The 126,921-nt window shown below is 38.1% G+C and overlaps 2 protein-coding genes, 1 long non-coding RNA gene and 1 other non-coding gene across 5 annotated transcripts; 2 read left to right on the top strand and 2 right to left on the bottom strand.

The window, feature by feature from the left end:
* The first annotated feature begins 14,210 nt into the window (after nt 1–14,210).
* On the top strand, nt 14,211–33,141 carry klf3 (Kruppel like factor 3 (basic)). Its single transcript, XM_073842210.1, has 7 exons — nt 14,211–14,479; nt 21,910–21,961; nt 23,718–24,122; nt 25,070–25,196; nt 26,678–26,816; nt 28,127–28,275; nt 29,667–33,141. Exons 2-7 carry the CDS (start codon nt 21,929–21,931, stop codon nt 29,846–29,848), a joined length of 1,035 nt encoding a protein of 344 aa, XP_073698311.1. The 5' UTR covers nt 14,211–14,479; nt 21,910–21,928; the 3' UTR covers nt 29,849–33,141.
* Nucleotides 33,142–34,093: 952 nt separating this feature from the next.
* On the bottom strand, nt 34,094–34,165 carry trnap-agg (transfer RNA proline (anticodon AGG)). Its single transcript has one exon. It is a non-coding gene; the product is annotated as a tRNA-Pro (tRNA).
* Nucleotides 34,166–34,494: 329 nt separating this feature from the next.
* Nucleotides 34,495–49,224, top strand: fam114a1 (family with sequence similarity 114 member A1). 2 transcript variants are annotated; one of them, XM_073842011.1, is made up of 13 exons: nt 34,495–34,627; nt 37,076–37,402; nt 37,511–37,595; nt 39,340–39,521; nt 39,745–39,879; nt 41,782–41,934; nt 42,948–43,074; nt 43,496–43,581; nt 43,716–43,925; nt 44,730–44,869; nt 44,951–45,023; nt 48,556–48,609; nt 48,747–49,224. In XM_073842011.1, the coding sequence occupies exons 2-13, from the start codon at nt 37,082–37,084 to the stop codon at nt 48,870–48,872; spliced, it is 1,692 nt and encodes a 563-aa protein (XP_073698112.1). In that variant the 5' UTR covers nt 34,495–34,627; nt 37,076–37,081; the 3' UTR covers nt 48,873–49,224. The 2 variants fall into 2 exon arrangements, with proteins under 2 accessions (XP_073698112.1, XP_073698111.1); XM_073842010.1 differs by having other exon boundaries at nt 42,948–43,113.
* Nucleotides 49,225–109,951: 60,727 nt separating this feature from the next.
* Nucleotides 109,952–114,565, bottom strand: LOC141337432 (uncharacterized). The gene is made up of 5 exons (XR_012355753.1): nt 112,550–114,565; nt 112,348–112,459; nt 112,114–112,265; nt 111,845–112,034; nt 109,952–110,563 (listed from the first exon to the last, which is right to left on the bottom strand). It is a non-coding gene; the product is annotated as an uncharacterized lncRNA (long non-coding RNA).
* Nucleotides 114,566–126,921: the final 12,356 nt, after the last annotated feature.

Genomic DNA, 126,921 nt, shown 5'->3' with positions numbered 1-126,921 from the left:
TTCATTTTTTTGTCCAAAGGCCTTAATAATAATAAAAAAACAAATATATAACATCCAAAGTGTGGTCCAAAGGTAGTACAACTTGATCTATTTTACTGAATCCAAAAGGTTTTAATTATATTTTACTACATATAATGGTATTTTAAAGATTTTGAAGTGTCAAAAGGTCATTCAGTTTAACAATCATTTCATTTAGTACGCCATTCAGAAGCTACAGAAGATATTTAGTTTAGGTATTTAGTTTCCCAGAAAACAAATTTTAATTTACTTTTAAATTCCAAAACGTGTTCACACCTTAATGCATTGTGTTTCCTTCTGGAGCATCAGTGAGAATTTGAAACTTATGTAATAGTTGCATAATGTATGAGTCCCTTAATTGTCCTCATTGTGAAAAGATGGATCTCAAAATCATAAAGTCATTGTTGGAAAGGGACCTGAAGGATTTTTCTGAAGAACAGCGGGCAGTTTAACTATTCAGGACAAACAAATTGAACAGGGTCATTTTTATAAGTTTATGATTTTCTCTTGTGGACTATATGTAAATGTATTTTATGTGAAATATCTTATTCAGGTTAGTACTAAAAAAAAAAAAAAAAAACATGCAACAACATTTTGCAGATTTTGCAATTTAAAATACCTGCATATCATTTTCGTTTTCTCTCGTTGCTTGCCTTTAAAGTTAGTAAAAAGGAAATAAATAAAAGACCATATTTCATTAACAATAAATAAGGCCTCTCTGATTCAATTGACTTACTATGTTTAGTACACATTGTGCCCATAGTAACCTTCATGCCTTGACTGAAATTCACTCTACCAGATATGCGATGAATAACAGGTGCTTACATGATTTAAAATTCAGATCAATGTAGGCATATGCTCCTATTTCTAGTAACACTGGCATAATCTGCTTATGGAAATCAGTCCCATGTCTGTGTATAATAGAAACCTCTAGCCTTATTTACAGACTTTGACTAATTCAAAGTGACCTGCACATTTTCACTGCAGATCTGTCAATCTGGGATTTGAAACTTTGGGAAGCAACCTCAATCTTTAACCACTCGGTCACCTCCCTCACACAGTTTTCTGTTGTTTTTGCTCTGTTATTGTGACTGGCCATGGCAACCAAATGATGAAAGACTCTTTCTCGTTTTTCTCACTGTATACTGCTTCATTAAATGTTTGTACTGTAGCCTGGGGATAGTGATGAGTTCATTAGAGTGTATGCAGTGCATACAATGAAGATATAGTTCACAGTGATGTAAATGTGGCTGTTTGTGCAATAAATGTACTTGGAGATTGGTTTCCAATCACACCTCAGGAATGAGAGAGTTCCACAAGATACTTTGCCCGTCAGGGATTGGAGCGTGTGCAAACAGAGGGTTTTTAAAAAAAATGAACATGACGGCTGAGAAAGTGTGTCTCAGGAATGGTGTCATCTGTACATGAAAGAATGAACTAATTTAATAATAATTATTTTTTTCTTTCCTAGTGGTTGATTTTTTTTTTTTTTTACCCCTCAACTCAAAAGCAGTACATTATTTCAACCCTGCCATAGTAATTTGGAAATTCATACACTGTACTTACATCTAAACTAAATTTTTTGGTTAAAAATTAAATAATTTCCATTACTGAATGAGTAAGCTTGTTTCCAACATGGAAAAAAAGGTAATGGTCTCAAATGACCTTTAATCTCAAAATTACGACTTTTTTTTTTCTCATTTCTGAATTCTCAGAACTGTGAGATGTAAATGTAGAACTGTAAAATATACAAACTCGCAATTCTGAGAAAAAAATTACCGAATTCTGAGATAAAAAGTTGCAGTTACGTTTTTAATTTATTATTTTGCAGAAAAGAAGAAGAAGAAAAAAAAAAACAGAACTGTAAGAGAACTTGTGATTCTGCCTTTTTTCTCAAAATTCTGAGAAAAAAAATCAGCCACTAGGAAAAAAATAAAAAATTTTGTTTATTCTTTCATGTACAGATGACACCATTCCTGAGACACACTTTCTCAGCCGTCATGTTCATTTCTTTAAAACTTTCTGTTTGCACACACTCCAGTCCCTGACAGGCAAAGTATCTTGCGGAATTCTCTCATTTCTGAGAATTCACAATTTCTATCAAATGTTTACATTTCACAGTTCCAACTTTTCTTTTTACATCATGTCCATAAACACAAAAAATGACTAACTGCTGACCATAGAGATTTTGCAAACCCTTAGAATTATCTGGGCTGAAGAGCAGTATCAAAGTAGGCTACTACTGACATAGAATAACTACTCTGCTAATGTCAAGCAATTTTACATTTCAACCTCAGATGATAGAGGAAACTAAAGTGACATTTTACCTCACATTTCTGATTTTATTCTTGGGATTCTGAGTTTATATCTCTGTGAGATACAAATTCACCACTGCGAGACATACTGCGAACTTGGAATTCTGAGGAAAAAGTCGCAATTACCTATTCAATTTTATTGTATGGCAAGAAAAAAATCATATTTGCAAGATGCAAACTCAAGAATTGCAAGAATTCCGAATTTATATCTTGTGATTTTGCCTTTTTTTTAATTTTTTAGATCTCAAAATTCCCAATTTTATGTTTCAAACATAGATGATGATAGAGGAAACTATAGAGGCAATGTTTTTAACCTTTTTTTTCTCGCAATTCTGAGAAAAAGTCAGAAGAAAAAAACGCATTGCGAGATGCAAACTCAGAATTGCAAGGGTCTTTTTCCCACATTTCTTTTTTGACTTTATATGTTACAATTCCAACTTTTCTTTTTATGTCATGTCTGTAAACACAGAAAAGGACTAACCACTGACCTCGCAAACCATCAGTTGGATCCTCACTGAAATACCAAAGTTCTACTGATGTAGAATAAACTCTAGAAGCAAACAATTCAGAGAATTCTCAGAACTGTGAGATACAAATTCATGATAGTGAGATATGTCAACTCGCAATTCTGAGAAAATAGTCAGTCAACAAGCCAATACCATTCAACAACATGACGATGCTATGTCTCAGATTGTCCAACTTTTGAGCCTCCAATCCCAGGCCTCTGTACCCCAAGAACCCCAACTGCCTCCTGCTTCTCAACCTAGATCTTCGGTGACACTCCCTTCTGAGCCCAAATTACCAGCCCCATAGCAGTTTGATGGAAGCTGAGAAATGCAGAGGTTTTATTACCCAGTGTACTCTGGCCTTTCAACTTCAACCCAGTAGTTTTCTCACTGGAAGCAGCAAGGTTGCCTACGTTATTACCCTCCTCACCGGCAAGGCGCTTGACTGGGCCTCAGCTCTATGTGAACAGAAGTCTCCACTTACCACAAACAGTCAACACTTCATTATGGAGATGAAGAGAGAGTTCCAACATCCAGCCATGGATGGGGATATACATCACCGCCTGCTAAATCTCTCTCAAGGTACTCGGAGTGCAGCTGAGTTTGCCATTGAGTTTTGTACTCTTGCTACTGAGAGTGGGTGGGATCAAAAAGCCCTAAGTGCAACCTTCCACCATGCTTTGTCCTCAAGGCACAAAGATGAGTTAGCATTTCGAGACCCTGTTCCTGATCTCGAGTCCCTCATTGATGTAGCTACAGTATCTGGGTTGATCATCGCCTCAGAGAATGCTAGAGCGGCAGTGGGAGTAGAGCTTACTTGAAGCCACCAGTCCTGTTCGATTACCTCCTCCTCTTGTTGACATGGAAGAACCCATGCAGCTGGGGGGAACTCGGATATCCCAGGCTGAACGCAATCGGAGGATAAGAGAGAGATGCTGCCTCTACTGTGGCAAGCCAGGCCACTTTTGCATTAACTGTCCTGAGCTTTCGGGAAAAGCCAAGTCTCGTCCTGGAGTAGGTCTGGGCAAGAATAGGAACCATCCCCTGCTCGGCAACTTCCAGCTTGACTTGACTTGATCCAGGCCACTATCACCCAGGGCCAGCAGCAACAAGTATGTGCCTTTGTTTTTTTGTTGTTGTTTTTTTTTAGCAGATCAGTCTGTCTGCGCTAATAACATCAATTCCACTTTGTTTTTATATATTTTTTCTTTTTTTTCTTTTTTTTGCTTTTAAATGTGTCTGTGAGTACCTGTTTTTACACCAATGTGAATGCTTGTGTGTACGCCTGTGTGCACACCTGTGTGTGTGAGCGCGCTTGTGTTCGTAAGGGTCCTCCATGTAAATGTTTAATAGTGTGTGTGGGGAACCACAGCCCGTCCCGCAAGGCATGAAGCAAACATGGAGGAGACCCGGGCCCCAAACATCCAGAGGCCCTCCAGGGCACGGGAGTCCCAGGAGAACCACTGCAGGGACAACCGCAGCCCCCACCCAGAAAAGGGCAGAGGAGAGCCCGGAGGAGGTCATCCGGGCAGCCACAATACAGACGCCACAGGGGGCCACGGCGGCAAGCTTGCAGGCTCCGCCGGCAGCCCGCCACACCAGGGCAGACCGGGCCCTGGGCCCGGAGATCCAAGGGCCCCCCACCCTCCAGCTGGGGCCCAGCAAAGCCAGGAGGGCCAGGCCCCACCAAGCGACCGCCGAGATGGGTCAGCGCTCACCCGAGCATCCCGCCCCGGAACAAAAAAAACACCAATGCACCCGCCGCCGGGGGCATCCTCCACCGGCAGGGTGTGGTGGTGGGGTGGGGGGTCCTGAGATGCTGAGTGAGGAGGAGTCTAAGGCCTGACCTGACACATGGACATAGACAAACTGGCACACATATACACAAGCATATGTTCCCACCCTCATGCACGCAAACAAATATTCACACACTCGCCCCCACATGTAGACACACAAAAATGGCATTTTTTACAAATCCTCCTTTGTACTCTATACTCCTGGATCCTGGCACCACTACCCCCAGAAGGGCGATTAGCGCCAGACCCAGGAGCTGAACCCCCTTCACTCTGGCGTGGAGACAGGAAGACCACCCCAGTCCCCGCAGCAGCAGAGAAGACCACCAGCCCAGACCCCGACTGGATGGCCAGCACATCCTTACAGCCCCTGTCCCCGGACCGAGAACCGAGAACAGGGGTGTGAAAAAAAGACTCCATGCTTCACCTCACCTGCTCAAATGTAGTGTTTATTTATATAGCGCTTTTAACTATACAGATTGTGTCAAAGCAACTGCACAGTATTTAAACAGCACAATAGTGTGTAAGTAACGCATTATTGTAAACAATCAATTTTCAGTTAAAGGCAGTTCATCAATGAATTCAGTGATATCATCATCCAGTTCAGTTCAAATAGTATACGATATCGCTGGAAAGTGTCCCCAACTAAGCAAGCCAGAGGCGACAGCGGCAAGGAAACAAAACTCCACAGGTGACAGAAATGGAGAGAAAAAAAACCTTGGGAGAAACCAGGCTCAGTCGGGGGACCACTTCTCCTCTAGCCAGACGAAACCAGCAGACAAAACCAGTAATCACATTTTATTAACCAATGTCTTTGCTGCCGACCTTCGATGATCAAAAATTAATAAGCAAAAATTACTTAAGATAATCTATCATTTATTTTCCTACTTTTTTTATTGCTGAAGAGTTGAGTTTTTTTCTCTTTGGTCTACTGTACAGATGTGAATTAACTTTTCTCTAAGCCTAAGGCGTTTGGTGTAAAAAGGCTTTTAAAATTGGCCAAAAATAGAACTTATAGAACTTATATTAAAAATCAAACAAGGAGGCCTTGCCAGTCACGCATTACTTTCCATAAAAAATTCTAAATAACGTAATTAGTTACTTTTTTAGGGAATAACTCAGTCTTGTAATGCATTGCATTTAAAGGTAACTTTCTCCAAAGCTGGTCATTGAACACTGTCACAGATATATTTCTTCCTTATACAGTGGTGTGAAAAAGTGTTGGCCCCCTTAATGATTTTTTATTTTTTTTGCATGTTTGTCACACTTTGTTTCAGATCATCTAATAAATTTAAAATCTTAATCAAAAATAACACAAGTAAACACAACATGCAGTTTTTAAATGAATGGGTTTTGAAGGGGGGAAAAAATGAAGGGAAAAAGTGTTTGCCCCCCACCTGTTAAAACATAACTGTACTTTATCACACCTGAGTTCAGATTCTGTAGCCACACCCAGGCCTGATTACTGCCACACCTGTTCCCAAATCAAGAAATTCACTTTGTCACCTGCCTGACAAAGTGAAGTAGACCAAAAGATCCTCAAAAGCCACACATCATGTTGAAATCCAAAGAAATTCAGGAACAAAGGAGAAAGAAAGTAACTGAGATGAATCAGTCAAGAAAAGGTTCTAAAGCCATTTGTAAAGCTTTGGGACTCCAGCAAACCACAGTGAGAGCCATTATCCACAAATGGCGAAAACATGGAACAGTGGTGAACCTTCCCAGGAGTGGCCAGCCAACCAAAATTACCCCAAAGAGCGCAGCGACGACTCATCCAAGAGGTCACAAAAGAACCCCAAAACAACATCTGAAGAACTGCAGGCCTCTCTTGCCTAAAGTCAGTGTTCATGACTCCACCATAAGAAAGAGCCTGGGCAAAAATGGCCTGCATGGCAGAGTTTCAAGACAAATCCTCTGCTGAGCAAAAAGAACATAAAGGCTCGAACTTCTGCAGCAGGACAATGATCCAAAACACACCAGCAAATCCACCTCTGAATAGCTGAAGAAAAACAAAATGAAGGCTTTGGAGTGGCCTAGTCAAAGTCCTGACCTGAATCCTATTGAGATGCTGTGGCATGACCTTAAAAAGGCGGTTCATGCTCGAAAACCCTCCAATGTGGCTGAATTACAACAATCCTGCCAAGATGATTGCCGTTGTTGCTGCTAAGGTTGGCCCAACCAGTTATTAAGTTTATGGGGCAAACATAGGGCCATGAGGGTTTGGATTTTGTTTTCCCTTCATAATAAAAAATAATAATTCCAAAACTACATGTTTTGTTTACTTGTTTTATAAAAAATCAGGAAGGAAGCCACTTTTGCACACCACTGTTAGTCTAATAATTTTTTTAAATTATTTGTCTGTTCATGGCATGTCCAAAAATTACTGTTAAATTACTGTTAAAGAGTTTAAATAATGTTAATTATTAATAATTAATTTTTTTGGGGGGGGGAGAAATAGGCAAATAGTACATTGCTTATATACATGTACAGGTACAGGTACACATCTACCACTGCCAAGCATGACATATGAATGACATGTTTGCTATCTTATGAATGGTCCCCAGGCTATTGTGTGTGTGCTTGTATGGATATGCCACAATGTGAAAATACATACTTTACTCTTCATACTCATACCCGATACTCTCCATTTTCGTGTTTTTAAACTTACCATCACAAAAAGAATGTTCCATCTCAAACTAAATTGAAAAAACTTTTTTGTTTGTTTGTTTAATGACAGATGAATCATCCTGTTATAATTAAGGATGTATTTTTCCCTAGGGTGATTGTAAACGCAAACGATACTTTTATGTAATGACTCATTATTTTTTTCTCTGTATGGTGAGTGACAAATCTATTTCCATGTGTTTGTCAGGCAATCCTGAAATATGTTAACCAGGAGCTCATGTTTATAGAGCCAATAGGTTTGAGATAGGTCGAGACCACCCCACTTCTCTTCCCAGGAGGTTCTTATTCTACAGAAACGGTTTTGGGTGTGGTCCAGGCTTTATCATCAGTGTTTTCAATAACTTTTAAAGGGTAAGTATTGCTCGAGGGATGGGTTTTGGTCAGGCCTTGGCCACGTGTAGCATAAAACATGAAATAAGAGCTGTCTTTGTGAAGTATTTGAAACTAATAAATATCAGCTGTCATTTCCAGCACTCTGCCTGTCATGACTGCCTGTTTAATATCGTGTATACATACCTGTATGTGACAGAGAGAACATTTGAACCTGCGTTTTGCCAAGAGCAATCCTATGAAGCTGTATATATCCTAAAAAGAACCTGCGAACAGAAAGTTGACAAGTTCAGCAGAACATATAAAGGATACTTCTAGAACATGTTAAACCATGAGGAAAGGTTGTAAAGCACCTATAATGTTTGTTTAACTTGCAACTGTCAAAACAACTGAGATAAAAGCCTTAATATTGATAAATGGTACTGCTGAAGCAATTGTTATTGCAACAAAAGATGCCCTCTGCTGCAACGCTGCCAGATATTTGTTTAACTAAAAAAAGTCCTTATCAAAATGTTCTTGTTAAAAAAGATTGCAAATGTGAATATAGCCATAGGCTGCATACAGTGAGAAAAAAATATTTGATCCCCTGCTGTTTAAAAAAAAAATCCAGAAAAACCCATTTTAAAAAAGTTATAAATTGATGTGCATTTTAATGAGTGAAATAAGTATTTATCTCTTTTGCAAAACATGACTTAGCAAAACCCTTGTTGGCAATCACAGATGTCAGATGTTTCTTGTAGTTGGCCACCAGATTTGCACACATCTCAGGAGGGATTTGTCCCATTCTTCTTTGCAAATCCTCTCCAAGTAATTGAAGTTTTGAGGCTGATGTTTGGCAACTTGAGCTTTCAGCTTCCTCCACAGATTTTCTATGATAACTTGATAGGCCACTTCAGGACCTTAATGTGCTTCTCTTGAGCCACTCCTTTGTTGCATTGGCTGTGTGCTTTAGGCATTCCCATCCACAAACCATTCCAATGCCCTGGTTGACGGTACTTGGCCCTGTCCATTGTCCCTTAGATGTGGTGCAGTTGTCCTGTCCCCTTAGCAAACAAACATCCCCAAAGGCGTCATAGGCAGAATTCCTCCTCCAAACACGCTGAGTTGGCTGAGTTGAGCTTGGCCAAGGTCTTAGTGCCCATTCCAGGCTTGTGTAGGTTACAATCTTGTCCCTGAAATCCTTGGCCATGGGGGAGAGTTTGGAATCTGATAGAATGATTGCTTCTGTGGACAGGTGACTTTTATACAGGTAACAAACTGAGAGTAGGAGCACTTCCTTTAAAAGCGGCCGTACACGGTGCGAATTCGGAGAGTCGGAAGACCGTATGGTCACGCACACGTCACGAGTGACTTTTTTTACGGACGCAGTGGTACACGGCACGATTTTAAAACCTGCCGATTTCCGAGGCAATCACATTCTGAGAGGAAGGCTGTGTATAATATACTGTGTATGTACTGTTCAATACAACTGCTCTCTGTCTATCTCATAACTGCATATGAAAAATATGAGCTGTGACACTTTGCTACACATGCCGGAACCATCTGATCACCATTGCGTGTGTACACTCGTTGCAAACTAGACAAAACTTCACCTCTACAGCAGTGCTAACAAGCATATGCATTAAAGACACTGGAACTGCAATGCTACAGCACTAGCATTGTAATGTATGTTTTAACGTAGTATTATGCACGTCGAGGGGGCTAGTTGGCCACCACTATAGCTAGCAATAGCTGAAGCAAACAATAGGTGCTCGATCACCGATCGATACCTCATACAGCGCTCGCTGTTCTTGCCAAAGTTCAGCGAGTTTATCCTCTTTCTCAATAGTCCGAAGTCACCGTGTGGCGCTGTCATGTTCATCTTCTTCTGTGGTTTTCTTTAGCTTCTGATTGGTCCTTTGCAGTTTGCTCAACAAATCAGCATCGTTCAACAGCACACATGTCACGTCTTCAATCCGACAGCTCCCGAAGTTTTTTGACATGTTTAAAAATGATCGTGAGGTCGTGAAGTGCTCGTAAGGCACTCTGCTCGTGTCGTAAGTTGTCATACACCATACGAGCCCCGACCATACGAGAAGAGACGATTCCCTCCGATAACCACAAAAATCGCATGCGAGCTCGTACGACCTCAAAAATCGCACCGTGTACGCCCGCCTTAAGAGAGTGCTCCTAATCTCAGCTCGTGACCTGTATAAAAGACACCTGGGAGTTAGAAATCACACTCTAAAAAATGCTGGGTTGTTTTAACCCAACGTTGGGTTAAATATGGACTAACCCAACTGTTGGGTTAAATTTTTCAATTAAATTTTTTAACTCAACAGTTGGGTTAGTCCATATTTGACCCAACGTTGGGTTAAAACAACCCAGCATATTTTAGAGTGCATGCTGATTGATAGGAGATCAAATACTTATTATTTTACTCATTAAAATGCAAATCAATTTAACTTTTTTGAAATGTGTTTTCTAGATGATTTTTTGTTGTTATTCTGACTCTCACTGTTAAAATAAACCAACCATTAAAATTATAGAGTGATCATTTCTTTGTCAGTGGGCAAACGTACAAAATCAGCAGAGGATCAAATCATTATTACCGTGATATTACTTGGAGTGTAAAAATACTGTAATTCCTTTTTTTCTTTGCAATTTAATGGTTACTTTTTTTAAAATGAGCCTCTCAAATGAGATGCAACAAATGAGCATGATGTTATTGTTTACACAGTAAACAATAAGGATATGCAGAGCGAATAGGCAGCCATGCCATCGTTTTCAAAATTCTCTGTTTTGGTCAGGTTACTCTGAAACGCAACCCCAAGGTTTTCCAACTAAAATGGGGTCTGCAGCATTTTTGAAAGTCTTCATTTCCGAGGGTCAAAAATGCCAGAGTAGTATAAACAGTGGGTGAAACCATAGCAAAACTTATGCATTTTAAAACAAAAATGCATTAGTGTAAACGTAGCCCAAGTTTACATCTCGGAATTCTGACTTTTTTCTCTAAATTCTGACTTTACATCTCGCATCTTGTTTTTACCCCACCACAAAATTAAAAATGTAATTACGACTTTTTATCTCACAATTTAGCAAATGTGAGTTTATATCTCTCAGTTTTGACTTTTTTTCTCTGAATATAACATTTTATGAATTCACATTTGTAATTTAAAAACTTTTTATCTTGCAATTCAGATTTGTTTCCCTAGGAATTGAGATGCAAACTCAGAATTGTGAGAAAAGTCATTATTGTGAGATAAAAAGTCATAACTTTCTTTATCCTGTGGCAGAAACCAGCTTCAATACAAAACAATCATTGTCACACCCAGCCAGAGTTGACTTCCTTATAGCTCTAAATGAAATGAGGACATTTGAAAGCATTTTGTATCTAATTCCATTTGTATGACACATACTGTGATGAATAATGATTCTCATTATTTTCGAGACCTGGCAAACTAGTAGAGGTTTTAAAATGCAGAGGTGATATGAAGTTACAAACTCAGCACAATGTGCTTCTCTCCTGAGGGCATCACTTTGCCACCCAACCCTCATAGGTGACAATGATGTGAGTGAAATTAATTACTTTAATAAATCATGTTTTGCTGTGGAACAACTATCATGTCACTAGAGGGGTGGATGCCATTTCTTTATTTATTTCATCTATCTATCTATCTACCTACCTGTCTATCTGTCTATCTATTTATGTGATGAACAAATCATCTAATTGTATTTAATTAAAATAGGTAATGTAGGTAAGTATTTAAGTAAGTTTAAGTAAATATTGTGCTGTTAAATTGCGAACGGCCATGTTTCACGTCTTTGTATTTCAGTATTCAGTATTCAGTATCAGTGTTGACTACTGTTTTTCTGGCCTTCTCATTTTCTTCTTTTTATCTCTGATTTTTTCCAACCTCATCTCTGCCTTGGGGTTTTTGTATGTTTCAATAGAACATTCCACTGTGTGAGGGTTTAACAGTAAAAATAAAGTGGGTGTTTGGTTTCATATTTGTGCTACACTTGTATGTGCGTATGTGTTGAGGTCTGCGTAGGAATATGTCCAAATTGTACAAATTATTCACAGATTTATGAATGGATTCCATTTGTAAACTTCAAAATAAATAGAGCAATCTGTAGCGACACTACAGGTTGAAAAATTACTTGAAAAGATTTCTATTTTAAATAAATGCTGTTCTTTTTAACGTTTTGTTCATCAAAGAATCTGAAAAAAGTATCACCGGTTCCAAAAAAATATTAAGCAGCACAACTGTTTCCAACATTGATAGATTCATTTCTAAATTATCATGTGACACTGAGGACTAGTGTAATGATGGTAAATATTCAGCTTTGCATCACAGAAATAAATGATATTTTAAAGTATATTCAAATAGAAAATTACTATTTTAAAATTCCATAATTTCACAATATGAATGTTTTTATTTACATATTTTTAATCAAATAAATGCAGCTTTGATGAGCAGAAAAGGCTTCTTAAAAAACACATTCAAAATCAGATCCCAAACTTTTGAACAACAGTGTACATTTTGTTTGAATTTTTTTCTGTTTTCAGTTAATAATGTATAAAATAAGACATGTATGTCTTATTTGCCATTATGCTACAGTATATACTGAGATAAAAATCAGTCAGATATTGGCCGTTGAAGAATTTATACTAGTTGACCACTAGTAAGAATTCATTTTAAGATGAAAAACAAAAAAGGAATATTTTTGGAATGTTTCTAAATATGTGTTGACACAGTTCTGTTGTATTGTTATTGGTTCTTGACAAACCCAGTTTTATGCTTCACAAAGCCCTGAATGAGATAAGATCAAATGTTCCATCCTCCATGACATCATGCGATAATTCCCATTGGCTGGAAGAAATGAGTCTATGATGACATCATGACTTTCATAGATCATGCTTTCAAAACCATTCTAATTTTGTTTTTTAGAATTCTATTTTGGGCTCATAGAAGGTGTGAAGTTTTCCAACTCATTTTGTGTTTAGATTTTACTTTTATTTATTTGACAGCAAATGAGTTTCTGGATTTTTGGCATATTTTCCATAACTGATTTTTGCCTGACCTGACTTACCTGAATATATCCTGGCAAAGGCGTTTTCTATTGTGCATTTACAAGTGACACCATCTGCTATTGTTTCATTAATTAATCACTGAAAAACAGGCTGTCAGATGTTAGTTATATGAAAATCCTGTCTATACCTGTATACACCCACATCCACCCTCACCCACACCCACCCACACACACACACACACACACACACACACACAATATTACAGTCATAAAATCATAGATATGACCGTCATAATCATTTGACACCCTCTGTCATCCACGCACACGTGCAAAGTGGGTTTGTGCATGCATACAAACACACTTGTGTGTGTGGAGTTTCGCCAGCTCCACTTCCACACCCCTAACTGCCAAAAAGAAAATAAATTCACACTTGTGTAGTATTGGTTTTGCAGGTGTGTGCGAAATAGAGAGAGAGATGTGGGTGGGTGAGATAGCGAGAGTGTTGGGGGTGAGCGTAATGCTGGTAAAGGTCTAGTAAATCTGAATGGTTTGCTTTATTATTCCAGGTAAATAGACACAGGTTGGGTTTATGTGCACTGGCGTCATCAGGTACGCGATATGTTATTGTTGCTGATGACTTGGCATAAATCCAGTGTACAATAACTTCAGCAACCCATCTATACATACACACCTTTGCGTGACTGACAGGTTCAGTGTATAATCATAATGTCGTAGTTTGCTTTCACTGTGGCGCAGTGTAATAATAAACCGCAATACACCAACACACAAAAGTTTGAGGTAATTAAGAGAAAAAGTAAATAAATACTTTTTAAGAGTGTCAAAGACATTTAGATTGTTATTTTGTTGTTTTAAACTTTATATATATCAGATAATCCTGAAAAGTATCACAGTTTACAAACAAATATTGAAAAACTAATTTTGAAATGTTTTCAACATTAATAAGATAAAAGCATTATTAATAACTGAGCACCAAATCAGCATATTATAATGATTTCTAAATGAAGTGACACTGAAGACTAAAGAAATTACATTTTAAAATATATCTGTTCTTTATAAATTGTAATAATATTTAATAATAATAAATTTTACTGTGTTTGATCGAAGAAAAGCAGCCTTGGTGAGCTTAAGAGACTCCTTTCAAACTTTCAACCAGTAGTGTAAGCTATAAATCATGAAATAATTTGAATATAATATTTACAGTGGGCCCTGGGGGCCGGCATTATGCACCTTGTACCAACATGATCGAACATTTAACAATAATAAATGTATGATTTGTAAATTATGTAAGTTATTTGTCTTCACCCATTGTTATAGAACCATTCGACCTTTATCCAGGCTTGTTAGATCTTTGAAACTCTGTAAGGCGTGTCTTGTCAGGAAGGGAAAGAGGGAGAGATAGAGAGAGACAAACAGAGAAGGAAGGAAAGGGCGGAGAGGGAGAGGCAGGCAGGCACATACACACCCAACCCTTTCTCTTCTCTTCTGCCCCCTCCTGTCTCCGGTTGCGCGTATCTGGAGCCAAGTACCCGAGAGCGCGGCGCGCCCCACCCTCACCTCCCGCGAGCGACCGCCCGCCCGGCCCTAATCATGTGATAGACGCTCAATTCACTCAGGAAACTTTAAACACTTGGACAAGAAGTTGTTTCGTAACTCTCGGAGAAGTTTTTTTCGGCGTCAGCCTAAATGCAAGTGTTTCATTTGGATGTGTTTCATGCCATCGTGATCCGGGTTTGTTGCTGTCGTCTGCGGTCCTTCATAACGGCGCACTTTTAACTTGAGGAATATTTACTGACAAGTAAGTTACTTTATTCATTAAATACGATAGTCTGACTTCAAATAAACAAAATCGAACCGTCCTGCTGTAGTTGTTTTAGTTACATTTTAGTCAGTCTTTTATTTATTTAAATAAATAGTGTTTTAATATTCAATAAATCAAAACAAATCGTAGCTCTTTTTAAAAAATTCTTCTGTTCGTTTTAAAAAGTTTTATTTTACACAATATACGTTTGCTACTTTTCTACAGTACTTTTGACAGACATTCATGGGTCAGTGTCAAATAAGAATGTGTACAAAGTTTTTAGAAATGTCATCTTTGTATTATATGAAAATGACTGATTATATTCAAACGTTTTAGAAACATTCAGACATTTATTCAGTCTTTAATATAAGGAAGTTTTCTTGGTTACTTCATTTGAACAACACATTTCAAATATACCGTTTATACATAAGTTTTTGTTTGTTTGTTTGTTTTTACAATCCTTGGACAGTTACACCACCTATGTGTTTCATTCAACAATATCACAAAGTCAAAATCACAAAATTAAAAAGGATATTCATCAAAGAAGAGGTGAATTCAAGTCATTTACCAAAAATGCATGAATTGCATTTAAATAGTATTTTTAGCCACTTTAAAATGAGGAATATGTCATTGACATCTGTCATTGCCATCGGCTTGTTTTGATTGTTAGTTGTATTAATATTACTCTTTTGGCACTTACTTTTATATTGTTGACATGAACTGGTATTGGCTCTGCTGTGGTTGTACAGATTCTGTATTCATGGCTGGACTTAAACTGGAATCTTTTTTCAGCACAAGTAACTTACATGATTTACACTCTCTCAGTCAGTTTATGATCAGTGATAGATAACTGATAGCTAAGCTTATATGCAAAAATAATTTTAGGCAAATTAAACACACTGTGTGCAGGATCATGTTGGCAAGTTCCTTTTGCTCAGTTGTATTTTTTTTTACTAAACATTTTATTTGTCACATTTCTGAGTTGAAAAATGATGAGAAATAAGTTTAAATGTTAACAAACAGTACTGCATTAAAATGCATGGCAGGTCCTCAGTTAATGTACATCCAAACAGTTAGAAATTGCGTGACACCTTGAATCATATTTTTTATATAAATAATATTCATGAGCTACTGACATTTTAATCATATATGTGACCCTTGACCACAAAACCATTCATAAGTGTATTTTTTTTTAATACAAGATTTATAAGCTTTTAATTGATGCATGGTTTGTTAGAATAGGGCAATATTTGGCCCGAGATACAGCTATTTGAAAATAGAATCTGAGGGTGCAAAAAATCAAAATATTGAGAAAATCACCTTTAAAGTTGTCCAAATGAAGTTCTTAGCAATGCATATTAATAATTAAAAAGTAAGTTTTGATATATTTACGGTAGAAAATGTACAAAATGTATTCATGGAACATGATCTTTACTTAATATCCTTATGATTTTTGGCATAAAAGAAAAATGTATAAGTTTGACCCATACAATATATTTTTGGCTATTGCTACAAAAAAATATACTCATGTCCTTAAGAGTGGTTTTGTGGTTAAGAGTCAGATATGATCACTTGGATTATACATTCAAATTAATTCAAATTTGACCAAATGGTGCATGGCACACATACCAGTTCTTATAGGCTGCGGTAATTGGTTTGGTTTGTGATCAGCTTGGCCTGCATTTAGAATGTGTGGATTTTCAGCTACTCAAAATCTGAGCATCCCACTTTTGCATTTTGGACTGTATGAAGATTAGGTTTACTGTACATATGTGCATGGTTGACATAGTGTTTTTGTTGTAAAATCAAATACAATAAAACTAACAGTCAAAGTCCCAGGGTCAGTAAGGCTGTTGTATTCTGAGCTTTGTTTCAAGGCTGAGGTTTGCGTCAGACATTCCATCTGGCACATGGAGCCTCTTTTCCTGTTTTCAGCATTTGAGGGGAGGCTGCCTAGGGGGAGTACACACACACATGCTTAGACCCTCCACCCACTCACACGACCCTTTCCTTGGATCAATACTCTGATGTTATCGCAATAAACACACAAACACTCCACTACAAAAGAGGATCATTTTCAGAGCTGCATACCATTGTGTAAAATGCTCAGCCTCTTTTTCTTTCCCCATGTCTTTCTTTCTCCTTTTCTTTAGTTTCAGGAAAGGCCAGAAGGGAATCTATGGCCCCCATGTAGCAAAGCTTCTCTGTGTTAGTCGTACTATGGAAACAGTAACAGACACATTGCGGCCTTCTTGCTAAATTTGGTCTCGGGCCCAAATCTTTCAGTCAGATAGAAGCCTATCTGTAAAGTTTTTCACATTGTGATCATCATTCAATCTCAGATCTCATGCATCTCTCAGTCTCAGACACCTGAGAATGTTGGTTGTGTGCATTGAACCAGGTTTTGGTTTTACATGGGTTTGCTATTAGATTTTGCACTTTGTAATTTCGGTCCGTCATTTTCTCTATGTCAGCAATCTGGACTATTTCTCTCCACTAGGAAACTGCATTAGAGCGTAACACTGGCATTCTGTGGTTTTGAGTGTGCGTGTGTCTTAACGGATTTGCCTACTTCACCGCTCTGCAATGCTGAGTGAAGAGCGTCTGTAATTTATAAGGTATCACACTTGGTAGATTTGACAAAAAATAGTCTTTGAACGAACTACTCATTCACACCGCCTGAGGTTAAACACACCACAGCATTCAAGAAAAATAATTAATACTTGGAAATATTAAACTTAAGCTTTAACCTTGTTAACAAAATATAAAGCTGTTAATGTGTGATTCGAAAAACATTAATTTTACTTTTAAATATGTGTTTTCAGCTAATTATATATAACAGGGGTGGAGAGACAGAGGATAGGAACATATTGAGTAATTCACTTACAAAGACTATAATTATAGTAAAATTAAGGATTTGAACGCCTCAGTTTAATTGCTCATTGAGAACGATAATTGTTGGTGTTTGATGTGTTATGAAGTCTTGCACTAGTTGGCACTTCAATCTCTCCATACTAACCACATCTAGTGGAGCGTGCACTAACTTCCCTTTATTTTATTAGACTGTAAAGTTTAATTAACGGTCTTGTGAGTTTTTGTGTGTGTGTGTGTGTGTGTGTGAGTGTGTGTTTTGTTGTTGCTAGCCGTGAAAGGTTTTGTGATTAATGTAATGGGTTCAATTGAACTCTGCCAAGCCCAGAGGACAGTTTTGAACACTCTCTCTCTCTACTTTACCTCATCATATTGTCTTATAAAGAGGAAAACATGACAAAATCCATATAGGGAAATTCAAAACAGCATTTGTTTTTCCTTACTGAGGGCTGTCCGTGTGCACTATGAGGGTGATACAAAAAATATCTGTCTCTTATTTGGAAAAGGACTGTTTGTTTGACTAAGATTTCCTAAGAAGGAGCTTAGACTTCAATGCTGCTGCAGACAAAAAAGAAAAAGCTGTGCTTTGTAAGTATACAAAGCGCATAAGTATACACTACTGTTCAAAAGTGAGGGGGTAAGAAATAAATGTTTCAGTTAACACAAAAGTATTAAGCAATTTTAAGCAAAACTGTTCTTAATATAAATAATAATGTTTCTTGAGAACAAAATTAGCATGTTAGAATGATTTCTGATGGATCATGTGACACTGAAGATTGCTAAAAAATCTTTTTTGCATCACAAAAATAAATAACAGTTTAAAATATATTAAAATAGAAAGCAGTTATTTAAAATTGTAATAATATTTTACAATATAACTGTTTTATTGTACACTACCAGTCAAAAGTTTTTGAACAGAAAGATTTATGCTTTTTTTTAAAGAAGTCTCTTCTGCTCTCCAAGCCTGCATTTATTTGATCCCCAAGGTACAGCAAAAACAGTAACATTTTGAAACATTTTTACTATTTAAATGAACTGTTTTCTATTTGAATATATTTGAAAATGTAATTTATTCCTGTGATTTCAAAGATGAATTTTTAGCATCATTACTCCAGTCACACGATCCTTCAGAAATCATTCTATTATTCTGATTTGCTGCTCAAAAACATTTATTATTGTTATTATGTTGAAAACAGCTGAGTAGAATCTTTTCAGGTTTCTTTGATGAATAGAATATTCAGAAGAACAGCATTTATCTGAAATAGAAATCTTTAGTAACATTAGAAATGTGTTTATCATCACTTTTGATCAATTTAAACTAAAGCATCCCTGCTAAATAAAAGTATTAATTTCTATAATATCTTCCCACCCCCCAAAAAACTTCTAAACGGTATAGTGTATAATGTTACAAAATCTTTTTATTTCAGACAAATGCTGATTTTGATAGCTTTCTATTCATTAAAGACTCCTGACAAAATGTACTCGACTGAATATTTATAATAGTAATAAATGATGTTTCCTGAACAGCATATCAGCATATCAGAATGATTTCTGAAGGATCATGTGACACTGAAGACTGATGTAATTATGCTGAACTATGCTGAATTTTTTTTATTTATTTTACAATAGATTGAAATAGAAAGCAGTTATTTTAAATAGTAAAAATATTTCACAATATCACTGATTACTTTTGCTGTATTTGGGGTCAAATAAATGCAGTCTTGGTAAGCAAAAGATACTTTAAACATTAAAAATCTGGTAGTGTATGAAATAAATGCAGCTTTGATAAGCATAAGAGGCTTAAAAAAATGAGTGAATCTTATTTACGAATCCTCAAACTTTTGAACTGTAGTTGCTGATTAACAAATCATCAAAATGTTAAAAAGGGCTCATCTCAGTTTTCTAAATGTGAGGCTAGTTCAACCAATAATAAACTTTCTGTCATTATTTACTCACCCTCATGTCATTCCAAACTTACATAACTTTCGTTTTTGTTCTCCACGGAACGCAAAATAAGATCCATCCATCTATTCTGGAATTTCGAATGAAATATGACTAAGTCTGTGATGCATATTTGTCACTTGTGATGTTCACTACCACTTTATTCACTTTCACTGTATGGAAAAGAACAGCCTGCACATTCTGCTAAACGTCTCATTTTGTATTTAATGGAAAACAAATGAACAAATGATAGTGTCACTTTAATTACTGGCTGAACTATTCGTTTAACACACTACAGACGTCATAGTGAAGTATTCGAACTTGATCTTGAATGGCGTTTAACTCATCTGTTGTGACTTGTCTTATGTTTTGGTGTGTCTCTTTATCTGTATGGAATTCTATACTCTTGGTTTCAGGTTTGGATGAGTATGTCTGTGTTTGTGTGTATGCTTCAGTGTGTTGTTTTGTTAACCCACACCTGACCCTGGGGCCAATAGGAGTATTTCACAAGCCTGTGTGTGTGTGTGTGATCGGCATTGTCTCTTGCTATAGTACTCCTGTTTATATATGTGTGTCTGAGGACTGAGGAGTGTTCAGTTTGCTGGGAGTGGATCTGGACTCTGTGGACCTAGTATAGATTGTTCTGTGCGTGTGTGTTTGTGTGTGTTAACAGCACCACCCTGGGTTAATGATTGTAAAAAGAGACTTTACATTCACCGCTCTCTCCCTCTCTTTCTTTCTTCCTCTGTCTCTCAGACTTTGGACTGTAAAAGCATTCACATATCATTAAGTCAGTCTCATGGCTCACTGATGAAGTGGCCCACATCCCATCCTATTTATGCCTTGAGTCTATGCACGGCACTGGTCAGTTTTACTTTAAATTAAATTACCTTTTGGAAATAGAAATCAATCAGCACCTGTAGTACCTATAGACTGTAGCACCTGCATCTTTGTGTTAGGCTTTGTGGTCTCAAACAAAACACACAGACAGATCAAACAGCAAAACATATTTGTCTCTTTTGTGTTTGCAAGACCACACGATCATATCTAAGATATCTGATGAGCTGGTATTGCTGTAGACCTTTCATCTTTTCTTTTAGCTTCCTTTGTGCATTGTAGACTTGTTAGTTGTTTTATTCTTCTACTATGGATGCTTTTGACCCTGTGGATTTTGCAAAGTCTCTTATAATAGACTTTTCACACTCTTACTGTTGTTTAATTTGCCTGACTAGAATATCAGGCAGAACAGGAATTTGACATTCTTCTGATTTACACATTTTTTAATGTCTCAAATTTCATTTCCAGCATGCTTTGAATACATTAACTTCAAATTGTGGCAGGAATAATGAACTGAGGGACAAAAAATAATTGTTAATTGTGTAAAATGTTTTCTTTTAATTTTAAAATGTATATATTTTCCTTAAATAAAACTAGGTAACACTTTACAATAAGGTTCCATTAGTTAAAGGAGTAGTTCACTTTCAGAACAAAAATTTACAGATAATGTACTCACCCTCTTGTCATCCAAGATGTTTATGTCTTTCTTTCTTCAGTCGTTAGGAAATTGTGTTTTTTGAGTAAAACGTTTCAGGATTTCTCTCCATGTAGTGGACTTCTATGGTGCCCCCGAGTTTGAACTTCCAACATGCAGCTTCAAAGAGCTCTAAATGATCACAGCCGAGGAAAGTAGGGTCTTATCTAGCAAAACGATGCTATTTTCTAAAAAAAAATTACCATTAATATACTTTTTAACCTCAAATGCTCGTCTTGTCTAGCTCGGCAAGACAAGCGTTTGAGATTAAAAAGTATATAAGTTGTAAATGTTTTCAGAAAATAACCGATCGTTTTGCTAGATAAGACCCTGCTTCCTCGGCTGGGATCATTTAGAGCCCTTTGAAGCTGCATTTAAACTGCATTTTGGAAGTTCAAACTCGGGGGCACCATAGAAGTCCATTATATGCAGAGAAATCCTGAAACGTTTTCCTCAAAAAACACAATTTCTTCACGACAGATGATGATCTCAATTTAAAAAAATTACCCTTATGACTGGTTTTGTGGACAATGGGTCACATTTTATACTAAATTGTCATAATATTTCAAAATATGACTATTTTCACGGTATTTTTGATCAAATAACAGCAGTGTAGGTAAGCATAAGAAAAATAAATAAAAAACTTTGAATTCAGTTTTAATGTTACAGTCATTTAACATTTAACACAAAAGAGGAAAGTTATCAGTTAAGTAATAAAAAAACATCCAAGACAAAAAGCCCCTGTTGAAGAAACACCCTAAGGATGAAATAGTAGCATTTAGTAACAACACTATGATGTGGCGTTCCTGTTTCCCAAGACCACTGGGTAAGTGGGTCAGGTGGAAAAAGCTCTCTAATAGTGTTGCAATCTTATGTACAAGCACACACAAACAGCGTTCATAGCTCTCGGCATTTTAACTTCCCCTGTACTTCAAGTGTTTAGTGTTTCAGCACCTCTTGCATGCTTCTCTGCTTCTGTGTGCTTGGAATGAAGAATGACTTCCTGATGGCTAACGACATGTCTCTAATTTGGGATTTCTTGTTACTAACTGATATTCTACTCTTTGTTCTCTGTATTTCCCAGAATTCCAACGGCGGCAGCCATGCTCAGGTGTGACCCAATAAACTCAGACATGGTGAGTACAAGGGCAAATATTTTCCAATAAATTTGTTTTATTAAAAAAACCTTTTTTTTTAGTCTTTCTACTTTTTGTTTTAAATTTTGTTTAATTCAGTGTGTTCTTCATAATTATGTGTGAAATATACTAACAGTTTCTGAGTGAAATTAGTTTTTACAACACATTTTTAGTGTACACTACCAGTCAAAAGTTTTTGAACAGTAAGATTTTTAATGTTTTTTAAAGAAGTCTCTTCTGCTTACCAAGCCTGCATTTATTTCTTCCAAAGTACAGCATAAACAGTATAATTTTGAAATATTTTTACTATGTAAAATAACTGTTTTCTATTTAAATATATATTAAAATTTAATTTATTCCTGTGATCAAAGCTACATTTTCAGCATCATTACTCCAGTCTTCAGTTTCACATGTTAAGCACATTTTTTATTCAGGATTCATTAATGGATAGAAAGATCTACATTTATCTAAAAATAAAACACTTTTGTAACGTTATAAATTATACCATTGAAACACTTGGAGTCAGTATTTTTTTTTTGATGATAAAGACATTTATAATGTTACAAAAGATTTCTATTTCAGATAAATGCTGTTCTTCTGAACTTTCTATTGATCAATGAAACTTGAATAACAACATGGTATTTATCTATACATTTCTAATTTTATCAGCTAGGTCACATGCTGATAATAATAATAATAATAAAATGTTTTTTAAACAGCAAATCAGAATATTAGAATGATTTCTGAAGGATCATGTGACTGGAGTAATGATGCTAAAATTTCAGCTTTGAAATCACATGAATAAATTACATTTTAAAATATATTCAAATAGAAAACAGTTATTTTAAATAGTAAAAATATTCAACATTGTACTGTTTTTGATGTACTTTGGATGGAATAAATGCAGTCTTGGTGAGCAAAAGAGACTTTCTTAAAAAACATAAAAAATCTTATGACTGGTAGTGTATAGACCTTAGTCAGGGTAGTGCATTATTTAGTTTTTGACATAAATGAAAACGAGGCTGTGAGTAATAGAAGTACATTGCTTTCATTTGATTGTACTTTCAGTAGACAAAAGCTAAAGATAAAGTGCGAGCCATTGTATCCCTCACAGCCTCGTTTTCATCCGTGTTAAATTCAATAGGGTGTGTAACCTGATTAAAGTCTGTTAGCCAAAAGAAGTTGTTTTGGACTAATCTCAAATGTTCCTCCGCCTTCCTGATACTTGTCTAGTTCTTTGCGTCCGGTTTATGTGATTTTATAGAAAACAATGCTTCACTTTCCGTTTCCAATAACAAACCTGCCTTACCAACTAACACACAATGGGCTGCCTGGCATAATGCCATCTGAGCACCCTGGTCTTGGGTCATCGGTTTGTTTGTTAAAGCACAGTATCCATGCACAAGACTCGTTTATAGAGACTAAGAAGGATATTTATGAATCGCGTGAGTATATTATTCGGATCGTACAATGCATATCTCTACAACTCATCTCGCACTTGGTCTTTTTTCTCTCTTCCTCTGGCTGCAGATGGACATGCATTCCTTTCTTATTAGGTTAGGAGTTTATATGGGGTGGGAAGTTGAATTTGGCTCATACTCAGTCATTCAAAGTTAGTCTTTATAGTCCCCAGACTCACTCGGTGCAGCTGCTTTATATGAGCGCTTGTGTAATTATGTACATGTGAATGTGTAAATATGCTAGCAAGTTCACAGCATGTTTAATGTCTCTGTCTCTGTCTTTCTCTCTCTCTCAGTCGTTGACTTACCCAGCGTACCTGATTAAACCTGCACCGGAGGGATTTGGAGTCGTGTTGTCACCTTCCATGGTCCCTACTTCCACAGCTCACCTGTACTCTCCTCACTACCACCAAGCACACTACTCCTACATGAGCCCTCCTCACACACACCCTCTGTCCCAGGATGTCCATCTCTCCCAGAGCGAGCCTGTCGACTTATCCGTCAGCAAAAGATCCTCCGTTTCATCGCCTTCATCATCTCTGGCATCGTCATCTCCCAGAGCTACTCCCCCATCCCCTTATGAGAGCTGCAGTCCGGTGTCACGTCCTCGCCCTGGCTCTGGCTCCGGCTCTGTAACAGGAAGCACTTCCGGGTCTCAGACAAGGCAGCTGACCCCACCACTGGCCCTTCCTATTCCTCCGGTAAGAATAGGGGTGATGCCTTATAAAAAAGCACTGTGGTGATAACTTGATAGTACACATCTTTTATTATAAGTTCATTTACAATCGGCCTAAAATGGAAGTTGCGTTCTGGAATGTAGGGCATGATTTTAACCTTCTCTGGGAGTTTGATTGACAGGTGAGCTGACCAATCATAATGCAGAATCTGCCATTTTGTCTGACAAACAACCTAAACAGGACAATTAGATTAACGTCAGTGGACTATGGTGTATTGTCATCTTTCTGCGGTTCAGACAACATAACTCGTATGTTCATTCATGTTTATTTCATGCTATAACTAGTAGTAAAGATGATCTGTTCAGATACTGCTTGAATTGAGGTGATTGCGTTCTCATGCCAAATATCGCAGAGCAAAGGGAACACTGACAACATGTCGATATACAAGACAGGGCAGGTTACTTTTGGTATTAATGTCTCATACAATAAATATAATTTTTGGGGCTCTTTAATGTAGCAGATCACTGTAGGGCCTCAGTTCTAGTGGTTCAAACGTGAATTGATCTCTTCCTGCTAGTTATAGCATGAAATACACATAAATAAACATGAGATTGTATGTTGCCTCAACCGTGGAAAGACGTCAACACCATTTAGTCTATTAATTTGCGAACTTCTGTTTTGTTTGTTGAACAAAATGGCAGATTTGGCGTTATGATTGGTCAGATCGCCTGTCAATCAATACATTTCAGTGATAAATGTCATGATTCTTTGGTGAATAGAACTTTAGAATAACAGCATTTATTTCGAATTGAAATTTTGTAATGTTAAAGTCTGTCATTTTTGGTAGATTTAATGCGTCCTAAAAGTATATTTGAACAATAGAGTATATCATAGAAGTAATTTGCGACCAACAGACATTTCTTGTGTCGTAATACAACTGTGTTTGTTTTTCTGGTTTATATCTGATGCAGGTTTTGACACCTATTGTACCAATACTTTCTATGCCGTTATCTATGCTCTACCCTCCCCCACTACACCTGTCTCCATCCATCATGATATCACCCGTCACACCTGAGGATCCTGATAACCACAAACAATGTAAGTTGGATGACATTGTGTATCACACACAGGGCTAACACTTTAAAATAAAGGTACATGAATAATCATGTACTAATACTAATTCATGCTTACTTCCACATGAACTGACAAATAGTGAAGACATGAGCTAATCATGAATCAATTAAGAGCTATCCTTAACCACAACTGGAGTCATATGAATAACGACAACAACTACATGTTTGCACATGTTTAATAGTTAATACGTTAATTAACATTTAGGGGTAAACTAAACCAAACAGTCTCTAAAAGAAGGAATTATAAATACAATGTACAATGACTTGCACATGTGAGTATAGTCATTTTAGACACTTCTAATACTGTTGCAACAGAGATGGAAATACAATTTTTAAATACATGAATCATGTTTTCATCTTTGTTGCCACCATTTTGCATGTGCCTTTTTCTGTTCTAAAAGTGTGTGTACAAGTCATTGGTGTTTGGTGATGGGTTTTGGCTCGAGGTCTGCATATAAAGTTTAGGACTTGGCTTTATGCAGACCAGTCACGTTCTTCCACACTGACTGAATTAATGATTTCTTTTTGAACCTGGCCTTACACAGAGGCATTGTCATGTTAGAATAGCAAAGGGTCCTGTCCAAACTGTTGCTATAAAATTAGAAACACACAATTCCCTATAATCATTATATGCTTAAACTTTTTATGCTTAAACTTAAAAAGATTTGTACTCATGGAAATTACTAAAGTAGTCAAACCTTTTCATTAAAATGCATTCACGGGGCTAAATATCACATTCCAGGGGCTAAATATCACATTATTGGGTCAGATCATAACAGAACTCTCAAAACACTCAAATGTATCTAGTATGCAGGGTTGCCAGGTTTTCATAGCAAAACCTGCCCAGTTGTTACTCAAAACTAGCCCAATCACGTTTCGGAAAGAGGTCCTCCTGATAAAAATTGCATTCCGGGGGTAAAATACACATTTTTTAGCAGGCTCCGTATGGTAAAATTTGCATTCCATAGGCTAAATATCACATGATTGAGGTCGCATTATAACAGAACTCTCAACACACTCAAATGTATCTAGTATGCAGGGTTGTCAGGTTTTCAAAGCAAAACCTGCCCAGTTGCTACTCAAAACTAGCACAATCACATTTTGGAAAGAGGTCCTCCTGGTGAAAATTGTGTTCCAGAGGATAAAATACAAGTTTTTAGCAGGGTCCCCATGGTAAAAAAAATGCACTAAAGGTGCCATCCTTATGCAGGAATATGCATGCATCCATGTGACTCCAGTCGTAGTTAAGGATATCAATTGATTGATTCATAATTAGCCCATGTCTTCACTAATCATGAGCTCATGTTGAAGTCAGCATTAATTTAGGTAATAGTACATGATTATTCATGTACCTTTGTTGTAAAGTGATGGGTGACAGTTGTAATAATATATCTCTACATATTGTTTTCATGGTTGATTGATTTGTCTCCCGTGTCTTGTCTTCAGTCATAATGAAGTCAGAGAATCCCCCAGACAACTATGAGCTCCTGAAGCCAATTAAATCCGAGCCCCACCCGGAACAAGCTCAGGATTCCCACAGCCAGGAAATAACCTCACCCATCATTACTGTCCCACCATGTTATGAGTAAGTACTGAGCCCTCAAACACACACATGTGCGCAATTTGTTCTTTATTATATCACCATTTGTTTTATTTTGTATGATCACAGCTTGTGCATGTACTATAAGACATTAATTAAAAATTGTAAGATAGGATGAGATAAGCTTGTGTATGTGCATGTGTGCATGTGAGACAGGTCACAACTTGTCACTTTAAAGGGTTCTGCCGCTTGTTTTTACACACTTTTTACTCACTGTACATCTGTGTGTAAAAACAACCTACTGGATTCCATATAGACACCTGCAATTAGACACAGATACTACACATACTGTACACTTAGTATCTATCTATCTGTCTATCTATACAAGTATGTGTGTGGCGTAATACATATATTTCTATATCTGATGTTTCTTGCTGTGGGTCTGATAAACTCCCCCAGCATGCATTTCAGAGACAGTGTGTCTCCAAGTATTCTTCTAACCCTCTTGGGGTGGGAACATATCTGTGCTTAAGCGCCTACAAGTGCATGCTTGAGAGTTTGTGTAGACATTTTTGCAATCTTATTTTATGCATGTTCACAGTGGATGTGTATGTGACTGAAAGGAAAAAAGGTGGTGAAATACAGAGAAAGGAGCGCTGTTTATGAGGAAGGGAGGAGAAAGCTCTTGATTGAGAGAGGAAGGGAGGAGGCAGAGGTAGAATGATCATTTTATTTTGGGTGCGGTGGCAAAAAAGCTACTTTTAGGGACAAATGTTAGGAAGTGGGAGAGTACGTGACATTGTGGACGAAGGCTGAAAATATGTAGCTTAAAACAGACAGGGAGGGTAAGGTGTACGGAGAGGTTTAATGGAGACATGAGAAAAAAAATAAAGAAAGAGAAGAAGGATGTATTTAATTATAGGGTGTTTTGGGCAGGAACTTACAGTAAAAGGTGTTCCTGTTAAAGTAAACTCATGGGAGGTTTTTCAACTGGTTTATTGTCTGCAAGTCGGAAATTATAAGTCCAGTCAGTTGAAAAACAACAGCGTTACTCAACTAGCTGCACTTTTGGATGTATTATTCATGTCTGTAGCACAAACGATGTGGAACGAGTTATTTGCTTCAGTTCCTTGAAGTTAAGGCCTACGTGTGAGCAGTAATAAGCAAGCACTACTAATAAAACTCATAAATGAGGAATGTGACAGAACTGTGCACTAAGGTCATAATACTGAGATAACTTAATACAAAAGACTGTCTAGCTCCGCTTTGAGGTGGACTGTGTTATGGTTCTGACCTCTGGTGGTTAAAGCAAGAGGTGCACCTCAAACATTCATCTTTCTTTTCATCTGTAACAGGGGAAACACACACTCAGTGATTGTACGTCGAAAGGTGGAGTCTCCAGATCCACTGAAGAAGCGTCGAATTCATCGCTGTGACTTCAATGGCTGCAATAAAGTCTATACCAAAAGTTCCCACCTGAAAGCTCACAGACGCACACATACAGGTAAATAGCCTAAATATGCTGAATTGTGTTTATACAAATAATTAATTTTGTGACACTCTGGATGTATTCCCATCATTTTTTCGGGAAAACATTATGTGTTTTGGGGGGAAACAAATAGCTGCATTTACTAATTTTATTCAATATTATTACAGTTTAAAATAACAGATTTTTATTTAAATTGAAGACAAATGTTTCCATAAACCTTACAGAATCTGCAAAATGTTAATTAGTTTACCAAAATAAGAGGGATCATACAAAAAACATTGTTTTTTTAGCACTGACCTGAATAAGATATTTAACAAGAAATATATTTGACCCCGTCCAAACGTTTACATACACTTGATTCTTAATTCTGTGTTGTTCATGAGTCCCTTGTTTGTCCTGAAAAGTTTAACTGCCCGGTGTTCTTCAAAAAAGTCATTCAAGTCCCACAAATGTTTGGGTTTTTCATCATTTTTGTGTATTTGAACCCTTTCCAACATGACTGTATGATTTTGAGATCCATCTTTTCACACTGAAGATAACTGAGGGACTCATATGAAACTATTACAGAAGGTTCAAACACTCACCGATTCTCCAAAAGGAAAATCAATGCATTAAGAGCTATGTAGCTCTTTAGCTTCTAAAGGCCAGTACTAAATGAAAATTCTGTTCAAAAGTTTACACCCCTGGCTCCTAATGCATTGTTTCCTTCTTGAGCTATCACTGAGCGTTTGAACCTTCTGTAATAGTTGCACATCTCCCTTAGTCGTTCTCAGTGTGAAAAGATGGATTTCAAAATCATACAGTCTTTGTTGGAAAGGGTTCAAATGCACAAAAATGATGAAAAACCAAAGAATTTGTGGAACCTGAAGAATTTTTCTAAAGAACAGCAGGCAGTTTAACTGTGCAGGACAAACAAGGGACTCATGAACAACTATCAAAAAACACAACAACAACAACAACTTTTGAACGGGGTGATTTTTCTAATTTCAACTATTATTTTCTCTTGTGTACTATTTGTAAATGTCTTTAATGTGAAATGTCTTACTCAGGTCAGTACTAAATAAAAAATAACATGCATTTTAGATGATCCCTCTTATTTTGCTAAAATAATGAATAATTCTGCAAGGTATGTAAACTTTTGACTTCAAATTTATTTTAAAATGTTATCCTAATATGCTGATTTGCTGCTCAAGAAAAATAGTTTATTATTATCATCAATGTTTATATTTTGCGGAAATACACCCATACCATTCAGATGTTTGGGGAATATTTATTTATTTAAAAAAGAAATCATCTTGGAGATTATTGCCTGTGTAAAGATAAAAATGCTCATTTACTTAAATTTTAGTTTGACTATTCATACGGATGGATAAACACTCTTCTCATCTTTTTGTGTGACCGTTTAGGAGAAAAGCCTTACAAGTGCATGTGGGAAGGTTGTACATGGAAGTTTGCCCGCTCAGATGAGCTGACGCGTCACTTTCGGAAGCACACGGGTGTAAAGCCATTCCAGTGTCCCGACTGCGATCGCACCTTCTCTCGCTCTGACCACCTCGCTCTGCACAAGAAGCGCCATCTGCTGGTGTGAGCCCAAAACTCCAACACATGAACAGAGTGGAAATTGCACCTTCGATTAAGCCGTTGCCCCATGGGAGCTTCATCTTCAGTGATGCCAAGGGCCGTTTTGTATTTCCCGTCCCCTGCCTGTTCAGGAAACAATGTATGAGAAGAAAGAGTGGAGTTGATGGATCATACGATGGCTAGCTCATACTTCATGAAAAGAATTATTGTCCAAGTGGATTTTGTCACCATTACTATGGATATGGAGTAGTGCTGTGGATATCACCCCTTTAAATTCAAAGCAATAGGCACCTTTATGTCTTTTTCTTTGTCCCTTCCTTATCTTTCTATACACGTCTCGCTCATTCTGTTTTGCCCTCTGCAGGTCAGAGGGCTATTGTGCCATTGTGCCACTTTCAGCACTACACAAACAAGCAAAATACATTTACAGTAAGCCAGTAGTCACACACACAAACACAACTCAGAACAGTTTCACACTTTTAATGTTGTTTTAAAATGCAACTCGGGTCAAACCTGCACAATGTGAATTTTTCTCTTTTTGTATATTATTCTGAGAAATGAATGTGGATACACAGATCTTGTATATGTATTCAGTATGTGTGTTTCATGTTTCAGTGTAAGGACCAAAGCTGATTGTCTTACACCCTCATATATTTTTTGAGATTGTTTGATTGGGTCAGTCAGTCGTTAAAGCCTGTTCACACCAAGAACGATAACTGTAAAGATAACTAGTTAACAATAACTATAATAGCGTCAACATGCCACTTTAAATGCTTTTTAAAGAAGAATGGATTCTGTTTGGCTGTCAATGTTTTTTTTTTTGTGGACTCTTTTACATTTTAGAGGTATATTTAAAGCTATATCTTTATTGTTATAATTATCGTCCTGGGTGTGAATGGGCCTTTATAGGCCAATTCGGTGTTTGCAAACCAAACAGTGATTATGTTTTTTTTTTTTTTTTTTTTTTTCTGGTGGCAGAAAATTAGTTGTCAAGTGGGAGTATATGGAAACAGTTGATTAAAAAATTAAAAAGGTAAACTTTTTTAAATTAAATCTGATTCTGAGATTATATTACACAGTAACGATTAGAAAAATCAACTCGTCATTCTCTATTTTGAGTTTATATCCCACACTTTGGCTTTTTTCCCCTTAGAATGAACAAACTCACTATTGTTGAGTTAAATCGAGTTATAAAGTCTGAAATATGACATATAAACTAAACTTCCATTTAGTTAGTCTGTCCGTTTGTCCTAATTACACGCGACGCGACAAGATTCCAGCGACAAACAATTTGACCGTCAACACCAGACGCGACGCCGCAGCGCGACGTGACAGATATCACAGCCACTCAGAACTGCACTCCTAAGTAAATAGAAGTTTCTAATCTAATTCAAAAATATTAAACCTTTTTAACATTATTAAAACTACATACTAAGTGAGTGATACCATCTTTGTATGGAATATGCTTGTTGGTTCGCAGTTTTAACGTAGCTACATGTTTGCGTTAATGTATTTTCAAGATCTAAGGTAAGCTACCTGTTGTTACTTTAAGTATGGCTATAAATGTCACGCGATATGAAATTCAAACTCTCATTAGACACATTTAACATTGAATAAAGCACTTAATAAGCACCTGAGATTATCACTGCCATAGTTTGTATGTTGCAGAAATAGAAACCGTTTCTAAAATACAAATTTCGCGTGTCGCCGTCGCGGCTAGTTAAAAGAAAAACTCAGATTAACATGGAAAAGATACCTTTTATCGCGTGTCGCGGCGCGTGCAGTTAGGACACGGTGGTTTAAATGGCGTTTTTGACGACGGCATTCTGATTCTAACTTTCAAAGGCACAACAATACATTTTATCTCTTATTCCATGGATTTTTCCCTTTTTACTCCACTTGTTACCAGTGATTTTCTGCCATCACGATGCGCGTGATGTCTACTCCAAATTGGTCTATACTTTAACTCTTAAGAGTTAAGTTTTAACAAGTTTTTGGTTCCAAAAGTCACTTCGGAGCACCTGACCTATTATTTACCTTGTAAAACAGTGGCTTGTTTTATTAATTGTAGTTTATTACCGTAAGTACTATGTACTGTGTAAGTTCTTGCAACTATGCACATGCACAATTTACGATTTAGTAATGAAATTATAGTAATGATTTACCCTACGTTTTAAAAATACAGGTGGAAAGTTAGTGTGAGAGGTCAAAATGCTGTTTTGAATGCTGATAGGCTGGTCTAAGAATCATCCAACACATACATGTTAGTTGCAAGGACTTATAGAAAGCTTAATTTTGCTTAATCTCACCATTATTCATATTTGAATAATTTGTGTAATCATGAATATTCATATAATCCTAAATATTTTGCTGTGTCTTGTTGTATTTTATCAAATCCAGTGTCTGAGGCTCAAAAGGGTAAAATGTTATTTCACTGAGGGGTGTTTAGGTGGAGAAATGTGATAAATGTGAACCATTCAATAAGGGGCATTATTATTTTATTAGAGTGAGTTCATCTAGGTTATGGGTAACATTATCTTACTGCTAACACTTTGTTTGTGAGATATTTGTTAAGCGTGGATATATGCAGGGACGAGTGTACTCTTGTTTTTCTGTTTGTAGGTTTTGCAAATCATTTTTACGTGAACAAATGTTGAGCAATGTGTAAACGGAAACAGTGCACTTTAAAATAGATTTGAAATGGCAAATATCTGTAAATGGGGGTCCATGAATATCTTAAAGCTTTGGGCTAAATCTCTGTGTTTTTCTTTTTCTAATAGTAGTTTGTAATAAGATCGGTTTCTGTTTTTCTTTTCTCAACTGAAGGACAATTTTGAAGGAGGAAAAGAGCAAGAGAATGAGAAAAAGTCCTTAATGAAATGATTGAGATGAGTCAAAGAAAGAATTACAGAGAAAAAGGATGAAGCATTTGTTTCTTGGTCTGATGTATAAAACACAGCAAAGCTGTACAACACATCACAGAACTGAACTAATCGGATAGGATAATGGAGATATATTAATATATACTTATATATATATATATATTGAATGGAATAATATGACTGAATGGGCAATTTATAGAAAGCATGATTATGATATATTTTTAATCCAAAACAAATATTATGTTTTTTATAAAGATGTGAATCTTCTGTCTTTTCTGAATTACTTATTTTTTCACAGTTCAAAGGGAATATTATGCTGTGTCATTATATCAAACTGTGAATTTAATACAAATTGTTCAGACACTTTTTGTATTATATAGATTTAAATATGTATCATTCAATAAACATTTTATGGTGACTATTTTGTATAAATGTGTTGTCATTGTGTTTTTAATCTTTTTTATTTGATCAAAAATACAGAAAAAACAGTAATATTGGGAAATATTATTGCAATTTCTAATATTGGTTTCCTATATTAATATACTTTAAAATATAATTTATTTTTGTGACACCGCTGAATTTTCATCAGCCATTTCTCTAGTCTTCAGTGTCACATGATCCTACAGAAATCAATCTAATATGCTGATTTATTATTAGGTTTGAAACTGTTGTGCTGCTTAATAAATAAATAAATAAATATATATATATGAACCTGTGATACTTTTTTCTTTGATGAATAAAAAGTTAAAAAGAACAGCATTTATTCATAATAGAAATCTTTTTTAATAACATAAGTCTTTACTATGACTTTTTATCCATTTAACACATCCTTGCTGAATAAAAGTATTAATTTCTTTAAAAAAAAGATTTACTGACCCCACACTTTTGAATAGTAGTGTATATTGTAACACAAAAGTTAGACTTTTAAACTTTTTTTTATTTATCAAAGAAACCTGAAAAAAGTATCACAGTTCCCAAAAAATTACGCAGCACAATTGTTTTTAACATTGATTATACATCAGCATATTAGAATGATTTCTGAAGGATCATGTGACACTGAAGACTGCAATAATGATGCTAAAAAAAAATCATCTTTGCACCACAGGAATAAATTATATTTTGAAGTATATTTAAATAGAACTTTTTTTATTTTGAATTGCAATAATATTTCACAAATTTTTACTTTTTTTTTAAATCCGAAAAATAAGACTATTACTTCTTGGCTAACTGGTTAGACTAAGCACTTAAGACACAGTCTTAACATAGTAGCCAAGTTTATGCAACTGGCCCCAGGTCTTCCACAGTTCTGACTGAAAGTCATTTATAATGTGAACATTATATTTTCGACTTGTTGCAAACATAAAAAAGAAGGGCTCGTCCGGGATTTGAACCCGGGACCTCTCGCACCCTAAGCGAGAATCATACCCCTAGACCAACGAGCCAGATGAGTAAAACAAGCCTGTAAAACAACTTACAAAAGTTCAAGGTAGACCGCCATTTTCGTACTACCATCGTTGTATCAACATGAATACAGTAGTGACTCATGTGTTTTCTCAGTGTTAGGAAAACGGTTCTATAAATTTATAATAGATCAGCTATCTTATTAATTCCAGTTTCACCGCTTGCAAAACTAACTGTAAAACGCAACGCTACCTTAAACCCGAAACCAAACTGATTAATACCTTACACTGTCTGAGTTAGTACCACAGCTACAGTTGGGTATAGCATTTGACAAGAATTTATAAGCAAAATGTGACAGGAATTTGCTCACTTATTTATATCCCTGTCTCCAAAGTGCTAAAAGTTCAGATGACGTCACTATCCAGAGCCGCACGCGACCCTGCTGCCGACGTGGCGCGAGCTCGAGCGGAAGGGTTGCGGGAGCGCGGCTGTCAGCAGAACTGGTAAGAAGGGATGAGCCTATGAATTAACTTAACTTATTTCAGAAGAAATAACGCTTGTGTTCATTTTGCCTATGTGTATTTTGCATGTTTATCCCGTAGAGGAGACTACTTTCATTTGTCGCTTTTGTTGTTATTCTTTTACATCTAATGGTGGTTCATTTAAATTCGTTTGTTGAAGTGCTCGCAGAGTAACGTTGTATTTAAATTACTTTAACATTCTCAAATAAATAAGATTCTGTAAAGGAAAGTCAATATAGCGGGGAAACGAATAAACGATTTGTCACCAAACATGGGCGTTTGATTTCAGCTAACGTTAGTATAAAAACAGTCTTTGAGACATCATAAAACTGCATGCAGTTCATTGTATAGAAACTGTAACGTGTAACTTGTGGTTTATATTCTGCGTTACATAGTTTGTGTATATGTGTATTCATGCACTGGACGTCTATTTACAAATAAAGTTTGAATGTAGTTGTGAGTGTGTAAAACATCCGCTAGATGGCGCTGCAATCCGCATCAAACAAAGGCGTTTGACAGTGTGGCACCATTCAGGGACAGCGCTGGGACTCTGTGTGAATGCAGCTCTGTGATAATGCTTTTCTATTCACACACACGTACACATACAAATTGCTTTAACTGTATTGTATTAAAGATACGTATTAATACAATATATTAATAATACAGTTGAAGTCAAAAGTTTACATATACCTTGCAGAATCTGCAGTTTGCAAACACGCAAACTGCATTTTTTATTTAGTACTGAACTGAAAATGGTGGAATTTATACAAATGACCCCGTTCAAAAGTTTAAATACACTTCATTCTTAATACTGTGTTGTTACCTGTATTATCCACAGTTAAACTGACCACTGTTCTACAGAAAAAAAATCCTTTAGGTCCCACAAATTCTGTGGTTTTTCAGCATTTTTGTGAATTTGAACCCTTTCCAACCATGGCTGTATGATTTTAAGATCCATCTTTTCACACTGAGGACAACTGAGAGACTCATATGCAACTATAACAGAAGGTTCAAACGCTCACTAATGCTCCAGAAGGAAAAACAATTCAATAAGAGTCGGGGGTGAAAACTTTTGAATTTGAAGATCGGGGTAAATTTACCTTATTTTGTCTTCTGGGAAACATGTAAGTATCTTCTGTAGCTTCTGAAGGCCAGTACTAAATGAAAATAAATATGATATTTTGGTAAAATAAGAAAAATTTACACATCTTCATTCTGTTCAAAAGTTTACACCCCTGGCTCTTAATGCATTGTTTTCCTTCTGGAGCATCAGTGAGCATTTGAATCTTCTGTAATAGTTGCATATGAGTCCCTCAGTTGTCCTCAGTGTGGAAAGATGGATGCCAAAATCGTACAGTCATTGTTGGAAAGGGTTAAAATACACAAAAATGCAGAAAAACCACAGAATTTGTGGGACCTGCAGTTTAACTCATGAACAACTATTACTTAAAAAAAAAAAAAAAAAAAAAAAAAGTGGATCTTTTATTTAGCAGCAGTTTTAAGAATCAAGTGTATGTAAACTTTTGAACAGGGTCATTTTTATAAATGTAACTATTATTTCCTCTCTTTGTATCTTTTATGTGAAATATCTTTTTCAAGTCAGCACTAAATAAAAACAACAACATGCATTTGGTATAATCCCTTTTATGTTGGTAAAATAATTAACATTTTGCAGATTCTGCAAGGTGTGTGTTTAAATTTTGACCTTAACTGTATATCGCAGAAGCGTGGGTTTTATACAAGATAATGACAGCTGTTAAACCCAGATCTAAAACCAACCTTGACACAAAACATTTGACACGATTAGAATAAAAACAAAATATGATGCCTTACATGCAAACGTATGTGTGTATTCACATTATGTTTAAAGCTATAGTGTATTTGACCAACCTGACTGCAAATCTTTCTCACTGAAATACCATAATTCCAAGTCATCCTAATGTAATTCCTGGCATAATTTAGACGCAATCGATAAAAAATATAATAAACCACTAAGATTTAAATAAGATTATGCTAGATTAAAACAAAAATCTGAATTTCAGTTATCCAGGAAGATCTCAGCAAATTGTTCTTGATCGTTTTAGGATTGATTCCAAATTATTATAGAAATTATATTACCAACCCATTAGCATTAGTCTCCTAAATAATCCCCAGTTATTGTGTATGCACAACACAAGCCAACTTATATCTGCATTTTTTTTTAAATTAGTCTCTGAGTAACATATTTTATAATATGACTTGATATTTCAGAAGAGCAACATCATTTTTCTTTTCACTGTGCTTGTGGTGTTGTTCCTAGTGTCAGTGATCAATTTCCAGTTATTTTGCAAACCTTAGTCATAGAGTGTTTAGTCAGACGTTTGTTGTCAGTCGTGGCCAGCTGTTTACATGGCCTCTCATTACACTTTGTTTATCTATTTTTTTTATCAGAGCACCATGTCGCAAGATGAGACCGTGGAAGACCTCATTACAAAATCTCCCCCTTCCCTCCACCCGACTGATGCAGACGCCTCTGATGAAACAGGCACTATAGCTGCAGCTAATACAGGTGAGGTCCCATCTGTATCACAACTCTCACTAGACACATCTGCCCCTGACTTGACCAATGCGGCTGCAGAAAAGCACAGTGCAACCAAAGATGTTGAAGACAAGCAGGTTCACCCATCAGAAGAAAAACCTGAGGGTCAGATGACTGAATGTGTGGATACAGTGAGCTTGGATCCAGAAGCTACACAGGAAGATGCACAGGGAACAGAGGTACATTTAATAGGGTTGATTTGTGTTTGTGCAATGTTACAAAATCTATAACGCTATTTTTTGTGTATTTTGTGGTTGCTTTTCGCCTGTGTGGATGTGTGTTATCAGCCCCTGGATGAGTCTAAATCTAAAGGCTGGAGTAGTTGGGGTTCCTGGGGGAAGTCACTTCTGACCACTGCTACATCCACTGTGGGTAAGTCACCATAGCAACCTGCTACATTGAGGTTGCAATAATAAACCATACAGTAGATCCTTCCACAGTTAACTGTTAAGGCCAATTCACACTGCACAGACAAACACCAACAAACAAGTTGGCCATTGGGTTTAGAATTTGATGAAAAATAGCTGTCATGTTCACACAGCACCAACAGACACTGACAAACGCTGACATGAACATGTTAACATGTTAAACAAACCCTGACCAATGCCAACAGATGCTGACAGGGGTAACACACTAATCAGACAAAACACAAAATACATGTTTGTTGAAGTTTTTCTATCTATTTATCTATATCTGTTTGTCTGAATCTCTCAGCAATGCACATTTTGACATTTCAGATGTTGATCTAGTATAGATCAGATTTTGTTGCATGCATGTAAACAGCCAAAATTCATATAAGATCTAATTTTTTCTCATCCACTTTGAGGCACTTGACCACCAAGTTTCTAAATTTAAAATGTTTAGGGTCATATTTGATCAAAAATACAGGACAAAAAAGTAATATTATGAAATATTATTGCAATTTAAAATAAAATATAATTTATTTCTGTGATGCAAAGCTGAATTTTCATCAGCCGTTACTCAGTGTTCTCATGTTCCTTCAGAAATCATTCTAATAATTTATCAATGTTGGAGACATTGCTGTTTAATATTTTTTGGAACTTGTGATACTTTTTTCAGGACTCTTTAATGAATAAAATGTTAAAAAGAGGAGAATTTATTAAAAATAGAAATCTTTTCTAACAATATAAGTCTTTACTATAATTTTTTATCAATTTAACACATTCTTGCTGAATAAAAATATGAATTTCTTTTAAAGAAAGAAAGAAAGAAAAAAATGACTGACCCCAAACTTTGAACTGTAGCATATATATTGTTAGAAAAGATTTCTATTTCAAATAAATGCTATTCATTTAAATGTTTTATTAATCAAAGAATCCTGAAAAAAAAATTCACAGGTTCCAAAAATATTAGCAGCACAATTATTTCCAACACTGATAATAAATCAGCATATTACAATGATTTCTGAAGGATCATGTTACACTAAAGACTGGCGTAATGATGCTGAAAATTCAGCTTTGCATCACAGAAATAAATTCTATTTTAAAGTATATTCCAATAAAAAAACACTATTTTAAATGGCAATAATATTTTCTGTATTTTTAATCAAATAAATGCAGCCTTGATGAGCAGAAAAGACTCCTTTAAAAAACATTCAAAATCTTACGGATCCCAAACTTTTGAACAGTAGAGTATTTTTTTTAATTTTGCAATGGTCTCCAATGATCAGTTTTGTTATTCATGCAGTCAGAGGAAAGATTAAGTGATTTAAAGTTTATTGTTGTATGCACACTTTCTTTTTTAATTAGTTTTTAATTTATTTGTGTGTGAGAGAGACAAAAAACAGACACAAGTTTCTGTGATGACTTACAGCACATTATACATGGTATTATTTGAATGAACTAATTGCATACAGATTAAGTACTACTTTCTAATCATATGAAAACACATGTGAGGCATAATACTAAAGAGCTACCTTCTAAATGCAAAAAGTGTTTTTGTCAGCTCAATGTGTCTTAGTAGATATTATTGTGAGCACAGTTGTGAGAATGTAAACTATTGGGACAATAAATCACACTATCTGTCAATATCTGTTCTGTGCAGGATAAACGCAGTCCTAAAGTGAAATGTATTTCCATCCTTTGATTGTCCATAGGTCAAGGGTTAAGCTCTGTTAAAGAGAAAGCAGGTGTGGCATTACGAATCCGTCAGAGCTCAACATGTGAGGAGGCAGAAGAAGCCCATGAGCATTGTGGGACAGAAACGGCAGAACACGTTCATTCAGAAGAGGGACATAGAGGAGTACTGTCAACCATCAGCAGTGCTGTTCAGAACACTGTGAGTCTGCACATGCGTAACACACATCATTACCCTACCATGATTTACCATGATCACTGAGATGTAACAAAATCAGCCGCTTCACTTGATGAAATCTGGAGATAGTAATAAGTCTCGGCTGACCGCCTGTGATTGAATAACCTAAGGTGAATACATCTTTCTTGTCCCTCCTTCATAGGAAAATTATCATGTTCATTATTATTTTTCTTTTTCATTTTATCAGGGAAAGTCAGTAATAACAGGAGGTCTTGATGCTTTGGAGTTCATTGGAAAGAAGACCATGAATGTCTTAGCAGAGAGTGACCCAGGTTTTAAAAAGACCAAAATACTTATGCAGAGAACAGTCTCTCTGTCTCAGGTAAGATGGTTAACAAATGCTCAAATAACATTTCTCACTATTATTATTGGGTGTTTTTTCCCAGTGGTGTGCTTACAACCGTCTTACCTCAGATACTAGAACAGGGGTGCCCAAACTCGGTCCTGTAGGGCCGGTGTCCTGCAGTTTACCTCCAACCCTATTTAAAAAAAACCTGAACCAGCTAATAAAACTCTTACTAGGCATGCTAGAAACCTCCAGGCAGGTTGTAACGGTCTGGGTGTCTGCCCCTTTAAGGCTCGGGGGTTTTCGGGGAATTTCCCTTGCACGGCGCTCAAGTGTATATGCGTGAGGAATCCTCCTCCTAATCGTTCTTTTGTTGTTTCTTCCTTTTTAATAACAACCCTTTTTGTTAATGGTAACCGGCTTCGTGTGGTTTTTAATGCACAGTAGGTTACAAGGTGTGTTGAGGCAAGTTGGAGCTAAACTCTGCAGGACATCGGCCCTACAGGGCAGAGTATAGGCACCCCAGTACTAAAAGATGCAGTGGTTTTGTTGAAAAATTCTGCTATATTTTAGGGATGGGACGATACACCTACCTCCCGATTCAATACTATCACGATACTTGGGTGCCATTACTATATGTATTGCGATTTTTTATTTAATTTTATTTTTTAAGAATTTCGATTCTACAAGTATTGCGATTCAGAATTGCTACTAGGGCTGGGACAATACACAAGTCTTCTGATTCAAATGTTCAACAAAATGAGTAGAAAAAATACTTTCTGAAATATAATAAAACTTGCAAACCATTTTAGGCATGTTTAGTCATGTTTTCCTGGCAAAACAAATTTTACTTTGTTTACTGCAAAGTATATTTTGGTCATCCCATTAAAAATAACATTCATTTCAGTAATGGTCCAAAGGGCTTTAGCTTTTACTACTTTACTAGCAAGACGTCTCATCCTTTTAAATATTTTGATACATGGCTAAAAGAAGTGTTTACTTGCATTAAATTAGAAAAAAATAGACTCTCACTTACTGGTTCTTTAAAGACCTTTGACAAGGTGTGGCGCCCCTTTTTAGATTATCTGCTGGCTAACTCTCTTGATACTTAAACTGAAACATATAAATACATATTTTTCTACTCATGTAATTTATTAATTTATTATTATTATTATTATTATTATTATTATTATTTTTTTTTTTTACATATTTATTTTAATTCTCTTTTTTTTTAATTAACTTTAATATTTTACTTTTGCCTCTGTCTTTTTATGCATTTCATTTCTCAATGGGAAGTTATAGGCTGTTATAGGGAGGGAAGTGTTTTTGGGGTAGTATTAGTAATAACATGGAAGGATAATTGTAAGATAAATGTTGCAATTTGTTGAGTTGATATTCCATGCAGAAAATCTAATAAAGAATTTTGAAATAAAAATAACATTTAAATTGGATCATTTTACAGCTTTAAAGTGCTGGAAATAGTTATGTTAAATGCTGGAAAGTCATTAAAAACGTGCTTGAATTTCTCTCTCAAAGGTTGGACAAACCCTGAAATGAATAATGTGTTATTATTTCTACCACAACACCATGGTTATAGTTAGATTTAATACTGGTTTTCTGACGTAAATCAGCGCTGTTTATAACAGAGAATTCTGGCCAGAATTCGATTGATTCTCACTAGATCTTGCAGCAACCGTTTTCATTGTGCGGGGAATTCAAACCTATGATTCAAACACTTCTTACTGGATCTCGCAGCACTGTTCAGTAACAGTGTTGCAAAATCAACTTGGCTCCCAATTAAAGCTGTTTTGAGTTCGGACAATTCTGAGGTAAACCAATTGCGATAGTTAGGTGAATCGATTTTTTTCTCCCACCCCTACTATATTTTCAGTGTATGTTTGTGTGGAACTTATCTGCTGTATGTGCTTCTGTCTGCAGATGTTAAAAGAAGCAAAGGAGAAAGAAAGAGAGAGACTGAGCAGTCAGATGGTCACAGAACCAACCGCCCACTATGGGATCTTGTTTGATGACTACCAAGGCTTGTCTCATCTTGAGGCACTGGAGATACTTTCCAATGAGAGCGAAGGGAGGGTTAGTAACACATACCATCTACATTTATCTATAATACCTTTTACTAATGTAAAAACCAGCTGAAATACTAATGTCATCAGAAATACATTTTTGTCTAAGACTAATTCCTACATAAATTGTATGGGTTTTTGTTTTTTATTTTTCTGAAATACGATGTAGTTAAGCAATATCACACTAAAATGAGTGCTGGCCTTTTTTCTAAATATTGTCTGTATTTTATGTTTCGCAAATGAAAATCGTTCCAAACAAAGATGGAGTAGACCATTTGTGCATCTCAGAGCAGCAGCGTTTTTTTCCTGAATGAATCTGTATTTGAATGAATCATTTGAGTCAATGATTCAATGATGTATAAAGACAGCCACTTGGGCCTTTTGCAAATGGCACATTTCATTTGCACTTGCGCTAAAAGCGGCATTATCGAACGAAAGTGTGGAATCGCAAAGTGTGGAAGATTGCAGTGGTTTAGGGTACAATTTGGGACAGGGCCTTGCTTCGTTATTTTAAAAGAATTATCCGATTTGAATGAATTTTTTGAATGAATGCTTCAATGAATCACTCATTAGGAACTTCCCTCCATTTACTGGTGGTTTTAGTGTCATATTTATTTATCCATGACAGGCCTAAACCAGCCAAGGTACCAGCATAAAAACAATTTACAAGTTTAATTAAAAATTTAATTAAATAATTAAAAATTTTTGTCAATATTGCACAACCCTACATCAAACTAGCATACACAATCCATAGTTTGTGGTCAAGTATTTTTTTAAATATAATTTTTTTTCAGCAAGGATACATTAAATTGATCAAAAGTGACAGCAAAGACTACATTTGTTAAACTTGATCTTGAGCACCAAATCAGCATATTAGAATGATTTCTGTAGAATCATGTGACAAATCATGTCCAAGTTCCATCACATGAATACATTTGACAAAAAATAAAGTGTAAAAAAGTGTAAAGTTATTTTGGATCAAATAAATGGTGCATGTCTAATATGTTTCTCTTTCAATTTAAGGTGCAGGAATTCTTGTCCACTTTGGAGGAGGAAGATTTGGAAGTTATGAAGGCGGCACTAATTGTAATTAAAGAGATCTTCATCGCTCATGAGGAGGAGGAACCTGATGCTGCCTCAGGGGAAAACGGTGAACTTTATTCACAAATTCAGTGTTCCACTCCTCTCTGTGAGTCTTTAAATGCCAAAACATAAGTAGACAAATCAAAATCACAGTCAAATCCGGACCACAATCAAAATCCTGTGCTTGATAAATCTGTATTACAATTTATGCACTGATGCAGATTAATCAGGGTAAATGGTCACACTCACAATTTTTTATTTTTAAAATCCAATCACAGATTTTGAGTTACAATTATTAATTATATAATAATCTACATGGTCTACATTCTGGTTGAAATTACCAACTATTGGAAAACCTAATATTAGCAAATCTCAATGAACAAACATTGATTTGATATGACAGGCGACTCAGCCAGAGCACTATAAATATTTCAGTCCTCCACATTTTTGCCCTTGGGTATTAAATGTACGTGATCTGTGTGTTTCAGCTGCTGATGGAGAGGAGTTTGTCAGTGTTCTTACTGAGCTACTCTTTGAGCTCCATGTTGCAGCAACTCCAGACAAACTGAACAAAGTACAGCCGCACTTATACACACACACATACTGCATATCCACATGCAACACAAATGTGTACTTACTCTCTCCAGCACACAAACATACATATGCTATTCACAAGCACAAACACTAATCATACCGTGTGCCCTGCAGGCCCGTATAAAAGCTCATGACTGGGTGCGAGAAGTGGAGCAATCCCAGGAAGATGTCAAGAATGTAACAGAGGAATTAAAGGAAGAAAGCTCCACCACATGCGCTGCTCCAGAAAAGGAAGAAACCAAAGAAGAAGAAAAGAAAGAGAAGGGAGAAGAGGGAGAGAATGAGGAAAATAATGCAAAGGACAGAAACTCAGATGCTGTTGAGGTGAGAAATATCTAAATAATGTCTTTATATATATATATATATATATATATATATATATATATGAATGATATATAGAATTTTAAAAAGCATTGATTTGAAATACAATTGTAAAAGGATAACAGTACTGTATTAATACCAAAATACCATTTGCAATAATTACAGGATTTTTTAAATGTTTTTAAAAGAATTGTATGCTCATCAAGGCTGTATTCATTTGATTAAAAATACAGTAAAAACAGTAATATTGTGAAAATGTATTACAATCTAAAAAACATTTGTATTAAAATATACACTAACAGTCAAAAGTTTTTGAACAGTAAGATTGATGTTTTTTAAAGAAGTCTCTTCTGCTCACCAAGCCTGCATTTATTTGATCGTACCGCAAAAACATAAAAATTTTGAAATATTTTTACTATTTAAATGAACTGTTTTCTATTTTGAGATGTAATTTATTCCTGTGATCAAAGCTAAATTTTCAGCATCATTACTCCAGTCTTCAGTGTCACATGATCCTTCAGAAATCATTTTAATATGCTGATTTGGTGTTCAAGAAACATTTTTTTATTATCATTAATATTTAAACAGAGTTGAGTATTTTTTTTTTCTTTGATGAATAGAAAGATCCAAAGATCAGGATTTATCTGAAATAAAAAGCTTTTGTAATGCAGGCTTGGTAGTGTATTTTAAAATGTAATTTATTCCTGTGATGGCAAAGCTGAATTATCAGTAGCCATAATTCTAGTCTTAGTGTCATATGATCCTTCAGAAATTATTCTAATATTCTGTGTATGTTTGTGTATGTAGAAGATATATCTGTCATCAGTGGGCAGTCTTGCTGAAGTGACCGCTCGTAGTATAGAACAGCTACACAAAGTGGCCGAGTTGATTTTACACGGACAAGAGCTGGAGAAGCCAGCCTGCCAACAGGCCAGTATACTGGTCAGGTGAGTTCCTCAGCCATTTCCATAGGATACTATTAAAGAAATCTTTTTATTAGCTGTTAAGTGACTGTTGTGTATGCTCAGGTTAACCAGTGCCATGTGTAAGGAAGTCAGATGCCTGGCCCAAAAGTTCTCGGACACATTACTGGCTGTAGGGGTGAGTCTGACTGACCTGAGCTCATGGCATAATTAATGACATAACTGACCATATTTAATTTCTTAATGCACGTTCATAGTCTTATTATGATTATGAATGATGTACCAGTTGATGCTATTGCAACGAAAACAAACATTTGTCTTCATCTTTTATCAAAATTGAATAACTCATAGCTCAGCCTCTGACTTTGCTTTTTCAGATAACATCACCAAGCGCTTTCATTTTTTAGCAATCCAAACACCTGTCACATTTCATGAACCAATAAATTCCTTATTTAATGTCCCAACTTGTATTTTATTTCCTTGTTGAAAATGTATCCACTGTGGCATAACACAAAATTTGCAGAACAAACAAAAGTTTGTCAAAACAAAATTAAGTTCAAAATTTGACAATAGTGTATGCATGCTTTTCCAGCGCATCTACATTTTAAGTTACCTTAACTAACATGCATCTGATGTTTGTAAGAATTTACAAAAACACTTTATTTTGTAGGTCAGGTCAACACTGCCATCTTGTGGTTTGGGAGCATTTCTGTTGTATTGTTTTGATTTTGTTGAATCTTAAAGGAACACTCCACTTTTTTTGGAAATAGGCTCATTCTCCAACTCCCCCCGAGCTAATAAGTTGAGTTTTACCGTTTTGAAATCCATTCAGCCGTTCTCCTGTTCTGGCAATATCACTTTTAGCATAGCTTAGCATAGATCATTGAATCCTATTAGACCAATAGCATCACGTTCAAAAATGACCAACGAGTTTCGGTATTTGTCCTATTTAAAACTTGACTCTTCTGTAGTTATATCGTGTACTAAGACCGGTGGAAATGCAAAGCTTCAATTTTCTAGGCTGATAAGATTAGGAACTACACTCCCATTCCGGCGTAATAGTCAAGGAAGTTTGCTGCCGTAATAAGGCTGTAGCAGGAGCAGTAATACCACGCAGCACATGTGCAAATGCTAAACTAGCTGGGAACTCATTTCTGATAATACTCCGCTTGCTTCGGCCATATTACGGCAGCAAACTTCCTTGACTATTACGCCGGAATGGAAGTGTAGTTCCTAATCTTATCGGCCTAGAAACTCGCAGCTTTGCATTTCCACCGGTCTTAGTACACAATATAACTACAGAAGAGTCAAGTTTTAAATACAACAAATATGGAAACTTGTTGGTCATTTTTGAACGTGATGCTATTGGTCTAATACAGGGGTTTTCAAACCTGTCCTGGAGCCTCCCCTGCCCTGCACATTTTGTATGTCTCCCTTATTAGGCACACCCAATTCAGGTCTTGCAGTCTCTACTAATGAGCTGATGATTTGAATCAGGTGTATTAGATGAGAGAGACAAGCAAAATGTGCAGGGCAGGGGAGGCTCCAGGACAGGTTTGAAAACCCCTGGTCTAATAGGATTCAATGATCTATGCTAAGCTATGCTAAAAGTGATATCGCCAGAACAGGAGAACGGCTGAATGGATTTCAAAACGGTAAAAATCAACTTATTAACTCTGGGGGAGTTGGAGAATGAGCCTATTTCCAAAAAAAGTGGAGTGTTCCTTTAAAGGGATAGTTCAACCAAAAATGAAAATTCTGTCATTAATTACTCACCCTCATGTTGTTCCAAAATCTTTGGAACAGAAATTTTGATGAAATTCGAGAGCTTTCTGACACTGCATAAACAGCTACGCAACTGACACGTTCAAGGCCCAGAAAGGTAGTAAGGACATTGTTAAAATAGTCCATGTGACATCTGTGGTTCGACCTTAATTTTATGAAGCAACGGGAATCATTTTTGTGTGCAGAGAAAACAAAAATAACAACTTTATTCTACAATATCAGTCTCTGCCATGCAGGAGTACTACGACGCATAAGTTCTCTCATGAACGTGTGGTGAAGACTGACATAGAGGAGAAGAAATTGTTCAATTAAGTTCTTATTTTTGTTTTCTTTGTACACAAAAAGTATTCTCGCAGCTTCATAACATTACAGTTGAACCACTGATGTCACATGGACTATTTTAACAATGTCCTTACTACCTTTCTGGGCCTTGAATGTTTCAGTTGAGTTGCCGTCTATGCAGGGTCAAAAAGCTCTTGAATTTCATCAAAAATATCTTACTTAAGGGTTTAAAACGACATGAGGGTGAGTAATCAATCACAGAATTTAGATATTTGGGTGAACTATGCCTTTACAGGAGTAGTTCACTTTCAGAACAAAAATTTACAGATAATGTACTCACCCCCTTGTCATCCAAGATATTCATGTCTTTCTTTCTTCAGTCTTAAGGAAATTATGTTTTTTGAGGAAAACATTTCAGGATTTCTCTTCATATAATGGGCTTTTTTATGGTGCCCTCGAGTTTGAACTTCGAAAATGCAGCTTTAAATGGCTCTGAACAATCAGAGCCAAGGAAAGAAGGGTCTTATCTAGCAAAATGATCGGTTATTTTCTAAAAAAAAAACAAAAAAAAACAATTTATATACTTTTTAACCAAATGCTCATCTGTCTAGCTCTGTGTGTACTCTGTGTAGAGATTAAAAAGTATATAAATTGTAAATGTTTTTAGAAATAATCAATCATTTCGCTAGATAAAACCCTTCTTCCTTGGCTGGGATCATTTAGAGCCCTTTAAAGCTGCATTTAATCTGCATTTTGGAAGTTAAAACTCAGGGGCACCATAGAAGTTCATTATTTTCCTCAAAAAACATAATTTCTTTATGACTGAAGAAAGAAAGACATGAACATCTTAGATGACAAGGGGGTGAGTACATTATCTGTAAATTTTTGTTCTGAAAGTGAACTACTCCTTTAAGGACCAGATTTACTAAATAGGCAAATTAGCATGAGACTGCAATCACATAATCCATTTGTAATTTCCATAATGACCAAGAGCAGCGCAAATGAGCAATTATGGCAGCCATGTCAAGTCACCCAAAAATCATTCTATATGAGCAATCGTCACATTTAATATAATCGTCACATTTTAACTGAAAGGATTATTGCAGTTTTCTTTACACACCAGTGCATTTAACAAACTCACAAACATCAGTGTTTTTAACAAATGTCTTTTTTGTTAGTAATTATTTTAAAAGACTGAGGCTAAAAGCACTGAGTGCGTCTATCTGGCTTAGCGCCAGACAAGCCGCAAAAGCATGTTTGAATTTAGCAGTGAGTTTAAATATACCGGTAATCGTCTAAATCAAATGGTTAAAATTGAGTTTTGGGGGTTTGGAGTGGGTGAAATTGAATCTGAGGTGGCACAAATCAGATCGGAGGGGTACCCCTCAGTTGAAATCAGGGGAGGGGGGGCATGAAAGCATATGAATTATGGAAATAGGTTGAAAATGCTGTTGCAAGTCAGTGTTGTTGTCATTAACTAAAAATATTAAAAATCAGTTTCATTAATTGAAATGTATATATACTTATATATATACTGTTACACTATTATGTATAGAATGCATATACTGTTGCTTTTGGTAAAAAGTTCACATTTTTGTGCTGAAGTTTAGAACTTGTTTTTCTATTTTTTTTTGACCCTGTAGAGTCAGAGAAAAGCAGAAGAAGTAAATCCTCTAGTGGACAGTGTGGTGCTTGAGGTAAAGCTGCATTTTTTTTAAAGTCCAGCTAACAAACGAGGAGACTGTGATAAGAGACTTGATGATGATAATGATAATGACTGCAGTTATGATAATGATGTCCCTTTATCACTGCACTATGTGTCTTGTTTCCCCAGGGTTGTAATAGCACTACCTACATTCACAATGCATTCCAGCTGCTGTTGCCTGTTCTTCAGATCTCACACATCCAGACCAGCAGAACTGCGGCCAAGCCAGCCCCAGAACCAGCATCCACAGAGTAGTGCCCTTATTCTGTTTGTGTGTTTCTGTCTGTTTGTGTATATCTGTGTTTCATGTTTAGGTATGTTGCTTCAATATGAGAGCTTACACCAAAAAGTGCAATTCTAGTCTATATATAGACTCTTACATTGAGATAATTAGGAAAATAAGATTGAAACTCCTAACTTATTTAGGAAGCTGCTTATATATCATTCTTCTTTTTTAAGTTTCTGTACCAAAAAATGAAGATTATTAATGGTGTGTTGAATTGCCTGTGCAGATTTGGAAGTCTGCCACTGTTATTCACCTAAATTAATCAATCACTCATACACCATTACCAGTTTTTGTTTTGAATAAAACAAACCAAGAATATAATCTGTAATATAAATAATAGGAAACTAAAGACTGAAATACTCAGTACTGTGTTTTTTTTATTCAGCATCTGTTGTGAAAATATGTTTTCACATTCTCAGTACCAGTTACAGATCTCATGTTGCTCATTGGACAAGTACTCATTGACAAAGAAGCTTATTTATGTATTTAAGATGAAGTGAAGATAAAAAAGTGCATTATGGGAACATGAGTATTATTTTAATAGCCACAGGAGCTTAAGACTAGTGTTATTATAATTAAGAAATCACATTAGTGTAGCCATTCTGCTTGCTAAATGGATATTGGAGAACCATGAACTGTGGTTTATGTTTTCAGGCTAGTCATAAAAATTTCAGCATTGGGAAAACAGACTTTCTTGAGTATGTGTGAGTGACATAAAACCATATTGTGATTAATATTCCTGTAGTTAACAGAATTGCAGATCTGTGGAAAGACTCTACAAAACAGCTTTTAAAAACACAATAAAACCAACATCTCTGTCTGTTAATAATGTTGGCCAGTGCATATATGGAAAGCTGGAAGATGAGTGCACAAAAGATGAACTTGTGTGCGAATATCAATCTTTCCAATTATTAAACATAAGTGATTATAAATCAGTTTCACCTGCTTTGGTCTAAATGAAAGTGACAACAGGTCTGGAGAGCCAACAGCAAGACAACCCCAAAAAAGGGAATTGTTTTGCAGGTGGTGGCCACAGACAGCTGCTCTCTCCTTATCCTTCCTGACTGATTTGTCTCTTGTACTCACTACCTGAGGCAGTACCTGCAACCAAATCAGGTTAAAAAAGTAGTCCAGCTCCTCCAGGATGGCTCATTCAAATGTGCCGTTACAAGGTTTGTGTCTCCAAACAGTTTTTAAGAGCATGGAGAAGATACCAGGAGACTGGTTAAAAAACGGGGGGGCCTAGTCTGGCATAGCCAAACCTTCAGACTGACAGCAGAAGGTCTGGGAACCTTGGCCACTTTGAATGGCCAATGCCCACCCAAGAGGCCAGATGACTGACGGGTGAAGTAACCAATCATGTTTTATTTAGTACCATGTCATGTTTAGGGGTGTGGAAAATTCCCACAATAACAGACTGGTGTGCAAAACTCTTGGACATATTTTAAAGAGTCTAAGTGAACTATAAATATTTCACATACTGAAAATCCAGCATTTAGTGCTCATCAACACAGTAAACACGACTGCTTTCTTCTTCCATGAGGGGGTTCGGCGGCATGGCATCTTTGTTTCAAGGAAGAATGTTAAATTCAAAATTGGAAACTCTCTAAGGTTCCTCCTGGTGTATGACAATGAGAAACAGACTTGATTAGGGTGGCATGAGGGCCTATAGTGGGACCTGTGCTCATAGTGAACCATGCAGCTCGATTGGGATTTGCCAGAGAACACCATACGTGGCAGGTTCACCATTGATGCCCCCCAAGTTCACATGTGACCGATGTGAAAGAGTCTGAAGATGCTGTGAGGAACATCTTGCAACATCATCCAGCATTACCAGTTTTGGTCGTGGGTCAGTGATGGTCTGGGAAGCAGTATCCTTGAAGGGTCACACAGACCATGTGCTAGCCAACAGTTCCTATACTGCTGTTAGGTAAAGAGATGAAGTCCTCAGAGTCACTGTCAGACCTTCTGCTGGTTCAGTGGGCTCTGGGTTCCTCATGGTGCATGACAATGCCAGACTTCATTTGGCCAAGGTGTTTCTTGATGATATTGACATTGAAAGGCATTGATGTTATTGACTGGCCCTCAAGTTCTCCAGACCTGAATCCAGTATCTGGGACGTTATGATAATGTCAGTTATGGCCACTTTAACATGATGTTTTTGTCTGAAGAAAGCATGATGAAGATAACTGGCCTATGTCGTGTTGTAAATAAGAATGAACATTTCCTGATAATTGCAAGATGAGCATTTGTGGTTAAAAAGTATATAAATTTGTATTTTTCTTCAAAAATTACCAATCATATTATTATATTAGACCCTTATTCTTCGGCTGGGATTGTGTAGAAGCTGCATTGAAACTGCAATTTGGACCTTCAACCATTGAAGTCCACTGTACAGTAGTCAACATTCGAAGTGGATCAAAACCTTTCATCAAATTTGTCCTAAAACCAAAAAGAATACCCGTTCTTATCCTAGGACAAATTTTGATGAACTTTTTTGATCCACTTCGAATGTTGACTACTGTATACAGAGAAAAATCCTGGAGTACTTTCCTCAAAAACCTTAATTTCGACTGAAGAAAGGAAGACATGAACATCTTGGATGACTTGGGAGTAAATTATCAGGAAAGTGGATTCTAGAAGTGAACTTCTCTTTTAAAGCTCCCCATCGTCTTCATGACCAGAACATGAAAAGTTGCTTCGATGATGCAGGTATGCTGCAGATGGAAAATAGAGACAAGCACATCAAATGAATAGTTTTTGCCTCTGATCTGCTTTTACATGATAGTTCATTAATGAGAGACTGGAAACATAGTCACCTACTTGGCGGTTCACAGTGGCCCTTTGCTGCCAGATCTTGGAGCTGATGTGATTTTTTAGACTCTGTAAGTGTAAGAATATTTATTAAAAATGTATCTTGTAGAATTCCATAACCATGGCAACATTAGACTGCCAGGAGGCCATCTGTAGTGTAATTTATTCTGCCCCGAGCAACATACTGGCATCAAAGATCTACCGATCATCAGCTTGTGTCATCATCAATGTGACTGGATGAGACATAATGCAAGATTCAAAGACTGTTTCAGGCTATACTGGAAAAGAACTAGTAGTGACATCAAAATACTAAGAGTATACCATCATTAAACATCAGACTGTGTTACATCAGCTGATGGATGTGGAAATCAGGTTGGACATCTTTTTGAACTTATAATTTGCTTTGTAAAGTCTCTACTTAATTTTAAGCATACAAATGCTGTGTTAAACTAGTGTTACCTTTTTATCTTGAAGTGCACACAGTTTTGTTTGTAGATATATTTACCTTCCTTTGTTACAGAGGCATTACATTGCTTATCTTCCTCATCTTCATCTTGCTGTTCTTCATCTAATGAGGTTTCTGGAAACAAGTAAATTCAAAATAAAGGATTAGTTCACTCCAGAATTAACATTTTCTGATCATTTACTCATCCCCATGTCATCCAAGATGTTCATGTCTTTCTTTCTTCAGTCCAAAAGATATTAAGGTTTTTGAGGAAAACATTCCATGATTTTTCTCCATACAGTAGGCTTCAAAGAACTCTACACAATCCCAGCTGAGGAATAAAGGTCTTATCTAGTGAAACGATTGGCCATTTACTAACTAAAATAAAAATCTGTATACTTTCTAACCACAAATGCTCCTGTTGCACTAGCTCTGTGATATGCGTAGGTCTTCACATATTACGTAATACAGTTAGAAAGGTCACGCATGGTTAGTTCTTCATCTGTGTACTCCAGTTCAAAAAGGTAGGGTAGGGCGAAACAACTCCATCTCATTTTCTCAGAATAGTCCGACATCGTTGCTTTAACTTTTTCGTAAAGGGCGTTTGACTTTTTTTGCACATTTGCTTTGTAAACACTGGGTCGGTACTTCTGGCTGCGTCACATGTGCAAGACAAGCATTTGTGGGTTAAAAACTATATTTTTTTATTTATTTATTTAGAAAATGACAGATTGTTTTGCTAGATAAGACCCTTATTCCCTTATCTCTCGGCTGGGATCGTGTAGAGCCATTTGAAGCTGCAATGAAACTGCAATTTGGACCTTCAACAACCTGTTGGCTCCCATTGAAGTCCACTATATGGAGAAAAATCCTGGAATGTTTTCTTCAAAAACCTTAATTCCTTTTGGATTTGTTTATGTGTTGTGTGTCCCATTCTTACCTGTAATCTCATAGATTGGTGTCAATCCTAAAACATTGGAGACAATTATAAAAAAATTACACACACATACCATGACTATATAAGGAAATACATGAATATACTGTATACGAGACCAGATACAGATACAGTTTATACAATCTCATCCAGTATATATTGGATGCGACTATCTACACACACACACATACTGCTTTTAATAGTTCATCCAAAAGTGAAAATTTCTTCCAGGGAACAGAAAACAATTATTTATAGCAGAATATGGCTCCAGAAGAGTCTGTGCTTAACCCCATCCACTTTTATTATATGGAAATTAACAGCATTAACATTCTCAAAACTTCTTTATTTATATCCCACAGTAGAAAGTAAGTCAAAATGGTTGGAACAGCATGAGCAAATGATGACAGAATTTTCATCAGTAATGTGATCATAAATTGCTCCAAGACCTAATCTGTTTGCCAAGCGCCCAAAGTAGTTTAAGCTAGAGTTGATTTTCGAGAGTTACTGGCAATTCACCTGTAATTATTGTACTCTTGTCACACTATATAAAAAGTATCCAAAATCTTACTTCTCTTGTGCATGAGGTCAGCTACCTTCAGAAGGTTTTCTGGGAAAATATAGATTGAGAGTTATTGGTCTGGAGAATTTCTATTCAAGTAAGGAAAGTGCTGGTTAAAGATGTAAGGTTACTTCACAACATTTTAATGAAGCACAGATGTCTTCTGGGTAAAAAGAGTGCAGAATGATAGAACGGGTTGTTTGTTTACCTTCTGTTCTCTTCCCACTTGAAGAGATCTCAGAGAATACATCACCATCTGTAGAGATGAAGGAGACTAAAATCTATCAAGCTTAAAGGGATAGTTTACCCAAACCCGTAAGACCTTTGTTCATCTTTGGAATACAGATTGAGATATTTTTGATGAAATCTTCTTGAACTTTCATAAAAATTCCAGTTGAACCATTGATGTCACATGGACTACTTTAATAATGTCCTTACTACCTTTCTGGGCCTTGAACGTGGTCGTTTCATTGCTGTCTATGCAGGGTCAGACAGCTCTCAGATTTCATCAAAAATATCTTAATTTGTCTTCTGAAAATGAACGAAGGTCTTGCTGGTTTGGAATGACATGAGGCTGAGTACATATATACAAATATACACTGCCGCTCAAAAGTTTGGGATCAGTAAGATTTTTACTGTTTTTTTAAAATGTCTATTATGCTCATTAAAGTTCCATTTATTTAATCAAAAATACAAAAAAATATATTATAAAATATAAAAGCAATTCAAATAATAGTTTTATAATAACAGTTTTATTTGACTTTAATATACTTTAAAATATAATTTATTTCTGTGATGCAAATCTGAATTTTCGTTAGCCATTACTCCAGTCTTCAAATGATCACATGATCATTCTAATGTACTTATTTATAACTTTTATTATCAATGTTGGAAACAGTTGCTGCTTAATATATTGCTCCTTAAAATTGTTTGGAACCTGTAATACTTTCTTTTAGGATTCTTTGATGAATAAAAAGTAAAAAATAACAGCATTTATTCAAAATAAAAATTACAAAGGTTTTCTGTTTTAAATAAATGCTGTTCTTTTTAATGTTTTATATTAAAGAATCATGAAAAAAGTATCACAGGTTCCAAAAAAAAAAAAAAAAATTAAGCAGCACAACTGTTTCCAACACTGATAATAAATCAGCATATTAGAATGCTTTCTGAAGGAGTAATGATGCTGAAAATTCAGCTTTGCATCACAGAAATAAATTACATTTTAAAATATATTAAAATAGAAAAGCACTATTTTGAATTGCATTAACATTTCACAATATTATAGTTTTTTCTGTGTTTTTAATCAAATAAGCACAACCTTGATTTAAAAAGCATTAAAAATCGTAATGATCCCAAACCTTTGAGTGGCAATGTACCTTTTTGTAATTTATTTATTTACACAAATGGAGAACAACTGCGTTAACAAGACACATTTGTCAATCACAAGACAAACACTTGCTTACCACTTATCCTGGACATAGTTATGGACACATCAGGGACTTTACTCAATACTAAAAGTAAAAATTAGAGATTTAATTAGCACAATTTTGCCCTAGCAAATTTTGCAACTCTATAAACTATAGTGTTACTCACAATTTTCTTTTTGTTTACTGCGCTCCTTGAGCTGATGTCCACAAGCTGAAACAGGCAAAGACGAAACCAAACAGGACTTTCCTAAAGTGAGAAGACCAAAGTGAGATCCACATAGCATTCTCAATTACATTGAAAACATCAATGGACTGTTGGGCCTGACTAGATTTGTTTAGCAGAAGTGATACTCACGTTTTCTGCTCTTAACAATCAGGTTGCCCACGCTCAATAGTGTTACCACAACCACAGTCAGCAACAGAGCCAACCACACCGACGTGATCACACACCATCGGCCATCTAACAACAAGAAAAATAAAATACAACAGCAACAGAAAACTTAAAAGATAGTAAAGCATAACATAATACATGAATGAAACATAAAGAAACAATACAGCATATAATATTACAATACATGAGATGCACCGAGTTTACAGTGTGCTGTGTGAAAGGATTTGTGGTTTTGGATAAGTCAAACACTGGGTAGCCTGGTTTGATGTTTTGCTATAATATATTTATCAAAAGTTAGGTTGAATAATGAAGTCCTGCTGTCTCCTTCCATGCCTGAATCAATAGACAGGATAAAAGACAGACTCAGCTCTTCTTCAGAAGGAATTTATAAGGGATGTAGAGAGACTTGGGTGAGAATGAGTCACAGAAAAGTATGTTTTTTACATATTTTAACTTCATGTAATTGCTGTTTGCCAAATTATTTACACTAATTAATTATTATTAATGGGAACATTTCGGTTAGATTGCTGTCAATGCAGGGTTAGAAAGCTCTCGGATTTCATCAAAAAAAATCTTAATTTGTGTTCAGAAGATGAACGAAAGTCCTACGGGTTTGGAACAACATGAGGGTGAGTAATTAATGACAGGATTTTCATTTTTGGGTGAACTATCCCTTTAAGGTCAAGGTCAGGTTTATTGTCTTTTGTTTTGTGTGTAGCATGGCATTGTGGCAGACAACTGTTTTCTGACAGTTTCTCACCTGTTCTTGTTTGTGTCACTGGTAATGCGGCAGATCTTGCTGTGTCATTGTGCTCCTGGTAGTTAAAGAGGAAACTGCTGGTTGGTTGGCACTTAAGCTCAACTTTAGAAGCTGTTGCTTTGTAAGATAGTGTAGATGTTGTGTGCGAAGAGGCGGTTGGATTTGCAGAAGTAGTGGTTTTTAAACTGGAGGTGTCTTGTGTTGGAGGGCTGGTGTTTTCTTGCATTGATATGTTCAGATCTGGACAGTTGCTGTTGTCTGGTGGGAGGTAGCAGTGGAAGAGTCTCTGGTTGTTTTGGGGTCCGGTGTATAGATCAGAGTTGTTGAGAAACGCAAACTCGCTAATGTTCCATCCAGAGAGATTGCCTGCATTCATTGTCAGTACCACCATCACATGCTCTTCTGAAATGTACAATAAGCACTCAGTTACTGTTATTAATTAATACTGTAGACATTATTGTGATTATAATAACAATACTATGTTGTCTTTAATGTCAAATACTTGAATTAACCCAATTACTTTAATCGATTTTTTAAACGGTTGTCAATAACAATACTGTTTAAAATGGTATCTAAATTATACATGTAAAAAACAGGAGCTCATAGAGCTGTAATATTATGACAAGAATCATTATTGTAGATTATTGCTCTTTCTAATGATTTTTAACATCGATATAGAAAACAATATAAAACGTTTTGTTTCGTTTTGGTCACTCACATTCTAGCTTCACAGACAAATATGTTGGTAAATAGCCTAGTCTAGCACAAGTTATCCAACAACTTGCGTTATAATCACTGAATCTACGAAATTAATCTTACTTACATCGTATCTGTGTTGTTTATAATGAGGTAATTCGCGAGCGTATGTTTCAACTTGGACTAATCTAAGCGCCTCTGATTGGCCAATGCATTCCTAAATTCCACAGAAACGCGTTTGATTGGTTCTAAGGCTCAACGCTGCACGTGAAAGCCATTTGAGCCATCTGCACGCAAAGCGTGAGCGAATCTAAATGTAAATTCAGCGATTTGACACTTTATATTAATTTTCATATTTCATCTTAATCGCAACAGCCGTAATACATTGTTTAATTGCGCAGGGGAATTATCTGCCCCTTTGTCTTGAATTTATGAGGCATTTTAGTTCTTTTTCGTGGCGTTTTTGCCACAAGCCCTCATTAATTTTCCACCCTGCTGTAGACAATACACAAGCAGCAGTAATATTCAAACATAATAGGCTAATAATACAGTAATAACATAATAAACGACTATCCCACCTGACTCTGAGGTAAGAAGCTGCAGATTTGTCTCAGTCTTACACAGATACCAGTCTTCGGTGCAGGGAAGGTCAGCTGGAGCACACACCTGTGCATCATTCTCAGGTTTGCAAGGGTCAAAGGGCTCACAGAGGAAATCAATTTGTGATATATCTGAGAACCAAAAAAAGATGCTCTTATTTTAATAATTTAAAACACATTCTGTATAAAATACATTCTGTGCCTACAGTAAAGAAATCCCTTTTCAACCCAAGTGACCAATGTTTAAATATGGTTTCATATGGTTTTGACCATTTTATAGGATTTAAAGATTTTTTTTAAGTCTCTAAAAATGTAATGTGGTGGAAAGTATTTTTTTTAACACTTTGAATACATATGAGTGTACACATGTTAATCATCAAGGATCTGCTCAACATACAAAAAATGGTTTTACAGCGGTTCTTTGGGATGGCTGAGGTCCTATATAGCACCACTATTATAATATAAATAACCTGTTAAACCTAAATTGGTTCTTCAGCAGTTCTTTGGGGTGGTTAAGGTGCGAAAAAACAGTGTATTTCATGAAGATAACAGGGTTCTCAACCTTTGACCGCTGGCCTTATAGGCCCCCCATTATTCCAGGGCCCCCACATAAAACTGACCTTAGAAAAGCATAAAAGTGATTCAAAACAGCTTTTGCCATTGTAGTAAATATCCATTCATAGCAAACATACAGTGCCTTGCGAAAGTATTTATACCCCTTAATTTTTTCACGTCTTGTTAAGTTGCTGCCTTATGTTGAACTGCTTTAAATGACTTTTCCCCCACATAAATCTACACTCCGTGTGCTATAATGGCAAAGCAAAAAACATGTTTTTAACATCTTTGCAAATTTATTAAAATTAAAACTTAAATGATTCCATTGCATAAGTATTCATACCCTTATCTGGGACAGTTTAAAGTTAGCTCAGGAGCATTCATATTGCTTGTAGATGTTACTACACTTCGAGTAAAGTTAACCTGTGCCAAATTAATTTGAATGGTATGATCTGCAAAGGCACACACGTCTTAATAAAAGGTCTAACAGCTGAAAATGCATATCAGAGCAAAAACCAAGCCCTGGGGTAAAAAAAAACTGCCTGTAGAGCTCAGAGACAGGATTGCATCAAGCCTCACATCTGGGGAAAAGCTGAGAAAAAACTGAGCAATTGATGGAGAAGGGCCTTGGCTAGAGTGGTGACCAAGAACCTGATAGTCACTCTAGTTGAGCTCCATGATCATATATGCAGATGGGAGAAACTAGAAGGACAAACATCACTGCAACACTCCACCGATCTGGGCTTTATGGCAGCGTGGCTACACATAATCCTGTCCTCAGTAAAGACACAAGAAAACACATTTGGAACTTGCCAAAAAGCACCTAAAGGACCCTGAGACTGTGGGAAACAAGATTCTGTGGTCTGATGAACCTCAAATCCAAGCAACATGTATGAAGGAAACCAGGCACTGCTCATCACCTGCAGAGTATTATTCCAAAAAGTAAAGTGTGGTGGTAGCAGCCTTATGCTGTGGGGCTGTTTTTCAGCGGCAGGGACTGAGGATTTGTCAGAGTAGAAGAAAAGCTCAATGCACCAAAACAGCCTTAATGGAAACCCAGTCCAGAGCATTCAGAACCTCAGACTACGCAGAAGGTTCTCCTTCCAACATGACAATTAGCTTAGAACACAGCAAGAGTGGCTTATAGACAACTCTGTGAATGTCCTTGAGTGGCCCAGCCACAGTCTGGACTTGAACCCAAACAAAAATTTCTGGAGAAACCTGAAAATGTCTGACAGACACCATCCAAGCTGAGTTGAGGGTATAAATACTTATGCAATGGACTTATTTAATTATTTTTTTTTTTTTATATATAAATGTATGAGGTTGTGACAGTTCTGTTTTTGCTTTGTCATTATAGTGCATGGAGTGTAGTTTGATGTGGAAAAAGTAATTTAAAACAGTTTAACATAAAGCAGCAACATAACAAAACGTGAAAAAAATGATCGGGTATGAATACTTTCGCAAGGCACTGTATGAGAGTGGAGTAACACATCTAAAATTCACATAGTTCTAAATAGCCCCATTTGGGAAAGGTGCTGTGGACCTATATAGCACTTAAAAGGATAGTTTACCCAAAAATGAAAATTCTGTCATTAATTACTTACCCTCATGTTGTTTCAAATCTGTATAACCTTTGTGACTGATGTCACGCAGACTATTTTAACGATGTTCTTACTCCCTTGTTGGGCCTTGAACGTGTCAGCTGCGTTGCTGTCTATGCAGGTTCAGAACGCTCTTAAGATTTATTAAAAAAATATCTAATTTGTGTTCCAAAGACGAACGAAGGTCTTACAGGTTTGGAACAATATGAGGGTGAGTAATGACAGTATTTACATTTTTGGGTGAACTATGCCTTAAAAGTGGTTCCCCTATGATTACAAGCCAGTGATCCAATGATTTTAGAGCTATTTAGCACCATTTTTGTTTAGAATGTATGATATAATTTCCTGTTTTATTATTTTTGTTTCTCTGTATATTACTATAGAATGTTTCTGGTCATAGCTGACAAACTGAAAACTGAAACTTATCATTTGCTCATTCTGGCACCTCGTCTATTATCTGACCCCATAATCACATGTACACCTAAGTTGCTCTTCCTGTTCTCTCAAACACCAGAGTTTTTTTTCTCTGCTGCTGTTAGCAAGTTAGTGTGACATTTCCTGTCTGAAAGTTACAACACAACACATCTAACTAACATAGCTTCTACCAATAAGACAAAAAGACCAAGTAACTTACTCAGAGATAGTCTGAAACCGTTAAAACGATGTATTGGTATGTGTAGGCTATGTGGGTATTTGTGCACATAATTTATAGATGCACACACACTGTGGTTTTTAACACCTCTTACCATACCATGCCCAGACCACAATGATGTTGTCACCTGTGTCAGAGTGCCAACTGTTTTATCCTGTTTTAAACTTAGACATACAAAAGGTAACATACTTCACTGTATATCTCTAATCAACACAAACAAGTTTCATGCTGTCAATCATAGAAATATTTAACACGCTTTGCTCTGAAACACACGTGCTCACACAAACTCACACCGCTGCCACATTGCCCTCACTCATGTTCCAAGCCCCCAAGCCATCTTATTCCGCTGTTCATACTTACTTGGAAAAAACTCTGGTAGACAAAGGATGAAGGTGAGAAAGAAGATGATGCTGAGTTTGAAGGCACCTGATCTTGTCATCGTAATAGCCAGTGTGACAGAAGCTCCACTCTAAGGTCACCTATCCTCTGAACTTTTTGACCACACATTGGAAATCTCACACAGTTTCACACTTCACCTTTGGCTTTTTCAGTTCCACTGGAAAATAATCCCACGTACCTATCATACACACATTTTTAGCGTCTGTCCTTCACGACTAACTTGACTAAGTCTTGATTACATGAAACGCTCTACCACTTCCTGCCCGTCTTCCTGTTTTGTGTAATTTTGAAAACAGAAAGAGCAAAGAAAGACATTTCAGGCTGATAATGTGTTTGCTTGTCTCATGAGGCTTCAGATCATTTTAGAAATTATTAATGTAGAGTTATTTTAGTCATGTTATATTATATTATATTATATTATATTATTGGATGTCATGTAGCAGTTTCATTAATTTGAAGGGATAGTTCAATGCAAATTCTATCATTAATTACTCAACCTCATGTCGTTCCAAACCCATACTTTCTTTTTGACTTTCGTTCATCTTCAGAACACAAATTAAGATATTTTTGATGAAATCCGAGAGCTTTTTGAATTGGAAGAATGCACATGCATGCGTCGTGGTACTCTCGATAATGGCGGAGGACAGTGTGCGTGAAAAAACTTGTTAAATAAAGTGGTTATTTTTGTTTTCTTTGCACACAAAAAGTATTCTTGTAACTTTGTAAAATTACGGTTGAATCACTGATGTCACATGGACTATTTTAACGATGCTCTTACTACGTTTCTGGGTCTGGGAACATTTCAGTTACATTGCTGTCTATGGAGGGTCAGAATGCTCTCGGATTTCATCAAAAACATCTTAATTGGTGTTTTGAAGATGGACTAAGGTCTTACAGGTTTGGAGTGATATGAGGGTGAGTAATTAATGACAGAATTTTCATATCTGGGTGAAGTATCCCTTTAAGTGCCCATAATTAAAATGATTCACTTATAAAGGAAAATCAATACAACGGGTGAAAATCAGACTCACCAAGCAGCTTCCGCTCACTTATGATATATATATTCCGCTCACTTATATATTTATCATATTATCAAAATTATTCAACCACCTTGACCTGCAAGACATTTTGCTGCAGAGAACAACATTTTATGAAAACAATTCAACAAAGGCATTAGTACACTATTAGAGAAAGATTATTAATACACTGTAAGTTACCTTTAAATTCAACCAAATATTTTCAACGAGAATTAAATCTAGAGACTGAATAGGCCACTCAAGTGCATTCTATGAACCCTGAACCAAGTAGATTTGGATGTATGCTTTGTGATGTTTGTCCTGCAGGAAAGTCCACTAATTATCAGCTTCAGTCTTTGCACCAAAGGCATCACAATTATTGCCAAAATGGCCTGATACTTCAAAGAATCCATCATGTCCTTCATCCAGTCATGATTTCCACATCCTGCAACAGTAAAATAACCCTATAACAGGTCTGGTCCACCTCAGTGTTTGACTATTGAGATGGTGTTCTTGTTTTGCTTTGCCTTTTTTTTTGCCCCTGATATACTGCTGATCAATGGGTCCAAAAAGTTCCAATTTGGTCACATCACTTCATTAAACATTCTTCCAGAGCACCACAGGACTATCCAAATGAAATTTAGCATGTTCAAATTGGCCTTTTTGTTCTTGGTCAAGAGTGGAATTTGGCAAGATGCCCCAAACATGAAAGCCCTGCTTGTCTTGTGTTCATCTTATACTCTGCATTGAAATGTTTTTCCACCTTTCATTGGGTCATCTTTAAAGTCTTTTCCTCAGTTATTCTGATCAAACATTTTGTGATATTGTGCTTCAACCTCAAAGGTTTTTTGGTACAATATATTTTAAGCTAAGGAATAAGGCTGCCAGCTATGTCTCGAGGAACTTTTAACGTCTTGGAAATCTTCATATAGCCTTAGACTTTCTAAAGTAACAAAACTATTTCTTCTCTATAGCTTTTGTGAGAGCTCTGTTGACTTTGTCATGTTATCTACACAAACGTTAGCACATGCATGGGCTAACTGTATGTATGTGTAACAGCTCAAGCTAATTCTGTTTTATGGAGTTTTTAAAGGTTTAATTGTGTTTTAAGACTATTTTGTTCCCCACCATACAAATAAGTTAATAAATAAACAGCAATGTTGAATAGGGGTTGAATAATTATGACATAGCTGTGTTATAAAAAATATTACATTATATTATGACATTATCAATTTTAATATGCCAGTAATCTCTTATAGATCTATTTTGTTTATAAAGTCCTGGATCTTCAGAAAAGCTTGTATTTGCACTGTAAAAAATGACCGTGAATTTAACGGTAAAAAACTGTAAAAATGCTGCGGTAAAAACCTGTGAAATGGTTAACGGTAAGTTTCCCTATACGGTGAAAAACTGTGCATGTAGTTTTACGGTAGTATACCGTTTTTGGAAGTGGAAAAAGAAGTAAAATTTACAGTGAATAACGGTAAATTGACATTCCCAGAATTCCCTGTGTTTCATTTTTTTTATTTGATGTTTTTTTGTTAAAATAACTTTTTCTTCTTAGTTTTTTCTTGGCAGTTTTGTACATTAGGGTTGAATGTTACATTTAATGTTGTTAAATTAATGTTTTTTGCATTATTTCATTTTTATGTGTGTTGATGGTGTTTAGTGTTTGTGTGAATGACACTGTGCACCTTCTTTATATGTTATTATTTAAAATCTCCTTGTGATGGGCTTCGGATCATCATGTGATGTTGTCATCACCACCTGCTTTTGGTGGTTATCGTTGTATTACAAAGGTACAAAACAGATTTCAGCACTTCAAAAGGTTGGTATATTATCATTATATTAGTGAAATTACGGTTAAAACGTAAAACATTGCTACCATATTTTTTACGGTAAAATTCTGGCAACCACAGCTGCCTACCCTGGAAATCCAGAGGTCTCGCAAGAGCACAATTTGATTTTAATAATCCTTAATCTTAATAGATTAGGGTCTGGATTTTTTCCAGGCTAACAGCTGCCAGTTTTTTACCGTAAATTTTATGGCTTTTTTTTTTTTTTTTTACAGTGTGTAAAGTATCACAGTCTTTGGGGGGTACAGTTGATTGCAACTGTATTATTTTAGAAGCATGTTGACTATGATTCATTATTTGTTTTTAAGTTAGTTTCTTTTTAACTGGTTTAACAAAGCAAAATCAGAATCATTCCAGGTACCCTCTGGCACCCACATCCATAAACTCTTGGCAGAATGAGTGTGTAAGGTTGTGTGTGATAGAGCCTGACGGACATTCCGCTGCAAAGCAAACAGGTTTGATCAGGGGATTCAGGAGCATCCAGTTATCATGGCAGGGCAGGAGGAAGGTTCTCATCAGGACTCACACTGGGATTAGGAGAGCTCTCAGCACCAAGAACCTTATCAGCATCATCCAGTGAGCTGACTGTAGTGGACTACTGCTGCATTAAAACCCCTTGAACTCTCACCGGTAAAATTCACACCAAAATATGAGGAAAACACTACACCTTTCAAAAGATTGGGGGTTTTGATGTTTTTGGAAAAAGCCTAATGCTTACAAAATGATTAATGATTTAAAAAAGCAGAATAAAATATAGTAACATTGTGAACTATTATTACAATTATAGCTATTTTTATTCTATTTAAAATATATTTTAAAATGTAATTTATTCCTGTGATGCCAAAGCTGAATTTTCAGCAGCCATTACTTCAGTCTTCAGTCTCACGTGATCCTCCAGAAATATACTGATTTGCTGCTCAGGAAACATTTAATTACTATCACTGTTGAAAACAGTTGTGCTGCTTAATATTTTTGTGGGGTTTTTTCAACATTATCCATCTTATTCTTCAATGTGGAAGTAAACCTCTGGGTGAGAGTTCCGGTTGATTAGCCACTATAGGGTAAAATTAATATTTAGTGATATCCTCAAAAGATTTTTGAATTTTGGCACACTTTTTCTCTATATAATGTTGATATGGCAACTAGTAAACACCATAAATTTGGTTATGCTAGCATGTGTATATAAATGACAATGCAATTACAATGAACCCTGCGTTAGTTTGTGCCCCAAACTCCTCTAAACGGTTAAACTATTTGCACTACAAACCATTGTGTTCATAATTAAGATAATATTAAAATAATATGGTAAGACACACCAATTTGCAATATCAAGCGGCAAAACGAGCTGTTTTGTACAGCTAAAAATAGCTGGATGCGGATGAGACCGAAGCCAGACTCCTAAAATTTACAAATGGCCATACCCACTCTTACAGGAAGAAAATGGTGAATATAGACCTTTTTCCTGAACACGGAAGTAAGTCCGACTCTTAACTGAAAGAATGCTTTGCATTTCCGGTCTGCATTGTTTCTAGTCAAATTAGGGTATATTCCGAGCTAATAAACTAATGTTAAACCTATTAAAATGTTTTTAAAAAGCACATGGCTCCATAGCGCCATCACTTGGCAATGTCGCAATGACCGTCATTTGTCAGTGCTTCACTTTAATGAGTGTGTAGATGACACGAAGCAGCGGAAGGTAGCTACATTAAAAACAGATGGACGCTATTTGAATGGGTTCCTATGGAAACCGGAACAGAAAAGCATTCAGTCTGACGTTAGAATTCGTAATGGCGGCGCTCATCGTTTACTCAGGAAAAAGGTCTATAGCACGTGAAACTAATTGCATATAAATGTGAAACACAATTAGTAACAATCCCTAAATTTTGCTGTTTATGCTTTTCCTTAAAAGGGAATCAGATGTTTTCAATCTGTCACAAGTCTGACAGACACCATCCAAGAGTTGAGGGTATAAATAGCCTACTTATGCAATGGACTTATTTAATTTTTTTTAATAAATGTATGAGGTTGTGACAATTCTGTTTTTGCTTTGTCATTATAGTGCATGGAGTGTAGATTGATGTGGAATACCACATAACCTTTGTATAACCTTGTATAACCTTTGTGACTGATGTCACACAGACTATTTTAACGATGTTCTTACTCCCTTGTTGGGCCTTGAACGTGTCAGCTGCGTTGCTGTCTATGCAGGTTTAGAACGCTCCTAAGATTTATTAAAAAAAAAATATCTCATTTGTGTTTCAAAGATGAACGAAGGTCTTACAGGTTTGGACGATGAGTATAAATATGAAACACAATTATATTAGTAACATCATTCTAAATTTTGCTGTTTGGGCTTTTCCTAAAAAGGAAATAAGATGTTTTCAATCTGTCACTCAGGAGCTCCACACAAACTTGCTCACTGTCATATTTAGGTCTTTTGAGTTCAGCTCTTGTGACCTATATAAGAGAAACATGCGTAATGTATTCATGATGGATCTTGATTTTTACTCATTTCCTTTCACTTCACTTTCAAATGGATGGATGATAATTCTCCCTCTGTCACCCATCTAATGATCTCAGCAGCTGCATACAGTAAAAATGTTTTATGCATGTGAAGTGTCATAAGAAGTGTCATTTTTTTTAAACATTTCTTTTTTTTTCTTTAACTGAGGTTGCTGATACTAATCTCATTGTGATATAAAAGGGATAATCAAATATGACAATTCTGCCATTATTTACTTTCCCTTATGTCGTTTCAAACCTGGTTACCAACATTCTTCAAAATGTTTTCTTTTATGTTCCACAGAAACCCTTTTTTTTGTATCCATTACAGTTGAAGTCAAAAGTTTACATACACCTTGCAGAATCTGAAAAATTTTATTTCACCAAAATAAGAGGGATTATACAAAATGCATGTTATTTTTTATTTCATACTGACCTGAATAAGATATTTCACATAAAAGATGTTTACATATAGTCCACAAGAGAAAATAATAGTTGAATTTATAAAAATGACTCAAAAATTTACTTTTTTTATTTTTTAAACATTTCTAACAGTTATAAGAAAGTCTTTGAAACTGCTGTGTAAACTAACTAGTCTGGATCTTGACAACCACCTATGAGTGCCAATATGTGCAATATCCACTAGGTGGAGGCACTGTCTTTCACCCCCTAAAAGTGTAGTAAAGATAAGAAGACTGATTTTTTTTTACAAAGTTACAAAGATTTAGAAACGCACTGTTAACAGTTACAGCTTTGAGGGCTAGTCTTTACTCCACGCCTTTTCATCCAAAAGTGAATCACGCGATTATAATCAGAGTTTAAAGAGCCCGTCTCTTCTCAACTGCTAAATGTGCAATTTGCATCCGAAATGAGCGATAAGAGCAGCTATTAACCCGCCAGGTAAGAGAGCTCATTTCATGCGCTGTGATGTGGGGGTTATTTTGGGTGACAGCCGAAGTCCATTAGACATACGTGCAGATACAAGTTCGCAGACAGTTATGCGGCAAAAGGGAAATGAATCAGCCCATAAACGCTTTTAAAATGCGGTCTCATTCAGCAGGAAAGCACGGGGTTGAGACTGGCCTGCGAATGCCGATAGTTTTGATAGAAAGACTCGATACATTAATGAACTAAAAGTTGTTTCATATGCACGATGAATATTTCCTGCTTGGTCCAGCTATTCTGGCAAAGGAAATACAGAGCGGTGGGTTTCGTTGGTATACTTAACAGGAATCGAAAGTGTTTTGGAAAGTGTGTTGGGAAAGAGTAATTATATATTTATTGTAAAGTTTCGCACATGTGTTCACAATGGCAGGCAAACAGTTTATCACAATAGAGGAGCGTGGAGCACAAAGTACATCCACTTACCTCAGTATTGAAACGTCAACGGCTTAAATATATTTGAGCTATTTTCGAATTTCATAGAAATGTTTCTTTTAAAAGGGGAAAATAGTTTAATCTGTTTTCGTATAATCTAAATCCATGGATTCACGAAGACATGAGGCAAATCGTATGTTATTCTGTTTAAGCTGTATTTCTTGGGAATCATTTTTCTAGTTAGATGATATAAATAGAGACGTTTAAAGGGTAAAAAAAAGTCACTAAGATGTCATATATTCATCCCTGTGGATAGATGTTCGACAGATTTCAGGTGGATTGATTTGTGCAGGAGATGAGGAAAAGAAAATAGGTGCTGCCATACCGGATACACCCACAGAATTTTTTTTATTTTTAATTAGTGTCTGACTATGACCCAGCACTAAAGATAGAACAGAGAGAGCAGAGAAACAAGTGGAATGGAGATGTGCAGCATGTCCTTGCATTTGTTTGTTTTTTGTCCTTTATTCCGTGCCCCTTGTTTAAGCAGCGATGATTCTCCTTATGTGCTGGTATCCAGGCTGTGCACTGCTAGGAAACAAACAGAACTGTGTTTTTACACATTAGTGGTTCAGCTAAGTCACCATGAAATCAAAATTGACACTTTTTTAATGGAATATTGCAGTGCTTATTGTAAGTGCCATCTAATCATTAATCAAAACATTCGCTGAGTGACAATTTGCATACTATCCATCTTAAATAGTATTTGAAATTAGAATTGGTGTGTCCCAAATCATAGTGTGCTGAAATGAATATTCCCATGGTAAATGTATGGTTTACTACAAGGGTGCCCAAACTTGATCTTGTAGGTCTGGTGTCCTGCAGAGTTTAGCTCTAACTTGCCTCAACACACCTGTCTAGACGTTTCTAGCATGCCTAGTAAGAGCTTGATTAGCTGTTTTAGGTGTGTCTAATTGGGGTTGGAGCTAAACTCTGCAGGACACCGGCCCTCCAGGACTGAGTTGGGCATCCCTGGATTACTATTTCCAGTGAGAATTTCAAGTGCGGATCCATGCACACTCTGATTGTAAATAATATTTAACCACAACCCATTGCTTGTTAGACAAGGATTTGGTTAGAACTGCAAACATAATTAAAAAGTGTTGAAAAATGACAAACATGGATTATATGAGAGACTGATGGAAGAGATTTTAGATAAAGAGGTTTGAGTGATTAATAATCAATATCCAACACTTTGAAATGTTATGAAGATACATGTGGTCATTAACTTTTAACACATGAGGAGAGTTCTCGGCATGAAAGATACACAACTGGCAGATCAACATGCTGCTTAATTTCTCTCCAGTACAGTAGGAAATTGAATTAAATGAAATGAGGAGGATGCTAACTGTGACAAGATGATTGACTGGGCAGTTTAAACGATGATGGGATGCATGCCAAATAGGCAACAGAGTGGTCCGTTAAAGATATTATAATGAAGTAGCACTGTACGTCCCAAAGCTGTCTACTTTTCTGCTTCACACTCAAAAGTACTCACTTTCCACAAAAAGAGTGTGCGTAGGCGAATTGGGATGCAGCTATTAACTTTCCCTCTCCTTTGCACTGACATCTCCTCTCTGATGAGATGCACACTGGTGTGATGGCAAGAATATTTGGCTCTTCCAGAATCCTGTCACTCACTTAAATACAATTCAATGATCCGCTCAACTTATGTCCCACTAAAGACTTTACATATTCCAAGAGGGTGCACTTGTATTACTATGGATGTAAGAAAGTGCAGTGATCAATATGGTGAAGTAAGCCCCATCTTCTAAATAAATTGCCAGTTAGTAAAGTCTTTGTGTCACTGCAGCTGCAGTTACATGCTTTGGTGCTACACAGTGGCCAGACTTAAAATAGAATTTTGTTGCTAATTTGAAATTTTTTATTTAAATGTGAGTGTGGCAAACAGTTTTTTTATAATTCATGAGTTCCCCATTCATAGATAGTGGCAAATATGGAAGCAGAGTATGGAAGCCTGTTTCCACCACTGAATGATAATGAAAACGGTAAATGCAACTTTTTATCTGACAATTCAGAATTTTTTATTAGAACTGCATGATATAAACTCAAAATTCTGAGAAGTAATGTTGCAATTCTCAGAAATAAAGTCACAATTCTGAGAAATAAAGTCAGAATCACATAATATAAACTTGAAATTGCAAGAAAAAACTCGGAATTATGAGATTTAATCTTATTCTGAGAAATAAAGTCAGAATTGTTAGGTATAAACATTCTAACACAAACACAAAAGTGCCAATTATTAAGTGAGAATTTTCTCACATTTCTGACTGTTTAATTAATAAAAATTAGTAATTGCGAGAAAAAAATCTGAATTGCGAGTTTATATCCTGCAGTTCTAACTTTATAACTCGCAATTGCGATTTTATATCTCACAATTGTGTGAAAAAAGATGTAAATTTGCAATTGTGAGAAAAAAAAATCAGAAGTGTGAGCTAAAAAGTTGCAATAAATTTTTTTTTTTTTTTTCCGTGGCAGTAACAGATTTACATAGCAGAGTGAAAAGACTTTTCATTGAAAGGTTTTCTTTTTTGAATCTGTTCAGCAAAATAATTCATTTAGATTTGTTCACAGATTTATATAATTTGCAATTTACTTTTTGTGTACTCTGTGGCATAAACGGGTATTTCCTCTATTATTTCATTCTTCTCTTCAAGAAACATCGGTGACCATATGTGGTGAGCATATTTTATGATGAGTAAGTCAGCGAATCATTCATTCAACTGATTTTTTTAAAATAACATTTTCATACATTAAATGTTGATCAGCAGATCATCCTTCATGGATGAGTTTTGTTCTTTTTTGGTTACAAAATATATGTTTTATTCAGCCAATGGCAGGCTTGCTTTCACACTTCAGGGCTGAACCCTAAATCAAACTTTATGAATTATGTAAAATTCAGCTCTCTAAAAAATTCTATGATTTGTGGCAAAAGTTTGAGAAGGGGCATTTTCTGTTCCAGCATGAGGTCCATATAGAAATGGTGTACTGAATCTAGAGTAGAACCTTGACTACTCCACACAAAGCCCAGACCTGGACCACACTGAACACCTTTGGGATGATTTGGAATGCAGACTGCAAGCCAAGGCTCATCAGCCAACATCAGTGCTTGTCTTTACTGTGTGTGAATTGGAACAAATCCCCACTGCCATGTTCCAACATAGTGCAAAGCCTTTCCAGAGAAGTGGAAGCCCTAGTAGTTAAGGAAAGAAGAACTTATTATTAATGCCAGTGGTTTTGAAATTAAATGTCAAGCATATGGGCACAGCATTCGACTGTCCACGTACTTATAGCCATATGTAAATAGTAGAGATGCACCGATCTGGATTTTGGGGGCCGATCACCGATCACCGATCACCAAAAGCAGTATCTGCCGATCCCGATATTACCGATCACAGCGTCAAATCCATAAATTCTTCAATATTGTTGTCTCATGTACAAACATTGACATTGTATTATTAGTATAAAAAGTAGGAAATGAGAAAGTATCATGAATTGACCAGTTTTATTGCAGGCTGAGGCAAATTTCAATATTGAACACTCTCAAGACTCTCATAGACAACTTGGACTCAGCTTACATAGAGTAAGTGTTGCTTACTATCTTAAACTGTCTTTTGGCAGTAATTATGTACAACACAACATTTCACTCTTTTAGAGCTGACACAATTTGTAAACTATGAACCTTAGTTTTTCTGTGGAAAAAGTTAAATCTAATAAAAGAGTTAAATCTTAAAATAAAAAAATGATTATGTGCAAAACACACATGTGCACCATAATAAACATTTAACTCTCAGGAGGCTCTTTCTTAAAATCACAATTTAGAGTTTAGCAACAAGCTTTTTGTGGAAAAATAAAATAAATATGCCATACATATGCATATACACATACATATACATATACAGGGTGCAATTTGTGAAAAAAAACAGAGGGGGGGATGCTTTTAGAAACTTTTTTTTCTCTCTCCATAGGGAGAGGTTGACCAAACTGTTACTGTAATCTGTTAACAACGCGCATTATACCCGTCTTTTTAGGCAAGAACCAGATAATGAGTGTCAGGTCATGAATTTTTTTTAATATGACAGAAGCTGTATTATGTGATCACAATTTAATAAAAACATTGTATTAATAGTAATGGTTTAATTTCAAACAACGAATACATTTTATAGAGAAGGTGAGCAAAGTATCAACGGAGCTTTTTGGAAACTCAGAATCAGTAAACCACTGCGTCGCAAAAAGATTCACTGTTTTGAAGCGCTCCAATCGGATCGCGAATCATTTGATTCAGTACGTTCAACTTCAAAGCGCGTATGGCGAATCATTTGATTTAGACGACTTTAAAGCACGTATTGCAAATAATTTGATTTAGATCGGGACGTAGGAGCGGCTTCGCGGGACGTTTTATCCCCACCGTGGATAAAAATAATTCAGCAGAGGCAGGGATGCATAGACCAGAGGGGAGGAAATCCCCTCACCGGCGACGTCATCTTCAGTGTTAATGCGTTGTAGAGACAAAGAGTACTTCTATACTCTTTGGTAGAGACAGCCACGCCCATTAGGAGACCCTAGTCTGAGAAGTGGGAATGCGTGCTCTGGCGGCTGTTTGTTGTTGTAAACGTCATCTGATCGGCCTGCTCTGATCTATTTTGAGAACTCCGATCAAAACCGATAGCGCCCCTATCGGTCGATTGCGATCGGATGCCGATCGATCGGTGCATCTCTAGTAAATAGTAACGTGTTTTCAAACTGTTCTCCTGTCATCCTCTTGAGCTCCTCGGGATTTGTTGATTTCTCACTGTGTCTGTCTGTCTGTGAAAAGAGACATTAATAAGTCAGAGCAGATGAATTATGGATTGAAGTGAATTCAGCCTTGGAAGTTCTATATAAAGGATGGACTGCTGGATTATTACATCATTGCAAAATGTGTTTGTAGAACACGTGCATTGAAATCACATGCATGAAAAAAGATTTGAAGTCTATACAGCATAATAATGGTAATAATATGATATTGATAATGTATTTCTTGACCTCTTAGATATAGCTTCTTATTTTGTCATCCTTACTGACAGAGTACAGCATTCACACTGCATACATAAGCATCGTAGTGTTGTGGCACTGGACAAAATATATATTTTGGATAAGCTAAATTTGAGTCAATCTCATCAAAACCTAAACTAGCAGCCCCTGCTCTACTAGTTTCTTCCTGATCCAGTACGGCTGCTGCGAACACTGGACAGATGTGCAGCCATTATGGCTCATGTTCTCCTCCATGACAGCTCATGACTAATCTGTCCCAGCGGGCTTTGCTCTGCACCGTGTTACATACAAAACGCTACCTAATGTATGCGTTATTGTTCAGCACAAATTGCCAGTTTCACTGCTTCCTGTTCAGACATACTGTAGCATTCATGCTGTTATTTTGTTTAGCCCTGGCATTGTTCCCCAAAGTTTAGCTTCCATCTTAGAAGTTGAAAGCAGTTTGTATGCAGTTTTAGCCTCATGCGCACATCATTTGCCTGAGTGGTTTTATTCAGTAGGTCACTGCAGCAGTGGATGTACTGCGTCCTCTGGAGTCAGATTCATTCTCTCTCTCCCTCTCTCATTCTCTCTCTCTCTGATCAATTCAGCAGGCTTTAAGGTGACCTTTGTGGAGGAATGTTGGTGTGTTTGGCCCTCTGCATTTGTTCAGTCATCAAAAAGGTGGTTCAATACAGCAGACAGTTGCTCAATAGACCAGCTTTGCATTGCACAGACTGTATTTCACAGGGCAATCTGAGACTCTGTGGCTTTCTTTATGAAAAATACTTATGGATTTCTTCCTTGTCAGGTTTGGGTCTAAAAATTCAGCCCTGATTATTGTTGCACAAAAGAACTTTGGCCTTGTGGTCAGTACATATTCTCGAACAATGGAGGTTCGAATTTGGCTTGCAATGTTAGTTTCAATATTAATAGTTTCCTGTCCTTTCTCCTCGCATCATTTACAAAGATGGCAAAAAACTGTTGACTTGATGGTTAGTGTGTTTGTGTGTTCCACTGAGCTTTGGTTCTCATGTGTTCAAATTTGGTTGGTACATGAGACTTTACCTACCTTTTGCGAAACGTGAAATACGTACCAATAAATACATATCACTGTAGTTTCCACCAGAAATTAATACTAGAGGTGGTAAAACAGCAAGCACTTCTAATAATTCTCATACACCGTTATGATTACAGCTCCATATGTTTCGCTTTCCAGATGTAACAAGCTTGCTTGGTAGCTCAACTGGCACTGAATTGGACTTAGGATGTGGAATCCTTGGGTACGAATCCTGTGAAAAACATAACACACAATGAAAGAGCTGAAAGATGAGAGGTTGAAAAACAAGCTAAAGGTGTATGTTTGCGATTGCGTTTTTATGTTTTATGTCTTTTGTTTATACTATCGGGTAGGTTTATGTGTAGTGCAGATGGTACGTTATTTTAAAATGTCACAGAGCATTAGAGTTATAGCGCCACTCAATGGACATTTCAAGTCAGAACTGTGTTGACAAGAACAAAACCAACGCAGCAAAAAAATTTATTATATGTACAGTGCCTTGCAAAAGTATTCATTTTTTCACATTTTGTTTTGTTGCAACATTATGTTAAACTGCTTTAAATTACTTTTTTTCCCACATCAATCTACATCTCATACACCATAATGGCAAAGCACAAAACAGGTTTGTAACAACTTTGCAAATTTCTTAGAAATAAAAAACTGAAAAGATCCTATTGCATAAGTATTTATACCCTTTTCTGGGACACTCGAAATTTAGCTCAGGAGCATTCATATTGCTTCATATCACTTTGAGTGGAGTTAAACTGTGGCAAATTCATTTGAATGAGTATGATTTAGAAAGGCACACACCTCTCAGAAAAGGTCTAACAGCTGAAAATGCATATCAGAGCAAAAACCAAGTCCTGAGGTCAAGATAACTGCCTGTAGAACTCAGTGACAGACTTGCGTTAAGGCAATGATCTAGGGAAGAGTTCAGAAAAAAATCTGCTGCATTGAAGGTTCACAGAAGCATTATCCATAATGGAAGACGACTGGAACAACTAGGACTCTAGAAAATGTCTGCCAGCCCCCATCCAAGCTGACAGAGCTTGAGAGGTGAAAAGGTGAGGCAAAGAATGGCAGATAATTGCCAAATGCAGATGCAAAGCTTGTCACATCATACCCCAAAAGACTTGAGGCTGTAAAGGTGCTTCAACTATGTACTGAGTTAAGGGTATGAATACTTGTGCAATGTACTTATTTCAGTGTTTTATTTTTACTAAATTTGTAAAATTTGCAAATCTGCTTTTTGCTTTGTCATTATTATGGTGTATGGAGTGTAAATTGATGTGGGGAAAAACTAATTTAAAGCAGTTTAACATAATGCTGCAACAAAACAAAATGTGAAAAAAATGAATACTTTTGCAAGGCACTGTACGTTCATCTGTTTCGTGGGAAACCGCATCACTCAGTGGACATTTCATGCTTGAATTTTCTCGCCCATTAATGAGTGCTGTACTTCTTCTAAAACATAAAAAGAAATTTGTGGGTGTTTTGTTGGTGGGGTTGACCAAATCATGCAGCTCTAATGTTCCAACATCCCCCACCCCCCTTCTTTTGTTGTGTCATTTCCTGTCCTCTCTTCACAATTCAATATTAAGGTGGGCAAGAGGTGCCAACCTGATTGATGTGTGTGCTCTGACACATTAAAGTCTGGGTGGGTGATTCTCACGAAATATTGGTTTAAAAAATTTCATGCATTAAATTTTGAAAATGCTTGAATTAACTTTTTTTTTTCTCAGACATTAGCAACAAAGTCTGGAGTATTTGTGAACATCAATTTAAAGACTTTTACTTACCATTTAACACCTTTTTTAACATAATTTTCATAATAAGTCCTAAAAAATCTCATTACCGCAACAGTCTGAAAAAATCATCACTGTTAGAAAAGCAAGTACATTTTCACATTTTAAAAAATGGATTATTAATGGTCACGCACAACTACTTAACATTTTAAAATATTTTTTATTTTTAATTTAACAGTTTTTTTTTATTTTGATGATTTCTCTCATTACCGCAACACCTTCCACAATTTACAACTATTTTTTTTTTATATTCCAATGAAACCCAACGTTTTTTTTAAATTATGTGACAAACCTGAAAGAACATCATTTTTAGATTCTGCACATGCGTTTAAAATGAAAGTCCTGTTTTTCTGTTAATTAAATTGACGTCTAATTAACATCTGTTGCGGTAATGATGCATAGGTTTCGGAAATGAGATTAATTATTTCGGTAATGATAATAAGTATACTAGTCAGAGATTTATACTATATCATGCATTCAAGTTCAAAACAGTTTTGTGTTGTGCTTTAAAAATACAAAAAAATATATAAATAAAAAATAAAGAAAAACAAAACGGGAATAAACAGTGCAACATTTCATTACGTACCTAAAAAACTTTAACCATTTTATCATGGCACTAAAAAAATAACTGACCAACAAGGACAAATACCATATTCTGATTTGTCAGAACTTGTCACATGTATTTTAATTCATTGGATTTTAATTTTAAAGCAATGCTACACAACAGTTCTTTCAATTAATTGACAAGGTATTGAATTAATTGGCTGTAGTGTAAGCAGGAAATTCCAATAGAAGACAGTTAACTGCACTTAAGGAGTTTAAATGACATTTTTTTCACATTTTGTTATGTTGCTGCCTTATGTTAAACTACTTTAAATTACTTTTTACCCACATCAATCTACACTCCCTACTCCATAAAGGCAAAGCAAAAAATTGGTTTTTAACATTTGTGCAAATTTATTTAAAGGTCCCATATTGTCAAAATCGAAATTTCCTGGCTTTTTTCATGATAACTGAGGTCTAGGGGCTATGTAACTACCATATGAGTTTCAAAACAGTCAATCCACAGTAAACTGCACACAGCCTGCTTAAAGTAGCTGTTCATTTTCACGAGCTGCTGTGACTTCCGCAAAGATGTGACGTCCGATCTACTCAGTCACCACCTTCAGTCACCACCCCGAGCACCAACCACTGCCCCACCCTCCTTTTGTCAAACCCAGACAATATCATGTCCATAACATTGCTAAGCAACAACAACACGAAAACAAGTCGAGAAAACTCTGTTCAGTCTATAGATGTCGAAACTACATCATTGCACAGGCTTCAGAACAACGTGAATATAAGAGACCACTGGCACGTCAACTTCAGCCTCTTTCACACAGCGATTCCGGTAAATACACGGATAATGTGTCCCATGATTTGTTCCAGAGTTGTTTGATTTGGTTCATTCACAGTTGTTTTCCGGAATCTGTGCGTGCTTTACACACAACCCAAAAAGACATGTGACGTTTGGATGTGAGATGTAATGCGATGCGTACATTTAACTAAACTGAAACTAACCTGAACAAACTGTGCTTCAGTGCTGATAGTGAGGAGCTGGCTCTGCCCGATCGCCACTTCATTCCACTTTGCACATATCTTTTCGTTGTGAAGAGTCGCAGGGTAACGTGCATCATCACTACAACACTGCCTTTATGGTTCTGGCTTTTGTTCACACAGCTCTCGTTCCCGTAATTTTCCAGAATCAGCGTGCATTGTGAAAGGGGCTTTACTAAAGCAACAGTTATGTAGCTTACTGCATTCGGTGTTTGAAAAAGAAAAAAACATTAATGATCATTCTGAAATATCCTGTTGAGTATCAGCAAGCTAGGCTCGCTCTATGGCTCTGGGCTCGGCTAAAGCATACATGACCGTAGTTACCTGTGGTTGGCCTGGCTGTGCGTCACTCAGAAAACAACAGGCTAATCAGAAGAGAGGCTCATGAATATTAATTAGATGGGCCAAAATCCACCTGTTTTAGACAGAGCTCCTAAAAAGGAGCTGTAAAAATATATTGAGATGTATTTTGGCACTTATACCGCAAATATATATTCTTAAGGACATCAACAACTAAAATAAACCCCCAGAAATGTGTACAATATGGGACCTTTAAAATAAAAAACTGAAAAGATCCCGATCCTTTCATACCCTTTTCTGGGACACTCTAAATTTAGCTCAGGAGCATTCATATTGCTTCTAGATGTTACTACACTTCGAGTGGAGTTAAACTGTGGCAGATTCATTTGAATGAGTATGGTTTAGAAAGGCACACACCTCTCAGAAAAGGTCTAACAGCTGAAAATGCAATTTCAGAGCAAAAACCAAGTCCTGAGGTCAAGATAACTGCCTGTAAAGCTCAGTGACAGACTTGCGTTGAGGCAATGATCTAGGGAAGAGTTCAGAAACAAATCTGCTGCATTGAAGGTTGACAGAAGCATTATCCATAATGGAAGACAATTGGAACAACTAGGAATCTAGAAAATGTCTGCCAGCCCCCATCCAAGCTGACAGAGCTTGAGAGGTGAAAAGGTGAGGCAAAGAATGGCAGATAATTGCCAAATGCTGATGTGCAAAGCTTGTCACATCATACCCAAAAAAGTTAAGCTGTTTCTTTCTGTTTTGAGTTTTCCCGCCACTGTATTTTTTTCTTTTCATGTTGTTTCTTAGTCAGCTCTTCAGTTTTCTTTATTTTGCCAGTTTATTTTCGTTTTTTAATACCTGGAAGTGGAAATAAGCATGACATTAAATTAGCATATAGCATATACTTGATGCTTACTCTCTTACTCTCTCTGTGTGTATGTGTGAGGGGGTTGGCATTTGTGCTTTATGGGGATACAAAATTCAATTGTTTAAAGACTTGGGTAAAACACGGGTTCTATACTGGGCCTGAAGATTTGAAGTTTTTTTAAATGTAGTACTTTAAATCTAGTTTGTTTTTAAAGGAGGGGTATTCCACGCCGTTTCTGTCAATCTTATGTTAATCTTGAGTACCTGTAGTGTAGAATCGCAATGTTCATATCTCCGAACAGTATTTGGTTCTCTCACATTTACAGAAGACAGTTGCCGCTTTACGATTGTTTCCGGAAAAATCCGAGCTCCCACGGGCGGGCCGTCAGCAGTGCTCCCGACCAATCACCTCATGAGAGATTCTCCGAGGATGAAACGTGCTCTCTGATTGACGCGTGGACGGGCTTTTCCGGGAGAATGGCCAATAAATAACTCATGATTTCATGATGTCACAAAGTTAAAGAATTGGAAAAAAAATTCCGAAACCTGTGGCTGTACGGGGGGAGTGTATCAAACACAGTAATACTACGTCATGCACCTAACTCTGTTTTTAACAAATGGACCATGTTTTACATGACAACTCAACATGTTTAACAGTCTAAAGCACTTATAGTGCATGAAACAGCGTGATTAATTTTAAATTAATCTTAAAATCATAAGAGATTTTTAAAACTCATACACAATATGCTTAAATTCTCATTCCCGAAACAAAAGTTCTCTTTACCGCAACTGGCCTTAAATAGTTGCGGTATATGAGAATGGTGTTGCGGAGGATGAGGTGCCTCAGTATGTTTTGATAACAAAAAGAGAAGCATGATGGCTTTGCTATTTTTTTTTCAGTGCATATAAATAGACCTTATTAAAGTACACTTTCATAAAAAATTGTAAATCTAACAATTTTCTAAATGTAGAAAACTAATTGTTTCGGTAATGATAATCAAAATGTCGTGTTAACATCTGACAACAGAGTTTTTAACATTTAACTGGAGAGATATAAAAAGATGATCTTACCTGGTAGCCATCTTGAAGTAACTGGCCCATGTGCTCCTTCACTCAAAAAAACAAACTTTATTTAAATTCTTTATGTGTGTTTAAACAGTCCTTAAAAAATGTTGCGGAAGATGAGAAGATCAGGCATGGACACATAATTTTCCTACTTTTTTTCATTAATATTATATATAAATATTCAGTCAATTATTTTTTCTGTCATCTCAAATAATCTAGTAGAAAATCCATGTATTTTTTTTCTAAATATTTTTATGTTAATTTGATTAAATTACAACATGAAACACATTCAAACACAGCCGGACGCATTGCGGTAATGAGAATTTCAGCAGAAAATGCCATAAAATAGAAAAATTATTCATTCTCATGTTGAAATTACACATTGTGCAAGGTAGAGAACAGTATTGTCTTTGTTCTGATGCTTTTTATTTTACTAAAATAAACATTTTATATTTAAAATCCTTAGTGCCATGGTACTTTAATGGTTTCGTGAGAATCACCCGGGTAAAGCAATATTAAATATGTGTAATATTAAATATATGAGTTTGTCACACCTTGGAAAAATGTGTTATTAAACACCCTGCCAAATTTGAATGATTAAAAAAAAGTAAATTAAATCGGCAGCAGCTATTTGCACGTAGTGCGTTAAAAGTGACTACAGCACGTGTTTTACCTTCTGTGCCACTGGAACTGTCGTTAGACCACTGTCTTTTGAAGTGTTGACTAGCCAAATCACGTTTATGGCCAGAGTTAGTGTAACTAGACGCTTCGAATATAATAATAATAATAATTTTCAAAAAATAAGCTGTATTCTCTGCTCTCCAATGCTGTTGTGTCCACTGAAAACATGCCCACTTAAAGGAAAGCTGCTGTCTCTCAAATACAAATACATTTAAATAAGGAGACTGAGCTGTTTTGTAAAGGTAATATGTGGTAATATGTGATGAAGACATAGTTAGTCAACTGTAGGCTGTAGTAACTAAGGGTAATGACAGTAAATCGCGTATGAGTGGGCGAACCACTGATGCTAATGCGTTCTATTTATAATAGTGTTAGGGGAGGGCCCAAGCCCTGGTCTAACTCCACAATTCAGTACTACACAGTCTTTGTAACGTGTTTTCAGCGATACATTTCCAACATTTATAATGTGTTTAGAAACAGTTCTCTGAATTGCTTTTACATGAACTTTAAGCTGTAGTGCTTGTGTTTGAATCCTATTTAAATCCTATGCAGAAAGACCACAACTAAAATGAAAACATATGTTCCGTCAAACTGACTTTACATGGATGTCAATGTTTTTATCCATAAATGACATTTTCCAGCAGCACACCCAACATATGGCATGTTTTTATAGCTTTGAGTCTCATGTGTGAATCCTCATTTGCTTTCATAGATAAAGTTTGAGTTCAGTATATGCAGTAGTACCAATCATTATATTGTGGTTTGTATGTTCATTTGTTAATCGGTGCTTCTCAGTGGATTGTGGACTGAAATGCAGACAAGGGACAGATGATAAAAGATGGCAGGGAGCTGTCTAAACACACCAGTCCCTGTCAGCGCAGATGGAGGCTGAATGGCAGACTGAAAGAGGAAAGGGATTTTCTTGGCATTAAAATCTTTCTTTTCTTGGCAAGAGCTCTCTCTTTGCTGGTTGTGAAGGTCCAGGGGCGGAAAATTGGCTTCTCAGACTCACAGATGGTCTAAGGCTCGGTCTACACATGCACACACACACAGATTTCGAGTTTTTGGTACAGCGTTGAAGTTCTCCCCTCCTTTCTCATTTGCCAGTAAATGTTTGTCAGCTAATCTTGTCATCGAGTGGGTGTTACACAAGTGTGTCTGTCAAAATTGTGCTTGTACTCTCATGTAAGCTGACCTCACCGCACAAAATTTTGACCTCTTGAGTATGTGTGTTTGAAAAAGTGTCGACGCTGTCATTGCATACGGTATGTGAACATATGGAGGGATGGAGGGAGCAGAGCATGAATATGCACACACATGCACAGGGTGAGCACATGAAGGCCTTGTCTCAGATTTTAGATGACACTATGTTGCCAGGCAGCTTTTTTCTGCACACCTGTACTATCTTTATTTATATATTTTTCTCAGCCGCGAGGCCTGTGAGGTCCCAGCTGACACTATTATCAGAGGACTAAAGTACTTGGAGTACTTCACTGCTGTTGAGTAACTGAATACTTTTACTCAATTGCATTTCTAAAAAAAAATATGTTTTTACAGTAATTGTGATGTAAATCAGTCCTTATTAAAATAGTTCTGTAGGTCTTACTGAGGTGAGTCATTTGGATGAGTCAGGGATGAATGACCACAACAAAGGTTATTGATTTTTTTGAAAAAGCATCTGTTCAGTGACCACACATATAGTGATGAAGACAAACTTGACTTGAGTGTGAACACGGTTGGTGATCAGTCTCTATTTTTAAGTGTCAGCTTTAAAATCAGCAATGCTGAATTTAACGTTTAACAATTTTCAGGTTTCAGGATATTGGACTCAGTTTAACACCTGCTGATTGTGCTTGAGATTCTTACATAATTTAATTTTTTAAAGGTGACATCAAGAAAATTTGACTTTTCCGTGTTCAAGTGCTATAATCGGGTCTTAGTGCATCTACCAACCCAGAAAATGTAAAAAAGAACAACCTGTAAATTTTTTTGGTAAGCCTTTCTCTGCAAGCTTGTGAAAAAACGAGCCACTCAGATTTCGCTCCCCCTGTGATGTAGAAAGAGGGGTTTTGACCACTTCTTTAGCTGGTCAGACTGGAAGACCAGATGGAATAACCAGCTAAAACCAGCTTGGCCAGGCTGGGAGACCAGCTTGACAAGCCTAGCCAAGCTGGGAGACCACCCTACAACCAGCTACTTTCAGCTTAAACCAGCTAAGGTTAGAGACTTTGTACTCATAATTTGAAGACAAACGACCTTTGTAGGTGTTAAAAAAGTATGATCTATATAGTAAGTAAAAGTAAAAATGAAGTGACATGTCCAAATTCTATACTTGGAATTTGTGCTCTGGATTTAACCCATCCAAATGCACACCGTGAACGGCCATATTTGCTGCGGTGCCTGGTGAGCAATTTGAGGGTTTGGTCCCTTAATTTGCAACCTGGGTTCATGTGCTATGGGATGGCATAACCTGAATAACGAAGCTTCCAGTGGATTGATCTTGTTGCACAGCATTTTAAATCTTGTTATGATCATTCTCCTGCCATTAAGACTGCGTTCCCAAACAGCAGGAATTCTACCTCCAAAAACAATGACTGCATTTATTGTGCTTCGTCTGCTAGCTCAGAGGCGCAAGTAATTTATTGTATGTGAAAATGATTATATTCAGTATGGCTTCTCATACTTTTCTTAGTAGCCGAGTTTCCATTACCCTATAAAAATTGCACAAATTGAAATTGCGAACTGAAAACACATATATCGTAATAAAGTTTTTACGCTTACATGAGGTGGTTTTTCAGGCAATTCTAAAAAGGAATATATCGCAAAACTGCAGTTGAAGCATTTACACATTTACAGGTCACCTGGCGTACATAAAAGTCACATGATCATTCTTTAATATACTATTACCTTCAAGAAACTCCTCATACGTGGCCACTGGCCACTCTCAAGTATACGCCTTATTCAGCCCGCCGCCATTTTGAATCGAAAACGAGGCTGTGAGGGATAGCAGTCCAGCAGCGCCCACTGTGACATATTGTTGCGTACCGGGACGTAGATTGTTTAGTCATAAAAATAAAGAGAAAATATAATTTCACTAATTTCCACAGGACAAAGAACTTCAGAAAATGTGTATTATTAAAGTTCGACAGGACATAGGACCTAACTTTCAGGTAACAACATTGTATTTATTTAAGAAAATGACTGTGGAAACTAGCCGGTTGGCTAATTGCTAATTTATAATGTGAGCATGTTTATCTTCCTTTAAAAGTTTACGCAGAGCTAAAATGTTATGTTTTACTACAACAACTAAACTAAATATCTACATTTTGTATAGATTACAAAGAACACAAGAGTGTGCTCCTAACATTTTACTCAGGATTGTTTTTCAAAAACACTGACTGGAATTAGGAAGCTTAAGGAGGGTTCAGCTCCGTCTGTGTTTACCTGAACTCAAAGACCTCACGAAAAGAAAACCTTGCGATCGTAAATGAAAAAGATATTATTTTTAAATGACGTTTTAAAAATTAACATGCTTAATAGTTTGTGTTAAGAGCCTGCAGTTAGATCGTAAGCCTCTTTCAGACAACATGTTAAGTCATACAAAAAACAGTGGGTAGAAAGTTTATTTTTATGCAAAGCGATCAAAAGATAACATTTATTTATTAGTTTGCCGTGTAGAGTTTGGGGTCAACCCCTTTTAAAATCGCAAAATGATATTCAGAACATTATTTTTTGTTTCTGTTTTGCTTTAGACAAGGAAAACGTCATGTTTATCGTAATTTCATAATAAAGGTCGGGAAGACGCTTATGACCTAGCTGCAGACTCTTAACACAAACCATTACGCATTTTAATCTATATAACATCATTTGAAAAACTCTGTATAAGTGTTTAAAGGAAGATAAACATGCTCACATTAGAAATTAGCAGTCTTTCCACAGTCATTTTCTTAAATAAATGCAATATTGTTACCTGAAAGTTAGGTTATATGTCCTGTCGAACAATCCACGTTTTCTGGAGTTCTTTGTCCTGTGGAAAAATGTGAAATGACGTATTATTTTACGGTTATACAATCTACGTCCCGGTACGCAACAATACGCCACAGTGGGCGCTGCTGGACTGCTATCCCTCACAACCTCGTTTTCGATTCAAAATGGCGGCTGGCTGAATAAGGCGTATAAGGGGCATTCCTTGTCATCAATACTTAGACAACCTCTTATTTACACTGCATTACGGAGGCGACATGGTTACCAAAGCTGATTGCGGACACTGTAGTCAATGCTTGTTTTTATATCAGCCATGCCGTGGCACATTTCAGAAGCATCCCAGAAGCGACTCTTCGCACTGCTTCACTAAAGATACACGCATCTCCTATGATTAAAAATAATGGCTAGTGCAATGGCGGCTGTACACATAAACCTACCAACATCCATTACTTATTTTAAGAAGAAAAATTGCATTTTAGTCACATAAAACTGGTTAATGGAAACGCTGTTAATTCACAATAGTTTTTTCATGGACATTTATAAAATATCACATTTTTTTGCGCAAATCTGTAATGGAAACTTGATATATAATGGTAATATATCAGGGAGTGACAATTTTGTTCTCATTGACTTGTTAGATGGAAACAATGCTCATTCGCAAATGTTTTATTCGACATTTCAAATTTGCATATAAGTTAAATTCACAACTTTGAAAGAAAACCCAGCTATTATAATATGACTTAGCATCATTTGCATCAGTTCACTGCCTTTCACAATTATACTTTCCCATAGCTTCAAGCTGCTTTCCATTACTCTTCAAATTGAAATGGTAAAACTGTAAATTTTGCAAAAACTACCATATATCGCAAAAAAACGTACTCGGTTACTTTCGTAACCTCGGTTCCCTGAGATACGGGAACGAGTACTGCGTCTGTAAAGACGCTTATGGGGAAAAGCTCCTTTTCTCCTGAGACTGAAGCATTTCAATAACGCAGTGTAACTGCACGGCCATTGGTTCGTGCAGTGTTAAAGAAACGAACCAATGGCTCGGCAGCGGAGATGCACAAACCTATGGCGATGATTCGCGCCCGATCGCGCCAAAAGGGGCGGAGCATCTGGCTATATAAGCGAGCATTTCGCCATAGGGAACTCAGGTACTTCGACTGAAGCGACGACTGAGTCGTGCAGCTACCTAGCACGGCCAGCAACGCAGTACTCGTTCCCGTATCTCAGGGAACCGAGGTTACGAAAGTAACCGAGTACGTTCCCTTTCGATACTTTCACTCGTACTGCGTCTGTAAAGACGCTTATGGGGAACCAGTACAATCCCGCCGTTGCTAAGGTAGAGGAACGACTGACATGACCCTAGCACTAAAGGGCTAATAAGGGCCAATTTGTTCGATCAGATAGCCTGATAAACATCCGTTCCAAGGAATAAGTACACTTGGAGCTCCACAGAGGCCAAGACGCACTATACATAACATACTGGTAAAACATACCACTATGTGGAAAGGACCCGAGTCTGTAGGACTGGAACGTCCAAGTTATAGAATCTAGCAAATGTGGACGGTGAGGCCCAGCCTGCCGCCGCACAAATCTCTGCAATGGAAACCCCACTGGACCACGCCCAAGACGAGGCGATGCCCCTCGTCGAATGGGCCCTTACTCCCATGGGACATTGTAGGCCCAACGAGGAGTAAGCCAGCGTGATGGCTTCCACAATCCATTTGGATAATCTCTGTTTTGTGCCCGAAAACCCCTTGGTGCGGCCACCAAAACATACAAACAGCTGTTCTGACTGCCTAAAAGGGGCAGAACGCTCTATATAACATCTCAGAGCCCTGACAGGGCAGAGAGGGTTAAATCCCTGGTCTTGCTCCGTAGGAGGAAGAGCCAAAAGGGAAATAATCTGGTCTCTAAAGGGTGTAGAGAGACTTTTGGGAACATACCCATGTTTTGGCTTCAGGATGACCTTAGAGTCATTTGGCCCGAATTCCAAGCAAACGGGGCTCACAGAGAGCGGCTGTAGATCACCCATGCGTTTGACTGATGCTAATGCCAATAGCAGGGCAGTCTTCAACGTCAGGGGGCGAAGGCCTATGGACTGAAGCGGTTCGAAGGGAGGGCCCTTCAGGGCCCTCAACACTGTGGGTAAGTCCCAAGACGGAACCGTGATAGGGCGAGGGGGATTAATCCGCCTTGACCCCTTTAAGAAACGAACGACCAAGTCGTTCCTTCCCACAGATTGACCGTTTACAAGGTCATGGAATACCGCTATAGCTGCAACATAGACCTTGAGCGTGGAAGGGGATCTCCCCTTATCCAACAGCTCTTGCAAGAAGGACAATATCACAGATATGTCACATAAAATTGGGTCCGTACCGCGGGTGGAACACCAGGCGGAAAAGACAGACCACTTGAGATCGTAGAGCCGCCTCGTAGAGGGTGCTCTAGCCTGTGAAATAGTACTCAAAACCGACTCAGGGAGACCTAAAGGCTCCCGTCTAGAGCCCAAACGTGTAGCGCCCACAATTCCGGTTGGGGGTGCCATATCGTTCTGTTCGCCTGTGTTAAGAGATCTCGTCTCAGTGGCACGGTCCATGGTGCTCTTGAGAGCAGCCTGGGAAGATCTGGAAACCAATGCTGGTTCTGCCAGAATGGAGCCACTAACAGGACTTTGAGTTTCTGTTCCCGCACTCGCCTGATGACCTGTGGCAGCAGAGCGATAGGAGGGAATGCGTATAACAGGAGATTGGGCCATTCTTGGGTCAATGCGTCCTGTTCCTTCGAAAAATAAATTGGGCAGTGATGATTGTCCTTTGAGGCGAAAAGATCTACTCGCGCCCTGCCAAAGACAGCCCATATTTGCTGAACCGTGTGAGGGTGAAGCGTCCATTCGTCTGAGGAGACGTTGCTCCGAGACAACATGTCTGCTCCCTGGTTCAGTTTGCCTGGCACATGCGTCGCTCTTAGAGAGCGGAAGTGCAGCTGAGCCCATTTCAGGAGACGTTCTACCATCGTAAATAGACGTCTCGACGAGAGGCCCCCTTGGTGATTTATGAAGGACACCACTGTCATGCTGTCCGAACGGACTAAGACATGGTGACCCTTCAGCGCAGGTAGAAGGGTGTGAAGGCCTAAACATACTGCTAGCATTTCCAAGCAGTTGATGTGAAGGCGACTCTCCGCTTTCGACCATAGGCCGAAAGCAGGCTGGCCGTCGCACAGCGCGCCCCAACCTAAGTTGGAGGCGTCTGTCGAGACCGCTTTCCTTCTGACCACCAAGTCCAGGGGAACGCCCTGTTCCATCCATTGAGCGCCCCTCCAAGGAGCCAGGGCTGCTATACAGGCCCGATCTACCTTGATGCGCTGGCGTCCCAAACGCCACGCTTGAGGAGGAACCTTTGGTTTCAACCAGAACTGCAGGGGGCGCATTTGAAGCAGACCCAACTGAAGTACTGGAGATGCTGAGGCCATAAGGCCGAGCATCTTCTGAAAAACCTTGAGAGGGCGAAGGGCTCCTATTTTGAAGGAAGCCGCGAGCCTGCGAATGGCTTGGGCTCTCTGCGGCGCAACTGCTGCTTCATTTGACGTGAGTCGAAGACTGCTCCCAGGAACGCAATGCGTTGGCTGGGAGACAGCACGCTCTTGGCAAAATTGACCTTGAGTCCTAGGCACTCTAAGTGGCTGAGGATTAAGGCTCTGTGGTGTGTTAGCTCGCTCTCTGACTGGGCTAGGATGAGCCAGTCGTCCAGATAGTTCAGGACGCGGATTCCCATCTGTCTCAGAGGGGAAAGTGCTGCGTCCATGCACTTTGTAAACGTGCGAGGGGCTAACGACAGTCCGAACGGAAGGACTGTATATTGATATGCCACTCCCTCGAAGGCGAATCTCAAGAATTGCCTGTGATGGGGGGCGATCTGAATGTGGAAGTATGCATCCTTCAGATCCAGTGAACAAAACCAGTCCCCTTTGCGTATCTGCGAGAGGATCTGTTTTAGTGTAAGCATTCTGAACGGCCGTCTCATGAGGGCGCGATTCAGCTGTCTGAGGTCGAGGATGGGGCGTAGACCGCCATCCTTCTTTGGAACGAGGAAGTAACGGCTGTAAAAACCTGACTCGCTCTGTGTTGGGGGGACCGTTTCCACGGCGCCCTTGGCCAACAGATTCTTTACCTCTAATCGCAAGACGTCTGCGTCTTTGCTGCGAACTGAGGTGGTGATGACACCATGAAAGCGAGGAGGTCTTCGAGCGAACTGGAGTACATAGCCTCGTTCTATTATACCCAAAACCCATTTTGACACTCCGGGGATGGCTTGCCATGCCGCGGATCGTGTCGCTAGGGGCTGCAATGGTTCGCACAGCTGTATGCTGTCTGAAAGCATTGGAAGAGGAAATTTGCTCTTTTCTTGAAAATGTTTGTTTTTTATTTTTCCCGCTATCACAGCGGTTTGCTGTAAGGGCGCTGATATAAAGGGCCCGTGAGTTACAGCTACATTTTTCACAAACATGAGTTCCCTTACACCCGGAACAGAACGGAGTGTAGAAGGGCTTAAAAGAGGCACTTTGGGGGCTGGTCCGGCTGCTGCGAGACTTGGCCCCTCCCTCTTCCTGCTGTTGAGATCAGGAAGACGCTGGCGGCGCCTGGTCCAGCACCACTCTTGGCCGAGGTCCCTGACGCTTAGGGAAGGGAAAGCGCTTGGCTGGGCGTGACCGAGGACGGAGCTCCGTCTGAGGCGCTGGTTGCGCAGCTGGGGGCGTGGCTTTCGCAGGCTGCTGAGTCGGCGCCGGCTTGGGGCGACTAGGAGCCGTTGCAGAGCTCGAGCGTTTGGGCAGGAAATGTCGCATGGCTTGGGACGATTTCTGCGCCGCGGTGAAGCGCTCCGCGAAACCCTCGACAGCTGGGCCGAACAGGCCGGTCGGCGAGATGGGGGAGTCAAGGAAGGCGACCTTATCCGCGTCCTTGATCTCCGTCAAGTTAAGCCACAAGTGGCGCTCCAGCACCACTAAACTGGCCATCGATCGCCCGATTGCCTGAGCCGTCATCTTCGTGGCGCGTAACGCCAAATCCGTAGCGCTACGTATCTCTCTGAGCGGGGAATCGTCCAGGTTCAACTCGTCCAGACCGCGGAGGAGCTTTGCTTGGTACACCTGGAGTACCGCCATAGAGTGAAGCGCTGAAGCTGCCTGTCCAGCAGACGAATACGCTCGTCCAGCGAGGGTAGAGGTCGTCCTGCAAGGCTTAGACGGGTGTGACGCCCTTGCCTTCCAACCGATAGCGGTGGGCGGGCAAAGGTGCGCAGCAACTGACTCGTCCAGCGGGGGCAGCTTCTCGTAGCCCTTTTCCTCAGCGCCATCGACCGTGGTGAGGGCAGCAGAAGAGGAAGTATGAAGGCGGGCGGAGTATGGAGCACGCCAGGACTTAGATATTTCGTCGTGGACTTCGGGGAAGAATGGTGAAGCTCGCTGACGAGGGGCCTGGCGGCGCCCCGGCAGGAACCATTCATCCAGCCGGCTCCTAGATGGCTCCTCGGGGGGAGACCATTGAAGATCCAGCTCCTCAACAGCTTTAGATAGGACGCGGAACAGTTCGGCGTCCATACCGGCGCTGGCGGCGCTGGATTGCGCAGACGGCAAGGGGGCGGGGTCATGGGAAGGGCCCGACAACTCCTCTGCGTCAGATGCGGCCAATGACATGCTGTCATCCTCGCATTCACTTCCTCCGAAGGAGACCAGATCGCTCGCAGCCGCAGAGGGACGCTGGTCAGGATGCAGGAAGAGAACTGGCGATTCCTCTCCGTGTGGTGAAGGCGAGGCACGCGGGGTCTGAGCCTGCGTGAGCTCGCCTGTCACCGCGCTCTTAGATCTCCTGCCCCGCTGCTTCTTCCTAGCAGGCTCTTGCGAGGAAGTAAGCGGGAGGGCGTGAGAAGCGGCGTCGCTCTCTGAAAAGAAAGCTAGCCGCGAGCGGAGGGAAGTGAGACTCATATTCCCGCAGTGGGAACATTCCGTCTCAGTGAGCGCAGCCTCAGCGTGGGCGTGACCCAGGCACGAGACGCACTCAGCGTGAGTGTCAGCGGCGTGCAGAGGGGCTCTGCACGAGCGACAAAAACGCCGTGGCATTTGAAACAACGCCGTAGAAATTTGCTCTTAATTTGCTCTTTTAGATGTTCGCCGGATAGCAGCAGGGAATCAGCTCCGGAGCGTCAATCCGCCGAGCAGTGAAGATCCGCTGCGAGGCTCGTCAACGGCGAAGAAGAGGCTTGCTTGAGCGAAGTCTGCGTAGTCAGTCTCTGCGAAGATCAGAAGTCGTCGCTGAAGAAGAAGGATCTGAGTTCCCTATGGCGAAATGCTCGCTTATATAGCCAGATGCTCCGCCCCTTTTGGCGCGATCGGGCGTGAATCATCGCCATAGGTTTGTGCATCTCCGCTGCCGAGCCATTGGTTCGTTTCTTTAACACTGCACGAACCAATGGCCGTGCAGTTACACTGCGTTATTGAAATGCTTCAGTCTCAGGAGAAAAGGAGCTTTTCCCCATAAGCGTCTTTACAGACGCAGTACGAGTGAAAGTATCGAAAGGGAACTTCTTACGCTTGCATGAGGTGGATTTTCAGGCAATTCGAAAAAGGAATATTTCGCAAAACTGCAATAGAAAGATTTTTTTGCACATTTACAGCTTGTAAAAGTCACATCATTCTTTAATGTACTCTACAAAAACACCCTATACGTGGCTGCTCTCAAGTATAAGGGGCTTTTCTTGCCATTAATGCTTGAATAACCCCTTATGTACACGTCTGCAGCACATTAGGGCTCCAACACGGCCACTGTAGTCAATGCTTGTGTTCATACCACATTACAGAAGAAGCTCTCCACGCTGCTTTGATAAAGATATAGTCTACACCAGGGCTATTCAATTAGATCCATTTGAGGGCCGGATTATCGAACTGGAAATTTGAAGTGGGCCAAGGGGATGGGGGCCGTCCCGATCTTTTTCCAGGGGGCCTATACAATTACACTGAAATGCATTTTCACTAAAATTAACTAATATTACCAACACCAACATCTATAAAAGGTTAAGGTGCTGTCTGTCAATCAATTAAACAAAAAAAATCACACATTTTTTTGTAATTAATCATGAATAATCGCATATTTATATATTTATACTGTCATAATTTCACAATGAACCTCCAAATTAAGGTAGAAACAAAGTATTTTTAAATATGTGTTTAATAGCATCTTTTTACCAAGTAGCCTATTATTAATGAAGTATTGATTTCAATATTGCTACTGGTGACTCTATTAAATTAATTTTCTCTCAGTTTTACATATTAATTATGTCCATTCAACATTACAGTAGAATTGAAAGCCCAACATTTAATAGGCTCTGAAATATATAACAGCTTTTAATTTAGGTGATTTTAAAACAATCTTCACATAAACTATAAATTGTATATGCATAAAATAGACAGATTATTATTGCCATATACTGGTTATAATCGATATTTTATGTTTTTAATTTTACATAAGTGTTTGTTTACCACAAAGTATATTTTGGCCATCAAGATAACATTCAAATTGGATCATAAGAGCTTTAAAGTGCTTAAAATGGTTGTGCAAAATGCTTGAAAGTCATTGAAAAGTGCTTGAATTTCTCTCTCAAAAGGTTGTACAAACCCTGAAATGAATAATGTAATAACATTCGACTTTGCTTAAATTGGTGTGACTTCTGGTTGTCTGACATAGCCTACATCAGCGCTGTTAAAAACAGAATTCTGAGCAGAATTTGAATGATTCTCACTGATCTTTCAGCAACCTTAATTCATTCTGGGCGAATTCAAACACTTTTCACTGGATCTCGCAGCACTGTGCAGTAACAGTATCGCGAAATCAACTTTGGTTCCCGATGCTGTTCTGAGCTTGGACAAGTGTGTTTGCGTTGCGGTCCGAGCTGATAAACGGTCAGCGCTGCGCAGCTCAAATGTGGCGCGCTTTGGTTTCTCTTTCGCTTCCTTTGCCGTTTAATGTTTCTCATATGAAACAGAAATAGCAGCGCTTATGAGTTGAATAACGCGGTGGTCGCGCCATTGCGACCGCTCACAAAATTTAGTCGCACCGGCAGAAAAAATGCGACCATTTGGTCGCAGTCTGGAGCCCTACAAGCGCTTGTCAAATCTGCCGTCTATTGATGATGTTGCGATCTCCGGTAGATTGTTGTTGTTCTTGGCTCTCTCGCTTTTCTTTTTTGGCTGGCCCGCCGCCTAGTGGACAAACTAATTAGTGCAAAAACCATTCAAGCCACCTGCTGCTCCCTCGGGCCGGACGAAGATGATTGGCGGGCCGCCAATTGAATAGCCCTGGTCTACACTATTTCAAATTCAAAATAATGGCTAGTGCGGTGGCTGCAACATACATAAACCTGCCAACATTGGCCCTCATCATTTGTCACAAGAGAAAAAAATACATTTTAGTAGCATAACATTGGTTAATGGAAACGCCATCATTTCGCAAGTGTTTTTGTAATCAGCATTTATCAAATATCGCAAAAGTTTTGTGGAAATCTGTAATGGAAACGCAAGCGTCCTTGGGAATCTTGATGAAGTAGCAGGTCATTCTGGTACTTTTTGCGTAGGCCTGCTGTTTTTATAAATACTATGACATTCTGCACATTTCACGTATATTTTTCGGCAATATAGGAAAGTAAGCATATTCAGATGCAGGGTGTTTCAAAAGCTTTTCAGTGTCGCCTGTGTCTTATTTTCTTTATACTTTTTGTAGTTTTGTTGATAGTTTTAATACTTTTATTCAGCAAGGGTGCATAAAACTGATCAAAAGTGACATTTATGATGTTACAAAAGATTTCTTTTGAACATTCTATTCATTAAAGAATCCAAAAAATAAATGTATCACATTATGTTTAGTAATAATTGTCATTCTGAAGGATCATGTGACACTGAAGACTGAAATAATTAAAATTACCTCTTAAAAATATATTCACATAGAAAACGGTTTTTCTAAATTGTAATAATATTGCACATATTTTGACCAGAATATATAAAAAAAGATTTTATTTAAAAATTGGTAATATATGCAGTATGTTAATCACTCTGTAAGTACAGTATGTAAAGATTATGGCTGTAATCATCTGCAGCCTTACAGATAGAGAAAGAAAATGCAAATGATATAGATAAATAGAACAAGTCATTTGGAAACACTGAGCAATTGAAATGAAAGGGGCAGAGAAATTAAACAGCAAGTCAGCACTTACTGTACCTGACTGTCTCTCCTCTTTTCTCTCTCTCACACACATCATTCATGCTTATCATTATAGTGACGCATCAGTTTGTATGCAGGTCAGACCCCAGGTGTAAATGTTCTCATTCTAGCTCTTGTGTATGTGTATGTGCATGTGTGTTTCCCTCATGGCCAGTAGAAGAGGGGAAACCTGAATGATCTGTTTATTTACAGCATGAGGCTGCAGCACTATTTATGATCTTTAAACGATAAGCCTTCGGGAGACTCGTAAAAGAGAAGTGTGAGTGGGGCTTGACTCTAGTAAGGCAAGACTGGGGACAGGAATATTTATTTATTTGTTTATGTTTAGAGGGAGAGGGGCATAGTAACAGTTCAATAATTCAGGGTGTGCTTTATGTTCTTTTGAAGATGCTCCAGGTCTTTAGGGTCTAGAGGTTTCTAGCTTGTGTATTCATTTTATTTTAAGACCTTTATGTTTATCCCTTTTTTGATGGAAAGCAAACGGTGTTGAGAACTCCTGATCTCCAGCATTTATCTCTTGGGTCTTTAGCTCCGCTGCCGTCTATATGGTATATCAATACCATAAAATTTTAGCTCTGAAATATTATGAGTCTCATCAAGGAGGAATCTGTCTCCTAGGAAACATGTGCCTTGCAAACACACATACACACTTCCTTGTACACCCAAACACACAGTTCACACCATACAAAAATGTATTGTGGCAGTATTAGATGGTTTTACTATTTTACATACTGCATTGCTATATTCAATATACTTGTTTCTCCAAGATAGAATACGACAATCATTTGATACACATACCATGGTAACATGGCTTTCCAGACATATCATGATGTTACTATGGTAACTTGTCTGCATTACAATATTCCATGTACCATGGTATTTACTTTGAGGTAGAATACTATATTAATACCAAGAATAGCACTGAGTTACCATGGTACATGTCTAAGAAAATCATTGGTACACTTCCATATAAAGTTTGGATGCATTAAATTGATCAAAAGTGATAGTAAAGACGTTTATAATATATATAAGCTATTGTTCTTCTGAACTGTATATTCATTAGGACTGTCACTAACATTTATTTTGGTAATCGAGTAATCCGTTATTCCATTATTCTAATGATTGATTAAGTAACTGTACTTTTTTTTAGGTAATAATAATAGCTAACGATAGCCTTTAAAATTACTCAAAGTACATTTAGCAATGATAATTATAATTGTTTATAAACAAAATAATAATTGTTTCAAATACAGTATCAAAAGCAAGTAATCATGGTTTTATTGAACAAAACTGTGAAAATACATAATGTATTATAAACAATAGAACTAATGTACATTATTATATCAAATGCCTGCAGAGCATGGATTTTTACACATTACTGTGCGATCTAATCCTTGTTCAATAGTGACTAAACAACCGTTAATTAGAATGTCCACTTAATGTTTAATTTGGCAAATTCTTTACGACAGAAATGCTAAAGCCACTGTAATTTCTTGAGTATGTGAACATCAAAGCGTGTAAAGAGTAAGGGTTTGAGCTTTAATTTTAAAATTGCGATGAACATTTAGAATATTGAGAAAGATATTGATGTATTCTACGGTGTTTGCGTAGGTTTAAAAATGATTGACTTTACAAATCTGATGAAATGGCGAATGTTGCGTGCCCAGATGAACATTATAGTATGCAGTAGGGCTGGGTATTGTGACCAATTTGGCAATTCGATTCGATTCTTATTTTTATGGTTTCGATTCGATTCGATTTCGATTTCGATTCGATTCGATATCGATTAGCTATCAATATTTCATTTAAAATGTTAGTTTTGAAGACATGGGATCCATATTTTGATATAAATGCTGGTAACTGAAATTCTCCTACTTAAGTTTATTACTGAAATACACATCTACATTAATAATAGGGTGCACACAGTTGTTTATTTTAAACAACTTTTATTTTAAATGAACACTGTAACAAGAAGTCATAAATATGTGCATCCATTGTACACCATGTAAAGAACTTCAAACATGTTTAAGAAATAAAACATTTTTCTACATTCAAAACGTTCAAAACAGGCCCATCATAAAGCCCTTGTCTGCTTATACAAAACATTCTAACTGTCCATAAAACTAACAGTTCTTAACTACAGCCTAATCATTTTTGATCACCAGATTTTTCTGCAAAAAAAGCAGCTGATCAACATGCTCTGATCTGATCTAAGGCAGCTCCTTTGCTCTGTGATTAGATCACCAGCAATTGAGAAAACTCTCTCAGCAGGAACACTAGTGACACCTTCAGGACGAGAGGTGAATATTCATATCCTCCTACGTGAAGCACGTGCATTAAAGTCCCCCTGAAATCAAAATTAAAGTTTCTTGGCTTTTAGTATGAATATATTAGCCTTAAGATTATCTATAAGCTAGTGTGCTTCAAAGCAATGACAAAATTCGCTTTTACAAGATATGGGCATTCAAAACTTACAGTCTCGTCACTTCCGCCGATATGAATCCAGGATTTTGATGATATCACCGCGCACTTCAGTTTCTCATCAAACGTTTTGTCCAATCAAATGCTCTCTAGAGTCCGTAATGTCCCGCCCCCTACACAGAGACGTGGAGCAGATCATAAGCGCTCATATGCGCGGTCGGACTCGGCATGTATTAAACTACACAGCCTCAGCATGATTATGATCACTATTTTGTTTTAGCAAGAATTTCATATTGAATCTGTGGGTGATTTATTAGTCTGTGGCTGTCATAAGCTTACAAATGCGGCTTTACCGAGCTCAACGGCTCTGGCCCGAGCAGATATTAATGGAACGCTATTGGCTATTCAAAATAAGTGGGCGGGGCTGGGCGATATGTTTTTGTTTCAGTTAAAAGAACGTCACCACATAGAGGAACGCTGCGTGTTTCAAGGCACTTCAGTGGACCTTTAAGAATCGATTCGGGGATTTCCCGAATCGATATCGTTGCGTTAAACTGAAGATCGATTAAAATCGGAGAATCGATATTTTTTACCCAGCCCTAGTATGCAGTGATGAAGTCTGAGACGCTCCATACATGTAAATGATAACAGTTTGTGTGGAGCAGCATTTACTGTGAACGCAGCCGCTCTAAAACGCATGTAAGTAACCTACACGCATGTAAATAATTAAAGCACATTAAACCTGCTAGGGATGCACTGGTTGACTGGTCATCTAACGCGCGATCGGCAACCGGACGGTTTTCGTTTTTATCCCGGCCGTTTTTTTTCCAGAAGTGTGCACGCGGGCCGCGACATTCATTCATCTGTGAGCAGGACATGAAGATTGCAATCTGTGCTCGCTGAAGTTGCGCGAGCGTACCCAGGGCTCGACATTAACGCTTGTCCGCTTGTCCGGGACATTTTGTGAATGGGCAAGTGAAGGAGAATTTTACTTGTCCGACCGGACAAGTAACCTGATTAAAACATCAATAACAAACAATAACTAGCGTAGCACCGAAACTTTGGTGAGAATGATTCTGATTGTATTACTTACAGTGTAAACGGTGACTGAAAACGGACAGTATCAAGTATCAAGCTCGTGCAGCCTATCTGAATCACGGAAATTTTAAAACTAATAGGCGCAACAGCATACACAAAGAAACAAACATACTGCGGTAGAAAAAAAAGCAGCGCTGTTTCAATACTGAATGATTTAGCATTTAATTTAATGAATGGGGTTTGTCAGTGAACGAACTGGTTGCATCCGTCTATGGTTGAATCCGTGACTCACTCATTAAGACTCACTGACACCTATTGGTGGCTCGGTTTCATATTTAAAAGTATTGCATTTTTTCAACATTTTAGATTTATATGTTAAAAAAAGTACAACATTAATCTTATAACATTATTTATGTATTTGCAATTTTACTGTGTAAATGCATTTTTGGAACCTCTTATCTTCATTAAACAGTCTAAGTAAATACATTTAAATAGCATTTTCGATGCTGGGTTTTTCCTATGCAGTGGACAGATGGAGTTTGTTGATACTGATTTAATATGAATGGTAACCATACAGAGTCTAGTTATTCTAATTGAATTATATAAATATAAAATTTCAGAATTTAATGTAAATGATGATGGATTTAATAAGGTTAGGAAAATAAAGTTAAAAAGTGTCCTAGAAATCAATTTAAGGCAAATATCACAAATATTCTGATTAAAGCAAGACCTTATAGAGCAGTGATGAGACTATTGCTTCAGAATAGATTAATTTACGGCAAAAAAGGCTCTTTATCGCCTCGGACAAGTAAATGTCTGATTTACTTGTCCGAAGGACAAGCACATGTCAAACCTTAATGTCAAGCCCTGTACCTGTCCACGCCCTGCACAAGCGTGGACAGCGAACGTTTGTTCAGCTCAGCTTCTCACGTGTTAGATGAAAAAAGAAACAGACTCACTTGTGACAAAGTTGAGATGCTTCTTTTTGTAAAAAAAAAAACAAGCATCTACTTTTGAAAAGCCAAAAATAAAAGTCTGTTCTGTTAAGAATGATTATTATTATTTTACATTAAAATGCCTGTTGGCTTACTGTTTTACTTTACTAAAAGCACATGTTTTACTTAATAAACTGTATTTAATTTAATATTTTTTATTTATTTAATTTCAGATGTCAGATGCTATTGTTTCAATAGCCAAAGCTAGGGGTGGGCGGTACACCCATAGATTTATATACATAGATGCCTCATTAGCGACTGTTTCTATGGGCCGTTATACGTAAGCCATCCGCCATTTCACTGCGGTCTACTTGACGTCATTCACCCATAGATCTCATAGTAATCACTGAAAATTCGAAAAGCCACAGTCCTGCACAGCCGTTGGTCTGCGAACCTACAGTATGGTGAATGACGTCAAGTGGACCGTTCCAATATGGCGGACGCATCTACGTGCTTGGAGCGGTCCAATGCGGTATCTATGTATATATATCTATGGGTACACCGGTGTCATAGTCAGCACCGGTGTGACATTGCGCCACGACATGGATTTTCTAATAACGTCAATACCGTAATAAATCAATTATGTACCTCGAACAGCTGCATTTACATCAGTAATAGCTAATTCTAAATAATAAGGCATTAAATTTTCTTCAAACGTTCAGTTGTGGTCTGAATACCTGTCCTTATACTATATATCTTGTTGTAAATAAAAAAGTAAAACATATTCGTATCAGCTTTGCAGGTTGTAGGTAAAAGGGGAGTGGCCATTAAACGACTGGTGAAACATCGTGAAGAAAGGTCGGGCCTGTAGCCTATACCAGGGGCAGAGTGGCAATAGGGACGACCGGGACTTTTCCCGGTCGGCTGGAAGAAGGATTCATACAGCGGATCACAAATTGAGCGGGCGCGAGGTGAACTAATATTGTATAATGTTTGCACTTTCAATATGCAGGGTATAGACGTTTTTCCTGAACACGGAAGTAAGTCTGACTCTTAACTGAAAGAATGCTTTGCATTTCTGGTCTGCATTGTTTCTAGTCAAATTAGGGTATATTCCGAGCTAATAAACTAATGTTAAAACTATTAAAATGTTTTTTAAAAGCACATGGCTCCAAAGCGCCATCACTTGGCAATGTCGCAATGACCGTCATTTGTCAGTGCCTCACTTTAATGAGTGTGTAGATGACACGAAGCAGCGGACGTTAGCTACATTAAAAACAGATGGACGCTATTTGAATGGGTTCCTATGGAACCCGGAACAGAAAAGCATTCAATCTGACGTTAGAATTCGTAATGGCGGCGCTCATCGTTTACTCAGGAAAAAGGTCTATAGAAATCGCTTTTAACTGAGTGCTCGCGCTGTTTACTTTTACTTTCGATTTTGCGATAATGCACACTCTGTGTAAAGGGAGCAGCGCATCTTATAATAGATATTTGTCAGTGAGTACAAGATTGCAGCAAATCCTCCAGTCTATTTTTGTCATCTCTCTTTACTTTCGACCCGTGATCATTCAAATCTAAAGGTCGTTGTACACTGAGTCTGATTTTCGTATGCGTTTTTTTTTCTCATATTCGCCATCCTTATCAAAATGCTTATTATGCATGCGAAAATGCAGAAAATCAAACACGATCCGGATTTTTTATGACGGACGAAAGTTTCAGAGGCAGTGTGTAAACTCGATTAACATAACCTGTAATTTTTTTTAACGTGCAAAAATCTCGGACGAAAATTTCGTACTCACGTGTGCAATGACATTACCTCCAGCAGCTCGTGTTGGATGCAGGGTTGCCAAGTCCGTGTTTTTCCCCACAGAATTGGTCTACTTTTAAACTGTTGCCATGGGTTGATTTCCCCCAGTTATTTAAAGGTTTTAAATTTTGCAGAAATTAAATTTCAATAAAAAAATAATTTTTGTTTTGTTGTGCACTGTTAAGTAAGACCTTTAGGTTTTTTGCAAAATAAATATGTTGAGAATGCATAATACTCTCCCATGTCTCTTTTTGATAAGGATACCTATTACTTATGATATTATAAAAATATTAACTTTATTCACATACTAAAGGGACAGAACAGGCTACTCCTCCCAAAATGTACCAAAAAAAGTAATACCGTGATATTATACCGCCACCGTTCAAAAGATGAAAAATACCGTGATATTTAGGTCATATCGCCCACCCCTAGCCAAAGCCAGTTTGGCCTGTTAAATACTAAATAAACATGTTGTTTATGTTGTTTACTTGTATAACTTCTTGTTTTTGAAAAAAACGGAAATTGGTATCGGAATCGGCCAGCTTAATTGTAAAAAATCGGTATCGGAATCGGCCATGAAAAATCATGATCGGTGCATCCCTAAAACCTGCATCGCATAGATTTATTTAATTGTATCGTAGTATTTGTGAATTCAAAATAGCATAAGGTTTAATTGTTTTTAAATGGGTTTAATAAACCATACAGCCTCAAAAAATGGTCTAATATAGAGAGTTTGCACTTATATCACAATTTGATTATGTTGGGGACTGCCCCAATAATGCCGGTTTTTTAAGGGTATTAACCACTTCAGTACTCTGATCAGGGAGTCGGAGTCATCAAATTTCTTTCCACCATTTATTTATGTGCAGGGTTTCACCATATACACACTGATGCATTGGAGGTATGAGGTAGTTTCTGCAATAAACAATAAATCAGAAATAAATAACTAAATGTTAAACATAAGTACAAAATGTCACACATAAATATGCTGTTACAGTAAGCAGCAGACTTTTCCATATTAAGCAATTAACAACTTGGTTGGTGGACGAATAATTACTGGAGTAACAGAATATAAAGATGCATATAAACAACTTAAGGCACATTATACAATGTCCTCATCACGATTTGAAAGCATTACAAGTACAGAATATATCACACGAAACCAGCAATATGTGTAAACAAGATACTAATAACAGCTAGCAAGATAAGCCGCGATGCTAGCAGCATTTTCACGTGCATTTTACATGCTGAACTAATTACCATAAAGATCGCGAAAACCAACATCACAAAGGGTTAACATCTCAAACAGATTCAGCGGTATAAACGTCCAGTGTTACACAGATAAAGTCATAAAATAAACTTACTTTCGTCAATAACTTTGCCCTGCACTTGACGGTGCTGCACAGGTGGGAAACTGTGTCACATTCTGATTAGAGCCCTGCATTTGAGCCCGAGCCCGTCGGGGCCCGACTTTTTTTTGCCCCTAGGGCCGGGCTTCGGGCCAATTTTCACGTCATAACTTGCACGCATATCGGGCTTCGGGCCTGCTTTAGAAAAAATAAAATAAAATAAAAAAGTTTAATGAGATTTAATGCGTGAGTCCCCGGAAGCGCCAGTGATGCCTAACTCGCGCATAGCAGAGTATGAGCGGAGCGCGGAGTGGAGCGGTGTGATTTTGAATGGAGGAAGGAGCGGATTTTTTTAAAAGTCGGAGCGTCATGGTTTTCACTCTTTTCAAGAGCGCTCCACCACCGCTCCATCATGAGTACAATTCATGCCAATGGTCCATAATATAACTGCACATTAAGCAGGAAATCATATGTTAAACATGTTTAGCTTGATAGAGATGGATCACTCAAATCAGAAATAGTGTGATCTGTAGGTAAAATAACTGACGAAAACGTATTATTTTCATTACAAACGTTGCACTGGATAAAGCAGCAATACTCTTTTAATGCTGACAATTATTAGCTGTGGTCGGAACAAATATTGCACACTATGTTTGAAACTCTGCTGTTATTTTATTTTATTATATTTTATGAACAGGACTGTTACATTTCAAACATTTATTTATTTATTTATTTTTGACGCGGAGCGGTGTTTCTGATATCAGTGAGCGAGGAGTGGAGCTGGAGCAGAGCGATTATTAAATGCAAGGAGCGCGGGGGGAAATTGTTGCCGCTCCATTCCGCTCACATACTCTGCGCAGCACAGAGATTTTCAGCCACGTGGTAAAGTTGTGTTTTTGAAGTTTTCTATATTATTATTTATTCTTTATATATTTGTTCATTATTCGTTTACTTTACCACTGCGACTTTGTATGTTCCGGTTTTGCGCAGCAGAGCTGCCTGTCCTGTTCGAAATGCCTTTGTTCTGAGATGGTGATAATAAACTTTAAATCTAACATTGTGATATATTGATGTTTGTTTTATATCTGTGGATTGCATTGTAGACTATAGTCAAGTGTTGATTTGATATATAGGTTAAATTGAGTAAACTCACTGTGGACCACATACCGCTTGGATATCGATGTCACTTAAAAAACTAAAACTTACATTTAAAAAACAAACAAACAAACAAAAAACTCCAAACATTTCTCTAAATTGTTCTGATAAAAAAAAAAAAAAACGAAAAAACATAAACTTTCTATTAAATACGAATCTGGTCTATTTTAATGGCTGTAACAGTATAAGCTGTTTGGCGGAAAAAAAGACGGGCTTCGGGTCGGACTCGGGCCAAAATTTTTGATAAGCTGTCGGACACGGGCCGGGCTACAGCCTGTGCGTTTCGGGCCAGGGCCGGGCTAGGGCTTAGATTTAAGGCCCGTGCAGGGCTCTAATTCTGATAGCTCTGCATGCGTAACCAATAGCGCAACACTCACGCCGAACACGTATCATAATAAAAGTTGCATCTTGCATATTTACATAATACAAGCTCTTAACGCATATAAAAGTATAAGAGACATTAAAAGTAAAGAATTCACAACAGCCGCCCCCACATTTGAGCAGCAAATGTGCAAGTTAAGGGAATTCTTTAAGAGTCTTTGGTTTCATCCTTAAAGGCTGGCAATGGAATGAGGCGGGCTACTGGCCTAGTATACATTTTGCCTTGAACACTGACATCCGCTGTTCTCACACATCCATCACTGCTGACCACAGTCTTGGTAACTTTGCCAATGGGCCACTGAGCCCTGGGAAGCTGTGGATCAATTATCAAAACCACTGATCCTACTGTCAGAGAGTCTGATGGCTTGTGCCATTTCTGGCGTGTCTGTAGTGTGGGCAAGTAATTCCTTGTAAATTGAGTCCAGAACTGGTCCACAAGATTTTGGCAATGGCGCCATCTGCGCCGCCCCATTTCTCCTGAAGCATACGCCACCTGCGGAAGTGAGGCATCCCGCCGCCCCATAAGGAGAAGGTTTGGTGTAATGGCGTCTAGATCTGCAACATCTGCAGAGACGTATCCAAGGGGTTTTGAATTCAAAATGCCCTCTACCTCTACTAATATTGTAGACAGGACATCTTCTGAGACGGACTGACTTCCAACTGCCACCTGTAGAGCAGCTTTGATGGAGCGGACCTCTCGCTCCCAAACGCCACCAAAATGAGGAGCATTAGGCGGATTGAACTTGAAGAGGATCTGGTAATCAGCTAGCTGCTCTTTTAATTGGGATTCCATAGCGGCAAATGATTCACGCAGTTCCCGATCAGCACCACGAAAGTTTGTGCCACAGTCTGACCTGATCTCCTTTGGTCTGCCACGTCTGGCTATGAATCTACGAAGAGCAAGCAGGAAGGCATCCACATCCAAGGAGTTGAGAAGCTCTATGTGAACAGCTCTTGTGGTGAGGCATTTGAAAATGACGCCCCAACGTTTCTCAACCCTCCTGCCTATTTTAACATGGTAAGGGCCGAAACAGTCCACTCCAGTGGAATAAAATGGTGGACAGAGAAGTCTGAGCCTCTCTGGAGGCAAGTCTGCCATCTGTGGTATCTTAGGCTTAGCTCTCCACCGCTGACATGATGAACAGTTAAGCTGATGGTGTTTAACAGCTTGCCGCCCCCTCAAGACCCAGTATTGTCTCCGTAGTTCTGCATACACTCTTTCTGTGCCTGGGTGCAATAAGCGTTCATCAAAGTCTTTAATGAGGAGCTTTGTTGCTGGATGCCGTGAATCTAGCACTATGGGGTGAATCTGTTCAACATTTGGGCTTTCCAGCCTCCGTAATCGTCCTCCAACTCTGATTACATTAGTTACTGGATCCCACTCTGGAGCAAGACATATTAGTCGACTGTGGTTTGATATTGGTTTGTGTGTTTTGAGGGCTATTGTCTCCTCAGGGAAGCTCTGAGCCTGACACTTCCTCAGTAGGATCAACTCTGCTTCACGAGGATCAATGAGCGGGGTGTTTACAGAATCATCTGTCACTTGTTGACATACCTGCCGAGTTGCTTCCACTAACTCTTTCCAGGTGCTGAACTGAGTGGCATCAGGAAGGGTATGATCTGATTCAACACTGGTTAAGCAGCAAATAGTGACACCTTTCAGCTCAGGTAACTCTTCTGACCTTGCCGGTTCAGGTCTCTTTGGCCAGTGCTCAGAACTCAGTTTCAGAAATGACGGCCCCTGACTCCAGCGCCCAGGAACAGTAAAACTTAAGAGAGGTTTTCCTCTGGTGATGTCATCTGCTGGGTTTTGATGTGTGTCCACATACCGCCAAGCAGTGTGCTCTGTCAACTCCTGGATTTCTGAGACTCGTGTTCCAACAAAGACTTTGAATCTACAGGAGTCGGACTGAAGCCACTCCAACACCGTCGTAGAATCTGTCCACAGAATTGTCTGTTGAATTGTGAGAGTGATCTCATCTTTCAGAAGCTTCGCTAGCTGTGCTCCTGCTAATGCTGCGCAGAGCTCCAAGCGAGGCATGGACTGTTGCCTCCTGGGAGCAACTCGGGATCTGGCCATGACGAAAGTGGTATGAACGGCATCTTCTGTGTACTCTACCATGTAAGCCACAGCCCCATATGCCCGTTCTGATGCGTCACAAAACACATGGAGGTCGTATTTCCGTTGTACATCATTGGGCACTGAAGAGTAACAGCGGGGAATTGTTATGGTGCTGAGATACTTTAACTCACGTTCCCATGTGTCCCAGGCAGTGTGAAGATCTTGTGGCAGATTCGGATCATCCCAATCTCTTCTTTTGGACCATAGCTGTTGAATGAGTACTTTTGCTCGTGTGGTAAAAGGCACAATGAACCCCAAGGGGTCATACTGCGTTGCTAACACTTGATAGGCTGTTCTCATTGTTAATGCAGCATGTTCAATGGGACGATATCGGTATCCCAGTGTATCAGCAGCACAGTTCCACCTGAGACCCAAAGTTGGTTCCATTGGATCAGTCCTGTTCTGTTCAAGCCACTGTTCTGCAGCTGAAGACCTTGCTTCTGTGGGCAGATGTAAGATAACTGATGGCTGGTTGCTAGCCCATTGTCTGAGGTCAAAACCACCTGTTGCAAGCAGACTGCGCAGTTGATCGACTGTTAACTTGGCCTCAGATGTGGTTGGAAAGCTAGCCAGATAGTTGTCCACATAAAAACTCTGCTGCACTACCTGTAGAGCTCCTGGGTAACTCTCTTGGTTATTGCGAGCATGTTGTTGCACAGCAAAAATGGCACAACATGGGCTGCTGGTTGTACCAAATGGCAAGACTTGCCATTCATAGACATCTGGACAGTTCTCAGAGTGCAGATCTCGCCAGATGAAGCGGAGGAGCCGTCTGTCCTCAGGCAGCAAGCGGACCTGATGGAACATTCCTCGAATATCTGCACTTACAGCCACTGGGTGTTGACGGAATCTTAAAAGAACGCCCAACAATGATGGGCCAAGTGCAGGCCCTGGCAGCAGCTGATCATTCAGGGATAGGCCTTGATACTTGAATGAGCAATTAAAGACCAATCTTGGTTTATCGTTGTGACACACCAGGTGGTGGGGAATATACCAGGACTCCTCTGACTTAGTGACTTCTTCCGTTTGAAGCTTGGTCACATAGCCTGCCTTAACAAGCTTATTAATCTCACCAGAGTAGACAGCAGCTTTGTCTGGGTTTTTCTGAAGTTTCCTCTCAGTACTCCTCAGACTAGGCATGACAGACTGGATTGTGCTTGTTAGTTTTGTAACACCAGGTTTGCGCAGAAGGGGGGTGGCATAACGCTGAACATTGTCTACCTGAATTCTCTGTGTTTTGCATTCGAGAAGTTTAACTGCTTCTTGGTCTTCCCTTGATCGAACCACCAGTTTCTCATTTCGATAAGGCAAGATGTCAAGTTGCCATAACTTCTCAACATTACGGTAGAGCAAGTCATTTGGACAGGTGGTTGTCACGAAAAGACACTGTTGCACTGAGCTATGGCTTGTGGTGCTCTCCTCGGCCCCTTGTAGGGCCCACCCAAGGGCTGTGTGCACTGCAGCTGGACCACCTTTGGTTCCTTGACGGACTGGCTTATCGGCTGTGATAAGATGGACATTGTCTGATCCTATCAGTACCAGTGGACGTACATTGTGGAAGGACTGTAATGGGAGCCCTCTGAGGTGGGCATACCGTCTCTGAAGTCTCTGCACTGGATATGATTGCTCTACTAAGTCCAGACCTGAAGCTGTGAAGGCCCCAAGTATCTGGAAGCGGCTCTTTGGTTCACTTTTTGGAGAGATTTCCAAGTTGATCTTGGACCCAGAAAGGTGAGTGATGTCAGATCGTACCGTACGTAGAGCCAGTGTTTCAGGTTCACCCTTCAACTGAAGCATTTGTACTGCCATTGGTAAGATCATGGTTCGCTGTGCTCCGTCGTCTAGTACAGCGTAAGTGTCCACTGACTTGGACTTGCTGTGTAGCAACACTGGAACCACTTTGAGAAGCACTCTGCAGGTCGCACTAGCAGGTGTGAGGTAAATGCGACTCTCTGACGTACCTGCTGTGTTTGCTATGCGGTGAAGCACTTGTAGATGGATTCCCCCACAGTCACTGCATGGCTTTTTGAGGTTACACATCTCTGGTTCATGTAGTCGCGCACATCGCCAGCATCTCTTTCCATCAGAAATCCACTTTAGTAGGTCTGCAACCGCCTGCTCTTTGATGTTGTCACAACGTGTGATGTAGTGCTCTTTACTATTGCAAAAGAGGCAGTGTACCTTGAGTGGTTTCTTTTGTTTGGACTCTTTGGGATGAGTAGAGGGCACAGTCTCAGCGGATGAGGCACCATGATAAAGAACTACACTTGGCCCCTTTGTTCTAGCTGAGGGTCTCTCTTTCCCAACCCCTGGAAGTTTCTCATGCTGGTAACGCTGTACTAATCGAATCGACAGTCTCTGCTGTTGTGCTTTGACTTGTAGCCATCCAGCAAAGTCCTGCAGATTGTAGGGGTTAAGACTTATAGAGTTGAGCTTCCCCTGCAGTTGAAGGAACTCAATGAAGCCATCTCGTAGATACTTCGGCAGCTTGCTAAGTAGGCGGTCCACGTGTGAGCAGCAGTTAAGCTCCATCCCTCTGGGTCCCTCCAATGACAGCAGCATACTGACCAGGAGATGAACTCGTAAAGCAAAGCTTTGAAAGCTGTGGCTATCATTGGGCTTTACATCTGGTGATGTAAGGATGGCTGCTATCTCACTTTGAGCCAGTTGATGTGGCTGACCGTACTGTAGCTGAAGGGCTTGCATAGCTGCTGAATACGGATATGGATGATGCCGGCAAGACTGCCCTATCATTTGAGCTTCAGGCAGTTTAAGATGCTCTAACAGTACATGGTATTTGTACTTCTCAGTTAACTCTGGATAAGGCTCAAGCAAATTGTCCAACGCCAGCTTCATATTAGCAAATTCCCAAAAAAAGTCAGGAATTTTAGGTTTTGGGGGACTATGCAATGTCCGTTGAGGTATACTACCACCTGGTGGAACTGCAATCTGGGCTGGCATGAGCTGTGGTGCGGCTGCTGCAGTGCTCACCGAAGGGACTAAACCAGAGACCACATTTTGAGAGGGTAGATAGCTGAATGAAGTGGGTGCGTTTACAGGCGGTATCTGCGAATACGGTGTTGCAAGATAGCTGTAAGGTGCCATGGAATGCGGATAGACAGGTGCCGGCAAAATTAGCTGTTGTGTCTCAAGGGGCAGGAATGTTCGTTCAGCTTCGTAATTTACAGCTCGTTCTTGATTGGGCGGAACTCTGGATGAATGAAAGGGAGCAGCCTCATATAGTTGCGGTGATTGTGAGTGATGCGAGACAGGAGAAGCCATGCCAGAAGAGATAGGGGAATACTGTAAACCTGTAGTTTGTGGATGACTTGGTTGGACTGGAGCAAATCCACGGTTGCCACTTTTCACCACTGGTTCAGGAACAGTATCTGTTGTATGTGACCTTTCTTCATGCTGCACCAATGCTCTTACTGCAGCCTGTTTCTCAACCTGTAGCACTGTGCCTCGTGAGAGTAAGGGTGGAGGGCTTACATAACTAGAAGGCGCAGGTGAAGATTGTAGCGATGATGCAACCGCCTGTACCTGTTCAGTGTCCTCGTTTTCCTGTTCCTCCCTCAAGAATGATTTGATGTGTTCCATCATCTTGTCTCGGCGATGCTTTCGTTTCTTAAGTTGATCTAATTTCCTGAGAAGATTGTCCATTTCAGCTGTCTCCTCTTTCTCCTTCTCGTTCATGGATTCCATTAATTTATTTAATGAGTCCATACTCAATAAGTCTGCCTGACTTGGACTGGGCGTGGTTCGACGCCCACCTTGACTGGAATCTGCATCTGCTTGACTTGTATACACTGCGGCTGCTGCTCCTCTGACTCCCTATGAACAGGACTGGAGGAAAGGGCAGGTCGGTGATGGAAGTCAAGGATGTAATCCTCAAGGTGCCTTGGGGCTTGGCATTGCCGTGATGGTCTAGCTTGAGGAGGAGATGTTGGTTTGCCATCTGATGACATTCTGAAGTAGTTAAGGCTCCGGCTCGAAGGACCATTTGTTGGGGACTGCCCCAATAATGCCGGTTTTTTAAGGGTATTAACCACTTCAGTACTCTGATCAGGGAGTCGGAGTCATCAAATTTCTTTCCACCATTTATTTATGTGCAGGGTTTCACCATATACACACTGATGCATTGGGTATGAGGTAGTTTCTGCAATAAACAATAAATCAGAAATAAATAACTAAATGTTAAACATAAGTACAAAATGTCACACATAAATATGCTGTTACAGTAAGCAGCAGACTTTTCCATATTAAGCAATTAACAACTTGGTTGGTGGACGAATAATTACTGGAGTAACAGAATATAAAGATGCATATAAACAACTTAAGGCACATTATACAATGTCCTCATCACGATTTGAAAGCATTACAAGTACAGAATATATCACACGAAACCAGCAATATGTGTAAACAAGATACTAATAACAGCTAGCAAGATAAGCCGCGATGCTAGCAGCATTTTCACGTGCATTTTACATGCTGAACTAATTACCATAAAGATCGCGAAAACCAACATCACAAAGGGTTAACATCTCAAACAGATTCAGCGGTATAAACGTCCAGTGTTACACAGATAAAGTCATAAAATAAACTTACTTTCGTCAATAACTTTGCCCTGCACTTGACGGTGCTGCAAAGGTGGGAAACTGTGTCACATTCTGATAGCTCTGCATGCGTAACCAATAGCGCAACACTCACGCCGAACACGTATCATAATAAAAGTTGCATCTTGCATATTTACATAATACAAGCTCTTAACGCATATAAAAGTATAAGAGACATTAAAAGTAAAGAATTCACAACAGATTACCTGGATGTGCTGCCATATTGGAGATACTCGGATATAAACAACTAATGTACTACCGAATACCTTGTTCTGTTAATTTATGCTGTCTAAACCATGGAAAAACCATGTAGAAGCTGCTGAATCATATAGAGAAGGACTAAGCAGGAAAGGGCGCAAACTAAAGTTAATAGGTGGTAAAGTACGTACGTACGAGCAGTAATAATTAAAATATTAGCCTAATATTTCACCTACCTGACCAGAAATTATAAAAACAAACACAAATGTTGTCAAGATTCTTGCCTTGGAAATCCTGTTTCAGTTTGGCCAACCACAAATGCCTTTTCCCACATAGCAAAATTGGTTTGGCCCAGTGATGGGCCACACAATCCACTTTCACTTGGCCCAAATACAGCAGTGAATTACGGTACATGACTGGACCAGGTCTGGATTCCAGACAAGGGCCACACATGGGCCATAACTGGCCCAAGTCTCAGCCAAGTAAATTAACTATAACTGGCCCTGAATTGGGCCAGATCAAAATGTAACATTTGAACCAAAACACAGCCTTAAGTAAACCATATCAACACCAGTGTTTAACCAGAATGCCCAAAACTGAGCCACACCTAAGCCTGATCTACAGGTGAACTAAACCTGGCAGCCAAAATATGGGCCATAAAAAGGCCATGAGAGATCAATATCTCTGCCACCTGTGTAACCATAGCTGGCTCTATTCTGGTCCTATATGCTGGACCAGATGGGTTCCACATGTCAGCCATAACCTCCTAGATAAATAATCACAACAAAGACAGTATTCTTAACAAATGTTTAATCATGTTAACATCAAAGCATTGACACCTGACATTTTAAAGTTGTTCAAACAACTCTGAAATACCACTCCCCTGTCAGTTCTGCAATAAAAATGAAGTAAGTAGAAGTTCTGTGCCATGTTTTAGTTCATGAAGTTTTATTTTAAATGTAACACTTGATCATCCATGTTTCTGATCATGAAGTTTCATGCTTTGTCTAAAGCTTGACTGTCCATGTTTCTGATTAGGAACAAAATTTACTTGACATACACTTGAACATCCATGTTTCTACTCATCGAGTTTCACTTCACATAACACTTGAGCGTCCAGGTTTATGGTCAGGAAGTAGCACTCTTCAAATGACTCTGAAACATTCATGATTCTGTTAATGAACAAGTTGCACTCTGAACAGAGCCTTGGAACATCCATTCCTAAAGTCTGTTAACTAGTCGTACTCTCCTCACACACTCTATTCTTCATCCTCTTTTTTCGGCCACCATCTCTGTCTGGGGCGAGATATAGTCATCTTTTAATGATGGCATGAATTAATTTTTCTTTGGCCTCAGATGTCAGACAGTTGCACCTCACAGCCGCTGAAAAACACAAGCACACATGGTGTATAATTAGCTTTTGCATCAGGTAACAGGTAACATGGCTATTGGATAAAATACAATATTACCACAAAAACTGAACCAATGACCGTTAGACAAACATTCTGTATTGTCTTTTACCATCTACCCATCTTCCAGTTTTAATTATCGTTTCTTACTTCCCCCAGCCCTTCATTGTTTAGATTGTCTGAAATAGCCCAAATTCTGACTGTCTACTATGGGTAAAAGATAATTTTACACATCTCAGGAACACACTACCACTTAGCTTAAAATGACTGTGTGAAATATGTATAGATTAATTCTACTTGGGATTTTGTTTATTTTTACTTCTTTTAAATTCAGTGTATGTTTTTGTTATGCAACCTTGAGCTTGTGTTGAGGTACTATATACATAAAACGTTCTCTCTCTCCTTCATTTTCTAAATCTCTTATAGAGTGCATTCATGCTTTAAGCATTTAAATAAAGAGAGATATAAAAAATTGTGATGACAATCTCCACAACAAAAAACATTTTTGAAAACTGGACAAAAAGACAAAAGGTACAAGACTGTGTACTTAAAGGCTTTAGAAATAACTGCAGTCCCATGAAGCACTATATAATCAAATTAAAAACAGCAGTGATAGTGTAGTTTTTCCACAAAGAATTGTGGAAAAAAATTGGAATATACATAAAAGTGGAAAAGACGCAACACTTATTTGTACATTACTTGTCACATCCTGATGTCACATGTCTTTACAGAATTTTTATGTGTGTGTGTGTGTGTGTGTGTGTGTGTGTGTGTGTGTGTGTGTGTGTGTGTGTGTACACCTGGTATTCATCACGTTGTGGGGACCAAATGTCCCCACAAGGATAGGAATACCAGTAGATTTTGACCTTGTGGGGACATTTCTCAGGTCCCCATGAGGAAACAGGCTTATAAATCATGCACAATGAGTTTTTTTGATGAAGTAAAAGTGTGCACAATCTCCTGTGAGGGCTAGGTTTAGGTGTAGGGTAGGTGTAGGGCAATAGAAAGTACGGTTTGTACAGTATAAAAACCATTACGCCTATGGAATGTCCCCATAAAACAAGTAAACCAGTGTGTGTGTGTGTGTGTGTGTGTGTGTGTGTGTGTGTGTGTGTGTGTGTGTGTGTGTGTGTGAGAGCATGCACAGATTGCAAAGATCACTGGCAATGTGAATTAATCAAAATCAGATGATCCTGAGGCTAATCCCATGACACACTATCAGTGCATTCTGAAAAGGGCTAGACAATATACTCACAACTTTGGTAACTGGATGTTTGCTGGATGTCCCAGGTGTAGTGTGGCTCATGGAGCCTTGAAGGTTCAGAGTGCCCTGGATATCCCTACGTTTGTGGGGTGGTCTTCTGACCTCGACGTTGGCATGCCTGAAAAGGGCCTCAGTGCTTGATTTACAGCTCTCAGAGAGAACATGATGCCAGGCATACCTCCTGCAACATACAAAATATCTTAGTCCTTTAACAGCTGTAATAAAATGCACTGTAATTAAAAAAAGCTGACACTTCTTACTTGTTTTTTGACTTTGTTCCTTAAATGCCTTCCATCTCATCATTAGGGATGTCAGGAGCACTGTGGAAGAGCTTAGGGTCTAATTTGGCTTTCCAGGGTCTAATTTGTTGTGCTGTCTAGGAATATTTGGAGCATCAGGTATGGAATACATTCTGCTTAAAAGTACAAAATTTCTTGGTCATTTATCTGCTGTGATAAAATACATTATTATTTTAAAAAGCAGAAGCTTCTTACCCTTCTCTTAAATTTTGGTTAATGTAGGCGTTCTTCGGTCTCATTATTATCATCATCATCATCATCATCATCATCATCATCATCTTCTCCGGGGAAAAGAATGTTCTCAGATCTAACACATTTACCAATTCCAAGATATACTTTTATTTGTAAATGGGGTGCGAAACATTAATATAAACAAACAATCTAACCAAACCCCTACTTTCTTTTTCTTTGAAATTGGTGAGTTCCTTCCATCGGTCTGATCAATGTCTGTGTGATCAACAGCTAGAGGTAGTTTACGTCTCGTCTAGCTTTCTTGTAGTCATCTGGAAAAGTAGCATAACAAAAAGAAGAAATTTAAAAAGTAAAACAGTGATTTTAAATATTACTATTAATTCTGGCCCTATGGGGCTATGAAGCAGACAAAATATCTATAACTATTCTTTTTAGAACATTTCATATATGCTGGATAAAATGTTAGTCATGTTGTAATTTAAAATGTGCACATTATTGATTATGTTTAAACATACAACAAATCAAATTACTTTTTGTTTGCATATTTTAAACATAAAACTTGAAATGATTTGGGTGTCATTCCAGGCACTTTTGAACATCAATAACAACTGGTTATTGTAATCATTTTGGTCACTATAAAGGTGATACCAATTTTTGCACAACAATTAATCTCTTGTAACATTTGGAGTGTATTGACAATGATTATTGATGCCCATTTATAAATAGTTTAGTTTAATTTAAATAAATTACATTCAAGGTGAAGTAGAATAAAGAAACATGTATACCCCTTTCCAAGCATTTACTCAATTTCAACATGACATACACCACTAATGAAATTCCAAAACATTGGTACAACAAAAATGCATAATTTTATCTGTAATTTAATATATAACGTTACATTGGCTCCAACAACAAATACCATTACAATTAATTATAACCCTAATCATCTGTCAAAGACGATTAAATTTAAGTGACATAAGAAAAATACTGACTTTTTCAGGAGTAAAGTTAGTGACATAGTTTATTGTATTTACAACACGTAGATTAAAACTGCGTTCACGTGCTGCTAAAACAAGGGCACTCGCGTGTACCGTCAATTAATTAATAAATCCGAAGCAAAATGTAAGAAGAATATAGTAAACTTGCAACGATACATATGCGTATGTTCGCACTTACCGCTTTGGTTTCAGAAGTCTGTGCAAGACTGCAGCGTCCGCCTGCTTTTTTGAAAAGACATATGGTTCCGGGAGTATTTGTATTCACTTTTCCTTATTGAAGATTTGTTAATTAAAGCGTTATAAGTCATAAATCATAACAACCAGCTACAACGTGAATCACAACATTTAAAACATTCGATCTGAAATAAAATAAAAATAAAAATTGTCAAAAAGACAAAAATACGAGACTGTGTGTTACAGCCAAGTGGGTAAATAAAACTACAATCCCATTAAGCACTGCAAATGACAATTAACGCCTTTTGAAAAAAAAAATTGCTCTGATGGGCTCTGATAGGCTAATTTCGCATTTCCGGGATTTTTGAAATCCTGAATGGTGCGCGCTGGGTAAAAGTTTTTCCAGTAAACAAACAAACGTAAAAACAATACATTTAATTTTAAATGTATAAAAACCATAAAGCCATTAGTATTGTTGCTGTTGCACATTTCATAGTTACTTTGACTGTGATTAAATAATGTTGTGTGGTGTTGAAAATAAATAGTTTCATAATTTCATTTTAATCCACCAGGGTTAGCTATAATTTTGAATGCAGGATTTAATCACATTATAGAAATGTTAATAAATTATGAAAAGTAAAGTCTACTGGTGTACATTCATGGCATAAAAAAAAACTTATGAACTGAAATCAAACAATTACAGTTGATTTTCATAATTTAAATAATTAAATCTTCATTGTTGCCTGGATTAACTTCAAGGCATTAGACCCAGAATGCAAACATGAAGATGGAAACTTCTTTGTGTATTAAAACATTGGGATTTTATATAAAAAATATTTGAAATGTGGGTGAAATATGGCCAATCTTATGTGGGCCACATATCTATATTTGACATCTGGGCCAAATACTACATTTGACATCTGGCCCAGGTCTTGTGTGCCGCCTTAAAACCGGTACCATCTCTGCCAAACTCGGGCCATGTTTGGCCCACATGCTGTATGCCAGTGCCGGATAAATGCCAGCTGTGCCAGATGCATGCCAAATCTGGGCCAAAATTGTTTGCTGACTGGGTTGTTCCTCAAACTGTTTTTGCACTTTTCTCCTTGATTTGTTATAACTTTTGGCAGTCTATAGTACTTCAAATGTTTTTCCTGGTCTGACCGATTAGTACAGATTAAGGTATGACAATAATTGACCATTTCCAGCTGAAATAATCAGCTAAATTTGCAAGTTCCATTCGGATCAGTGGCTTTGTTTACGATCTGTGCCGCCAATATGGTCTATAATGCGCTTCAAGGATTCTCGTCCGTGGAATGCACCACTTTAGGTATTTTGCCAGTTATTTGACACTGCAATTTGCAGACAAGGATTTTTTTAATTGAGTACTCGAATTGAATTGAGGAATTAAGGTATTCCCAAGGTGCATATACAAGGAATCATGGTAATTTCATTGTACTTCAGAATTACATTGTAATTACATTATATATCATTGTACACTGTAATTTCACTGTCAGTGGAATGTAAGGCTTAATGTTTGTACGGATGTGCACATATACACACTTTCTTTTAATGTCCATCCTGGGCTTCAGTTACAACAGACATCCTGAGGATTTTCAGGCTCTTTAGTACATAAAGAAAAAGAGGAATTGTTTCTGGAGGTGGTCTGCCAGCCAGATGTGTTCAGTCTCTTAACCACAGGCCTGCAATGGTTTATTTCAGTAGGAAATTCTTCTTTTTTAAATCCATTCCTCCGTCCATCTCCTCTGACATCTAAACCCTGCTGGCTCGCCCCGTATCACCTCTATCTGCATTCAATTCTCGCACTGCTTCCTGTTCAGCTTAAGGGAGACCAATATGAGAATCAGTAAAAGGAAGGCTGAGCAGAGGATGAAATGTCATTGCTATGTGCAAAATGGACCTGGTGATATTTTGGCTGATGAGTTTGGAGTGAATGGATGGGGGGTGTGTGTGTGTGTGTGTGTGTGTGTGTATCCAGATCTGTCCTATAATTTCATCCAGTGGCAGTAGAGGAAATATGAATGCACCAGAGCAGGAAGAATGCAATTTGGAACCGAACACACTCTGAATAGTAAGATGTTTGCGTGTGTATGTGGTCTTTTGAAAAGCAGAAATGTGAACACATTATCGTCATGCTGCGTGTACTGTTGTATGACTGTAGTTTCAAGGAACAGTGTGTCAGATTTTCCCTCTTAAGGAATGAAACATATTTCCTCCCACGACTGTTGCAGACATGAATCAAAGCAATGAGACATCTAACCTCTCAGCCCAGTTCAGCTTTGGGTTTCAGGGATGAGATTACATGGTATGTGAATGTAAGTATGTGTTGTTTGTGTGTATATGTTTCAGTGATGGATGCAGCCGAACTGAAGTGTGGAATCTGTATCATAGCATAACCTTATAAGAGAGCTGACATTATGGTTTGAGTTTGTGCGTGTGTGTGATGAAAGATAGAAAATGAGAGCTCTGCTGCACAACCTAGCCCTGTTGTCAGTTAAAAGTGGTCAAAGATATAAGCGTCGGAGACACGAAAGAGAAGAATTTGTTGAATGAAGCCGTTATTTTTGTTTTCTTTGCGCACAAAAAGTATTCTCTTAGCTTCATAAAGTTAAGGTTGAACCACGGATGTCACATGGAAAATTTTAACAATGTCCTTTACTACCTTTCTGGGCCTTGAACTTGTCATTTGCTTTGCTGTCTGTGGAGGGTTAGAAAGCTCTTAGATTTCATCCAAAATTCCTTAATTTGTGTTTTGAAGATAAACGAAGGTCTTACAGGTTTGGAATGACACGAGGGTGAGTAATTAATAACTGAATTTTCATTTTTGGGTGAACTGTCTCTTAAATATAATATTAAATATGTTCTGCAAAATGTTAATTATTTCACCAAAATAATATGGATCATACACAATGCATGTTATTTTTTATTTAGTACTGACCTGAATAAAGATATTTCACAGAGTCCCTTGTTTGTCCTGAACAGTTAAACTGCCCACTGTTTTTTTCAGAAAAATCCCACAAAATCTGAAACTTTCCATCAATGACTGTATGACTGTGAGATCCATCTTTTTACACTAAGGGACTCATACGCAACTAATACAGAAGGTTCAAAACTCACTGATGCTTCAGAGGAAAACACAATCAATTAAGAGCCAGGGGGGGAAAACTTTTTGAATTTGAAAATCAGCGTAAATTTAACTTTTTTTGTCTTTTGGGAAACATGTAAGTATCTTCTGTAGCTTCTGAATGGACATACTAAATGAAAAATATGATATTTAGGCAAAAATAAGAAAAAAATTACACATCTCCATTCTGTTCAAAAGTTTTCACCCCCAGCTCTTAATGCATCAGTGAGCATTTGGACCTCCTGTAATAGTTGTATATGAGTCCCTCAGTTGTCCTCAGTGTAAAAAGACGGATCTCAAAATCCTACAGTCATTGCTGGAAAGGTTTTAAATACACAAAAAGTATTTAAAAGAAAAGAATTTGTGGAACCTGAAGGATTTTTCTGAAGAACAGCACGCAACAAACAAGGGACTCATGAAAAAAAAAATAGCTGTGGATTATTCAGGTAACAACAGTATTTATTCTATAAGGTGTATGTAAACTTTTGACCTCAACTGTATTTCACCTGTAGATGTTGTGTGTGTGCAGGTTTGTAGTACTACAGAAATCCTTCTTTTTACACCACAAGAAATGCTGAGTCATGCGACAGTTTAATTAGTCTGCCCAGCGTCTCCTCCATGTGCCAGTTTGTGTGATATATTTGCTGGAGAGTTTTGATTTACATGCAGGGAAGATGAAAGATGAAATTAAGGGGTGGGAAAGAAGGAGAGGGAGAGAAAGAGAGAAGGACTGGATTAACCTTGAGAAAATAAGTAGGGGCCATAAAGTATAAATTGCTTAATCATCCTTCCCATCATTCAGTGATGTTTCGTGCAGTCGCGCCAACCATAAAGCTTTGTGACAGCAGTGTGTCTATATGGCTCAGTGTGTGTGTGAGTGTATTTATGATCACACGCACAGAGGTTAACACTCCTGTCAGACTTGATTTCTCCAGACCTAAATCAGTGTGAAATAAAGCTTTGACCATCACAGGGTCACCACTGACTCTCTCTCAGAAGCTAGTAGGACTACTGACCTGAGACCTGTGTTTTCACTCACTGTAGTCTCTGTTCCAGCTGACAGGAGTGCAGCATTGCTGTCAGGGAACAAAGCACCCTGGGACGGCATTAAATCCCTCCTTGTATTAATCTCCTCCCACATACACAGCTGCCACAAATACAGTCTTTTAAAGTGACAGTTCACCCAAAAAATGAATATTCTGTCATTATTTTCTTACTCTCATGTTGAAGTAAATCCCTTTGACTGTCTTCAGTAGAGAGCAAAAGATGATGTTTTGAAGAGTAAAAGCAGTGTCAATTAAAAAAGCACAATAAAAGTAGTTTATATGACTGGTGGTTAGCGCATACATTCACTCATGCCTTGTCGATCATAACTGATTGTGACACAGCAAATTTGAATGTGCATGAATGATTTGAGATTCGGATGAAACAGAAGTAGTGACTTTTTTTCTGTATTGTGACATAAGTTCAAAATGCAGGGTGGTTGATTGGATGGATCTGAAAGCGAGATGGAGGATAATTGTGAGGGTGCTGTCATTTTTAGAAAACATTTTGTGGACAAAAAAAATCTGTTGTCAATAGTTTAGTGATGTATAAAGCACAGCTCACACAGAACTCACTTTGCAAATAAAGCAACATGGTAAATTTGCAAAATCTGGAAAAAAAAAAAAAAAAACGTGAACGTCAAAAATTTTAGATCACATAGATTGCTTTTAAAATAAGTGTATTTCGACCGAAAGATGGTAAATGTAACTGCATTAGAAAGGGGTGGATTTAAAGCGGCTTTTATTATTATTTGTACTGTTCTCTGAGGTCCACTTATAATGTTATCAAGATTTTTACATCAAAATCATCATAATTTAGAAGTAATAGGCTATTTCTGTCCTGTTCTGTTCTGTTCTGTTCTGATAAAAATTGTAGGTTGTAGACTCAGAAGTAAACACCCATTGGTATGACTGGCTAACAGTTTTGTGTGTTTGACAGCATACATCCTTCACTCACACTGCTGTGATTTGGCCAAAAACACATAAATGAGTACATATGAGTACATATCAAACTATTCATAACAGACAATGCAACAGTGACCCGTAATAAAAACAGTTGTGACATTACTGTCGGATCAAATATAGTCGGCACAGCATTGTCTTTGTTGCAATCTTTCTGAAAATCCTGCATCGAATTGTGCTTTGTTTGTAAACAAATACGTGGTAAAACGAAGTGATCAAAGGACCAAGTTCTTACTGATGCAGTCTGGAACTTCATTAAAAAAAACTTTACCCATTGCCTCATTTCTGAATGAACGAATCTCTTGAATGAATGACTAAATTACTCACTCATTGAAACCGACATTTGCCGCCACCTACTGGAGGTTTGACCATCAGTTTCATCAAACAGTCTGTGTAAATACAACTATTGCCACTTCTGTCACTTCCAGGTTCTGTTTCCTCTTCAGTGGAAATGGGTTATTTTATCTGATTTTATTTGAATGGTAACAACTCTGCAGTTTATTATTCTAACTAAATTAATTGATACAAGGCACAATTGGTTCATTAATTGGTTAAGGCGCAATACTGCCATCTGGGAGGTCAACCAGGTACTGGCGCTGGAGTAGGCTATTCGCATGTTGTGTTATCGTAAGTGTCCTGTTCATTTTAAATATTGTGGTTATCGCCAATACCAGTATATCGTGACACCAGTGGCGGCTCCTGACAAATATCTCTGGGGGGGCAACTGTTGCGATGATGGCAAAGATAACCGCTTTAATGGGTAAAATTATGGTAAAATTCAGATAGCCAACTTTACAGCATTACATTGCATTGTTTGATTTGGTTTCCCTGTTCCTAGATGGCAACATCAGGCATGAATTGTACAAACTGTACAGTATTTTGAATAGCTATATTAAATTTATTGCAATAGTCTCAAATACACTGAAACACTTCCACCATGGCCATCAAGAGACACATTGTCATCAACTAATTCTGCTTTACAATTAAAGACTTTTTATTTCTCATATTAAAACTGTAATTAATCAAATCTTTCCAGAACATATTCAGTATAAATTTGGCTGCCAATATGCAATCAATACAACTATTTAAAATTCAACATTTGGAGAAAACAACATATAACATAAACAATACACCATTTAATAACTGTCACGTTGGAGTAATGAGGTCTGGGTCCAAATGCAAGGAAAAGAATATATTTAATAAACACAAACAAACACAACAAAAAGCCGACACGGCCAGAACTAAACATAAACAGAAGCATAAACTGAATAAAACTAGAAACAAGATCAATAGGCCAGGGAACCAGAAACAAACCAAACAAAAGACATAAGACAATGCAGACATGAAGCAGGAGAGAAAGGTGAGAGTATTTAAAGACCGGATAATAGTGAACAGATGTGAGTGAATCAGTGTTAACGACAAGGACAGGTGAATGCTATCAGAAGTGCAGTGTGAATAGCGACCTCAGGAGGCTGAGGGAAACCCCACAGCCCCGATCATGACAATAACACACATCACTTGTATTGAAATTTTGCTCGCCTCTCTTTTAATACCTGCTTGATATTTAAATTTGGTCTAATTCTTTTAAAGCCAATTTATCCACATTGTTTCGACGACTGAACGGTAAATCCCTCAATGACACGATGGAGTTCAATTTGCTAGCCATGATGTCGATGTGGGTCTGGCGGTCTCGCTACCCGCGTACGTGCTGTACATCTTCGAGCACGCATCAGTGCGTATTACGAAATCACGTTGGGGCGAGCCCTCCCTGTGCCCATTGAAATGCATTGTAGAGTCCAAAATTAAAAAAAAAAAAAAAAATTCTCACAATATAACTCTATGAGACCGGCTGGGGCGATTTTCAATCTGACTGAGATCGCCCCAAGGGGGCGGGGTTTTAGGTTGGAAAGTGACGTTCAGGCTGTTGATTGTACCGTAATATGCAGACTAGGACCAGCAAAATAAGACTCTTTTTGTCCTCTCTTTTTTCGTGTGGGTCAAGGAGGGCGATGCACTATCGCCCACCATGGGCCAGCCGCCCCTGCGTGACACCCCTAATATGCTGTCAATTATAGTTCTTAGAAAGAAAATTTGTATTGGCATATCACACTTGCAAAAAAACTGAAAATCGGAATCTGTCAAGAAATTTGCAATCAGTGCATATCTACAGAATACATCATGACATATGATCAAATTAATTTTAATTTCATGCTGACTTTAAGTGTTATGGCAGACTGGATTATCAGATTATCAGTGAATAAATTTGTGAACAAATCTTGCTCAGTTCCTCACACAAAAATGATCACATGGGCTTGGAAAGTAACTTTTATGGTGCTTTATGGTGCTCAGGCTTTGCCTTAATTGTATAGAAAAGAGCAATGTGAATATTCATCAAAACATCTTAAATGTCTCCCAGAGAAGAATTCCAAACAAATTTAGAACAACATGAGGATGACTAAATAATGACAGATGATTATTATTTGTTTTATTTATTTTTAGAGGAACTATTCCTAAACCCTGCACATTTTTCAAGCAAAGTGCTTATTTCAGGCAAAAGCTATATTTGGGAAGCATTATGGGCATGATGCTCTAAAATCTGCCTCTTTTACATGATGTGGTTTGTATTTGGTTGCCCTGATGAAAATGATTCAGCTCAAAACCAGTGATTTTCTGGAACATAATGATAAAATGAGAGAATTCAGGTCTGCACTCCACTGGTTTACTGATGTTGTGCTGCTTGTCGGTGGCACTCGGGGCACGTGGGTCTGGCTGTGTTTATTTTATGTGCCCTTAGAGCCAACATCTGTGAATAATGTTACAAAAGCAGGCAGAAATTCCAGCTCTCTGTTGTGGTTTGCATGGCTTGAATTGAGACCAAACTCCCAACTGATCCTACTGTGAACGAGGTAGCCTTTCTGTCTCACAAACTGCAGATTGCCATGGATGGCTGGCATCACATTGAACATAAATTAAAGACAGGTTTGTGGCCACGGGAATAAGCTATAGAACCAGAACTCCTCCCTTCCTCCCTCTGTTTACCTTCTTCTCAGTATTTTGTGGGACAGCATGTACAGTCATTTTTGGACTCTCTCTATTTTGGCATTGTTGCCTGCTAAAATAAAACAAAAACTTTAAAATCTCTTTGTCTCATTATTTGTCCATCTGTATTTTCTGTGGATGTGTACTGTACTGTGGTATTGACAAATGTGTGAGTAAGAGATATTGAGCTTTAATGTGTGGTATTGATTGTGTAGAGCGGTTGTCCGGTTTGTATTTCTATCGACTAAGTAGAAAAGGTCAAGGAATCAACAGGCACTAAATGTGAGAGGTGTGTGTGTGCTAAAAATGGCAAGTTGGCGTATTTGTCACGGTACTAATTTTTAGAGTGCAGGGGGAAAAAGTTAACCTTGAAACTCTGGGGGTGATGCTGGTGGAGCAATTTTGCTGGAATCTTTTCTGATGTGCAATGCTGCAGTGCTTTATAGGTGGGTGTGTGGGTGTATGATGTGATGGTAGCGGTTAATGTAGACTTAAATATTCATTTCCTGGTATCTTTTTTAATAGAAATAGATGAGAACCTTATTATAGATTTTTAATGACTAATGTCTGTACATTTTTATACAGATGAGGTTATTTTTTAAAACAGTGGTAAAGTTCACTGAGTACATGTTTGTTTCATTTTACACCAGCAGTTATACATAAAGCTTTGCTGCTGTTTATTCTTGATCTGTTGCTTGGCTGCATCCTGATATGCATAGTGTCCTATAGTAGCTGAAAAACAGTGGAAGAGTACAGAACAAATATAAATTCACAGTATTAATAAAACAGTAGGCATAAAAAATGACTTCTGGTGAGATTCTGAAGTGCACATTCAATGGACACTTTACTATCCCATGAGGCCACTGGAGAGGATTTGTAAATAGCAGTGAAGCAACTAATGCTGGTAGGTCACATGACAACATGACAAATGTAGTGGATTACATTCATATTACAGAGAACATACTTTTTTATTAGTAATGAAAGAATGAAAGAACCTATTAAAAACAAATACACACTCAGGAAGTTTCCTGTGTGATTTTTTGTGGTATTGTGAGATGATTACAAAAGGTAAAAATTAGATAATAAAAAAAGTTAAAGGGGTCATCAGGTGCAAAACTAACTTTTACATGTTGTTTGCACATTGTTGGTAGTTTGTGTACACAACCACCCTACAATGATAAAAATCCACCCAGTGGTATTTTTTTTAATCTTTAAAAGTAATATCCCCTTCTTAAAATCAGGTCATTCTCAGCTTCTTGACGTTGTGACGAAACAGAGTTGATTGACATGAGCGTCTTACCTTAGCCCCGCCCTCACCGAACTGAAACAGTCCGAAATATGACCGCCATTGTGTCGACTCAGGTGCAGAGGAAGACTCTAATTGAGCAATTGAGGTGTTGTTGGATGTAATAATGAACAAAGCAGTAGTCATTTAACAACTGACATCTGAGCCGCTGAAGACGCAGAGGTTTAACGTTACTTTCGTTTTTAAATGGAAAGCGCCAATCACGATCTACATATGCATCTATCTTTGTGTGAATCATTCGTGATGCAGCTTCACCCACAGCAGAAGTGAGCGTAAGGGTTTTTTTATGCGTCTTTGCAAATGGCCTTTCTTAATAATGTGCTTGGCAAGTTTCGCCGATAAACGTGGCTAAATGCAGCTAAACGCGCTAAATGTGGCTAAAGTAAACATTACAGATCCTAATCCCTCAGCAGAGAGGGTGGGGTGAGCAGAGCTCGGTGGCATTTAAAGGGGCCATGTCTTAAAATGAGCTGAAATTTTGCAGAGCTGATTTTGACAAGGTAAAGGGGTGTTTTTTTACACTAGGGGGTGAATTTTTAACCAAAGTATATTAGAGACTTTTCATGAAGACTCTAAAGCAGGGGTCCCCAAACTAAGGCCCGGGGGCCGAATGCGGCCCGCCCCCACATTTGGACCGGCCCTCTGAACAATGCCAGAGACATATTTTGAAAATGTAATTTTAAATATGTTTTACTTATATCATGTCGGTATTTGATAATAAAGGTTGACTTTCAAACTAAAATTTCCCTTAGTTATTAACATAGCCTAATTATTTGTTAAATTCACCAACAGAATGGTACATTCAACGTAATGTGTCATCGCGATCGAACAGGTGATGCTCAGGAAACCTTTGCAGGTGTTTTGAGTTGATTAGCTGATTGGCATGTCACCATATTCTAATTTGTTTAGATAGCGAATTGGTGGATTTGTTAAATGTGAGCCAAATCATCCCAATTAAAAGAACCAAAGACTTAAACTACTTCACTCTGCATGCATTAAATTTATTTAATACTCAAGTTTCACAATTTGAGTTGAATAACTGAAATAAATGAACTTTTCCATGACATTCTAATTTACTGAGAAGCACGTGTAGGAGGTGACAGGAAGGGGCTGAAGCAGGAGGAGCCAGGTGGGACCCAGAACTCAGCCATGGAGTTCCAAGGTGGAGCCAATGGAGGGAGGAGCCATGGTGGAGGAGAGGCTGACGACTCCATGGGGCCGACCGACGGTGGCGGAGCAGGTGGTGGGAGAGCCCGATGCGGAGACGGAAAGCCGAAGATCTTGGGTGACACCGCGGATCCGGAGGGCCAAGGCGGAACCCAAGGCTCTGGCGACCAAGGCGGAGATGGAGATCCGGAGGTCCGCGGCAGAGTCGGAGCGACAGAGGGCCGAGGCTGTGCCCGCGGGAGGGAGGAGGTCCGAGCTGGTGGGACGGAGCGACGAGGCACAGCCGGAGGAGTATAGTCCAGAGGCGAAGGTGGGGCGACGACTTACCAGGGCGGAGCCGGAGGGACTATGGAGCCCGGTGGAGCTGGTGGACCGACGGGCGACAGCGGAGACGAGGGAGCAGAGAGCCGGGGTGGAGCCGCAGGGTCGGAGGGCCGAGGCGGAGTCCAGGACTCTGAGGCTGGAGGCGATGGTGAGGGATCCTCCAGCCATGACACCGATGGAGATTGGCAGACCCGCGGCGAACCCACCGCACAGATGGTGGGCTGAGGGTGAGCAAGGGGACAGACAGCAGACAACGGGGATTCATGAAGGCTGGGCGGAACCAGCGGTGACTCTGGATGGCTGGGCGGAACCAGCGGAGATTCAGGCTTAGGCAGAAGAGGGAGGGTGGGAGGGAAATCCAGGCAGATGGGTATTTCCGTGAAACAGTCAATTAAGTCCCCAGAGTGCTCTTGCTCACCCCCAGTGGCGGTGCAGTGGACGGGGCTCTCTACAGCCCTCTCTTGCTCCACGAAGCACTCCACCGTCGCGGATGTAATGGCCAACTCACGCACCTGATCAGCAGTTTTGACCCCGTCGGCACTCCATACTGCTGTCGCTCCGGGCTCGGGCTTTCCGTCTGTGAAGGGCTCATAATCCGCGGGTTGGGGTGGCTGGCTGGGCTCTGGGTCCGGAGTGGCACTGGCGAGATGCTCCTTGGAACAGGCGGGGAACGCGGGTCTGTTTCTCGCCAGTGTCCACTCCACAAATGCGGCGAAATCCGCTCGAGGGCCATCCTCGGACGACGGCGCTCTGCACGACGCGTTGAGGCTAGCGTCATAGAACGTACAGAGCGCGTCGTCCGGGTAGCTGGTGGTGTTTGCTACAAGCTGGAACATGAATGTGTAACCCTCGAGCGGTAAATCCCCCTGCTTCAGCCGGAGGAGGATGAATTCAGGACGGAGGAAGGAATCCATGGGGGAAAACACTACGGAAACAAAAAGACTGAAAAACTGAATGATAAACAAAACGGGGTGGAATACGCAAAAAAAAAAAAAACTGTTTCGGTCGGTCTTTCTGTCACGATGCAGGCAGGAACACGAACAACGACGTAAATAAAAGACGTATATTTAATAAATCCAACGGAATACAGGCAGACACAGGAACACCAGGGGAAAACATCCATATAACATTAAAGACCGACAAGAGTACTGGGAAAACACACACCTTAAATAGACAGACTAATTACAAACACAGGTGCAGACAATAAGGGAGAAACCAAAAACACTCAGTACTGCGGGGGAAAATGGGAAAAACCAACAAGAAAGTCCGGGGGTGTGACAGTAGTAGTCAGTCCGGCTCATGGAATTTTCTTTCATAAACCGACCCGGCCCCCCATTAAAGAAAAGAAAATTATGTGGCCCTGTCAGAAAAAAGTTTGGGGACCCCTGCTCTAAAGAATCATATGAACTTGTGGAAAATGAGCATCCAATGAAATAATTGAAAATAAAAGGCTTACTAAAAAGGTGAAAAAATATACAGAGCTGGGTAATGCTACGACTACTTTTAGATTACTTTTTACCTAACTTGTTTATCACATTGATTTAAATAGGATAATATTATACCATATTGACACAAAAATTTCAAAGAGTAAGAAAATATATTCCATTTGTTGTTTTTAACAAAATGAAGTGCATTAAACATCATATTACATTATGGTTTATCAAACGGGTGTTTGTGAGTGAACTGCAGGGGGTTTATAAGTTTATTAACTAAAACATAAAAAAATTAATTAAAAAATATATATTTTATTGGTTTACCTGCTTGTCATGTGACCGTAACCAATGTCAGTGAACCAATGAACATGCAAATGTGATACTTAATTATTAAAATATTTTAAAATCTTGTTTTGTGCATTTTAATGTGTTTGGGAAAAAAAGTCGTCTGAAAGCATAAAAATGCATGGTTAAATAACCTACACCAGGGAAGCCCAACCCTGCTGGACAAAGTTTAGTTCCAACCCTGATCAAATACACCTGAACCAGCTAATTAATCTCTTAGGTAGCACATGATAAATACAGATAGCTGTTTTGGAGCACCTGTGTTGGGCACCCCTGACCTATACAGTGATAATTAAAATAAAAAAAATCTATGTGCTCATCAGTAATTTACAAAGCAACATTTAAAAGAAGAAAAAGCAGATTTGGGAGAATCAATAAATTATGATTTTTTTTTTTTTTGCTTTTGTGTAAATAGTATGTAATCATGTAATCCATAAAAACGTAACTGCAGTCGGATACAAGTATTTTAAAATGTAATTTAATGTAATCCAGATTACATGTCTGTATATGCACATATATAGATATTGTGAAAAAAGCAATATATATAATATTTTAGGTCAAAGGCCTTCTGTCGACAAAACGTTTGGGAATTCTTTTTCTGATAAAGCTTGTAGTGTTAATCTTATGTGAGAGAACGTCATTT

Source organism: Garra rufa, chromosome 6 (genome assembly GCF_049309525.1).
Source record: "Garra rufa chromosome 6, GarRuf1.0, whole genome shotgun sequence".
Classification (NCBI taxonomy): Eukaryota; Metazoa; Chordata; class Actinopteri; order Cypriniformes; family Cyprinidae; genus Garra; species Garra rufa.
The sequence above is the reverse complement of the archived record's forward strand: the minus strand, read 5'-3'. Positions and strand labels throughout refer to the sequence as shown.

Coding starts and splice junctions, on each gene's coding strand:
- fam114a1 (XM_073842010.1), top strand. CDS start 37,082: ATGTCGCAAGATGAGACCGTGGAAGACCTCATTACAAAATCTCCCCCT. Junction 44,870..44,950: donor CAGGCCAGTATACTGGTCAG/GTGAGTTCCTCA, acceptor GTGTATGCTCAG/GTTAACCAGTGCCATGTGTA. Junction 45,024..48,555: donor ACACATTACTGGCTGTAGGG/GTGAGTCTGACT, acceptor TTGACCCTGTAG/AGTCAGAGAAAAGCAGAAGA.
- klf3 (XM_073842210.1), top strand. CDS start 21,929: ATGCTCAGGTGTGACCCAATAAACTCAGACATG. Junction 21,962..23,717: donor ACCCAATAAACTCAGACATG/GTGAGTACAAGG, acceptor TCTCTCTCTCAG/TCGTTGACTTACCCAGCGTA. Junction 28,276..29,666: donor TCACAGACGCACACATACAG/GTAAATAGCCTA, acceptor GTGACCGTTTAG/GAGAAAAGCCTTACAAGTGC.